The sequence below is a fragment of the Adelges cooleyi genome, unplaced genomic scaffold (assembly GCF_023614345.1).
Source record: "Adelges cooleyi isolate 19-005CV unplaced genomic scaffold, UGA_ACOO_1.1 ACOO_flye_CR_arks_rails_tigmint_CR_PRNA_247, whole genome shotgun sequence".
Taxonomy (NCBI): domain Eukaryota; kingdom Metazoa; phylum Arthropoda; class Insecta; order Hemiptera; family Adelgidae; genus Adelges; species Adelges cooleyi.
In genome coordinates, this window is record NW_026095912.1 from 7,360,078 (window position 1) to 7,484,434 (window position 124,357).

Here is a 124,357-nt window from a genome sequence, read left to right on the forward strand (position 1 = left end):
TATATAAACTTTATAAATAATAATTAGTGAAAATCTAGAAAGAAAAGTTAAGGGTAAGGTTTAAGTTTAGGCTTTAAGGAATCCACTCTTTCGCATTACCTAACTAATGTGTTATGTCTTTCGTTATAAGTGCACTTAAGGTCCGTAAGTTTTTTAAATAGAGAAAATCAATAGGTGAGTACAATTTTAATTTCAGCTGACCTGCCAAATCTGTAATGTTATGTTGTCTAATATTCTGTGTTGTAATATAAAATAAAAATGAGAAAGCTGATGGATTTTTTAGTTTGAAGCGCGTTAATATTATCAACATTATTTTTTCCGCAAACAATACGTAGTAAGACTCTGTAATGAGAAAATTAATGTACCGAGCATTTCAACTGGCCATAAACCTAGCTTGCATTAATCAAATAAAAAAATGAATTTCTCTGTTTAAAGGGTAAACCGTCCGAAATGAAAAATTGTAAACATAATTTTATTTACAACATAGCTAAGCCTCCTGGCATTCTATTTCAAACTATCTTGGACAGTAACGAAGTATAATACTGCATAATTTAAATAAATTTACTTCCTGTTCTTTTTTTATAAGGCATTGCCGTCAATCGTGGAACATCACGACACTCGGCGGTATATTAAATTAACGTAAGTTGCTGCAAATAAGCCAACCGTGTAATGAAACGAAGTCGAATGTTTTTTTAAAATATTACTATGGGGATGTTGCCCAAAGCAAAAAAAAAAAAGAAAGACATTCGTTTTCGTCTTTCTGTTTTACAATAATTACAATACCTCGACCGACTCATCTAATTAAAACTTTGTTCTGTAGAATTTATTTTTTCTTATTTTTAATATACTATGGATTTTTTCTACGCCGTGCACCGGATAAACTAATAATAAATCACGATAATTTTATCTTTAGCAACAACATATTTACATAATAACATCATCCATATTTATAACGCTCAGTGGTTTTCCCGTTTATCGTCATTTTAAGTTATTGGTATGAAGTATTGCCTATGTTTGCCCCTTATTAAAAAACGGTGACGTTATTCAATATTTTCATAAAAACCTCTCGAAAATTACAAACTTCCGAGAATAGAAGCATTACTCGTGTGATCATTACACAAACAAATTCGTTAAAGAACTTCCATTAGCACCTATCAAGTAAAAAAAAAAAATAATTTATGTATAATTATGATTTTATCCAGTTCTCTGTCCTACTACAGTATACATACTATAAATTCTTCAGTTTGTAAATATTGCAAAGTCTCGCTGTCCCGAGGCTTAATTACGAGACGGTCGAGATAAGGGTATTATGCTGAAAACTGCTGAGGTAGTTTTCTTAAATACACACACATAGATATACCACGATAAACATACACGGTGACCGTATTCTTGCAGTTACACAACGGATAAGAAAACTACTGTAACACGAACCGACAGAGTGGAAAACGATAAACGCCGGTGTTGCGCCTTGTTCCGCCGAAGCAGACACAGTGTACAATTAACTATTACACCTTATATCACAGTCCAACTCGCGGTGTAACATTTAAACTTAAATCTGTATTGTCGGCGAAAGTTTAAGTAACTCGAGTTATACAATTCCATCCTTAATATTAAATATATCAATAATCGCACGACTTCTGCAGGGAAAAGTATTTTAATATTTAAACTCTGAAACGAGAAAACCTCTCAAATGTTAACAAATGTATGTTAATTAGATTAATTGAGAGTACGTTGAAAATAGAAATAGTTCTATATTATTATTAATCAAGTGACTTATTAAAGAACAACTGTAATTATACTAATTTCTTAATGTTAAATATGTCCACGTTTTCTAAGGAATTACGTTATTTCAACGTCGGATAAATCGGAGCATTAAGACTGTAGTTTCAGCAACGAGTATAGGAATATAAAAAATGAGTGATGAACGCATAAGGAAAAAGTACGGACGCTTAATAGAATAATGATACTTAACAATTTGGGGCGTTAAATTGGATTATATTTTATCAATTTAAACATGTTCTGTTTTATATTTTGAATGCGACAACTGTATTATGTGTTTTAGATAATATGATAAACGTCATAATGGAATAGTAACCAAATTACTATTATAAAACAACCAACAATAATTAATTATTAGCAATTGCTGTACAGCTTTCCAATTATTATTATTTAATTACTTATTAAACAAACAAAGGATAATAATCAAATTAATTCTACCGCATGATCGAAACAATTATTTTGACAAAAAAAGAATAGTGGGTTGGCACAGGTATTTTGATGTCACTGTTTTTTTTTTAATTAAAAAAAGTACTGTGGTGTTGGATATCAATATTAAATCACTGCTGACGTTTGATACTTTCGAGAAAATTAATTGTGTTTGATTAACATAATTATTCATTTCCACCGCGGGGTTACGATAAACTGGATTTTTGTTTTTCATTATAAACAAACGAATAGCATGGCTGACATAAAACGAGTCCGATAAATTAATGATCCGAAAGTTAGCACAGCCGTTATTTGATTATGTAAATAAAAAAACAAAACACAAACCTATTTAAAACAACTAATACAATCGCGTCGAATATTTGCAGTGTTAAATTAAAAAGTTCTCATTAGTTGTGTTGTATGATCGCTGATTAATAAGTTTTATCTAATTAAAATTCTGATCCTCGGGTGAAACGGTAGTTAAAAATATTACAACCGAAGGCAAAAATAAAAAATTATTGTTATTTTAATTGTAATTATTGCCTTTTTTTTGGTTACACAAAAAGGTGACCGAGATAAGTATAGGTTTTGACAAACAATAAAATAGCACGATTAATGTTTTCGATAAATGTAAAATTATAATACTTAATCGATGAATGCAATATATTTTAATTTTGCACGAATAAGTGTGAGAAAAAAAACATTATTATGATTTTCTACTCTATGTGTAAATGTAATTGTCTAGGCTAACTTCTTAACTTGTATTGTAGTTTAAATTAAATTAATTGAATATTTTAAATAAAAACATACATGCAAATTTTTATTTTAGTTTTTGTAACACTCTTTTATGTTTATATATGTTAAAAAATGATTTTTGACGGAGACAATTTGTTTTTTCGCGTTGTGACGGCGTACGAATTATTCTTTATGTCTACTGGAATGCCATTTGGGTTAAGAACTACCACTTCTTTGGTGCTCGACGATCGAGGCGTCCGACATATATTGGGAATAGGAAAAGTCGAAGTTATTGGTTTGATAAACGGTCGTTGATGCATTTTGGGCATTTCCATCTGTTGGGTCCATCGGTATTCTTCGGACTGCTCCGGTTGGTTGTCTACGTGTGTGTTGGTCGTTTCAGGGGTAACGTCCTGCACGACTTCTTGTATTGATTTGTTTTGGCACGACTCACAAGCATCACTAGCATTACTAGTGTCGCTGTAATAACAAAACAAAAGATTACTTTTTATAAATCTCAAAATAAGAGGATTACTGCTTTCACAAGAAAATATCATATTATCAACGGACGGGTCTAGGCGGCGAATGACTTCAATACAGATTCCCTATGCTTTCCAAATGAATATCACAGGTAATAATTGGTGTAGTCTGCTAGTTGTCGGTGGTCAATTAGCACTCCCCGATGTAATCTAATCGAACTCGACCCATTATGTGTTTAAGCGTTATTAAAATGAAAACTCTCAAAAATGTATTTTCAAACTTTATCGAACGGGTGTACAGCGAATAGTCGAACTTTTAAAACGCAATAGCTCAGACAATGGAAGTCTCATTGAACGCAGACTATCACGCGTGATATTAGTTGGGTTTATTTAGCCGACATACTCATAGGTTTCATCATAACGGGGATATTCTTCTGTGTCTTCCGCTGCTTCATCAGAATCTGGTTGATAATCTTCTAGTTGTTGATGTGGTTCGCTTAGATCCTCTGCTTCCGGTTCGGTCGATTGTACGTCAGATGACGGCGTTTGTTTACTGCGGTTATACATAATATATAATATATTAATAAAATATTCATCTAGAAACCATATCACGGTGGAAGCGTTGGGCCTTCCAGACCCCAATAAAAAAAAAAACTATGGAGTTTATGGTATATGATTACTCTCTGGAAAACAGCTTCCGTAGATCCAAGTGATTTTCCTCTTTGAGACGATGGGAATATATTGGACGGGATACGGGCACTTTTAGCCCTCTTTCGTTGAGGTAATTATCAGTGATCAGTTTAACAACTGTTGGTTCGGGGTTCGGTGTCTGTGCGAGATCTATTACTCCAGAGTTACCCAGTGAACGCGAAAGTAGCACGTTGAAAAACTGTGCCTCTGCGGAATGTCTGTAAAACACAAAATGTGTAGATGTTAAATTGGTACATAATAACAGCTTGAACTCATACAATTTGAAAACTGAACAGTGATCGTATAAGTTTTATAATACCTAATATGCAAATCAATACGGTTATTAACAAATTTAATACACGGTGTAACTATTAATGCATTTTTATATACTATAAAAACCTCCTTACTATGTAGGAGGTCCCTTCCTCGAAGAGAGCCAGTGATGGCCGTACACGAGCAGCTGCTAAAACAGCTTCTTACTATATTGTACATAGAATACATTTTGAATTGTTACAAACCCGTTTATAACGAAGAAAACGCGGAAAGATTTTTATTATTTCCTTCGGATCGTCCTTATAGCCCCTAGGCGAATATTATGCATAAGCAAATTATATATTCGGTTGGGCTCGTTAAAATGAAATCCCAGGCATCGTTAAAAGCCACGCATATTTAGCGGACATGATTATTATAGTATTTTTTTATTGTATATGAGCTCATTCTTTGTGAGCAGTCCCGGCAATCCCCCCATATAGATAGTTTATTGCGTTAGCTAAGTGTTATAAAATAAATATATAACAGTGTGCACGCTGAAATTCACTATTCGCTCATTACAGTGGGAAAAAGCTCGTTAGAATAAAAACAAAAGTAATAAAATCATAAAATATATTATACACAATGCTTTTTCGGTTTCGTTCGGGGTAGTAGCTCATTTTCCAGTCAAATAGGTTATTGTTTGGCGGTGTCGAAAATAAAAAAATAATTGGAATTATCGCACGAGAAAAGTCAAGAAAATAAAATAGTGATATAAATAAAAGTTATAAAATAATGTTACTGACAAATTGTTTTTCTATGTTATACTCCCCAAAACGCTCTAAACAAATATTTTTATTTCTTAACAAAATATAGTACAAACGCAATTAATATGTTGTCAACTGTTTACGACCAAAAATATGTTAAAACTTTTTTAACGTTATTTTTAAAATAATAATAATTATCCTTTGCTGCTCCCAACTAATTTATATTTAATGGCAGTGTGTTGTTATGGACTGTTAGTTAATATATTACAGACTTTCAAAAGCTGTCTATTTCAAGTGGTTAAATGGTAGGAAGTATTAAAATTAAAATTATATTATAGTATTTTAAGCCCGTCAAAATGAAGTCCATTTATAACTGGAAAACGTTACGTTGTTAAGGAGACGTAATCGCAACCAGGCATTCGAATTAGAAACACAAACTTTCCTAAGTATTTAATTAAATGCAAGAATTATTGTAACTTACAAAATTATAGTAAAATAAATGTGTTGTTACTATAACGGTCATACTATCTATGGTTTTGTATAAAAATTGTCAATTTGAGATTTACAAATTAGTATTAAGATGTTCAAAAAAAGATAATTTGAATAGATAATACTAATCGACCTAAATGACTAGTGTGGGAAATGGACTCGAGCACGCCATCGCGTGGGTTTTATTATAGTTTTTTTCCCACTTTTTATTGCGGCCGTTTGTGAGTTTGTCCTATTAGAACGTGAAATTATCTACTCGTGCTTACAGAACGGGCTTATAACGAACCTATTCGTTTATAAAACACCCCTATTTATGTAGCACCGTCCCTTTGTTATTGATTTTATTTTGTCTGAATGTATTAGTATCATATTATTATCGAATAAACATGTTATTTGGCCATGGCAATAATTATTGTCTACTATACTTATTCTTTTTTTGTACAGAATGGTATAGGGCTAAAGGAATTTGAACACTTTAAAACATAACAATGCTCTTAGACATAGCATGTTCAATATTTTGTTTTAAAATCACTTTTGGCCTCAGAATTACTATTGTTGTAACTATTGATTAGGTCTATGCAATAGCCAAAGGTTCTGGTGATAATAGTTATTATACCTTCAAAACGAGTTTGAGCAAATGGGCCGTTATGTTACTTCTCGAGAATTCCTATTACCATAAGTATAACATAACTTTCTCAATTCACTAAAAACCCAACTACACAACGGGGATGTAGATAAAATAGTTTTAATCTACCGGAAATTTAATTTTGCATAACCTCCCTATTTCCAATGAATGCGTTACGCCCAACGGCTATGGCTCATTTGTTTTTATAGTTTCATCAAGTTGTGTAGTAGGAATAATAATTAAATGACTGTTTTTTTGTCGTTGTCGCCGTTTGACCCGCAAAGAAAGCACGTTGAACTCAGTGCTGCACATTCAGAGTGAAAAATAATTACTGTTAACTTACTTGTCGACGACATTGGGTTTTGCCATTGTAGCTGGTTTGGACGTTTCCCCGGTTTTCGTCTGATCGCTAAAATGTTTTTACAAAAAAAAAAACAACCGATTCGCTTAATTAAGGTAATCCGCAAGTGTTCTTTTACAGACCTAACCTACCTATTTGTCAAGTAGGATTGGCTTTTCGACTTCTGATATGCATTCCATTTGTCTTCCATCTCCGTTGGCAGTATCGACCATTCTTGGTCTCGTTGGACGCCGTTGGATGATCCTTTTTCCATATCAGGACAGTTCAATACTTTAACCGTAACAACTTTGCTTTCTGCGTTTTCCATATTCAAAAATGTATCTATTGTTTTGACCTTCTTAGGCGATTTGGTAGCCAACGGACACTTATCACCACTACACAGTAAGATAATATCGTAAGCAGTTTGTTACGGTTGATTTACGGGCTTTTGACGACCCACCCTTTCTTATTATAATGAAGATACTAACATAAGGGCGGTATGACTTATTGGAATAACAAATAATATTTGGAAATATAGAATTGTTTTATATGCATTTTATTTACTGTTTCAAACGTTACGGTATAGTTTTGAAAATAAAAAAAAATTTATAAATATTTAGTCATTTTTGAAATAACATAAATAAAAGTGTTATCAAAAAGAAAAATTACAAAATTCTAGTTATTTATCAAGAAAAAAAGTATCTTGCGTAAAATTAATTACCCTGTAATTATATATATATATTAGTAAATCCAAAGATAAGGTAAACGTGTGAAATAATACGACCGTGTATTTTAAATGTTATAGTCACCGCTAAAATCTTATAATACAACAAGCGCAATGCGAACCTAATAAAAATGTTTTAATTATTACATTAAGGATGTAACCCGGCCGTGTTAATTTTTAATACTTATGTGTAACCTTAGCATACTTTAATGTGATCTTAGCTTTAGAAATGCTTACTTGTTCCTATAATCTCTTATATTTGGATATTTACTTCCATCTTTTTTGGGTTTTTTTTCCATAAACATTGTATTGTTGTTGATGAGTTTCGTTTTCGTCGGTTTTGCGAGGATCTTAACACTAGGTTTGCGTACTACAAACAAGGGCCTTTTTCGTTTAGTCGGAGGTGTATTTCTTTTTCGCCTGCTCAACAAGGGGTCGACCACCAGTGACGTCTTTTTCTTATAAACATCCGAAACCCAAACCCGATTTTCATTAGCTCTAAAGTAGTACGTTTGATCACAACAATATAGCTTATAAATACATCATGCCAAAAAAAAAAATTGTCTTGTCGGTAATTACTTTAAATCTGTTGACAAGTCAGACAAGCTCGCGGTATCATCTTCGCAGCTGGAATCGAGTTCATTTTTGTTTTCTTGGGCAGAATATTTTGCAGAATCGATATGGATAACGTCTCCGGGTGATCTATCAGGGTATTTTGATTTTCTGTTCCGATTTTTCGTATAGGGAGACCACCTGAAGTGTAAACGGATACTTACACTATTATGTGTTACTGATTCAGTGAAAGTGGACATAGTTGTAATTTTTCAAGATATAAAAAAATTCACCCAGTAATATACTTTTAAATTATTCAAAATATGTCAATATTAATTAAAAGTAGAGAAAAAATGAATAGATTGAATGAAATATTGAGATGGTGTTAAAATTCCGTTTACGGGAAGAGAATAATATAGTGGCCAATGTTCTCTAAGATAATATTATGTAGCGATACAGATAACACAGTTTATATTATTGTGATAATCAATTTACTAAACGAACATAGATATTATATAATATTTTGTGTATTCCATTTAAATTTTAAAAATAACATCAAGATTTATAATATTTCGTTCTATGCATTCGGTTTTTTTTCTGTTCTACAGTGAAAGATGATCGGAAGGCTTTGTACGCACTCAAAACCACCATTGTTTTGGGGGGGTTCCTCGGATTACACTGTAAAAAGAAAAATCTAAATGATTATATATCTCTTTGATCAATAAATAATTAACATTCTCTTATGAACGTGAACATTATTATGATAACTGTCTCTACGTCAATAGTTGAAATGGTGAAAAGTGGTAAAATGAAAAGGTATATCGGCGGTTGTACACTCTAATTATTTAGCGGTAAGAACAAAAATTCCAGCGAGAACTTTAAAAATGACTTGTTTTAAAATGCCTACAGCATGTGGTTGATTATATTTGAACTTTTGTTCCAATAGTTATACATTTTCATTTAGAATGGGACAAATTAAATGGTGTTTTTTAGCACATGCCATAGCTGTCTACAAATAAAATTTATGAATGACTTTGTTTAGTTTGCATACTTGTAGTTGTCGTTTAATTGCTTGTGTATTTTCATTTTGAAATTGTTGAACGGATTTACATATTCCTCGCCGACCCATGGTATCGGCATTGTCTCTGAATTGTAGTCTTCCACGGGAGTTGTGGTCATGGGAATTTTGATGATACTATTGGCATTGGTACTATCATTGAGCTTCTTTGCGTAAGAGATTTTCCTGCGAACAAACAAAGTGCAATACGTGATAGTTTTCCAAAGAAACGGCTCATTTTATTTCAGGGGTGTTTAAAATCAATAAAAATATCCAATCTATATGGAATGTCCTATTTGCTCAACCAACTCAACCTTAGTGAATATGTATTTACCGCTATTCGAAAAAATGTGTCCAATATTCATACTTGGTGTTTTTATAAACAGTTTTCGATGACTTATAAACCAAATCCTTACTTTGGAGACCTATCAGGTTGCTTTAGCAGCTGAGAAGCACTTGAAGGTGTCGCTGGTTTGATACGTCTAGGCTTAATGAAGATTTTCTTTTTCGTCGACCCGGGTAATACCATCCTGGAGGTTTTCCACATTTCAACCAACGCATTCTTCTCTGGGATGACTTTCACTTGATTTTTCTGTTCGATTTTCCGTTCTCTGGACGTTAAATAAATTGTTAGACTAATTGTGAACCATTAAAATTACTTTTATAAGAGGTGGGCTCTTAATAGTTACATTTCATGTGTCATATCCCTTTGTTTAATGGATTTAGAAAGATTTTTCGACGGTGCGACCATGACTACGCGTTCTTTATTCGTGAAAAATTTGTTCTTAACATCCCTTAAAACAATATATTTAATCAACTGCCAACAGATGTAATATCGTAATATTCTATAGATATGTAAAGTCAAGACGTGAGAGGACTCACTCTAAGTATTTAGGATTTACAACAACTTCAAAAAGCTTATCCTTGGTCCGTTTAGTTTCGTTATTCTCCAGCAAAAGATCTCTTGCATTAATCCTTAAAAATAAGTTTCAATTCAGTCAACAAGGATTTTAATTCAAATCTATGTCACAGTTAAGGAAGTGTAAGTATTCACCATGATTTAATAGTGAAAAATGGTTTTAAAATATCAAAGTAGAAAAACAATAAGAACAAATTCTGATATGTTTTATGAATTTTTATAGAATTGCACTTTCAATGTTGCATTGGGTTTCCACAAAAGTATTTAAATACATACTTATCTTCTGTTCAAAATAGTAAGTATGTTTAAATTTACTTACATTTTATTGTTAATAACTTCACCGGAATCCTTGTTTTCGTCGTGTACTTCAGATTCCTCGGCCTTTAAATTATATTTTAATACTTTCTTGGGGAATGTTTTAATATTTTCACCTATCATATTGTCTAAATTATTGAATAAATTTCCTTCTTTTCGTTCGGAGAGAACTTTAATTTGAATAGGTCCTGTCTTAAAACGTGGCTGATTAACAGCTGTTGGTTGATCGAACGGCGACCACATCTTAAGTTTTGCATCCTTAATCTTGGGACTGGCTGTCGGTTGAAATATATAATAGGGGTTTTCCATTTTTGTCGATACTTCCTCGGGTTTGTTTTTACCATATTTCATTTGGAATGTCAAATGGACGTTTTTTGACGGTCCTCCCGTGTTTTTTGGCTGATAATTTTTAATGCTCGACTTGTCTGGAGTGGGCGTTGCATAAGTCATAGAAGTCACAATTACATCATCAACCTTTGATTGGTTTGCTAGTGTATCAATTACATGTGTATCGATCTTTTTGTCATATTTTAACATATTTTGGTAAATTCCTACAGCAGTTTTTGCACCATTTGTTTCTTCTCTTTTGGCATTTAGCTTATAACGGATGTCATTTGCTTCTTTCAGTATACCATCAATACTCTTGAGACCACGTCCAGTAAATGTCCTCTTCAACGAATCCTTAGGGCCGCTCTCTGGTGATTTCAATGAGCCCATTAGAAATGGTTTGGTGGCCGGTTCATTTATACTTTGGCTGTTTACAATTTTAGTCCATAACTCCTGGGTGTTTTTCTTAGAGTTATACGGCTTTACTATGTCTTTAAAGTCGTGAAGTTTTTTAATCCGCATTGGCTTAGAATTATCTCTTGTCGAAAGTTGTCCACCGGGACTGAATTTGTCTGATTGAACATCTAGTTTGGCTTTCGGAAGTTTAGCATTTTTTGTTTTATCACTTTCACGAACTTTACTTACCTTGTTGACCTTTCTTGAACTCAATTTTGACTGGGGCCGATTGGGTTTTTTGTATGTCAATTTATTAGAGCTTTTGGGAACGCCTAATGGTTTTGTTGCAAAGTTGCAGCTACAGAACGATGCCTGAATATATAAACACATAATGTCATAATTAATACCAATTAATGCATTTAAAGATTATTTTATACAGGGTGTTGCGGAATTCAATGTCATATATTCTACAAAAGACATCTAAGTGTATATTTTAATAACTTACTCTAGAAGCTAGTAAAAAGTTTGACAACCATTTTGATGATCGCATAATTTAGAACAACAAATATAAATCCACTATTCAACAACTGTATGTTTAAAAGGAATACAATTTTAGATAAAAATTTGAGTCCATACCATGTTTGTTTATGCATTTGTTTACTAACAACAAACAAGTGGCGTTTAAGATGGCCAGCTGGTGTATTAATTTAAAATAAAATAAATATAAAACTATAGTCAATGCGTACGTATTGTTGAACGAAAATCTAAGTCTCAAAACACAAAGTGATTACTCAAAAAATCAATACATTTTAGAAGTACCGTCTAAATATCATACCTATTGTTGTTGGTATTAAATATTTTTTCTTATCGCTGAAATTAAACAAATAATACAATCGGTTCCTATACAAAAGAGGTTGAAGAAAGTAAATTGTAACAGTTTAGAATCATTTTGTTTACTAAATATTTCCTAGAACTGTAAGACCAAACGATATCCGTCTATATATTTAAATATTGCTAGGTATCAATATTTAATTAATTTTTTAATTAAATTAATTGATTGATTAGTTCAATTTTGTTTTAGCGGTTAAGGCATTACTCATGCCGGTGGGCGAGATATACCTTGCAACGTAACTGTAAAATAAAAGAGTTTGAAGAATGTTCGTATTCTACATAAGGGCTAACCATTTACATAGATGAAATAGGCAATAGTACTTTTTGAAGGGGTTCTATATCGTTATTTTTTTAAGGAGTTCGGTGCATGTTTCACCAATAGTATTATATTAGATGAATTTACTTTGAATGCGCAAAAATGCGTCGCAGATATTTGAATTATAATATTATGTTATTTAATACATAAATTAAAAAGCATGAAAACAAATGTATTTTATTTTTAAGTAGACTGAAGATGAACTCTTAAGGTTTTAATTACAGTCGAAAACCGGTCTCTTTATTTAAGTACAATATTAATTTTTGTCATTCCATTTTTGCACATCTTCCAATATGTGATACGGATCAAGTTCCTCAAGTGATTTATTTTTAAATTTATGGGATTTTATAAAATACAACCGCAGTAGGGTAAGTCATTACTAAAAGTGCAATCTATAAATTCTTTAGCTGCAGTAGAAGTCGTAATAGTTTTCTCCACCAAAGTCCACTCCATATCATGTTTCTTATATTATAGTTTCCCCGGAGAATAGTTTTTATCTTTACCGTGGAAATAATAACATTGCTGTCTCGTTTTTCACTATATCAAAATTACCCAGGAATCGTGATCGCTACTTTTATATGACCAACTCATAAAACAAATAGCACTTTCAATCACATCTGCGCTGCGGTTATTTATCATATTTTATTTACATATTAATTAAATGATTGAAATTTCTTTAGGTAATAATAACTCAGTTCATACTTTAGAATTTTGGTTTATATTATATTTAATAAAGTAACAGTATAAAAATCGTTCTTCAATTCCAACAGTTATGAAATATTGTATTTCCAAGTATATATTATGTTTTTATAATAACCGTTAAAGGTATAAGTAAAGTCAAAATATTTGAATAACATTTATATTATTATGTTTCCTAGAACTTGTAAAAGGACTGAAATCCAAACGGTAACCATAATCATTTTTAGAACATATTTTTTACTACAACATTTTATTTTAGTAGTGTTAACTGTTATGAATTCGGCCGAGTCATAAATCCATTTTAACATAATATCTGGTTTAGACGATATATTTTACTACACAAACTACGACAAACTGTGCAAAGATAAGTGAAACGTAACTGGATGTTAAATTTGAACTTCCTGTTTCTAAGTTTCTGTAAATATAAATCGTCATGGGAATAAACTTTGATGGCCATAAAGCCAATTTGCATAAACAGCTTTACAATGCTGTTTTATTGGCACTTGAACGCTCTTATGTGAGTTTAAAAAAATAGGTATTTTTTTTAGAGTCATAAAAATCTGTTGAAATTTAATAAAATAACACTAAAAACTAATTTAATATAACTTACACTAGTTAAATTTGTTTTAGCTTACATAATTATTATGTAGTAAGAATTTGGTTTGGTTGAATTTTAAAAACCCCAAAAAAATATATTGCATTTTGCTTTAGTTTCTTTTCCTTAATAGTTCTAGTCAGAAATTGTTGTTAAAAACAACTGTCACATATATTCATAGTAATAATAATTATTGTGTTCCCGTTAAAAATCTTGTTTTTCAAAATGTGTTGTCAAATTAATACTATTCAGTCATACGATTGACGCATAATATATAAATATTATTACAGGTGTTGTACAAAAGCTTGGAAAAATAACATTTTAGTTTATATTTTTTAGCGTGTCACTTCGTGTGTCGGTCGATTGACATCTGACGTTTAAACAGTTTAATCTGTCGATGAAGTTACACTCCACCACAATAGATTTGAATGGTAATTGTCATTTGTAAACCCAATCAAATGGAAGTCGTTTGCGATTAATAATTTATTTGTCAGCCAGACTCTCGAATTATCATTTCCCAATAATTAGATTTGCGGTCTTGAGTGACAAATAGATAAATATATATTTTTTGTGCGAGTATAAAAACGTCAATAAATAAACACCTCGGCATAACTTTTCTCAGCCACGTCCATAATTCAGTTTGTGTATTTTTCGACTAGATGCTTGCAAAGGGGGAAAATGTGCTTAGTTAAAAGTTTCATAAAATATAAACGTTTACAAAATCCTAGGAATATTATTTGGTTTTTCTTCTTCTTTTGCTACTTTTTATTTTCTGTATGGTTACTAACTACAACCCGTGATCGGTACGTACCTGAAACATGGTTTAAATATTTTCAAGAACAGAAAGATTTTTTGGTGTGAAACTTTTATAAAGAACGACTGTGCTAGTGCGAGGTGAAAAATAAAACTTTGATGGTACTTTAAAGCAAATCTACTGCGTTGGCAAAAATCCATTTTCTGATTTACCCGTTTGTTGTTCAAGAAAGCGACGCAAAGGTAAAAAAACTTTTTATTCATAGCTGTAATCGGTTTATGGAATATTTATGGTAATTTTTCAACCACTGATCTCAAAAAAAAAAAAAAAAACATCTGAATTATGCTTTCTTTTGTAGCAAGTGTAAATGTATTTAACTACCAATGAGAATTAAACGTTTTAAAAAAATTCGTACGATAAATAAATAATGGCCGGCAATCAATATGTTTTAACCAATTGAATATCTTAAGTAAATTTTCAATAAGTATTTCACCTAACCTAACCGTTCTCTTCCGTCTTTTGCTTTCGCATCCAAAATTATACCCACCATGCTGACTAATGCTGACCGCGCTTTGTCAGACGCTTCAATTAGGCGGCTCCCGTGACTACTCTGTGGAAGCTCTTACACGTTGGGACCGCACAGCAGATCTACCACATCTTCCGGATTTAGTGGTCTTCTCAAAAGTTGATGAAGTTCCCTCCTACAACGGACCCAATCCTGTATGCTGGTCCTGACAATTAACACATTGTAGACTCCGGGCTATTCCCCTCTCCCACAGAGACTCTTGAAAGTACCCATGACCTGTCAACACTTGTGTTAGGTGAAACGTGACAACTGGGTTCGGTCTCCCTATCCATCGGACCACCCTTGGCAAGATCCGTCTAGTCAAGCTACCTTTAGGTGAAGCACTCCACATTTCCTGTCACTCGCTAGTTGTTCTAACCCTTTCCTCCGTTTTAATGATCGAATAAATTGGGTGGTACCTTCTGCCTTTCGAAACTTAACCCTCTCTTTCTCTTGAGTTAGCAAGTCCGCTGGTAGTATGCAGGCCAACATCAGGGTCTCATCGTCAGACACGGTGTGGTAGGCTCTGGTTACATGGTTTTCAATATTAAAAGCATATTCAACAACATTTTGTCAATATTTAATGTTTTAACGGATGGGATCGCCAATTATAATTTAAACACAATAAACCTACGTTGTAATATTTACATTTTTTCGCTTTCATTTTTCAACGTAAGCAATTTAAAATGATAACTTTATTTTATTTTTTATCATGTTACTATTACGGCAGTCGATAGTAATTAATACGAGCAAAAATAATTGAGAACATTATTGCATTGACATGAGTATACACAATACATATGTATAATATTATTGTTGTTGACACAGATTAAATAATTTAAACAGCAATAACTGTATTATTGCATCATAATAACCATTGAAATGGCTATTAACGTAGAACAATAATAATAACATACTATTATACATAATACATACTTATTGTTAGTATTATACCCACAAACCACAATTATTAACACACCATTATAAGCACAATTTTGCCTAAACAGTATTTTTTTATCAATATTTTAATTTTTTATAATATATACGTTTGCATCGATGCGTTCTCTTAAAGAGGGTTTTATCGCTTCATTGTTATAATAATTATTCTGCACAGCCTATGTGTTAGGTCTTACCTGGGCTTTTTATTGTTTTTATGGAAATTAATAAATTATGGAAATATAGTAAAAAAAAAACTAACTCTTCGTACAAACTTTGGACAAGTCACCAACAAGACTAACTTGACCATAATGTTCAGTTGTAGGTATTTACGTCATAAGGACGTTATTTTAAAAAAAAAGAAAGTCCAATAGATAATGTATATTATAGTTTATAAATGATTATAGTAGATATATATATTTTAGAGCAAATAGTGATACATTTTCAGAAAAAAATGTTTACTTGAACATTTTTTAGCAGGTAATTTATGAAAATTTACTTTTGATAAGTATAATGAAACTGTTTCCTATATCCTTTCTGTGTATGATATCTCTATAGTGATGTATAGTTATTATTAATTTAATATCTTTAATAACTTATGTCTATAATAATATTAACTCGTCAATAATTGTAATACTTACCGCCATTGAAAAAGTTTATATAAAACGAATTTTTTAGCAATCACCTAATGGCTTTCTTTTTCATCGCTTTGGATTATCACCGTCGATTAAATGTTCAAATGCAGAATACTAAAAACTTTTTTACGGCGTCTGTTGTTAAAAAGATCTTCCATTTACTTAAGGAGTTCGGTATAATAGGTAATGTTGTGCTGGATTTTAATTTATAACCAAAACCATATAGCTCGTGTGCCGTATAATTTCTTTAACTATGGCCCAGCCAATAATATAAATGGTATGAGACTTTTTTTTTTTTGTTTATTTATTTATTTTTTACTTTTATAATTGGGAAAAATGTAATATATTTTTTAAAAATATAACCCCATCCCTTATATTATGTTAAAACCGTATGAACTTAGTTCCAAGTTTTTGAAATGGTAACGTTTATATTTGATTAACTTTATAAATTAAGAATAATTTACTGAACATTTTGACTGATCGATTATCGATAACCAGTTTTGGATAATTAGTTTTAAAGTTAGGACGGGAGGGGAAGTGCGGTTGAGTAATGCGAACAGATAAAAGTATATTTACTCTCCACACTTCCTCCCGTCCTAAATATATTTAAAAAAAAAATGTTTTTCTAAATTTTATTAACTTTTCAGTCAATTACAATTGATAGTTTAAAAAAATGTATAATTGCAGTGTGGACAACAACAAATGAACATCATTATATAAGACTAGTCTTGTTTTTAATAAATAAATTTAAAAAAGAACTGCGTGCGTAGACGTGGCATGCGTTAAAAGTGAAACTTTAAAGATTGAGGAATAGGAAATGTGTAGGCCAAAGAAATAATAGAGAAATTTAATTATTTGTAAAATTATTTTGAGTTGAAAATATATCTTTATTTATCAGTGACAATAATTTTATTTAAATCTAAAGCGCTCATACGTTCTCAGTATTGGTATCGTGGCATTTTATAGGTAACACTAAGAGCAAAGTTGTTTGATATTTATGATGTGTTTTTTTAGGCTCTGTTGGGATCTAAAGAGTATATTATACCATATTTTGTATAAACTTCCTAATGCTTTTCGGGCAAGATCCGAAATCCAAATAATTGTTTTAATCGTTTTAAATGTGTTACTTAAAAAATACAGTTTTCACTAGCCAGACGGTTTCCATTATCATTACGCTCCTATTTCCCAACACGCCATCTTACTCTACCACGACATAAGTAGTTTCACTTAAAGCGTGTATCAATCGCCTTGATGCAATGTCAAAAATGTAAATTCGACGATAGTCAATCAGCTTAATTGTTGATATCCTTCTTGATTCGAACAATCTCTTGAAGAGACTCGAAAAACATTTTGTTCTTCAGGCTAAACGTCAAAAGCGACGTTTACAATCAAGAAAAACTTGTTTCTTATAAACTTCTACAAATTTCCAACAAATATTATGTAACACAACGCTTCTGACGTGCCGTCGACACGGACAATAGCAGCTGTTCCTACTTAAACAAGTATAACCACTCGGTAATACTTCATCAGGAAGAATTTGTTCATTAATTTATTCCTGTGACGTTCGGCGTCCTGTACATGTTTAAGACAAACATAAAACTTTTTCATTATAGTCTGTACAAAAGTAGAAAATTGGTGAAAAGTTTATATTTTTTGTTTAAGAGAAAGCGTTGAGTGTAAAACGTTTAAATTGTGTTTTGAGTGAAATTTAAATTTTTTAATTTTTATACCAAATGCTATTTAAAATAAAAGTATTGTTATAAATTCGTTCATTTTTATTTCGAATGAATTTTTTGAATGAATAAATTTAATACAAAAATATACAAGTTTTTAAATATTTTCATTTTAATTATAATCATTTACATAGTTAATGCTAAGTATGCAAAGAACTTTTTTTTAAAAAATGTATTGTATTCTACAATTTATGTGAATAGGTACGTATATGATTTACTTTTTAATAGGAATGTTCCAAATACTGGTAAAATATATACTTGGGGACAATTGATTTTGTTTCCATACTCAAAATTCTACAAAAAAAAAAAATATACACAACACTATTATAATAATAATAATAATAATAATAATAACTACTCGTAAAAAAAAATATCGATTAATTATTTTTATTACACTATAACATTGTACGTCATTAACCATAAAGCATTATAGAAACTTAAGTCTCCCTCCTACACGTGCTATAAATTATAGTCAATAGTGTATGTATGTATATAATTAACATTTTGGTGGTTTCTATACTCGTAGTTATGGTTACGAATGATACAAACAGACATGATCGTTGTTATTACATTTCTGTCAATCGGCGGCATTTTTAGAAAAGCCTGTGCCGTTTATTTATCAACGCCTATTTTCAGTTTCTTATAATGGTGTTTAATCACACTTCCATTAAAAAATATAAATATTTTTTTAATTTATTATATTTTGTTGATGTTAATTTTTTTTTAACATCACTGGTATATTAGTAATCTATTTAATCATATTGTATTGTTGTAATTCAATCAAAAAACAGTTATTTGTATATTATTGTTATTATAAAGAAAACCCGTCTTCGGACAGTTTGTGAAAAACGGCTCATTGTTATAAATAGAACCGTTCTGGTGTATAGATAACATCACACGTTTAGTAATGTTACCGGCGTCGAGACTTTGACGGTGGACTTGAAAATTTAATGAATAAGCTCATCGAGAACGAATAAGAGGCAGGCAATTGTTTGATACTTTCACTCCACTGCACGTTTGCTGAGGATGAATGGTCAATATACGTTCTGGTCAAACAAATGAAATATTTATCAGCAACATCACGAGTCTTTCAGGAATTCGAAAACGTCTACAGGCGTTTACTGCACATGAACAATAACAGTCCCGAATTATCTTGCTGAGAAAAAAACCATTTTTGTATTTTCCTTTTATATCGAAATTTTCTATTTATTCAAGCACCGTGTTTATGTTATGTAATATTAACATAATATATACATAGACCGTTTCCGAAACAGATACAAGATGTTTGCAGTAAAAATTTGATGTTATGAAAATAATAAAATAATAACTATTGTTAGTAGACAGTCTGTCCGTTACCATAATGTACACACATTTCATATATTTTGATTTTATCGTGGTCATTTAGTTCAGGAAAATACTCACTTGGTTGCTTTCAGAGTTGGACATTATTTAGATAATTTTTTGTCTAAATATTTATTTGAATACCCATCGAATAAATCATCTTAGATTTGGTCAAATAAATACATTATTTGAAAAATATTGACATGAATTATGGCATGCATAAAATCTTGTAAAAATGAATTCTGTTTGACAGACAGCTAAATAATGTAACCCGTACTAAGCAATAGCTTAAACATTGATTTTATAATAGACTATAATGATTTTTTAATTTTATTGTAAAATCAATGGCGTAACTATAAGCTTCATAACTTTAACCTTTTGAACAAGGTTTTCTTAGCTAATCGAACTTTAACCTGCTGCATTTAGCGAACGGTATTTTCTTGTTCAATGCCTGTTCAAGTAGAATTTACCGAAAAAACATGTTTTTAGTAGAATATTTACCTCAAGAGCTTTTAGCGTGCCTGTACCTCTACGAAAAATGTTGGTTATTGTATATATATTCTATGGTTGGCCATCAACACGACTTATAATAATAATAATAGTAGGTAATAATAGTAATCACAATAACCATACTCAATATACAACCGGGACACGCAAAACCTCAGTTAGTAGTCACGGAGCGGTTTCCATAATACTATTATTTAGTATCGAACATCAGCGGCTTAGCCTATTCGAGAGTTGCTCGCCATATTTTACTCGACTATGGATAACATTAAAATGTGGGTATAGGCCTTATTATAAGCCTAATTCTACCAACTATGAATAACTTGGGCTTGGAAGGGCAGTTTTATCTCATTTTTTTTTTTTAGTGGAAAATGTTTTGTTGGAGCACCCATCTACATTTTAGTGCAACAAACAGTCAAAAATCAGACTATTACTTAAAACAAAAAATAGTATTACGTTAGGTTCTTGAAGTATCAGTTGAAGGTATTAAATAAAAATCAATTTGTTCTTATATTTTAAAAATGTTTGTTAAAAGTATTTAATAGTATTCATCCGAGTAAGTAAACTGAAAAACTCTCGGTCATAACTAGTTTTGGCATTTAATGTATAAAACAACATTTTAATTTAATTGGTTAATGGTTAAATTTTTTTGCGGCTCTTTATTTTGGTTTTCTTAAGAACACCCTATAATTTTAGAGACTAACGAACGTTATTGAACTCGACGGGGTCGTGGGTGTAAAACACAGCTGATGGGACTTTGTATTGGTTCAAATGAAGTTTACAAATCAAAAATATTTTTGTAATGGATAGGCTAAACATTTATGTATAGGATGATAGCTTGCACCATTTTAGTTAAACAATAACAGCCGGTCGAGATTCGGAATTTATGTCCAAGAAAAAACAACATATGCTTAAGCAACATCATTGTATTTTATATATTGTGGTAGAAGTCGATCGCAGTCTATTTACATTGCTTGCTAGTAAATACTTGCTATTAGGTCGAGCGGTCCTACCGTTTTTGCTCTTAAACGATACTAAAATCGTACCTAATGTTGTACAGATTTTTTTTTTACGTATATTTAGAAAAAAATTTTAAGTCATGACCCGATAGTATTTGCGTTTAATAATTTTGAAGTGCATAGAAAATCATATGGTACGAGTATTAATGCAAATTTGGCTGTTCGGACAGAGGGCGTGATCCTACTGCGTCAGCTTGGTTACTCATTATTTCTATTGTATACGTGGGTTAGGTATTTTTGGTAGTCATATAGTGTAGTAAACAAACTATCACAAATCAATAACAGTAATAATTTCATCATTATATAACATCAAAGTTATTATTTTCATAGTTTGTTTGTGTTGTTCAAGAAAATTCATATTATATAATATTTTATCAATACATAATAAAAAATTGCTCTTGCCGGTTTCGGATAAACTGTTACATGAATATTGCATCTGAAAAAGTACCAAACAATATTTATATAATTTCATGGTTGTATATAGAGGTATCTTACAATTTTGTATAAATTCGAGCGTCGGCTTTTGTAAAAAACTAAAGCAAAAGTTGTATACTTTCTTCGTTATTTTTGTGTGGATTTATTTTATAGGGATGCAGGGGGGTCGCGTTAATCCGAACCTAGGCTAATCCGAAAAACGCGGTAATCCGAACGGGCTTGACATTTATTGCATCACTATATTTAGACATATTTTTCCGTAGACCCGCACAATAATAATAAAAAGCCAGTACAGTGAGGCCGGGGCATAGCGGCTTAAAAGATATCGTGGGACCAGCAATAATGTACTTAAAATTTAAGGAAGCATATAGGAACCAGTGTTCAAAAAAAAAAATAACTCAATATTAGGAATATGTATGTATGTTATCTTTTATTACTATTATTATTATGACTGTATGACTATTTTTTGATTTTATGACTATTATGTGTATGTATGTACATATAAAATAAGTAAATATAAATAAGTATAAACAGCAAGGAATTTATTTTTTTTTAAAGTCGTAGGTAATCCGAACAAATCGGTAATCCGAAAGACCCCTTTCCCCAAACCCGTTCGGATTAACGAGACCCTACTGTATATACATTTCTATACTAACCTAGGTATAATGTTTGCTGTTTTTAATCAGGGTCTTTCAGATTAATTTCATAATATTTTAAACGTGTAAGCCTACAGCGATTAAAGTGGTTTTGTCAAGTTCAAAGAATGGGCACAGACAAAGGTAGACCAAACTAAAGTGGATGATGTTGAAACTTAGACGAAATAGAGAATTATAGGACTCGCGTATGCGAATAGTAGACGAAGAAAACTCCTTCTCCAAGTCTTAACAAGTTATGAGCTATGTACAATACAGTACATATTATAATCTTACCGGAACTATTATAATATCATTATGCAAGAAATGACTGCCGAGTCTACTATAATGAAGCGGCTTTGCTCGATTTCCATGCCGGTTACCGAAAAGCGTTTTCTAAGGATTCCAACTTAATTGTAATTATTATTGCCGTATTAATATTGTAATATAGATATGTTATAGTATGGCTGGTGATGCGTGCCAAAAGATCTATTCGGCTGTGGTTATTAACATTTCGGTGAATTCGATGGATTACAATACAGTGTAATAATATGATGTGTTCTGCGGCAACAATTATACTGACAATGGCGAGTGTTTGAGGAACATGCGGTGTCGGTATGCAGACAGTACGCGGTGCATTATGTTATAATATATAATATGCTATGTGCTATGTACCTATGCTTAATAGTAATTTGACGGCTGCCGTATTGTGCTGGTGCTGTTTATCGTGCACATCAGGACGGTATATTATTGTCTGCTCTGAGTGTATAGTGTGTCGCACGTGATTGGCTTGAACAGACCAAGCAAGTTTATGTATACCGCAATTGGATGGCAAGGAACGAGTCACAATATTGTAGCGATTAGTTAAATGAATGATAATGGCTTCTCTCCGGAGTACATGATATGGATGGTACATTCGGTAAAGTCGCAGAAATATCTGAAGTTGTGGTGAATCTCAGAATCCGTCGATAAGCTTGTATGACACGATAAACAAGATCTAAATAGGTAATTTGGAAATTGAACCAATAACAAAAGAACTAGTCGTAACTAACATATTTGGGAAACCTCGTTATTAAATTATATGTCCTAAACTGCTTGATCGGTCACTTCATGTGATAAGATTTTAGATTTAAAATCATTCCCGAAACGTAGTTTATTGGGTCAACAATTTTAAAAGTTCATATTCCATCTTTAAAACGGTGAAAAAAACACAAAACATATACATATTTTTTAACTTAGATAACGGTCCTTTAACTTTTTCAACAAGATCGTATTTAGTTCACTACTTGTGTGGGTTATTAATTAGATATAGTTCTATCGTTCTACATAGGCAAACCAAAAAAAAATGTTGAACTCATATTTCCTAAAAGAAGGGGAAACTTCTTAATTTCACGTTGAAAATCAATTTTTGTGACAAAAACAGTTTCAAAAACCTCTTATTGGGGTAAAAAAGGTATGAGGTTAATTCGACTGATGACAGCAAGTACACGTGTTCGAACACAAACACATTCTACCACTTTTGTATCGCGTGATTAATACTATATAGACACGCCGAAAATAATTACTTAGTAACTTACTAATTACCAATTTCAATGGCTGCAATATGAGTTCAAACAAAATTAATAAACTTGATGCTAACAAAAATAGTAATTTCCTCATTACCTGTATAGGAATTAATACAATGGCTTCTTTGTGAGTTTGATCCTAAATCGTTATAAACGTTTTCTAATTGCTGTTTGCTAATAGGTATATTGTTCTTTTTTGTTATGTTTATTTCTCTGTAAATATTAATAGTTCATAGTTTTAAATTTATAATTTTGTTTTTTCTTTTGATGTAAAAACTCTGGACCTCTACATCAGGCCCGGTATTCCTTGTAGAAAATAGAAATAACATTATTATATAATTTTATGTCTGGGCCGCTTACGGGACTAGGTTTTTTTTTTTAAATTTATGTTCCCAAAGTTTATTCTACCATTCCTAACGATATTTTTTAATTCCTACAAATTTCATTAACGTTAGATTTTTCGTTAAATATTTTTTTAAAACTAAGATGATCGATTTTTATACATTGGTCAAAATATGAAATGTGTAATGAAAAATAAAAAACAATCCAATTTCTTGAAACAATTTTTCTTCATCGAAACGTAGCCAAATGTTGAATTTCTCACGTACCCATTGAAATGGAAAAACAAATATTTACCAGTACAACCAATCATCGGTGTGCTCGTGAATTCTAATAAAAAGTGCGGATCAAAACAAACACTAGTGGAAGTATGGAACATTGATAGGAAAAATAAATAAACAACAATAGCAGTGTTGTGAATATTGCAACCATTCCGTTTTATGATAAAAAAAGAAAGTATGTCGGTTAAAGTTTGCTTATGCTCATAGACTTTGTGTGGCGGCGCTTTAGTTAGGCAATATCGGTACAGCCACGAACATTACGACGGTTCCGTCGTCTATCAACCGAAATAATTACAACAAACTCTGAGAACACAACAACAATATACTTAATAATAAAATAATGATTTTGTTATTTTAATTGTACAAGAGCCAGCGCTTTTTTTTAATTAATTATAATTAACGATAATAGTATGACGTTATGTCTGCTATTATATTTTTCAAAATACTTAATATGGTAAGTTAACTGTAAAATAAATAATAATTAATATGTTATTTAAAAAGTATTAATATTTTTTAAATGCTGCGCGGGAGATAACCTCCAAACGCGCATTATTAAAAAAAATGTAATAGTTTCTTATTAAAATGATTTGAGTAATAATTTTTTTTTGTGTAGCATATACCTTCTTATATAGTAAGTGTGTAATTTTATTTTCCATAATTTACTTATTCACCTGGGATGCCAAACGTTATTGTAGATGTTTCTTAGTTTTAATTTTTTTTATATTGATATAATATCAAACCTACTATGGCGTTTTCTGTACTGCCTCCAAAAGCTTCCCATCCAGTTAGCGTGACCGTAATTATTGAACTACTGTAAGTCGTGACCAGTTTTAAAAGAGAATACCAGCAGACTATCTGATGGGTGGATTTCAATTTGGAGTATATTTGAAATTATACATTTGAAAGTGTACATAAGAATTATTAAAACAAAAATGTTTCATCGTTTGTCCTTGCGCGGTGGGTTATAACTTATTTAGTATAACTCAATTATTATTTCTGTGATTCTCATAGGCAGTCTCATTTTAATTTCATTGCAAGTTCCTAGACGGGTTTCTATGGAGTAGTTTGAGTACCTATGTAAAGTCTTCAATAGGAAAACATTATTTTATAAATTTACTTATAGTACCTACCTAACAAGTAAAATGATTAAATTTTAATTTTAGTTTTTTAATTAGTGCCGGTCTGGAGTAGACATTGTGCGACGGTTGTACTTCAAATAAGAACTCCCTAAGAGTTATTGTGGTGCACGGTGGAAATAATGATTTATCTAATTACCTGATCGTCCAGAACTATACAACCTTGTTACATAATAAATAATATAATGCACTTGGCAATTTATTGTTATGCATCCGTATTTATTGTCTTGAATCTGTGAAATGTTCACTGACCGTATCAGTAGAGTACACCTTAAATTAGAGACACGCAATAGGAAACTAATTCTACTAAATAAATGTACACATTAGACAATTCATATTATATAATCGTCTTTATTATTATTATTTTTACGAAAAAATAAGCATGAATATAAACTGAAAGCATGGCAAATTTACAATATTTTATTTAAGTACAATAATTAAACAGTGTGATTTTTTTATAGTAAACTTGTGTATATATTGTTATTTGTAATAATTAGAACAGTCAAGAGATAAGTAATAGAGTACCTGTCGAATCGCCATTCAACTTACATAATATAATATCTATAACATACATTTATTAATTGTTCTGTGTTTTTTTAAAGTTAATGAGGTAAAATAAACAGATATTTCGAAATAGTTATTGTATAATAATAATATCGATAATTATAATAATATATTTTTTTTTTTTTTAGAAATTTGCTTCCTGTTTTATTTTGAATAAATTACAATAATAATAATAACTGTAATGATATTAATGATGAATATAGTATAATATTTTTGATTTATTATGTGTTATTAACTATTAGCGCATAATTGGCTGACAAAAAGAATCACAATTTATTTTTTTACATAAGCTACTATGGATACAAGTAAAAATATTACATTCATTTAAAGTGCCTATTGTCACGAGTAATCACTGTTATTATTAATTGGCTAACGTAATGATTACTAAATATATTTTAAGAGAAATTTGAAAGCTGTGCAGTTTATTATTATTATTATTATTAATAATTTTTATTAAATTTAAAATCTATTTATTACTTATGTATTTATATAGATATTATTAAATTTAATTTAATTAATAAATATCGGAATAACTACTATGTAATATTAACTTATACATGCTCTACTTTTATAATATCCTTTAACTAGGTATTTTTTTTTTTTGTAATAATATACTTTTAATTTTTTCTTTATTTTTTTTTAAAGCTTTAAGAAAAAAGTCTTAACTACAATAATGCCTACATGTTTATATATTTTTTTGGTAGGTTTTCTTTAGTTGTAGGTTTTTTACGAAACTCAACGACGAATAAGGTCCGCAAGACAACCTTTCAACTAAAACCATTTTTTTGTTTTAATATTTTTTTTTTATGTATATGTATATATATATATATGTATATGATGGATAGAAATAATTATTATAGTTATTTTGAATAACTGTCAAAACTAATAATGAACTACTAGGCCATTCTTGTTGAGTTTAAACGGCCGTTTGTATACTATTGAAATAGCACTGAAGGTGCTTAAATAACAAATGAAATAAAACTATATTATTTTGAATACAATAATAAGTTACTATTACTACTTAATGATATTATAAGCAATTGTGTGTGTTCGTTTGGTTTAATTGAAAAAGTAAACTCTACTACGCTAGCCATCAGCTAAAACCTACTATTAATGACTAATTGAGACGAGATTGAAACGAGCGACTTTGCAGTACGCATAATGAAACTATAATTAACTTACACCTAGCTTAAATGTAATCTTCTATAATCAATAATTATGAAATCGAAATTATTGGATTCCCGCATTTTTTTATCACCTATGGTCCACCAATAAGAAAACGGTTCACATTATGAAATATAAAAGTTATCTTATCAAGTAATATGAGTACTTTGCTTGAGTTGGCACATCTCGTAGATGCTCGCCATATAAATAATCGAAAAAATAATAAAAACTAAAACACGCTTTTCCACTGTAACCACACCATCGCTATTGGAAAAGCATATTTTGCTAAAAAAAAATAGCTTAACTTAACTTATAACTAAACCTCATAAACTTATGACCTTAAAACTAAACATAACATTAAAACATGGACATACCTCTTTGACTTATAATAAAAACAGCCATGATACGGCAATGTCCAATGCGCGTTAACGTTAAAATACAAAAAAAAGCAAGAAAAATAGATTCGCAATTTACAACTAATATTAGACAATTGTCGTCGACATCGTAATCACCCATTGGGTGACGTAATGTCGCATCGAACAATTTGTCTAATAGGCTACTCAATTTAAATACCTTCGCAAAATGGTAAGTGTTTACTTTGCAGTTCACACACTATAATTAGCTTATAACTAGCTTAAAAGTAATTCCCTTAACAACTAATCTTGACCTAATTACGCAAAAATATTTTCGTCGTTACCACTGTTGTACTAGTGACAATAGTCTTAACCTAATACTTAATTTTATGTATATCTTTTTAGTGGTGAGCCCGTTTATTCAACGTCCGGCTAGTTAGAACGCAAAAATTAAAAAAAAAACAAAAAACAAAAATACTTAAATTAAAACCTATTAATAAATTTTGTAGGTGGTACTCCATTTGTCTTTGAAGCAATTATAATATTTAGCTAGCTTAAAAATAATATCTCTAAACAAAATTCACCTAATACTAATTGCTAACCTTAACCTAAGTTAACCTTAAATTAACATCTTTTTATGGGCATCTTATACACTTAACATAATGGAGAGTATAATTAAAACCTAACCTAACACAAAAACTTAAGAATACACAAACAAATCGATTAATTATTAATTATATTAATTTAACTTATATGTAGATCTTAGCAAAATAGTGTCATGAAGTAATTCTTAATAACAAAAATATAAATACCTAATAATGAAGGGTTTGAGAAGTTTAGCGTTGAACTTTATGTGTTAAATGAAGATTGATTAAACGGAATTTAACAAAAGAGATCAGTGGGTTTCTCCACGTCATGTTTATTTATTGTAAAGCTAAAATAAACTATCTGTTAAAGTTGAGAAATAAAAAAAAGAATTTATCCGGAACTATTGTTTTATTAAAGTAAAATGAAATGACCTTAAAACTAATCAAACCATAAGACCAACACTTAAATATTGGTCTTAGTTGTCTTAAGACAATGAATCCCACGTCTTATACTTTGGTTGGTACGTTGTACGCTTACCGTGATAATAATAGAAAAACGAATAAAACAATAACATAAAATTACACACAAAATTACGGCTATATTAAGACTAATTCTCTGAGGTAGGTATTATAACAATATTTTCCATAGTAATAACAGAATTTATTTTTAAAAAAAACTGTAAGGACATTACCAGTAGCAATGCCAATAATCGGTGACGCAAGAGTAACATGAGTCTTGACTCATGCTAACACTGTTAATTTATGAAGAAAAAATAATAATTAGCGAAAAACAAAACAATACGTTAAACACTAATAATGATATTATAATAACTGGAAAATAAAATATAGACAGTAAAGTTAGTGGTAGGTAAAACACAATTAAAGTAATGCTGTTAAAAAAAAAATATTACTAAATTCTCGCAAGTACATTTGTATTAAAAATAAATTTATTATTAGAATGGAATAAAGTTGCCTGACTCAGAGCTTACTACACAAATCGTGGTGTTTTTTTAACAAACAGCAGATTTAATGACTAAAAATTATATTTAATGAAAACCCTAATTTAAACTTAAAAGTAAATGTTTTTTTCACAATTAAAACTATATCTAAGTAATCAGATGAAAGTAACTGGTCTTTGACTATTTACGACAACAGTCGTGGTACCGCAATGTTCCATCCACTTTAACGTTATAATACAAAAAAGCAAGAAAAATAGATTCGCAATTTACAACTAATATTAGACAATTGTCGTCGACATCGTAATCACCTATTGGGTGACGTAATGTCGCATCGAACAATTTGTCTAATAGGCTACTCAATGTAAATACCATAAAACTTTTGTCAGTATTTTCGTTGCAGTGCACACGATTTAACTATAATTAGCTTACAACTATCTTAAATGTAAATGCCATAACAACTACCTTAACCTAATACAGGACAAAATATTATTCATTAAGTATATTATATTTAACTTATTTATAAAATCTTAGCAAAATAATAAATATAATAAACATATAAAATGAACACCATAAGATGAAGATTTTGAGAATTTTAGCATTGAACTTTATGTATTAAATGAAATATTTTTTAATGGAATTTAACGAAAGAAATCAGTGGGTTTGTCCTCGTCGTGTGTTTTTATTGTAAAATTAAAATAAACTATTTGTTAATGTTGAGAAATAAATAAACTTTAACACGAAATAATGATAGTATGACAGTAGATGGTAAAATGAAATGAAGTAAAAAAAATTAAACCATTAAAACAAGGACATACCTCTTTGACTATTTATGACGACAATCATGATACGGTAATGTCCGGTGAGTATTAACGTTAAAATACAAAAAAAGCAAGAAAAATAGATTCGCAATTTACAACTAATATTAGACAATTGTCGTCGACATCGTAATCACCCATTGGGTGACGTAATGTCGCATCGAACAATTTGTCTAATAGGCTACTCAATTTAAATACCGTCGAAAAATGGTAAGTGTTTACTTTGCAGTTCACACACTATAATTAGCTTATAACTAGCTTAAAGTAATTCCCTTAACAACTAATCTTGACCTAATTAAGCAAAAATATTTTCGTCGTTAAGTATATTATATTTAACTTATATATTAAATCTTAGCAAAATAATAAATATAATAAACATATAAAATGAACACCATAAGATGAAGATTTTGAGAATTTTAGCATTGAACTTTATGTATTAAATGAAATATTTTTTAATGGAATTTAACGAAAGAAATCAGTGGGTTTGTCCTCGTCGTGTGTTTTTATTGTAAAATTAAAATAAACTATTTGTTAATGTTGAGAAATAAATAAACTTTAACACGAAATAATGATAGTATGACAGTAGATGGTAAAATGAAATGAAGTAAAAAAAATTAAACCATTAAAACAAGGACATACCTCTTTGACTATTTATGACGACAATCATGATACGGTAATGTCCGGTGAGTATTAACGTTAAAATACAAAAAAAGCAAGAAAAATAGATTCGCAATTTACAACTAATATTAGACAATTGTCGTCGACATCGTAATCACCCATTGGGTGACGTAATGTCGCATCGAACAATTTGTCTAATAGGCTACTCAATTTAAATACCGTCGAAAAATGGTAAGTGTTTACTTTGCAGTTCACACACTATAATTAGCTTATAACTAGCTTAAAGTAATTCCCTTAACAACTAATCTTGACCTAATTAAGCAAAAATATTTTCGTCGTTAAGTATATTATAATTAACTTACATGTTAAATCTTAGCAAAATAGTGTCATAAACTAATTCTTAGTAAAATGAAAATGAATACCTAATAATGAAGATTAGCAATGAACTTTATGTACCAAATGAAGATTTAAAAAAAATTGTAAAGGAATTTAAAGGAATAGATCAGTGGGTTTGGCCAAGTCATGTGTTTTTATTGCAAAATTTAAAAAAAATCTACTTGTGAAAAAAAAATTTAACTTTTTCGGAACTATTGTTTTCTTAAGGTGAAATGAAATAACCATAAATCTAAACAAAACAATAAAACATGAACATACCTCTTTGACTATTTATGACAACAATCATGACCTTAAAACTAATCAAACCATTAGACCAACACTGAAATGTTGGTCTTGGTTGTCTTAATACTATTCTTCCAATGTGCGTCTTATGTATCGGTTGGTACGTCAACCGCTTACCGTGATAATAATAGAAAAATTAATAAAACAGCAACATAAAATTACACACACAATTACAACTACATTAATACTAATTTTCTGAGGTAGATTATATAACTATATTTTCCATTGTGATAACAGAATTAATTTAAAAAAAACTGTCGTCTGTGATTTTATTGTAAAATTAAAAACGATCTATTTGTGAACGTTGGAAAATAAAAACAGAATTTGTCCGGAACTATTGTTTTCTTAAGGTGAAATGAAATGACCTTAAACTAATGGAAACATTGAAACATGAACATACCTCTTTGACTAATAATGAACACAGCCATGATACGGCTATGTTTTATGAGCTTTAACGTTATAATACAAAAAAAGCAAGAAAAATAGATTTGCAATTTATAACTAATATTAGACAATTGTTGTCGACATCGTAATCACCCATTGGGCGACGTAATGTCGCATCGAACAATTTGTCTAATAGGCTACCGTTTAAAATTTCATCAATGTTGGAAAGTGTTTACTTTGCACTTCACACGATTCAACTATAATTAGCTCATAACTTGTTTAAATGTAATTTTCTTAACAATATCTTAATAAATAAACTACTTAGTTCTGTGCTCGGCACGTTCATCGTAAGATGAGTACGTATTACCGTTAGCACATCACACTACATTTAATGCACGTTCGTTTATCACTTATCCTAACCTAACACAAAAACTTAAGAATATACAAACAAATCGATTAATTATTAATTATATTAATTTAACTTATATGTAGATCTTAGCAAAATAGTGTCATGAAGTAATTCCTAATAACAAAAATATGAATACCTAATAATGAAGGGTTTGAGAAGTTTAGCATTGAACTTTATGTGTTAAATGAAGATTGATTAAACGGAATTTAACAAAAGAGATCAGTGGGTTTCTCCACGTCATGTTTATTTATTGTAAAGCTAAAATAAACTATCTGTTAAAGTTGAGAAATAAAAAAAGAATTTATCCGGAACTATTGTTTTATTAATGCGAAATGAAATAACCATAAAACTAAACAAAAGAATAAAACATAGACATACCTCTTTGACTATTTATGACACCAATCATGTAATACAGCCATGTTCGATGTGCTTGGACGTTTTAATATAAAAAAAGCAAGAAAAATAGATTTGCACTATATAACTAAGATTAGACAATTGTCGTCGACATCGTAATCACCCATTGGGCGACGTAATGTCACATCGAACAATTTGTCTAATACGCTACCGTTTTAAAAACCATCCACATTAGTAAGTGTTTACTTTGCAGTTCACACTCTATAATTAGCTTATAACTAGCTTAAATGTAATTTCCTTACAACTATATTAACCTAATTACACACAAATATATTCGCCATTAAGTGTATTATAATTAACTTATACCTAGCTTAACTGTAATCTTTTAAAGTCAATAATTATGAAACCGGAACTTTTGGATTCCCGCCCTTTTTTGTTAACACCTCAGGTCCTCCAATAAATAAACGGTTCACATTATGAAATATAAAAGTTACGTTTAAATTTTCTTAGTTTGCCTCATGCCATTGGCGCATCTTTAGATGCTCGCCAAAATAATAACGAAAAAAAAATAGTAAAAACGAAAACATACTTTTCCACTGTAACCACACCATCGCTATTGGAAAAGCACATTTTCTAAAACAAAAATCCTAACCTAACTTACAACTAAATTTTGTATTGCGCTCTCCTTCGGCACACCTCGCCTGGTTCTACGATCGCCGCTAATACCTTATGCTATAGTGTATAATATCGAGGATGTAATCAGACAGGAGGGTAGTTTGTTCAACAATCTCCATCGTTTTAACGAAAAAAATTAATAATAATTGAAACAAAAAAGACACACACTTACAATAATAAATGAATGTTATACCTAAATTTTTATTAGCAACAATTAACCTATTCTTAATGAATAATCCTTATATCCTTATATACAAAAATATAGAATCTGTCTTAACCTACTCTTATTCCTAAGATCTTACCGTAGAATATTACCGTTATATTTTACCGTTAACTTTACTATGCTAAAGAACTTCCATCACCGGTATTTTTTTTTTTTTTTTTTTTTTTTCGTAATACAACGGTGATGGACTACACTAATGTAGGTTTCGTAGACAAGTGTGAGGCTCCTTTGTTGGCAATAATATCCCCTAACAGAATGGACAAATTAAAAATAATCAAAACAAAAACGCATTAACACTATTATTTCAACCTAGAATAATATTATCCTCGTGAGAAGATAGAATATTATATGCTTAAAAATAATTTTCAATATTTCTGCCCCGTTAAAACCAGTATTTATGATTTAAATACCGACTATAATTAAAACTACCCTTAACATTAATAATAAATTGTCGTCGCATATAGACAATAATGAGTAACATTATGTCTGCATGAACAATTTACTATAAATCAAACACTGTACACATTGGTCTTTCTTGCAAATCATTTGCTTATAATGGGAGTCAAATAACAACGCATTAAAGATATTTTTTTGAAAAATAAAAGAACTGTCGCTATTACACTTAAATTTCTAATGAGTACGGTTTCTATAGTGAAGATATATCTAAAATGTAAAAAAAAAAGAATACTCCCAAAAGACCATTTTTTAACTGATTATTGAAATTGTTATGAAAATAAAACAGTGAAAAACGTCACTCAACTCCCATCATAAAGAAAAGATTCACATAGCAATAAAAACAAACGTAAAAATGATTTTCCTGATTCACGATCTATCGAGCCACCTTTTTCTTATGCCCTCAATCTGTGACATTCACATTAAATTTAGACCTTATATGTAATTTCTATTAACTCTATAATTGATTACAGAGGTTAATAGACTAATATTAATTAATACATGTGGGCACTTTCAGAATGGAAAAATTAAAAATAATCAAAATAAAAAATCCATAATAACTAATATAAATTTACAATTAAACCTAAAAAATACATTAAAATAAAATGCAGCATTTTCCTAAAGGCATCGATACGACAACCTCGGAAAAAAACTGCTTAAAATCCTTAATTAATAAGTGAAATATGACGATTAGATGAAAAAAGGACTTATAGTTAAACGCGTAGGTTTTATTATGGCTAGCTGCTGTTGTAGAGAAAAAATATATACCAATTAAAACCAAACGAACACACGCATATGCATTAATATTACCCATAAGAGTAGAATAATTATTTCCTAAGGTGAAATTAATTAAAATTTTTACCAATACACTATTATGTACATGAAACATTAATTACTAAGTAACAGGAAAAACCTATATTTTAGGTGTACTAATTCAGAATCAGAATCTGCCTATCATAATATAATACAATTACATGCTAATATCCGAGGTTACACGAGTCGGACAATGATAGCTCGTCCATTTTGAAATGCGAGAACTACCACTATTCGACCGAAACGCAACAGATATATCTTAAATCGAATTTAATTCATATAGAATCGAATTTACTTCTTTCGGCTCGTACGAGTAACATACTCGACGCTCGATTAAAACGATACAATTAATATTAATAGAAAATTAAAGTTACGAATTAAGTTATAAACTATTAAATGTTTATCTATAAATATAATAAGGTAAGTGTAATCAATAGGCTATCGTGGAAACAATAAGAATCAAAAGACTTAAAGTTTCGAATTAAGTTATGAACTATCAATACAATAAGAATTAAAAGACTTAAAATTACCTAATTTAAATTTAACTAATTTCCTATGACGACTTAAATTTACTTCAAACTAGTTTCACTACTAGTTTGAACCTTAAAACGACGCAGAGACGATGGTTGGGTCTTAAGAATAATTATAATAAACAAGATACACGCTTATTATTATAATTATTATACTTAAAATTATTATGAAACTAACTCACTACTGTCATTTGTGTTAGGCTTTCTCATCACCTAGCGTGTTGTACTCTATGGTCGTCGTAACGCCTGATTTACCATATAACATAGAACACAACACGCTGAACACATTTTAAATCTAATAAATGATAATGTCGTAAAACCTTATTTTTATAGTAAATATAATTTCCTAAATTTAAGACTTAAAACGAAAACACGCAATAAGTATTAACATTTTTAGCTATAATATCTTAAATACAACTAACAATAAAAATATTCCCTAAAAACAAAACTGCCTAAGACTTAAGTACACATTATTATCTATAACAAACGTAACCTAGAGTAAGTAAAATATGTAAAGTATGTACAACGATGGCAATTACTGGGCAACGTCGTGTTTTCTGACGAACAAGTTGCCTAGTAATACCGTGACACAAGGTTAATGTGTGTCATTAGTAAAGTCAAACGTATGTGCACATCAAGCACAAAGTAGCTCACAATATATTTATCATCAACTTTGTTTTAATGGTAATCAAATCGAGATGGTAATGCGGAACTTTGTCGCCTTTGTTTATAGCATAATAAAATAAAGATGGTAATGCGGATCTTTTTCGCGTATATTTAGTATGTTTCACATTTATAATTAATTAAGATCGATCGATATATTAGGATATTAATGTTAAGAACTAAATAGCTAAGTAAAATATTAGTATAATAATAATAATATAGTATAATATATAAACACACGCGCTAAAAATCGTTAAAATTCAAGCTACAATAATATTACGTTAGAGACTTAATATTTAAGTAAAAGCTAAAACCATTTATAGATAATAATTAGAAATTGATACCATTTCAACTTTTTTTTTTTTGTTAATGCCGAATGGACGGATATAGACCGATGTCTTTGGTTTTTTTTTTTGCTTGATAAAACAATTGTCAATTGTTGTAATCAGTCTGTGGTAGGATATGCAGTACAGGTACACATAATATTATACTGATATGCATTGGTTGGAAATGGAAGGGCGCGGGTACAGAGGGCGCATACCTCGGCGGCTTGGTGCCGTTTTTTACAATGGATATGAATGACAACGAAAGATATGTCCGGGGTAAAAAGTAATACGTATTAGGTAGGTATTTTGGCCAAGATGAGGAGGATGCCTTTTTTGCTATTTGAATTCGATTATTGTGCCAGGACTTATCGAGTAGGGGGAAGGGAGGGGCGGCCAGGGCCGGTCGTCACCGTTGACCGTTATGAAACGGCCGAATGATCGATCGGTTGATTGGAGAAGGGGTGAACGCGGCGCGCAGGCAGGGGAGGTACACACACGTGTGTGTGCATTGCAACCACCGGAGGCATAATATAATAGTGTGCACGGTAACGCTTTTTGGTTGGAATAAAAAAAACAATTTGACGGTAAAAAACAAACAAAAAATAATACGGGAAAAAGCGTGCGCGCTACGGACGACCGTGCTACAGACATGACGGATATCTGCGCGACGGTCGGCCGAATGCAGACGTACGTAGGTTGATTTTGACTTTGTATTACATTTGAATTTTGCAAGAAAAATAAGTAAGAAAAAAAAATGTATATCGTTAGAGTGCTCCGAGCACATCCGACGCGCGCGAGACTTGACGGTAATCTGTACGCGAGCTGAATGGCCGGACACGAACGACAAACAAAACTGACTGGTCGAAGAAATCAATAAAACAATTTTAACGTTTGTTTACCGGAAAAGCGACCACACTTTAAATATGTTGTTATTATACTTGAACTATTTCATCGTGCTCACCGGGTTGATTGATTGGCCGACGCCGGCGGCGACCGCTTGCGAAAAACAATGAAACGTCTAAGGTATGTGTGTGTGTGTGTGTGCGCTAACCCTTTCGGTTTGGAAGCAAAAAAAAAAAAATCAATTTAAAAAATAAACCTCCCCGGTGTGTGCAACAACAGTGCAGTCGATACGGACCGAGAAACGAGATGCCAGACGATGACGATGGAAAAAAGAAAAGAGGCAATATGGAATTGCTAACTTAGAGCTGCGGGGTTTCATTGGTATTTGTGCGTTTAAATATAAGTCTGAAGAGACATTAGTAAATATACTAGTCTAAACGGCATTATCTTCAGCGAAAACGGCCATCGTTTTCACACATTAATAAATACTTAAAGTTATTCCTTTAAATTTTTTTTTTTTTAAATTAATACTAAAAACACAATAATTTGTGCACAGCTTTCATCCTAATTATTAATAATATTTATATATTTATTCATCTATTTATATTTAACTTAACATTCTATCGATTAAATATTTTTATAACTTTAACGCACACATTATTATTATTTTTTTTAATACTCTTAGCAATAGAATTCAAAAATTATTTAACTAAACTTACATAGTAACAATAGAATACATGTTAAAAACGCAATAGTAATAGACAATCATTGTCGCATTGAAATAATCAAACGCATGTAAAAACCTTTATGATAGAAGTGCAGCAATCCGAATGCTGCAAAAGCCGGCCAGGCGAGGTACCACCGGATTCACCCTGCTGGGCTACGGATTAGGTCATCATCTGTTAAAAAAAAACAAAACACAATGTCATTAGTACTTAATTTATACTTTAAAAGAAAATACTATAATATCATAAATATTGTTTTGGTAAATTTGATATGATTTGTTTTCTATTAGATAACTCTTGGATAATCCCAATGTCTACTAAATAACCAAGTAAATTTCATTACAAGCGCGCCCAGAAAAACTAACAAGGCACCATCAGACTCAATATTATAAACTATAAAGGTGTATAGTACAAAAAAGTAAAGTTGAAGCGGAATCGTAATCAAATTAAATAATATCTTACACAATAAGATATATACATATATTTATGTATATATATATATACAATTTATTGGATATAAAAAATTGAATAGCTTGTTTTATAGTAGGAGCTAGAAATGGAAGACATCGGAACAACTTCTTTTCTACAAAAAAGTTAACCCTAAATAAAATAACTAAATAAATTTGATTGCTCAGATAAAAAGTTGTGCTTGTTCTTAAAATGTGTACAATTTCATTTGTTTGCAAAATAAGCGTAATATAACCGACCAAAAGTTTTAGTTAGTCCCTTTCATAAATAAAAATGTTTGTTTTTTTTTTAGACAATCTACTTAATAAATAATAAACAAAATATGTAACTGGAATTTTTTTGTAAATTATAAATTACAGTTTCGAAATTTTTATCTGTTAAGAAATTTAATTATATTAAACTATTCGATATACTATTATTGTGTCGAAATAAAATAAGACTAGTTTCTTTAAATGGTATTTTGAGATGTTAATTGGATTGAAAATCCAAAATACGCAGTTGAAACTTTTTTCCTTAATTTATTTTTGTTAAGGTTTAACGATTGAAACTCCAGAGATATTACTGAAGCATCGCTGGTTACTATAGGTGATTTTATACTCTAGTCTCTATTAAAGTTTATTTTTTTTATCACAAGGGTTGCTACTACTATAGTCTGTTGCTAATAAACTGTCGACGGTATATTATAATGTTATTATTTTTTATCGTTCCCCCTATTTGACGATTAAAAATTATTGTTATTTCCGGCTACACCGACAACAGTAAATAATATTAACGTTTTCTCGATGATAACATTTTTAATGCACGCCAGTCGTTAGCGGTATGTTACTATAATTTTTGTTTGTTTTGCTTAAAAATATCATTTTGAACGCAGCGATAAAAAAACACACCCCTTCTCGTTGTGTATTAAACACGGTAAAAAATGAACACTAAAAACAACAATAATGACATGTATGTTTTGTCTATACATACAAAACGGATAATGCGTTGGAGATTTTGAAATTTATCGACCGCTCCCCGCCACCCTCAGCGAGATGGTCTCTATAATATATGCATATAATAATAACACTATGTATATTCAAGCACCGAGGATTTCCGTAGACAAATAAATCAGACTTATCGGTCGTTTACTAGCATCGCCGTCGAGGAAAATATATATATTATAATATTGGTGGCCTGTATCTGGTGTGGATAAATATAAAAAACCGAATAGTTTTTGAAATATCTTCTTTATTAATTTTTTTTTCTGAATTAAAATATCACCGAGGTTTTTACCCTCTTTGAGTAAATCAAAATAAGTCAACTAAGAGCTCCTTCACGCCTTTTTATCCGATTTATAAAATAAATTGATGACACAAACTGACAGAAGGCCTAACCATAATCGTTCGAAAAACGATTCATACAAAACTAAATACAACATGTAAACTCGATGTCATGTCTGATCAGTGAGTATACAATACAATATATTTTATGAAAACTATTTAAATTAACAACCAGATGAAATAAATAAGAATAAACCGTACAGAGTTTCATACCAGAGTATCAATTAGAAATACTAAAAACAATAGTTTGCATGTTCAAATTCCAGTAAAAGACCTTGGGAATAATATCTTAAGAGAAATCGTCTGGGTCATACGTACATCATCAACGTCTCGGTAAAATAATTGATTATGTGTTTGCGTCGGTTTACTAGTGATTTTTTGTAAATATATTATTAATTAATATCTTTTGTGGTGACAACAGAGTTTTGTTTTGAGAAATTAGAACTTATCGATACAACGCATACACAAATAGATCAATAAGAAACTCATCGTTGTCAAGACTAATACCTTTTCGCCTCAGCACCGAAGCTTACGTTCGCCGTTTCTTTGTTATAACTTATAACAATAATGATAATAATAATAATAATACAGCACACTGATCCTCGGTAGGGATGACGTTATTGATGGCAACGCGTACCATTGTATTCGTTTAGGTAATAGGATTTGGTTTCCACTATTTCTCGAGTCTAACGAGTCTATATATATATGCATATCTGTGTATAAATGGGTTCTGTCGGTGATATATGTGGTATATCATTAAACATTGCCAACGAGGAAAATAAGAAAATTAGGATAATGCGTTTTTGACTAGAATGTCGCAATAGGATTGTCAACGACAGCCGCGCAGCTTATCTACTACACCATCTTAGACTTTATTGCGGTAAACCTAAACGTGAATGCGATGGTGCCTTATGTCGTCGTACTTTAAATGTTTTTAACCGACCGAAAGTCGTTATGAAACATATGACGTATCGAAACTACCTAGTCTACAATAATAACAGTAAATGTTAGTTTTGTGTACTTACCTACACGAACCATTCCTCTTTATGTACAGAGGAAATATCGCTGAAAAAGAAAAAATATCCATAGATTAGTTTTGTAGCGATAAAATGTTGACATTCGATTTTTTATACTAGGTAAGAAAAGCATTTGCCAAAGAAAAAGGATATTCTTGTCTATCACAGCTAAAAACAAAAATGTTTTAATTTGTTCAGTAAAACAAATTTAACATGACCTACCGTTTAGTTACAAGATTTAACATTTTTACTATCTCTTTTATTGTCCAGTTGTTTTAATAGTTTATTCAAATTACATGTAAATATTGCATAACGTATTGTGTTTATTTTGCTTATAAATTTGCATAATATTTTAATTTTTGTTTTGTATCTAATACATTATTTTTCCTTTATTATAGGTATGTGTTAAAAACATTTTTTTTTAAACTAATTTTTTCATAAACGGAGTTAATGTGTTATACCAATAGAAAACGCTTTATATCATTGTCTAAATTTTTGTCTATATGAGTTAAAATGAATCAACTAATTAGTCAGTAGTACCAATCGACCCAATCGAAAACTATCGAGAAACGAGTTACCGTTAATTGAACCAATAAAGATTGAAATGTAAGGTTATGCAAATTAATAATTAAACAGCATAGTGAACGGTGTTCTCTTATTATTGTTATTTACTGGAATTGGCACAATATTTACACACAGATAATCATAATTTCCTCTGAAATAGAACATAGCGTCTTTAGAAATAATAGCCGTTCTGCTATAATGGGCAGTGAAAACCATAAGACAGGGAGGGTAATACATTGACTTCTCGTTGTGTTTGGGCGTTTCGTCGGAGACTTAAACCGACTGAGCCAATTACGACTTACAACGCAATTACGGTCAGCCAATTATGGAAGTGAAAACTATTGCAGTCAGGAGGTAAAACTTTTGGCCCGTCGGCGGTAGTGGCACTGTTGAAAACGGCGGTAACGACTCGGCCGGCGATCGAAATAACTTAATTTAATTAAGTACTTAAACGGCACCGGTTTAAGCAACACCGTCTTAGACGCAAAGAAAACTTTATTTCCCACGAGACAGCAGAGACCACCCCGGAACCGTTGAAAATGCTAAATTAATATTCGGCGCCGAGTTAAATGTCACTAACTTCTCTTGATAAATCGGAAGTAAAGGAAGGTGTGTGAAATAAAGTATTTGATCGCTTATCTTTTACAACATGAATTATAGTGGACCGTGTATGGTGTTCTTACCTGTCAGAGCCAGTATATTTCACTTTGCCTGGCAGTAGAGACGGACCCGTGCCGAGCTGTACCCGAGCTGTTGTCCCGCAGGGTGGTGCCAGTTTCCCGACCTCCCAGTTCCGTTGACGCCAATCACTGAAAACAGACAAAACACACAATGTTAGTATATTAATCTTGATCTTGATTTTGTCGTAACAGCCAGGTGTTTGGTATGCAGTCCGAAGTTTAGTTGGTCTAACAAAGAGAATCGTTCAATAAATGTATTGACGTCATTAACAAGACAGAAATATCTTAGTCAAATTTAACATACATAGTACAACAATGTATTGTATATAACAAAATAAAACTCTATTATTCTATTGAAAAGTAACCAATTTAATAGATAATAGTCAACCACGAATATTATGTATCCATTTGTTATATGATGACCACGTCATCAATATAGGTTACATGTTTTTTAAATAAATGCGGGCAGTGCTTCCGGCGACTTGAGACTGATGACCAAACGATTAAATTAACAATAACGCTGAATTGCAAATTGTAAAAATATATAAAAGTCAATGAGAGTCAATAACATTTCGTCAGTCGACTTTACCAGAACTATATGTCATCAGTCAAGAGTAATCGGTTGTCGCTGTCCGTCTACAAGGTTTAAGTTCGAGAGTTCGTTCATTTACACCTAGTAGTCTATCCTCTTTCCTTGTGCGCTTGTCTTGCGATTCGTTCGCACAGTGCACATTCCTTTCTTAAAGTACCCGTGTCTTGCGATTCGTTCGCACCTTATACTTTCCTCTCCACACACACGTGTCTTGCGATTCGTTCGCACCGTGTGTGCTTACATTTCCTTAGGTACTCGTGTCTTGCGATTCGTTCGCACCTTGTACCTATCCTTTCCCATTCTCTAATTATTTTTAATCCAGTATAATCAACGGCTCTTCGACATCCGCGAAGAACCCGGACAGCTATCCGTTATACTCTAGTGCTCTGACAAGTACCAGTATTCTACCAGCCAGTGTACATCAAGAGTCTAGAGTTCACATTTTCATTTCTTTTTGTCTTACGACACATTATTTTACAGAAATGGTGTGACTGCGAATAACACTAGTTATCTGTTGGTACTGCAGAGAAAATGGAAACATTTATGTTAATTGTTGTTAAAGGCTTTTGTGTCGATCATTACATTGAGAAATCAGAATGAATAACAATTCAACATGATATATTTAATATTAATTTATTCGCAACATTAAATAATAGCTAATTCTACTAGTGGAAGTACTGTTGAATTTATAAAATAAATTTGTCACACTTTGCGTTATGCCATCAACAAAATAGTTAAATTTGTACTATTATCTAAATTAAATATTATTCACAACTATGACTTGTGATAACATTAAAAATGTGACCATAGTTCCAGGGGTTTATACATAGTTTTTTTAAAAACATTTTTAATCAGATATTTACCAAAGTGTAAGGCAACACATTTTTCATTCGCACCAAAAACGTGTCACCGAGGGAAACCAGAACTGTGTTTGTTAGCCTAATATAAATAGACTGTCGATAATTGCCGTATTAAATAGTTATTGGTATTTCTTATGAAAAAAATATCAATAGTAAACGAACAATGCGACTGTCGCAGTGGTATACGAACGACCTCACGGGTAAACCGAGGAAAAACGCAGCGCCGACGGTTTCTTCGAGAAACGCTAAGGGCGAACGCGGTATAATACGCATACGGGTGGTGGGTATTTGGAGAGAGAGGGGGGGGGGGTGGGGGTTGAGGGGTAGGTAGGGGTTGAGAAAAAATTAACATCAAGACGCGCCCACGTTGTCGACTGAAATGCGCGGAATCCCCTCGGGCAAGCGATGGACCGGTCCGGAAATTAATAACGATATAACTCTTGACGTTCATCTTCTGGACATAGTACAATGTTGTTCCAATCACAATTACCGCATTTCGAATACGACTCGTCAAATTATCGTTCGAGCGAGGCGGTTAAATGTGATTTAAGAGAGAAATAAGGAAAATATGACGATTAAAACTGTTAGGCGACACCATTAGGAATGAATACCGTCTTAAGTGCGATACAGATTATAGCGGTTGTCTCTACTCGGTTGCCTACGGGTTATCCGAACTTTAATATTGTTCAGTCCATGAATGTAATGATTGTCAATGATATAAATCAAGATCAACTATTGCGTTCTAGCATTAATAGTTCTTAACAAATACACAATAGCTCTAGTGTGTTCGTCGCGGGCGTACATTGAAATACTACATTAACCGATTGCGTTACGTGTTGCTAGCATATGAGACTTAGGCCTAGTCAGTGTGACGGGGAACCGATTGTGAGAAAAGAGGGTGAAACTACTGAATAGGATCAGTATTATTATAGTATATAAGGGTCAGATATATTGTGTCAACTGCCATTGTTGAGGGGACTGTAAAATGTCAGACGTCATAGTTATATTTACATTATTTGCTTTTGACGACGTTGCATATAGTTTTTAAACTGTCTATTTGGTTTTATAATAAACGAGTAACGAAGAAACAAACCAACTCGATAAATAATAAACTAATTGTAATTATCAGCGGGGCGACGTGGCAAAATGGATTAATGCTGTAGTGGTTGTAAGCCAAGCCGTGGTTCTAATCTAGGTCGTTGGTTGTTCCTCTCACTAGGCGGCAATCGTACGTATAAGGAAACGCCCACCCCTCTCCCTCCCCCTCCCTCTGTACGGAAGGCAACAGAAAACCACTTCACCATAATTTTTTAACAGACCACAAATTTTCTTGTATACCAACCTAAAATACTGAACAAATACATAAATGTAACAAAAAAGAACCAACCGTGATTCAATACAGCTTGCTTATAACATTGATTCCTAGAAAATAAGGTAACTTGTAAAAAAGGGTGGCATTTTCGAATGCTCTTATGAGTTCCGTTTAAAAAAAATAGTTTAGTTAGAGCTAGACTCTAATAAATCTAGTTATTTATAGATTTTGTAAGCTTTTAGTCGATTAAAATAGGTCAAGTAGAAAGTGGGAACATACATAAACATATCCCCTCATTGTCACAAATATAAAAAAAAATACATTCTCAGCTAAAAACATATATACATACACACACGACACATAAACATACAATTTATAATATTATATGATGATTTCAGACGATCAGGAATGAAGAAAATGAACAAAGTAATGCTATCCCACGGGGTGATTTGTATAACCACCCTATGGACGCCTGCGGCCACACCCCTAGAGAAGCGTACAAGGGGGAAACATTTAGTGTTGTTAACTTAAGATTTGTACAAAAAAAGATGAATAACATGCAATTATAATCTAAAACATCAAAATGAACAATGTTTCATGATTTAAAACTTACATATGGCGAGCATTTGATCAGCATCACAACGACCAAACCGAATGGCGTAAATGACGCCAAAATGGCGGACAGACAAGACTCGTAGTCGACGGGCTAATCCGCAGAAAATGCCACAATGACCGCAATGTCTTCAAGGTGGACGCGATAGTGTCAAACAGCAATCGAGACGAATCCTTTATTCCGTTTGGCGACGCAAAAACACAGCCGTTTAGGCAGAATAGAACTTCTACTGGGATGATGTGAAGATGGCGAACGGCAAGGGCGGGGTCGACGGCGCGACCCCGCCGCGGACAAAGTTAAAAATCCGTCTACCAGTACTCAAGTCGATTCCGTCACTCCGTTAAGTAATACCAAAGCACTTATGACGAAGAAACGCAACTTTTGGAGTGTGTTTCAGAAAAAACGGGTGTGTTTGACCAGAGTACTGAGACTGAGAAAAAGAAGCAAACGCAGAGGCACGCGTCCGACCGAACAACTATGAGCGATTGACAAAGGGTCGCGAAAGGCGCAGCCCTGCAGCGGCCCGTGGATCGATAAAAAGGTCACCCCGTACACAAACGACCGACTCAGTGTAGCCAACTCCCTTAAATTTCAAAGACACCCCATGGCGCCACAACGCTACCCTTACCCAGTAAACGTATTCGTTTACACTATGAACTCGGTGTATATAGTTGCTTGCTCGGCGGCGATGTCCGAAGGGATGCGACGACAAAAAAGCGTTAAATAACCGCCAAATTGAATTATACACTCACGCTATTGATGCAGTAACGTTTATCTTATAATATTCGGTACATGTGCACATACACGGGCACTATCATGGACACCGCATTTGCAATACATTCAATGATAATCTTAAAGTTTAACACATGCGTGCCATGATTACAGACGAGCTTTTGAAATAAGTTCACTTTATTCATTTTAAGCTATGCCATTTGGGCATTTTAGAGGGTGTTTTCGTTTTCCGACAAATAAAATAAAAATTTGTTATCTAATATTTTTTATAAAATCCCCAGAAAATAAAAAATATAAAATCGTAATATAGTTGTACGCATGTTGTGTAAACGGACCGCTTAAACTCGTACACAACATAATATGTAATGCACTCTTCATCATAACAAATTTTCTAGTAAAATCGCATGCTCTAATAGTCTCTATAGCAAACAATAATGTAGAAACATACTTTTCCGTATCCGGTCTACATTTTTGACAACAATAGTACTACACTACAATTTCCTGCAAAATTATTTTTTTGGGCCTCATACTAATAACATTTACTGCTTTCCGCTTATAGGCTAAATTAATAATTTGTCTTTCTACGCTACGTCTATCGACAGCACTATAGTCTGCTATATGATCAATATAATCGTCAGCTATCTCTAAAGGTCAACCTAACCGTACAATTCACTTGAATTATTACAAGACGGAGGTGAAAACTAACAATTGCTTAACGTGTCTTTACGTTATTCATCAGATAATAGCAATATATGCGGCAAAGGAAAGCGAGAAAGGTTGGAAGACGTTAATGTAATAACGACTTCCATGTATCTGTCAACACCGACGTATAACTGCGTGATAATAATTTCTCAGACGTATATAATATGCTGATTGAGGGTACCGGATGAGTATAAAATGTCTGATATTCACAACCAACAATTGTTAAAAAACAGATAAAAGGTTAGGTTCTATGAGAGCGAGGATATCAACTAACACACACATGGCAATAAGAATATATTTTATTGTTGACCTATGGCAGATGTTTTCCAAAAGAATTTCTATTATACTGTTATACCTATTATACCTGTTAGTATACCTAACCTACCGTTAAATAATAAAGGTGGGTACTCGATATTTGATAGAGACCCCGAATTTTAGACCTTTATTTTTAACAGCTGCTGCTGTGGCAGTGTTAGCATACACATAACGTGAAGAGAGGGATAAATGATCCACACGAAAATAATTAACGTTATGCAGAAATGTATTGTATGTCTATTGTATTTATTGTATGTTTCGATTAACTAAATAGGCATGAAAAATCCAACTACAAACAAATTGCACTAAGAATACTATAAGTGGCAAACAGATACAATAAATACATGGCGAGATACTGCAATAGTAACTGTTTAAAAAATTGCCATCTTGACAAACTCATACCATAGCGTGTATAGCGTAGACAACAATTTAAATTTCGCTGAAATTATAACATTTTTTGGCAGCTACTTCTACGGGGACTTATCATTTTTAACTGTCAGAACTATTTTTTGTACTTATAATTGAAAGAATTCAGTTATTTTAGTCGTCTAAAAATCATTTTTTGAGTTTGTGATGACAAGTCTCTTAGGTGCACGCAGTCGACAGACGACACGTATTGTTTTTTTCCCTACTTTAACGGGCAAAAATCCCTCTTTCCCTGTTGTTACATCGCTGTTCTGTCAGCTGCTAACAATGAATGTTACAAATTACAATAATAACGATATGCTTTAGTCGAAATTAATAATACCAGTTTCAAACGTATGCAAATAAGAAAAATACTCCAGGTTAAATGTCATTGTTAATTGTGAATGTCACGGTATATAGTTAAGAGTTATCAGAGGCCCTAAAAAAACAACTTTAAATTGCTTGTCAGTAAAAGAAGAACACGGAAAATAATAATTACCTTTAAAACATTCAGAAAAAAACGGAACTTTCCCTTTGACGATATTTAAAACGCGTTAAAAAAAACTTTTCCCCTCTTTTAAAGACAATATTCAATTATAAGCGAAAAAAAGCAAATCAGACAGTTTCCTAAAATAGTCTTAAGAGCTCTTGACTTATTACTGTTATAGCTAGAGGATTAGTAATATTTTTTTTTTTTAGTTTCACATACACTTTTGTATGTGTTTTTAGAGTGATTGAAAACAAACGAGCAGCAGCAGTGGTTGACCAGTGTTTCAGGGAAGAATTTTCGAATCAACCCAGGTTGTTAATTGGAAAAGTTAAGAATAATTACTGACGTCACAGGCAGACTTACTAGCCGACCGCACTAATTATGAGCGCATTCATAACAATAGTAAAGAGCGGTATGTTATTATTTGGACAATACGATAAAGGACCACAACAACACATACATATTATTGAATTTCTAGTAAATACCGCAAGACCGTTTCCGATTCCTAGAGGGTAATAATTGGAATTCCACAAAGACTTTGACTACGCGGAAACTTTGTCGTAGATTGCAAAGCCGTCGTCAGACCGGAAATTCGGCCGCTAATTTGACACGAGATTGTGTGGTACGTCTTAATTAAGGATCTATCATAATTACACGATCACATTGAAATCTCCATCAGCTTTAATTTCAAATCGCTTTGGGTGGAACCCACAACTATTCACGCCGAAGTAGTACAAAAGGGTTGGATTTGCTTTCGCAATTTAACAGGAAATCGCTCAAGCTTTACTCCGAACTTAATCGAACGGAGCTTGATCATTGCATTCCAGTTACATCGTGTAATTCATCTGTCCTCAGATTTCACCTTGCATGTATTTATTCTATACGACAATATAGTTGATTAATTTTCAGGCTGAATAAATCAAAATGTACATGCATTATCTAAATGTAAATAAATTGTAGATTTTACGAATATTAATTTTATTCGTGATTTTCTTAAATAACATAAACAATAAGAGCTTAACAATTTCAAAAATGTATAATTATCTTAAATAATAGTCTGTTTAAGTTTTTATAAAGCTACTGCGATTTGTCTAGAAACAATCATCTCATGATGGCGTTGGGCCTTCATGATGAAGCTTACAATTTTCTTGTTAACAACTTGAAACGCATTAAACAAATGACTTGTAGCACTTGAAATTTCTTATTTGACTTTAAATTCCCTAATTTTTTATCAATTAAACAAATGTCTAAAAAACAGATTAAACAGAAAATTACAAATTGTAAACGTACAGACTATTATGTGATCATAAGTATCCAAAAATATTACCGTTTTTTACGTTAAAAAGGTTACAATTTTGTTATTAAACTCAACATAAATACAAATTGCGCAAAAGAACCGCACAGAAAATTCCTTCGTAGACCAAATGATCGTTTTAAGCTCGTCTAGAGAGACTCTTGTAAGTAAAAATATAGAAAAAATGTATTTTAGCTTACATTATGATTTATTGTAAATGCCAAATTAGTTAAATAGGAAAAACCTAACCTCATAGAGCGCACTGATTAACGGAAAACCCGTTCAAAATAAATCTACGGTTAATCGACAATGCAGAAACAAAACAGTCAACTCGTGATATTGAGTTTTGGTTTTGAAGGGTCGCTATAATGTTGTACATTGAGAGATAATGCTAGGACGATAATAATTTCAAGGGACCGCGATTTCGTATAGAGGTCGGAAACGGCAGTCGGTTGACTTATCCCCAGTAGACCCTAATTTCATTCGTGCCATGTACAAGTGTGATGGTGTGTGTGTGTGCGTGTGTATAGTTATGTTTATGTGAATAATAAATTAGGTCGGATTTGTAGGAAAGGGATGGACAGAAAGCGAAAAAAAAAATAGCGGATCCATTTCAATTTATAATGTTTGGGTGTTCTTGTCGAACCGTTTGCAACACCCAGCAATATACAACACGGTGCAGTGTACCCAACTGAATATAATTTATTTTATCAAAGCGTTTTGGCCAACACAGACCGACGCTGGGACGCTCAAAATGTAAACGTCAACCTTGTCCGTGTCGTCTGACCAACAGTCATTAATCATTGGTGCGAAGCGACGTGGCCGTTGCATTTATATTCGGGTAAACACAGACTACTGCCGGATGTAATCATAATGTCATCAACTTTCATATTTGCGCGTACAGCAGCTTTCTCGCAGCTAGTAACGCCACAAGGCATTATGATAATACCGTTAAAACGGATAATTTATTCATATTTCGTTAAAACGCCGTCAAGGTTTACCGTTGGAAAACGCCGGCAGTTTTAATTAGGAATTAATCAAATTAAAACATAACAACGGTTATCGTCCCCCCTCCCTCCCTCCCCGCCCGGGTGCAATAACATAAACAAAAGCAACAGTGCACTTTCAGAAAATAAATTGAAATCAACACTATCGGTTTATTCGATTTGTATTTATTAACCGAAAACAGTAGGTGCTGGTTCATATCCGGCCCGAAGGACCATATGAGATTCAACACCATAATGTGTACTGTTTATTAAACATAAAATAGTATAAACTAAGATAATTATATTATGACTGTTGGTTGTGGTTTAATTCAATAATTAATAATACTATAAAATATGTTACTGCACCACCGCTATAGGAACTAACATCGGTAACCAGTAAAAAACGTCTTGGCCGTTAACTATAAGTAAACACACATTATACGGTTCACCACCAGTAAAATACTACCAATATGTTTTCATAAAATTATCCATCAAAAGAATTTACTACTATTACATAGAGCTCGTTTAAAAAAAATGTATTACTTTGTTTCGATTAACTTTAGTTAACAAGATATTTGCTTGATACAGTTTATTAACGTGTGTTACTCAATATAATATTGTATACAAAAATAGGATCGACCACTGAGCATATCGGACTAACATTGAAAAACCTGTGAAGGAAATAAAAACTTTAATGCGGGGCAAGTGTGCCGAATATTACAAAAAGTAAAATTGATCCATTCAGAACTACAATACAGAATTGGTTCACAGAAAAACGTTGATTGGTTACTTACCTAAGGTTTAAGTTTGAACAGCCGTAGACATAATTTTTGAAATTTATAGTCAAGAAGAAATTATATTTTGTACATTTCTGAAATGTTGTCCCGAATCATTTAAGTACCTACTCTGCAGAAACGCGGGCTAGATTTAATCACAACTCTGATACGATTTCGATGGTCACGGTAGATTAAAGGGAGAAAACTGGTTTATTATAAAACAAACACAAACAAAACGACGGTGTTAGGTGAAGTTACGTGACGGTAGTTATATTTTATGAGTTAAAATTTTGTTTCCAAACGAGTTCAGGGGAAGTTAGAAAAAATAAATTATAATAATATAAGATAGAGAAAAAGGAGATAATAAATTCGATATGTTTTCGTTCGTTTCCACGATAAGGCGTGCCCTGAATATATTACACGAGAAGTCAACAGTATATATTATATAGAAGAATATACCGAGAATAGGTATATCTAAAAGCACATTGGCTTCTTTTTGTCCGGATATATGTGTAATATATTTATACGCGATGTGTATTATAATGTTATTTTGCATTTCAAATGAATTTTGATAGGTTTCCGACGAAAGAAATGCATTGAAACCCAGAAAAGAGATAATCCAGCGTATCCTCCCTTAGGCTAAGCCTAAAGGCACTCCCGACTTCGCGTCAGCAAAACAAACCGATAATTCCCAGGAACACAAAAATACATTTTGATACCGTTCAAAATAACATGCTTACTCTTGTCTTTCTCATTCAGATTTTTATAAACACAGGCTTTCCAGTACATGTCCATAGCTCACCGCTTAATACAAAAACCTTGATACGATGAAATCGTAACAGAAGAAATATTAATTATAAATTTAAAACAATAGATTCAGTTAAATCAAGTATTTAATTTTTTACTCGAGAATCAAAAGAGATGAAAAAATATACAACAAGTACGAAAAGTCGAATTAATAAAGCGGATTTTCATGATAAAGAGTTTTGCTCTGGTTTAACTGCTTTACCGACTACTAATCACTTGGTGTTTTGATTTAATTAAGTTTTGGTTTTTTAATGTACATAAAACTCGTCAAAACAAAAAACAAAGTTTCGACATTTGGGCATTTTAATGTTTTGTGATTTCTCGAAATTGTTCGTCAATAAAACGAGAAACGTTGACATTTTCTGTGGAATGTTTTCAGTACCCCTTACTACATTTTAAGACTCACTCGAGACGGATTCAAGTGGTACAACATATTGCTCGCCAAAAAGAAACAAACTTATACCCAATAGTTGCGGTAACACGCTTGGTCCGTATGCCAGTACGGCTTTCCGTCTCCTCGAATTAATATTTACCGAACAAAAGTTCCCAGACTTGATGGCATAAAATACAAGTTTCTCGTTCAGACACACATATTGATATTGTAAAAACAGCGGACGGTCCTAAGGAGATCTATCCGGACGAAGTGTAGCTCAGATTCTGAATTCCATTTTCTTTGGTTTTATCGAAAACTTTATTTTTTAATAACACATTGCAAATTAAATCACAGAAAATGGATTCTCAGTGGTTTTGTCAATTTATCGTACCACACATATTTACTATATTCCATCGGGTTATTGAATGGTGTACTTACTTTGGAAATGATTGGACGTATCTTGCATAGATATGTTGTGCCTTGACGACGATATCGTACTGTTAGATGTTCGGTAGCATATGCAATACACTGTAAGTACGATAACGCATACGCCTAGTGTGGAGAGTATGATGAGCGTGGCCACGGCCAATATGGTGACGTTGATGCCAAACAGCGTGGGCGATGGGGGACCTGAAAATTTACAAAATTATTTTTTAGATTTTGAAACAAAAAAAAAAACACAGCAGCAACAGTAGCTACCTTACAGCTGTCTTACCTTGACACGTGGGTGAGGCGTCTTCGTCGGAACCGTCCGGACAGTGGTGTATGTTATCGCATACTAAATCTTCGGATATGCAATGTAAATGGGTCTGGCATTTAAATTCTTTACAGTTTTGGACTGAAACCAACGAATCTAAGAATGCAAAAAACAACAAATAAAAACAATATTATACCAACGAAGTTCTATTCAGTAAAAATAAGTAATAACCTATAGCAGATGAAATGTGAAGCTCAAAAGGGTACCGTCATTATTAGAGCAAATTATAAGTAAGTATTCCAACTAGATGGTATGAAACGAATCTCGTTTCATAGGCTTTAAAACATATCCGTGTGTACTTATTAAATTCCTAATACTTATATAATGTTATTAAAAGAATAGTGTGTTAGTAAAATTTCTCGCCAAAATATGATTACAAATTATTTCGAATATACAGGGTAAACCATTTAACGTAAGACACGTTTTGAATAATTACTTTTAAAGTTATTAAAGTTTTAAATTTAGAACGAAAGGGACGGTGGAGTGCAGAGTTATTTTCATATGCATTACTCAACCCAACTCCACTTCACTATCTACATTTTAAACTTAAATAACTTTAAAAGTAACTATTCAAAACTATATAACCTTAGTTAACATTTTCAGCACATTATTTTTACTTTAAAAAGTTGATGAAGTACATATTTTACCAGTTTAAATGTTGTTAGAGTATGGCAAACAATAATAAACAAGTCCGACAACTCTACTGGAAAGTAAACTTTTAGACAAACAATTTTTTTAAAAATTAATTTTACGGTGTTTTGCCATGTAATAATAGTATTCTTGCTGCCTGAGATTTTAATGAGAACTCGGGAACTCGTTTGACCAGGGTAGTTCATTATGGCGTAGCTAGTAAATATAACATGGTTATTTTTTATTGAAAATAATTTCCATTGTCGAAAAGACACTTGGACAACGTTTAATACTCACATGGATCTTTGAACGCCGTTATAATTAATCTAAACCCGTTGGTACTCGTGCCCCAGCCGTCTGTCACGTACTTGAGCGTGACGAAATTCGTACGGGTGAATAGCACGCCGATGGATTGCTTGGTACTGCTGCACGTTATGTCGGCCTGTAACGATATACCGAGACAACACACATAAGTATACATACATAATGTATATAATATAATATATATTATAAACAGTGCACAAATAGTACAATAGGCGCGCAATGAACGAGGAAAACCGCGTCAACGTGATTAGGGGTGACAGACATATTATATATTATGATACCCGGTCGAGATTACAGCGAGCGCATCATCTCTAAAACCGTTTTATTTTCCTCCCTTTCAGACCAAAGCGATACACCACATAGTATTATCCTTGAATATTATTTTTTGAGGGGAAAAAGAATGTAAAAAATAACCGTGTTACTACGAACGTCTTATTGTCTCGCTCCAAGAAGCCGCTTAAACTTATGCCAGAGCATTATCCCCTCATGCAATTTATATGGTGGCTGTACACATTTGAAGGACGAACACATGTCTTAGTTAATACGTTTCAAAAAAAGTTTCTCAAATTTATTTTTTCTCATTTATCTACTTTAAATCATTCGTTCACAAATATCACTCTTAATTTGTTAGAATACAAGTGATTATATTTTAAGGACGAACCCATTCAAGTCAACTACAATTATTTAATAAACTGAAATCAAAATCAAAACAATTTTTTTATTTAATTTATTTTTTTATTTTAATTAACGTTTTAAAATAAATATTCGGTTACCGTTATTTTTTTAATTAGAATTTAGGTATTTTTATTTTTGGTTTGAAATAAGGTTTTGGTTTTGTAAAATACGATGGAGCAGTAGGTACACACTGATAAAAAGTATTTAAAGTATTTCAAAAAGCATTTCGTTGCACCACACCTTTCCGTCTGTTAAGGTAACTACACTTTAAACGTTAACGAATTAACTCCAAAAGTATATTTTTAAAACTTGTTATAAAGCAGTCAGAAACTCTACTCTTTAAAATGGCTATCTCAATATTATTCTTAAATTAAACAAACGATTATTTTTTCTAATAGTTTACTATAATGCATAGTGTTTTATATCGACAGATATAATATTTTTACAAACTAATTTTTAAAAAAATTTTAAAGGCAACAAATTTCCAAGGAAAATTTTAAAGGTAAAACCAGGACTCTCTGTATAATATGAATACATTTAAAAAAAATTAATCACGTCAGTTCTGGTATGCTTTCTATTGCTTGAAAATACTGTTTTCGAGAATGCGGTTACATGCCTAGAATTTTTTAATTATCTTTATTTTATAAAACATGAAATATAAAAACGCGTTTTACTGACAGGGTGAGTAAACTGATTTGAATAGTAATTAATCAGCGTCGCTTGCACCTCTATTCTAATATAGAGTTAATGTAAAAACGTGTTTTTATTTTACAAAAAATGGTTACATATTGACCAAAAATAGAACATAGTTTAGGAATGCTCCCAACTAATAATGACCCAAAACCCAGAATTTTTTTAATATAATAAAATATTGTTTAAGAGGATTTTAAATACTTAGACGAATTATACTTTGACGAAATATAATACGAGTATAATATATGCAGTTCCTAAAGGAAAATTATCGGGCATAGTGGGGACGGGGAGGTCACAGGTCTACAAGAACTATTATGAATAATAAGTCATTTTAAAATAAACGCTTCGATTTTGTGGATAGTAACTGCATACTGTACAGTCCAAACCAAACACAGTATAAACCATTACAGTAAAAAAGTATTTAAATGAAGTGCAGTGTCCACAGATTAGCATTAAATCGTTTGTTTGAAAGTGATTTTAACTTTTACCGCTCAAGGGACCAAATACATACAATTTGTGATTTATAGAGTTGCTACTGAGAGATATCGATCCAGTATAAAAAAAAAGTTAAAGTGGGCATAGATTAAAAAGTGCATACTATTGTAAAACCAATAACATCGAAGTTAAAAAAGTCATTAGAAACACCTAACCTAACCAAATAATAATATTTGTGTTTGGCGAATTGTTATTTTAAATAACAACAAAAATGGTCAAAATTCATTTTCTGTAATTCGTTAACTAAGCGGCAGTCGCTGAACGTACACCTAACCTAACTTAAGGTTTTTAGCTTTCAAAGTTAAGTCTGATGGACATTTTAGAACAATGTTACCAGAACCGTCCGATGTGCTAAAAATCGATTGAGTGAAATAAATCAAGAGCTTTATTTCTGTTGCCGTTAGTTGATAACTTTGAAAAAAAGTACAGTGCCATCACGGAAGCATGGCCAGAAGACAAATACATAAACGGATGGCGAAAAAAAAGAAGTCAGAAAAAGTAGTCAAGTGAGCAGAAAAGCGGATTAAAGAAATCGGAAAACTTCTGCCATATTCTCAAATAACACGTGTGAACATTGACACAAATGTGTACACATTAAAACGTACAATGGTATTTTGTTCAGCAAAGAAATGTATAATGTATGTACTTCTATTGTATTGTACTGGACACTAACATAACCGAAAAGTGAATTACATAGGAATTACATTAGAGCAACAATAGTAAACCAGACAGATACAATGTAAATACTACAATCTACTCTATCTGGGCAGGCGATCACATAATGCAATTCGCATTATCTACATTGATAGACAACTATTGCAGTCGTTTGATTCATTATTGCATTGATGTTATAATAATCGCTGTAATATAAAATAATATTGTGATCGCTGGACGACCGTTAACGATGACTTCACAGAACGACGCATTTGATTTGCTCAAGGGCCGCCGGGTTTAACTGTTAACAAAGGGTTATAGAGACGGTCTTATTTACAAACGTTGCTTATGATTCCGGATAAAGAGTGACGTCTCAAATCCCTCGGTCCCTCCTAAGTCGTTATAAACCATTTACTACCGCACCCACCCTCGTCCACGGCGTTTGCCTCGGTAATAGTTTTCATAATAGTTTAGTAATAATATGTGTGTTTCGGGTATGAATTGCATGACGTGTATTATTACCATGACATAAGTCACTGCGAAATCAAAATATAACGCTCCAAGGTATATTGTATATTTTGGCGGGACATTCATCGCCCAATAATAATAATATGATACACAATCACTGTGATAACTCTGCACAACCTGTCAACGACCGGTGCTGGTACGACCGCTTTTTGTCAGCTGCTGCCAAGTGGTGCAGGCCAAATTCGATTTGGGACACGTTATGTTTACACGCAAAAAGGTGCCCGTACCTGCACGTGAGCACAATGGGTTCACACAAAGGCTTCTTCAGGCATGAACATTGATTGGTAATGTCGCGTTCTTGGCCTGTCGCCTTAACTCGACATAATAATATGCTATGTCGGCAATAGCTGAAGTTTAAATTCACACAGTTTTTTTTTTTGGTCTTGGAGTGACAAACAAGATTGTTTCATTGAAAGTGGCTTATGTCAACATTTGCATAATTTAGCAAAGAAAATATACGCTATAAATCAAATCACGACATGGACCGAAAAAAAATGTAGTTGTGGCAAAAAAAGTAATAGTATTTACTCATATCTGGTAAACAGCAAGTTGAATTTTAGCTAAGAAATATTTTATGTGTTTAGATCAAACCGTGATTTCTAAATCTAGAAAATTTAAGTTTAAATTTTTGCTTGAATTAGGCTCATGACTATGAAGGTATAATTTGTACCTGTTCAATATTGGAAGACTGAAGATAATGTGAATAAAAGGAAACAATCAGATGATTTTTTTAGTGTATACAAATAAGTGCGTCGAATAGATAATAGAATATATTCAAATATTACATGGCAGAGTGAAATATATTATGAGGAATTGTTTAAGAAAAAAGTCTAAGAAATTGGAAGTAATCCACTAAAATCTCCCGATAGTCTAGTAAAAAAAAAAAGTTACTTAGTTACTTTTTTTACGACTGTGATTCGTTTCAATTTGTGTGTATAATTTTCTTTACTATGTTAAATAATACTCGTATTCAATTTGTGGGAACTGCTGAACTATGTCTCCCCCAGTTACTCTCGAAGTCCGGACTTAGCTTTAACTTTAACTGAACGTGTACAACCGATAGACGCTATGTAACGGTAACCGGACAACAAAAAATAAACATACTATTTGCTAAGTACCAATTTGTTCGATATATATTAAAAATATTAAGGACGACCAACGCTGGACGGGTACGATTGGCAATACAGAACCAGTTAATTAATAGGTGCGTGTCATGTTACCTCAATGTACAGAAATAAAATAATTATGTGTAGCGAGGTTTTAAAATAAGCCATGCATGAAATGGTTCAAAAACGTTTAGTTTGCGCTGTTTTTTTTAAACGAGCCTTTTTTCACTTTGTTCGAAGTAGGTATTTTTTGTCGAGCCATTTCGCCGAACTTGTTATCAATTGAATTGCTTACAAAATCTCGACGAACGGCTACGACGTTCGTTCACTTCTCTTTTATTGTCGCATATATTTAAATATATCTATACATTATACATACGTATGTTGTATATACATATGTTGCTACTTCATATCATTATCATAATTTGTCGTGTTCGGTTCGACCGAGCGATGGTTTCTCAGTAAAAGTAATAACGTTGTTGTATTGTATAATAAAAGTGCTTCGCCAAAGCAGCTATTCGCACGTACTCGAATGTCGACGATGAAAAGTCTAAGCGTGGAAGAGGAAGAGGTTGAATAAAAAAAATAAAAATGGCAGAATAACGAAAAATAATTTCGGCGGCTAAAAGCCATTTCCTCTATTCAACCGACGACGACGACAACTTACATATTCGCGATTATGCGGACGTCCCTTCGAATTTACATAATACCAACAAAACATACACCGAAGCAGCAACGATGTTCTTCTACTGTGTACACAAAGGTATGTGTAGAATGTTTTCTCAGAGAGTACGTTTCCTGTGCAAATATAAGCGCATCTACGCACACTTGCAAGTATAATATCGTACAGATGTACCGGCTCAAAGCCACAGAACACAAACATAGACTATTGTAATTTTTAAGGGAATTCCGACAAAATCAAATCACCTCGATTCGCAACCAATTCGGTAGTAACGAATTTGCAAACGCACGGATAAAGTAAGTGTGTATTATAATAAAAATAATAATATTTATTTGAAGAAACCCATTAAATAGTTACGCCATTACAGGCAAGCCGTACAAATTTAACATTAGTAACAAGACATGACTAAAACTAATACAGTTTATATTTTAAAAGAAGATTATCAAACGAAACATAATATAACAGATTTAACATAATTATTGAGCAAGAATCTTGGCTAGGGAGTCATAAAAAAAATCAATATTACCCAATTTATTGCAATTAGAAAAAACCCTATTGAGAGGAGCATGCATACTTTAATCTTGTTTTTGAGTTGAAATGTAAAAGAATGGTGGGGATCTGGTATGTTGTGTAGTGACATTAAAAGTTATTTGAGCTAATAACTCAGGGCAATCTATATCATTATTTTATAACTTAAAAATAAACTTGACATCATTAATAAACCTTCTTTTGGCAAGCGAATCCAATTTTACCCCAACCACTAAGTCCTCTACTCTTGTATCCAGCTTCCCCAACTTGAACCTTAATATGTACAAAAATCGGGTTTGTGTTTTGTCAAGATCTTTGTCTTGCCCAATTTGATAAGGACACTATATGACCGATCCATTATCAATAATTGTCATTAATACCTAATGGTTATTAAACTCAAAACAATTTCTTTTTAAAACTCCAAATATTCTAAAAGCCTTATTTTTATGTAAGCATGTATGCATGTGGGCTTTTTCGCGAGAAAAATAGACAGATTATATTTAAAGGATAATAATATTCAATCTCTCAAAATCAGCACAAAAATAGCCTCTTAGCTTTACATCGAAGTTAAAATGTTGGTATTTTTTAAAATTAGTAAAATGTTTCAAACTGTTCACTGTAAAGCGAGCCAAATGCATGTCATGCAACAACTAAAGTCATAACTTTTCTAAAAAACTAAAAAGAATTCCATCAAATTTTAGTAGTCATATGGCTTTTTGAAATAAAATGTTATTTAAGTATTATACTTGGTATAATACCAAGTACCACCATTGGTGGTACCACCAATTTTATCTTGTCAGCAATACTACTACTTATTGTGAAAAAATATTTACAGATTGTGTTATAAAGTGTAAAAATAAATAAATAAATAGATATTATAAAAACACTTTTTTGCGGCATGGGTGATTGTGTCCCGAGGACTATCTCTTTGTCCTCGGTGTATGATTTTGAGTAATGGTAATTTTCAATTTCAATACTCTAAATAAGTTTGTCCATTTGCTATTCAGCAATCAGTCTTCTTGTCCTTACAAGACGTACCACGTTAACGGCGTAAATTGGTAACTTTATTATGGTAAAATACTTGTCCACGAGTGAAAACAATTGATCAAAGCTAATTATACATTCCTTCATTTACATTCCTTTGGCTGCGTCGTATTATCCTTATTCTTTAACCGTTTGAGGACCCGTTTTTCAAATTCTTCTACGGTCGAGATAGTTTGTTTTTTATTTGTTTACACTTTTATGTCTGGCCTCTGTGTGAAACCAACCAAGCCTGGAATGCGTCTCGTTATTTAGGGAACGAGTGAGTATCGGCAAGACACACCAAGTATGATCCCACTTTCGGGAAATTATATATTCAAAAGCATTTTTGCCGGGCGCAAACAATTATGGCCTTTGACGTAACGGCCAAACAATATATATGCAACGGCAATGCTCGTACACAAAACTTTTTCGCAACAAGAACAACGATAAAATATTGTATTGAAATCGGTTGGAAATGGACTTTTGGCCGTCTGCCAAACGTGACGTTTGGCGACAGGTCACGTTCAATAGATAGACGACAATATTGCCTACAACAATTCAACCCTTTCGGACAAACGTCGCCGGGTTGGGGCGCGTTAAATACAATTTCGGTTTGGTTTTCCAGTGGCGCGTTAAAGTTTATAATGAGATTTTCCGGTAACATTTTGAAAAACTCTAAGCGGCTGTTGGTGGGGAGGCGCACAAAAAGTTTTTGCCCGCTAAACGCGCGTTCCGAACAACTGCGCGCAAAAGTATTTTAAGGCGGCAATGCTGGTCGTTCGGGTTCACGGATTTAACCTATAGCGCTGCCCAGCACAAAATGAACTTTTAACCGTATTGTATACCGCCGACGGCTTTATAATAAGAGCCCCACTATAAAACATAATGAATAAAACAGTCGGCGTTCGAAAATTATTTCAATTCGTTTAAATTATATTATTACAATAAGTCCCCAAAATCCTATCGAACCCACACTATGGACCATACAACACCAATGGTACTCCAACGGCTGTATTATTAATACTACAATCATACACACAGCGACTATTATATACCTTAAAAGTTATAAGTCAGTTCCCTTAAGAATATAATATTTTATTTTATTGTCAACATCGTCTTACGTCATAATTTAACAGCAAGTTGAATGTTACTACTCAAGTGTTTGAAAAATATTATCTAAATATTATAAATTTAATAATATTTTATCGTCAAAGCCTCAAACAACTACAATACTTGTAAAATAATTCAAATAATCTTAACATAATAATTAGTAAATATTAATTATTCTTAAATTAAATTTTTTTTAACTATTGTATGAGACTTATAATTCCCAGTTCAAATAAAGCAAAAGTTTACACCTCTTTTAAGGGAAATGGCGTATGATATTTTTTTGGTTGGTAAACGTTTATCGGTAGTACTGCGCATAAAGAATATTCTATAAAAATTTGGAACTAATTCGAATATTTTTAAAAAAGTTATAGAGCGCCGTAAATTTAAGTTTGAAAAATATGTTAATTTTTCGGGCGTTCTGCTCGATTTCAAAGAAAAATGGATGAACTTTAAAAATGATTAGCCGAGGACATCGTCGGAAAGGGCAAATAATTGGATCTGGGGAGGTCACATGTGTACAGGAAAAGTAACTGAAAGTGATAAAATCAAACGCTTGTGAATCCATAGCGACGGTATAAGTAGGTATTGAATATCGTTGTAAAAATCATTGTAAGGGCGAAAATGAGTTCAAAAAACCTGTATTTTCAGTACGAGAACGGGGATAGCTACACATCGAAGCTAAATAACACATATTTTTTTGTGGTCTGGGCTTAACGCGTTACATATATGTATTTCAACTTGCGTATTATTCCATTGTTATAGCGCGAAACAAAATAATGGAAAAACACACGTTTCTGTAGCGGTCGTTGGGGTAGAAAAAAAACGAACGAAAATAACATCATCTCTGGAATAACGCTAGTTTACGAGTCGTTGAGCTAACTGGTGTGTGTGTACACGAGAGAGTTAACTAGAGCGCAAACGATTTTTATGAGTGTTTGTTTGCTCGTTGGGCCGTCCAAGTTTACAAAAACTTACAGTACGCATACTTACAAGTGCAGGCCGAACGATATGTTATGTACAGGGTGATCCATCTGATGTAAGACACTCATTTTCGGAAAATATGAGTATTTTGAAAATGATTTTTTTCTCTCATACTTGTAGCTGTACATATTTTTCAATACTTAGACATCTTTTAGTTTTATCCCTTATATGTAACAGAAGTATACAATTTAGTTTTTCAAATGGGAACATATGTTTTTAATTCCATAAATATGTAGACAAATATTTTTAAAACATTTTAACCATTAATCCAATTGGACCAAACCAAGCCTACACTTCTTTTACGTACCTATAAGGGATGAGGATAAAAATTGTCAAAGTACTGAAAAATATAGTAAAATATAATATACCTATACAAGTATACCGAGTATATCGAGAAAATCAATCTTACATCAGATGGATCAACCTGTATGGCGAGAGACGATGAAAAACAAATAGCATCTCGGCTTAAAAAAAGACTTTGAGACTCGTGTGCAAATCCTCTAAGTGTTGCACACGTTGACTAGTTCATGCGTACCAAATCTCTTATCGACTGAGTCATAGTATTGACAAATCTCCGGGGACCGAATAATATTAAAAACACATACACACACAATGACATTTTTTTGGATAATTTTCTTTAAAAAAAAGCACGCCATGCAGAATCGTTAAGGGTTTCCGGGCGTTAAAATAGATTTACCGAAACGTCATTAGGCCGGAGAGGGATTGCGCGCTCACTTAGATATTATTATAAACTTACACACAGTTACACACCGAATATAATGTAACTACACATATGTGCCGGTAAACATGAAAGACGACATGCGGAAGCGTTTGGCGGCTTTGAAGGTAAACCGAACCCGGCGCCGGAATTCCCGGGGCAATAATCCACCTCTCCCCCATTGAATTTATTTCTACCCCATTTACCGTTCTTGGCCACAACACCGTCAAACTCATGGCACATTCAAAGATAAACAGCAAAAAAGCGCAATCACGATTAAAAAAAAAAATCCCCCACCTAAATAGTTACTAAGAGATAATATTGGTTTACATCACCCCGGCAAAACCACATTTATCATATTTAGATTCACTGCTTCCGTTTTGTTTTGGGGACCGACCGAGTAGATACCCAGTGAAAATTTACCTTCACCGTTATGGTATATTTTATTTTTTTATTTGTAAAACTTTCATACGCTTAATATTGTGTAAAAACAAAACAACTTTGATTTCAATTTTTTTGGAACTCGTAGAGAATTAAAATATAATTGTTTACCATCCATTGATGATTCCCAATTTTCTTGTTCAATCAGTTAAAAGTAAACTAAGTTAAAAGAGATTTGTTATTTTTAGTACGTAAACAAAGACACTTTTATTACTCACCATTATTACTGACAAGCGGTAATAATATAAAGTAAAATAGGAGGAATAAAGTAGGGAGTAAAATATTGCATGACAAGTAACAATAAATTAGTATATATTTTCCAATAGACAGTGTTGCCGCGACCTCTTATGTTATTAGCATATTAGAAAATAATAGTTTGTGAAAACAATATTAATGTGATGCCAAAAAAATGTTTTCATTGTGTTGTCAAAATAGTTCCTTAACATTATAAAATAATTTAGATATTTAAGGATTATTATTGAAACCTTTGTATCATTAATATTTATTTTCTGCCTAAACAGGATTTTTAAATATTTTACCTATATTATTGTTATACCTGATTATTTTACCTGTATTATTATTATTATACTATAAAATATGATATTATAAAATATCATATTTTTGATGCGTGGCTGAGCAATAAAATAATTACTACATATTGTATAGAACCAAGTAGATTGTCATTACATTATGATTAAAATGGTGAAATGTTGGGTATGGTATAAAAAAAAATTGCTGCACGGATGCGATGATAACAAAACAAATATCTAGATAAGATAAAGATAACCTACTTACCGGAAAGCACGTTATCGTTATTCAATGAACTTTTAAATATTACCATTTACCAAAGGAACGCATTTGCATAATCGTATGTGATGGACTTTATCCAACACAAATTGGAGGACAACACCTATGACATTGTTTCATAACCCAAAGCTATGTACAGACTATACTATAGTGTCTATGGATTATAAAAAATATATACATAAAGGACAATACAGCTTTAGTTCTATCAGGGCCAGTCTTTGTTTAATCGAAGAAAATCGGGTCGGCCGATCGACGCACTCGGTTGAACCGAAATAATGGAACGCCACGCTGGTAGACAAGACGGGTGGGTATTTCTTTAGGTTCACGGCACCGGAGGGGGTTGCATATATTATACTGGTTAGTGTACACGTCGACCCGCCGCAGCTGCAAAGTAGGACCTTTTGCCGCATCCGAAGAGGTAGAAAAAAAACACAGCAGTGACTTTTTTTTTACTATTAGAAAACCATGTATGTGACCCTTTGGCCGGACAGCGTATCCCGTAGCAACGATGGCGTTTTTGCCGTGAGCGGTACACACTATATATTTCCAACTAGCGGCATAGTGTTCGGTCAGTGCCAAAGCGCTAAGTATAGAACGTCTGAGGGGCTGGAGGGAGGGGGCTGGGAGATATGTGGAGAAAAATATAAGAAAGGACGGAAGGAAGGAAGGAAGGAAGGAAGACTGATGGACGGTCAAAGGCGCGTGACGACGAGGATTTGGCCGACAAGATAACGAGGCGGCAATGCAGTGACGTATCGACGGTAATCGACTCGAAGCGATGCGATGACAATATTGTAAAAGCTTTTCGAAAATAATGTATCGACAGAGTCGAGTAGGCAATTAGCCGAAAAAGTCTACGGTTAAAAAAAAAATACCACTAAAAACAACGAGAAGTAAAAATAGTTGACAAACGAAGACCGACGACGAGGCCTACAGTCAATTTGGACGACTGACTGGTTTCGCCCGGTTGACCTGTGTCAACTGTACAAGGTGGACATCGTGTATATTTGGTTTATAAGTTAAACCTAAGCCAGTGAGAAACTACACCGCGTTTTATATCTGTTCAAAATTGAAAAAACAAATTTTTATTGTTAGTGGCTAATCAAAATCGAGACACTTCGAAAAACAAGGACTCTATTATGAAATATGTAAATTTTTTTTTTCGTTAAGCTGATGATGATGATGATAATTTTAATTGTTTTATTTTATATGTTGGTATAATAGTGGTCCTAATTTAGAATTGAGCCCTTGTGCTTATAAGCGTGTAATTTTTAAGTGTTCATTAAAGCAATCAAAATGTTTAATCTGGCATACCTACCCACAGACTCACTTCAAACAAGCTTAACCGTTAGTAGGAAACATAATTAGCTCAAAATAACAGCTTGCTATAAACTCTAACTTTGTTATACGTATCCAATATTATTTTATTTTAAATACATTTTTATTTATCGTTTTTAAATATATTTTTAAATAATCATTAATTTAACTATATTATGTAAAAAAATATTTTGAATTATCATTTTTATATTAATACAAAATCATTTGACTTGAAATTGAATATTTATTTAAATCGTTTTTAATTTGTTATTTTAATTCGTTCAAATGAAAATGTTTTAATCAAACAAAATATAAAGATAAAAAAACACTAAAATAAAAAAGAAAGTTAATTAAGAAATTTCTATTACAAAGAGCTATTAAGTCTTCTGAATACTGACGCTTGGTTTGGTGTTGGGAAAAATGTTGCTACATTAACCATTGTTAGATATTATCCACCATAATGACATAACATTTTTACCGTCAAATATTCTTTCCCCATAAAACTTATTTATATGAATAAGTTGAATCACAATGTATTTGTGTTTGAATTTTATTTTATTCAGCGCAGAATTCGGATGGATTTTAACAACGTTAATCTTAAATATTATAACATATCACATATAATACAATTAATATGAACGTTAGTAAAAACAATAAGGTATAGATAACGATTCTTTTTTGTAAGTATCATTTAATGGGTATAAGTTTTAAATTTAAAATAAAAAGAACCTGTTTAATTTGGGACATATGAATCGCTAGCATCATTGTTATTTTATTTTTTAGCAAGCAGTTTTTTTATCCGTGGGTATAATAATAATAGTGTATAATGTGTATACATTATATTATACAGGTCTCTCGAGTCACGCTAGCGCCAGAGCAAAAATTGCACCCTGGCCGAGGTTATATAATTAATACTTATGTTATTATATTATGCTCTATTATTATAGGTATGTAGTCCACTAGGGTAAAGGGAAACTTTCCTACACCCTCGAATTAATCTCATCCCCTTGTTCTTTAATTTTAATTAATATTTATTTTTAATTTTTTTTTATTAATATGAAAACATGTATCGCGTCGCAAACAGATAATAACGTTATCATAATAGGCACACAAATCGTTTGTCTAATTAATTTTGTATTTACTAAGATACTTTTACAACCGACATAACATAGTCGTTCATACGTGGAGTTTCTTTTTGTACATTCTCAAAAAGCACACCTGAAATTTGACTACTCGACAAAAGGGGGAATGCCAGTCAAGTTATAACTTTTGGAAAACAACAGTCGCAGTTATTTCACAACCCTATGTGAATAATTGAGTTGTATCAATATATTATTCGAATGCTCAAGGAACAATAACAAGAGTTATATAAATAAATAATGTAATTCGAAAACTTTTGACACGAGTATTTTCTCTCAGAAAGCGTCATTTCTCATACAAGAACTAACGGCTGATAAACGTCATTCAACGAAGAAAACGATATTTTATTAAATTAACACTTGCAACTTTAGCAATGACGCGTTATTCGACCCTAATCTTGCAAACGTCACAATTTTAAGGTTAAAACAATTTGTTTTAAAAAACCATTCGACTCACAAACAGTGAAATCTAACCCGAGGTATCTAATCTACATTTCTAAATTGGAAACCATAAGAATTTGCCTGTGGCGGTATGAACCGTTTTGAAATATACCGGACGTTATTTTTCATACAAATTTCATTAAAACATTGGAAAGGAAACTATTTTTCAATAAAAAAACTATATAGACTTTAATATCAACGCTATATTAGATTGCTGAGTGAGATAAGGCGTTTATCATTTTCTTAACAAATAATAATGCGTGCATACTTTTTTGGTACTTTTCGCTCAACTGTTTTACCTTGTAGATAATAAAATATATTTTACAGCGTGAAAAAAACCTAGTTTTAAGGGCGCTAACGGTGGATGGATTTTTTTTTTTTGAAAAAAATATTACAACTGACTCACGTCGGTCCGGACGGAAATCGTGTCAAGACGAGACGAGCCTTTATTAAAAAGAAAATTAACTCCTATGACTGGCGGCAATGTGAGCAAACCAGAAGTTACTATTTACCGAGCCGGCCACGCAGCAGTTTATTGCTTTCGAAGAACAAACACAAAGTTATAGGGATTTTCGGGAATTTTGTGTACTACGAACTCTGCTGTGCCAACAGCCTAACCTAACCGGATCTTATTAACAGATTTTGTTTCACTTAACCATTTCACCAGTGGTTTAATCGCGTTCTAGTTCTGTCTGTTTAGGACACACTTGACCAGTTAATTACCAAAAAAATGCCTAATAAGATAATAACGCAGTGACACACAATAGATATAAGCGTCAAACACAAATCAGTTGACAACGTACATTACTATCTTCTGGGCCTAACAACTTATTACACAATAGTTAAAGTACGGGATAGCCGTTGGTTCCAATAAGATCCTCTAGGTCTAACCCTATCGCCGGTCGCTTAACCCCATTCTATTCGGATTTAATCTGGCCTCGATTTTCGTTAGTTTTAAGCCCTTAGCGTTTACATATCACCCCCCCCCCCATGCCTTTGCTGCCTATATAGAACCCACACTGTGTTTTGTCAACATTATAACTTTCCACCAACTGCGATACGACCGAGTCGTGTTCGTATACTTATATTGTTGTTTATGATTTTAATCTAAAATCCACATTCAAACCGGCGCGGCCAAGTAAATCTGATTACCATAACATACACAATGACCGAAGTAGCCGTTTTCTCTAAGCCTATGTAAATACAAACTAGTAACAAAAGTCCTCAAAAATGGTTAAATTTTTACAAAAACCGCGGTCCGCTAACCGTGACCAAAGTCAAGATCTTATGTCAACGAGTTGAGTTTAATGTTATTATTATGAAGTATGTTCGTGCCTAACCATTTAAACGCGAGCTCTGTCAAACAACAAAACCGTGTTTATAAACTCATCAGTCGTTTGTACTTTTTAATGCTAGTTATATATTATTAGTATTCAAGTACCTTGAGCGGTATATAACATGTGTATCTGTACCAATAGACATATAATTAAAGAAATAAAAGCCATTCTCCCCGAAACAGGCATGAAAAACTCTACTTAGCGTTATGGAGAAATTCGGTCACCCATACATTTTGAACGGAAAAGGGTCGAAAAGCGAACGGTCGCGGTTCATTATATGCATCCCAAATTGAATGTACTCGTATATTACTCAGTGGTAATGCATGAATTTAATTAAAACACACTCGCATGCAATATACCGACATAAACAACATGTCCAATAAGATTATCCGAAAAGTTATACAAAGGCGGATCCAACTTGAGGCTTTTCATACACTTTGTAATGCCCATTTAGATACTCAAATCAACACGCTATCGCGATTTTCCTACCCTAACAATCCGATCGGTTTAATGGTCACTCACATAATACTATATATTAGTTAATTAATTAGATAGTCAATGTTATTCATTATTCCGGTAAACGGTGCCGCCGAAGGAGCGATTTTTTTCTGGTGTTTACACACTTTAAATTGCATTTGACAACAAGAAAAAAAATCTCAAGAGGAAGATCATTGCAACGAAGAGTTCGCTGCATACTAAACATAAAGATCATGGTTAGTAGAGCGAAACAGAAAATAATTGGAAAAACGTGATAAAAAATGCGCATAAATCGTAGGTAGTTGAATTTTTTTTTTTGTAAAAATAAACATTCGGTTAAATGGAAAAGCTCGGAAGAACCTCTTGAAATATCATTTGCTTCGGTCTCTATATAGTAGATCGGTTTCGCAGGGAATTTGATTTTTTTTTTTATAGAAACTTAGTGTAAACTGCGTAGCGGCTTGCTAAATCTCAATTGCTTATTTGTTCCCCTTAATTCCACCGTGCCCCCTTAACCGCCTTCCCCTCCAACGTTGCCGTCGGCGTGGTAACCGTTTAACAAGCGGCAGAGAGAGAGTAAGAGGATTAATAACAATGGTAGGGCTACACGATATGATTATTATTACTATTATAAATTGTCCTTTTCTAAAGGACTACCTAAAACCGAATTTTGACGGGAAACCATAAATGCGGTCGCCTAGTATTATAATAGCAATAATAATAATATATATGTTGCGGAAATTCCGAACCAAATAGTCGACATGGCCGGATTAAACCCTAAAATCAAAACTGCCTTTTAAAATCATAACCTGTGATCATACTGTGATGTCATAGATACTTTTGTATTTCACTGCAAATTAGATTTGTTTAAACAATTCTCTGGGGATTTACTTTCTTGAGCTGACAGTAAATTGTACAACCAACAGTTTATCAATAATAATAATAATAGAAAAATAATGGCGACAAAATTTGTTCTTAACTTACACAGTCGATTTATGAGCAATTAGTTTATTTATAAAAATGACAGCACAATGATTCCACCAGACCTTTAAATTCTAATTACTGATAACTTGTATGAAACACATATTTTTCAATTTCATTTTTGTTTTGAAACACTTATTTTAAACAGTAATTAAAAATGTATTTTTTTTATCACAAGCAGCTGGGTTGTAAATAATTTATATTATCAGATTACAGAAAACATTTAATCACATTTTATATAAACGCTGATGTATTTTTAAAAGACTATACTTTTTATATTACGTCTTTTGCCGCCCACTACATTGTAATAATACATAAAAAATTGATAGTAAATGCATCGCATTTTTCCGGGCTGCATTAAAATTGTATTAGTTACGCGCATTAAGTGCATCAATTTATTTTTAGTTATTCCATCGATACTGGTTTAACTATTCAAGTTCGATTCTCAGCCGAGACGAGTAGTTGGGAATCAATAATCTTAAAAGGTTTATATTTTTTAACGTTCAGAAAACAAATAGTCAGGAATGATATTTATATGAAATTCACAGAGGAAACAAAAGGTGGTCGCATCGTCGAAGCTTTAGTAAAAGTCAAACCAAAAGAGTTAACTTGAAATGCTAAACTCACAAACTTTGCACGAATAATAGAAAACCATTTTTCAAAAACAGACTTGCAAAGTTCATCTGGCTTATTCGACAAACGCTGGAGGAGACTTTATTACATGCGCGCTTAGTATTTGTGTTGTGTTCCCGTTTCATCGTTAATTATTGACAGCGGCGCTCGACTTTAACGACCGCCACCGTTTGAATATTTGAACATAGTGGTAAAGGCAGCATGACATTGTGTGTATGGGTATGTTTGTTTGCATAGGATGGTATAGACAATACGACTTGCCCTGCAATCATCGTCCAATTCTCTCCATCGATTACAGTCAATTAAAATATATTATAGTCGACAGACAATAGCGGGTGTCATGCATTTAATAGATATGAAATATTGTAGTGGGCCTACTATTAGCGATAATTATAACACACAGCTAATAGCGATGTGAAAGAAACGCCTCTCCCCCTGCCACATTGCCTGACTTGACCCGATAATCGCTGACCAGAAATAAAATAATCTTTAATTATAATAATATATAAACAGGTGGTGATCGATAAATCGCGCCAATAGCAGAAACAAATGACAGAGAATGGATTTTTATATTTTCGAAATATAAACATTTTTTATTACCGTCAAACGGCCAACTTGGGGCATATGGGTAAACTAATATACATTAGAATATATTTTATTTAACCAATACCCAAAATTATCCATTATGTCCCAAGTTGGCCCACTTGACGGTACGCTGTATATGGAGTTTAAACTTTTAACTTAAATCTAAAAGAAACCGATTTGTTGAACGTGTTGTTTTTGTATTAATTAATTGCATTAACTGTGTATTTCGAGTTATTACGAATACTAAATTATGACTATATATTCTTATTTACCAGTGAGATTTTTCCCCATTACTTTTTGAATTGTACGAATTTTGTTTGTTTCGATGACATAACAAAGATTTGTTATCTTTTCATTTTTTTTTCCAAGACAGTTCACTTGACAAACTCGAAGAAAACAAAACTCTTACCGTTACTGCTTTCGAACAAATTAATTGGCAATTCGTGATTTGTTCTTGGCTCAGGTTTGTTTAATGCTTTTTTTTTTACTTTTTTAAAAACAGTTGATTGGTGTGTATCTAATAACATCACGGGTGGGCCGTGGAACTCATTAGCGTTCGTGGTGCGTTTGAATAAAACGTGCCCGGCCGTCGATGGGGTCGCCGCTTGAGAGTTTTTTGCAGGACCGAACCCAATCATTTTGGACGGCCGCAATTTAATGGGAGACCGGTCGGTTAAGTGCATGCAGATTTGTGTGTTTCTTTGAAGTACGAATAGTGTAAGACGGTAGGAATTTAATACGGAAAACAATAAATCTCCTGGAACGACGGGCCGGCCTCTCAGTTAATTCTACTGGGCTCGTCGAAATCTTCAAAGTGCACTACAGCATTATGACAACAACATACATTGCTCCGGGTTAAAAACGGACTTCTAGAAAAACAAACTCCCAAAACGCACGTATGCTCGGCGATGTATATATATATATTATGCTTTAAGTTTAATTGAAAAATATATTACATTGTTGCCGCCACTGGTGGCGTTTGTTCACTTTAAAGATTTAATATACTTGGGAAAACGTCGGGTTTTACGTGACACGACGCACCGACCAAGTTGCCAACTAATTGTCCGAGCTGAAATAAAAATGGCAAAACACATATATATGTGTAAGAGCATGTTCTATAGAGAAACGGCCAAGACTTTTAACATTTAATTAAATTAGAACAAAAAAATATTTTTTTTTCTATTGTGTTGGTCACAATATTAAATATAGTTTCATTGTAAAACGTATAAGTGCTGTGTCCACGAAAAAAAAAAATACAAAATTCATCTTTTGAAATCAATCGAGTATATCTGAGAATATCAATTTTATAAAAGTGTTCATTAGGTTTCCTGTTTACCTATTGGCTTAGCCGCTATATTAAGTAATATACAGGGTGGGGCGAAACAGACAGTGCAGTTTTGAAAGGCTATAAAGAAAAAACTACGCAACTTACAGAAATAAGATTTATTTAATTGTCTTAAGTACATCATGCCGTTTTATGCATCAAGTTTTAAAAATGATATCAGAAAGATGATGGCCGCCAGCAGCGATGCATTAATGAAGGCGATTTCTGAAGTTTCGGCCGCATTTTGACACATTTCGACTGGTATAGCGCCAATTTCCTCCCGAATTCGCTCTTTGAGATCTTCCAAGGTGTGAGGCCGATGTTTAAAAATCTTTTCCTTCAGGTAGCCCCACAAGAAAAAATCACAAATGCTCAAATCCATACATTACGGTGAGGAACGGTATCATGACGCGCAAGGTTAAAGTGCAGCCGAAAAGCTCGCTGAGTTGCGACGAAAGAACGACCATTTTCAAAAAACGTACGGACCGCGAAGCCCCGACGTTCATCAGACTAAACCATGGTAATGACTGATAACGGCTAGACCCACCCCACGAAATGAGACCATCACAATCACACTATCCCCAACACACGGGAAATATCAACCTTTCAAAACTGCACTGTTTGATTTGCCCCACCCTGTACATGTACAAGGAATGATAGAGAGCATAAGATCAGTGTAATTTCTGTCTGAACCATCGGTCCGTTAACGATCGAGCAACATTTGTCAAAACTGCGAACGAATAATTAGTGGTTGCGCTTGTGTTTAATCTAAAACAATTTATAACACGTGTCTGCCGTTTGGGGAAGAAAAAAAACACTCATAATATATAAATGTTGTCACGATAATCTCGGTGGGATTTGAAAAGAACTATTGCTTCCACTATGGATATCCACCCAAGCGTTACCGTAATTCTGCACACACACATTAAGCGTGCCCGAGCGCGTTGTATAAATGTTCGCTAGTAAAAAAATAATTGAGAAGAATTTATTAAAAAAAAAAACATATTAAATATTTTACCTAAATCAAAATATAATCATTTCCATCGGGGAACCGTGAGAAAATACTTAGAGGGAAGGGTTAAAACTTTCAGGGAAACCTACCTCGAATGCTCCTCTTGAACCTGATTACCGCGCTACCGGGTATAGATCATTTGTCCCAAAACCATAAACGTTGGCCGTACAGCACAATGATAAAAGCACAGGTCTCCCGAGACAGTTATTCCGATCAGATAACCGCACGACCGTCATTAACCTATACCGTCGGCGTATCTGCTGAAGTTATCTGCGAGCCGAAGTTTCCAAGAGAACAATACCGTAGTATTATAAATTTAAATTATTTCACTTCAACAAAAAACAAATTCATTTGCACGTACCGACTGAAACGCATTTGTATCAAAAAGTACATAAATTATTAAGTTTTTGAGGATGCTCAAAAAGACTAGAAGTGCCGCATAACAAACACAATATGTGACGTCCACTATTTAGGGTAATTCATTTAACGCAGGACACTCATTTCCTCAGAAAATAATTACAATAATATAGGTTTTTTGTTTGAACAATTTTTTTTTATGTTATTGTACATTGTACACTATTATAAAATACCAAATATTAATCATTTTTAGTATTTTCCATAGCGCTATCAACTTTAAAACTTAAATGAGAACGTATAATTGATTAACTTTATAAAAGAAAAACAATTTGCTGAAAGTCTTGGCTGGTCGATAACCAGTTTTACAATAATTACTTTTAAAATTTAGGACAGACAGAAAATGAAGTTCGGTTAAGTACTGCGTGCAGATAAAAATAGTACTTCATTCAACCCTTCCTTCCATCATAAACTTTAGAAGTAATTACTCAAAACTGCGGTTATTGACAGTCAACATTTTCAGAAAATTAATATTTTATAAAAAACTTCAATTAAACATAAAAGTTCAAGTCAGAGTTTCAAAAGTGGATAGCGCTCTGGCAAATACTAAAACGATAAATATTTTATAAGTACAAGAAAATAAATAAAAATGTTTTCAAAAATGGAAACTACAAAATTGTTATTATTTTCCAAGAAAATGAATGTCTTCGATTTATCGGTGACGTTGAACTATTCTGTAATACTTAGTAAAATTATGACAACATTATTATAGAACAAGAAGAAACCGCAATAGAATAAGGCCCCCATAAACCACAAGCCAGGTATTCCTGGTATCATCATTTGTATACATGAAAGCCGTTTATTAAGACGTGTGATAGTGTGTATAGGACAGTGTAATGTACCTTTTATATATTACCATTGATTGATTCGTGCATAATGTGCATACTCGCTGAAGCCCGGGCAAGCCGCCGGTATGTGCAGTTGTTGCCTAGCAATGGACAATTTATCAATACCGACCGTTGAAAATTGAATGCATGTCGAACCTAAACGCCCGTCCCGGTTTGTCTATTATTAAGGACATTTTAATTGCTTTGGGTGAATTATAATATAGCGAAGAAAATCTACGCAAGAGCGAAAAGAGGGACCGAGGACACGTCGAATAATAAACAAAAATGAATCGATGGTCCACAACGTCCAATGGTGATCGTCTACCGACATCTTAATCATTGACGGAGATCAGGGCGGGGCTTGGGATACTAAAAACCTTAAAACTTAAAATTAGTGCTTTTCAAAATACTTACAATTATTTTTTAGTTAGAGATTTGTTGAAATAAAAATGATTGTAGCACTAATTTTAAGTTTTAAGGACTTTAAAATCCCAACCCCCCCCCCCCACCTCCTCCGCCTGAACAACGACATTGATCTTACGTGTTATAGACCCGTCACGTAGACGTTTGTATCACATTCAAAACACGTCGTACCGTGAAATTGCATATTATGCACATACAAACAAGAGTATTATTATTATCATACTTACATGAAATTAACACTGAGCCACACGACCATTGATGCCCGGCAAAGGTTCGTGACTTTGTTCGAAAGGTTAACGACACGGCGCGACCACCGGATACAAAGGCAGCCCCCTTCCCCCGGTAAGACGACTTTGTGTATTAAAAGATGCCGGATAAGATGATATTAGAAGAGGAAAAGGTGAACCGGTGGACATTTCCATTATATTGAAACGTAATTCAACAGAAGCCGAACAGTGGTCTATTCAAACCCCTAATCTCGTAATATCTAACTCTGTATAGAGATTATTGACCGAGAATGAACGCGAAAAAACTGCCTTTTCTTGTTTTTTTTCACTCGAAAGAAATAATTAAAGGACAGTTTTTTGCGAGATAGGGCAGAGCATAGAGCGACTAGATAAGTAAGAAAAATACTACAAAAGAAATCACTTCAGCCATGTCAGTTTTATCATACATAGGACTTCCAGTTTACTTGTACTAGTTTGAGCGTTACAAAGATCTGAAATCTATATTTTGAATAGTTGCTAAATAAATTCATTAGAGTTGTATGGTTAAAACCCCGATTTACGCCTTATGGTGTTTATTAACTGCAATAATTAAATGAAACCGGTAAATTCATTCTAGAAAACAAAATTAAAAACAATTGTTCAAAAGCCGCTTGTTTACACAGAGGTCTCTTTCCCGCGAGACATGTGGTAGTAGCAAAAAAAAAAAAAAATACACCAGATTTCAAAGGTTTAATGAAATACTAACACACGAGGAGCATGCGAAAGTTTTGGCAAACTTATCTTGTCCAAAAACGAGGAAGATTGACGGGACTTGACTTACAAACCATTGCGGATAACCGCCGAAAATTAATTCAACGTTTTCAAAAATAGCTTTTGAATGTTATTCACAGACCACAGTTATTGTAATCTAATATTAAAATTAGCTAAATCCTGCAGAATTTCACAGCATAATATGATATAAATTACCAAACATGAACAATGAATGGTTAAACTATTTTATCAAGGCAAAAATTATTAATGGTTTTAAACGAGGAATTTTTAATCATTTAAAATTAAGTTAATAATACTAAAGATATAGAATAAATTCAATAAATATTTAATTTCTACATAAAATCGCTGAAAACGGCTTTATTATATTTTATAACGGCTTTAGTTAAATTGACTCATGACGGCTAAGGATAACACTATTGTCATTTAACAACTTAACTCCAATTAATTTTGGAAAAAATAATTTTTACCGTGTTTTTAATTCCAATTTGGTTTTTATAATTAATTTTTAAACTAAACATATTACTAAAAAAAGTTAATTTTATGATAATGCGAGTAATTACAATTGCCTATCTGTTAACATAAACTGATGTATGTTAACATTTTTATCTGAACTATGGTTTGGAATAATATATGATGTATAGTATACGGTATAAAAGTATTGTGTGATGTACAAATGTATTTTTTTTTCACAGTCAATTTCCCGTCTCATCTATATGTAAAACAAACGGTTTGCATCCCGAGGGAGAAAGCCGAGAGTCGACAGAGGAAAGCCTGGAAAACCTGTCATTCAGATTTTGTTTCTTGCCGAAATGACGGCAGTATACTTTGTCGTTGTACTGTGAATAATAATTATCCTATTATACATTTTAACAGCGTGTACATAATTAACCTTTGCAGCGTTAATCCACCCACGACCCACAATTATTTATTATTGGTCAAACTAAAAAATAATAATAATCATATTTTAAATTTCTCGCTAACGCAAAACAGAAAAACTATCAAATAAGACGTAAGTTTTTTTTTGAGAAAAATAGATTCTAGGGCATGAACTGTTTGTAGACCCAGAAACAGCAATGGGCAAAAGCAACGTCAAACGACTTCGAACTTAAATCTTAAATATGTCGCGTAATACGATGTATTGCAAAGTTTAACCGAAAAAAAAAATCAAAACGAAACAAATCGTCGGTTGTTTTTTAAAAAATATATTTTAGCGTTATATTGGCCCCGTTTGTATGCAAATCACTCTACTCGGCTGCAGGAAGTCTGTTTAAATATTAATCGCCATGAGATAGGATATACGAAGGCAACTATGACGGCGGTAGTATTTGTTTTATGTGTTTTTTTTCTCGTTACCAACGTTATATCCTTCAATTTGATATGCGCAACGCGATAAACACCTTTTACTGCCATCGGCCGGGGTACAATGTTATTACAAATCGTTGCAACTCTTCATAACAAGTACGAAATACATATTATTACTATAGGCATCGCACTGATTGGACGGGTTTAGACGTACAAAACGTGAACGCGACCGATAAGCGACCACGACCCGACGGCAAGATGATAATAATAATATATATATCATTATGTCAGAAACTTTAAATAAACCAACACTGGAGAACCGTGCCTAGCATATAAATATAAGTATATAATATATAAGTTCTGTATAACTAGCAGCTTTTCCCGGTTTCGGAGCGCTGCCACAAGAACAATTATTATTATTTCTAGTCTACAGCAATTGCGGTCTGACGATGTGACGAGATAACGGTAAAAAACATGCATACTAGTGTTAAAAACAAAAGTTCCTAAATGGACTTTGCTGAGTTGAACGAAGTAAAATCTGCATTGAAAAGAGTTACAGCTCAATAAAACAATATTATTTTGTCATGCCAGACCCGGGGCAACATTTATATAAATAATGTTCAGGTCTGTTCCTTCAATATTGCACCAATGTACAATATTTCTAACTATTTTACCTTTTTTTTCATAACCAACTTAACAACCGACTCATCTCAATCTCTATTTTCTGGATATTTCTATCGAAAAGGAGCGAGCGAAATCGAACTATGCTTTTTAAGCTACCAATTTAACTTGTATTTTTGCATTACAACTTATTAGGTATTATCAAACTTGGTCATTAGTCTGTCGAATTATCTAGCTATCTTCAACCTATGTATGTATTTTGAATTTCTGTACTCTATACAATAATAATTGTTATAACGTTAATCCTAATTAATAATCCTTTATACAATTATTATACCGATTGTTAAATAGCCTACATTTTTTACATCAATTTCTCTTCAAGATTTATCTTTACTCCTAGTTTATTATGGAAAAAATTGAATTTAATACAACTTTTGTATTCATTAGAGCTCACAGTGATATTTTAAAATTGTTTATTTCCAATTTCCTAATTTCACCTATTGTTACCTTGACTTGTGAAAATAATTGTTAATGAACGATGTTCAGACAGATATAAATTATAAACTCCTCTAAATGCATTTTAATGCTTAAATTGTTTATCGTCACTCGGTTTTCCTACACATGTAAGTCAGTATATTGCTTTAACCTAACCTAACCAGTATAAATATATACCGTAAGAGTAACTATTGACTATTGCCGCGCTAATTGATTTGCATAAGTGATTTGGTTATCCAAATAACTATCACGTTATAAACTCAAGTGTATATTATATATGATAGGGCACGCGAGTAAGGTTTTCTACTGAACGTAAAACGCATTACCGTGTCGACCGATAACATCGCCCTGTCAACAAGACTATCACATTATAGGTAAGTATAAAACGGCGTTGAAGATAGGCAAAACAGATGCCCGGAGGTCGTACGGAAATATTAGATGGTGTGCCGTGCCAAGTGAATATTATGTGTATTTTTATTTACTAAATTATTACTCCTTGAACTGACTACAAAATATATGGGTTCTATTTTTGAGCGATATACTTAGAAAACTGGTAGTAGTGTATGTGATAAGATGGTTTTTGGAGTCGTTGTCACACTATACCTTGGGGGTCTATAAAAAAATGCGTTTTAGAACTTTTGCAAATGGCATACAAGGATGAGTTCAATTGTTAGACAAGAACGGGATTTCTTAAAGCGATATTCAAATATATTTGAATGAGCGATAACAGAGCCCAGGAGAAGCTGTATGCATGATTCACACTATAAGATAAATGTTTCTTAAGTTATCAGACATAAAGAGGGTTTTTCGCCGAGGGTAGACGCACATCTGGAGTGTGACTGGACACAGTTGTTGATCGTTGTACTGCAAAAAGAAAATTAGTAGTTTTTCAAGTGTGCTTAACGGCATGACGTTTGAAGCCTGCCTCTGTTCACCACTCTACTAACCGTATACAATACATACACACTTATATATTATCTTATAACATAAAGTGTACGTTTGCTAACATCGAAAAAGTGCGAAGTAGGTAACATGATGTAGTACAAGATTCTCGTCAAGGGAACAACCATAATACGCTGTGGTCGGCATATTTGCTACCGGGCAGAAGATAAAACCAAAATCCACCCCAAAGCAAAGGCCGACAGACGGATGTCGTAATGCAATTATGTACTTCCCCCGTTTCAAAAGAGGATTAAGTTAATTAAGGACGGTCGAAATCCTTTTTAGCGGTTAGCAACACGGACTTCACGTTGATGTTATAGACAAGCATTAACAAGTGTTACGGCCGGCAGAAAACGCAGTGGTTCAAAGAACTGGCTAACCGGCTAAAATAAAATACCATGCGCTGTGTCTCGAGTCCAATGAAAAGGACACAGTCAGAGAGCAGAACAACTCGGTACAGTTTGTTTTTGAATTTGTAACCCTTTTATCTACAGACCTTCATCAACGCACCGACAACACCAACGCCGTCCCATTAATAACACCAACGTTGACGGCACTATATACTTATTGCGTAATAGTAATAATAATGTACATATTTTAGTTAGGTATGTGCGTTTTGTACCTCTTCTCGGTCGGGAGTCGCATAACTCCGGACACGTCGTCACCGCAGGTCTTGACTTTAATTACAAGGCGAATGAATATCGGTCGTATGTTCGCTTTGAACAGGCCAGACAAGAGAGCCAGACGGTCCTGCCGGCAATGTATGCGAATAATGTGTGTGTTTGCAGTCGTTAAGAGAGAATCGACCTACCGCACACGCCCGGTCTGGCAACCCTTTTTAAACGGAACGCGAGCTATGGCTTTTTCCCTGCCTTGGCCTCATCTACAATGCCGTCGCCACAGGGCAAAATACCATTACACCGTATATGCGAACCCGTGTCACCAACTGACCGCCCGCTCGCTAATTTCATGTAATTAGAGACATTTAGGCGCGCCAAAGTTTATTATTTTTTCTTCGTCCGTCGCAGACTAGGTGTACAGACCCCAAACATTAACGAAAATGACCCGCGCACTAATTAACAAACAACCGATCTGCTGGGAGAAATTAAAAATATACTTATATACTTTATTTTAGTAATGAATAACGTATGTGATAATTTAATAATTATCATAATAATTTCTTACTGTTTATAGAGAATTATCATTCGTTTACTCTTAAACATTTTTTTCTAAAAGTGCTGCTTACGAAAAAAATGTTTTTCTCGAAGACGCGACTGTTCTGTGTGTATTATTTTAAACCGTGGTAGAGATATTTTAAGTAATTAAATAATCAAATTACTATATAAAGTGGACGCCACACACATTTTTCTCCAAAGAGTATAATATAAACATTTGCTTACAAAAACAAATATTGTTATAATTGTGTAAAACTAAATTGCTGTGTACAATATAATATATATTATCATCATAGTAAGAAATCATAAGTTGATAATTTATTAATCACATTTTTTTGAACAAGCATTATCAATATTTTTCCAAGAAACAGGTTTCAATTTTACGAGTACAGTTTTTTTTATTGGTTGATGATAGTTTTAACTTTTTTAAAAGGTTATGTATTGTATACGTCTATTTGTTTAATTTTTAAATACATATTTTATAGGACAGATTAAATAAAAAATTAACCAACAAAAGTCCTAATGGGCTATGTGTTATTTCTCAAAAAAAAAGTTTCAATATTTATGTTGTCTTGTAATTTTCGAACATTTGTAAAAACGGTACACTTAAAATTGTACGATTAAAGCCGAACGGAGTCTAAGTACTCGATTTTTCTATAAATAGCGTATTTATCACTTTTCAACCGTCTTGTCATCAATTTGTCCACAATACTGCAAATACTTCGAATTCAAAATAATATATCATCCTTATCAACCAAATATAATTAAGTCGAATGTAAAATGTTATATTTTACTTAACAATTTCAATTAAACCTATTAGAACGCCCCAGTATACATCAAAAGTAATTTTGTTTGGCATATTTTTAAGAACTAACGCGTTGGTATCAGTAATGCAATTCTGCTCAGAGAGGATTTTAAACAAAATCTCTTTAAAAATAATAAAATAGAGGTTGACATTTTGTTTCGTCTTAAAAGCAAACAAAGGACTTCCTTTGTTTATACGTGCAGTGCCTAAATATAAAAGACATAATATTAGTCTTATTATTTTTTTTTTCTAAAATCTCTTTGGTCGACTCGGTATTCGTGTGATAATGCTGTTAGACAAAACGGATATGCCGCACACGGTATTCGGTTGAATACAATTTTCGTTCCATTAAAAGTAACCATAATATAGTAGAGCTTTATCCATTTCGGTGTCAGTTCGCTGGTGCATCCAAAACAAAGCAACTATAATACTTTGTATTTTTTTTTTTAAAAAATACCACAGACAAATAATTTACTATGTCGGCTGAAAGCAATGTGGAATATTTAAAGCCCGAAGCGTATTTCGTTTTTTATGTTTTTATTATTATTAAGTTGTTGGCCTTCGGTCATTTTATATTGTACACACACACATACAAATATATTATACATATTTGCAATGCCTACATAAAGAAATAACGGAGTATATGTGTGTTTAAGTCGTCTTTGGTAAAATTCGGCATACTATATTTTATTATTATAACATGATAAAAAAAATATATATAAAAATAAAAAGGCTTTCGGCGACGACATGGTATGACATGGACGACAAAGGTACATAACCGATATATTATAATAAATATTTATATATATTGTATGTACACGGTATAGGTACTATTGGATACATGTAATGTAATGAATATATGACCAAAACGGTGTACGCAATTTGTTTATAGGAAATAAAAAAGTTACAACAATTTCTGTATCGTAAATCGTATATAGGTACACAGCGACAAAAGCTCGTGCATATTTAATATGTTCTCCTCGTTTATCATTTCCACACTCCCCTCCCTTCGGTCCCTCCCCTGCCCCCTCCGGTCCTGACCGATAAATCTCATATCACCGACGCCTATATGGACTTGAGCGGCTTTGTGTTATTATTATAATATAATAATATATAATATATAGGACATGTATAGTATAATCCGCATATTAATTTCCGTTGGCTATATTATTATTATTATTATACCTACGCCGCCTAAATATTATTATTATATTAGTTTGGAATATATGTCAGAGGGAAAGCCACCGCCCCCTCACATGTATATAAAATATATTTTTCTGACGGGGCAGAGTTGCCGGAAACTGTGTTGTATAGGGACAAATCCCGTAAAAAAACTAAAAAAAAACCGCCCAAAGGGTCGGTATCAAATTCGACAATTGGATACAGTATATACGGTGGTCGATGCGAGTTCTTATTATGATAAAAAAAAAATGAGATTTCCTTCTAAGTCCAGAATCTTTGAATTTGAGTCACAAAGAAGATTATATCAAAATCGTTTAATTTTAAAATCGCGTTTAAAAAGTGTCATATTCATTATATTTACAATGGAAATCTTAATGTTTCTATTTATGATTAACTTAAATTTAACCAAAAAATAACTGATTACGTTTAGTTTATAATTATTTACTTTTTTAACTTCTACTGAAACGTATTGAAGCTCAGGTTGAATGTAAGGTTTGTCACTAGCATTGTAAATTATATAATATTTTAAGTGAATTATAACTATAATATACATGTACATGTCAAGTTGTTAAAAAATGGGAACCGATGGTCAAAATGCGATTTTTATTTTTACTACGCAGAGTAATGCCTAGTAAGTGTGAATTTTGCAAATTTTGTTTTTCGAATGCAATATTATAAGATAATTTTCACTCACCTTAAACGCTCCGACGGCGTGGGCCCCATCGTATACGTACAAATGGTCATTGCAGTCCAACTGTAACTTGTCGAATCGCAACATGAACCTTTGTAGGACGGAATGGGTCTGGTAAGTGGTCACACAGTTTAGGTTACGTTCGTTGTGAGAGTCTAGCACGGCTCCTTCGATTTTCCGGTACACTTGTTGTAAGAAATGAGTCTTGCATATTTCTTTCATATCATCTAAGACAAAAATGTAAAATAAAAAACATGAGCTTTTCGCTTGCCACCGAATGAAGTTCAGCCGATATCAATGATCAACGATAAATATTTAACGTTTCAATATCAACTCTATGTACCGGGTGCATATTTTATCGCTCTACGCTAGTTTACTCTTAAGCAAATTGCCATTTTATGGTTTTCTTTTTGGAACCTATATTTGTTTATCTTATACTACAATACATGGAAATATTAAAATTTGTATTTACTAGAGCTTAATCAACTTTGAAACTTAGTTATTAAAGTTTAAAATGCGCACAGATAAAAATATCTCTACACTACACTCTTCCTCATGTCCTTCAGTTAAAACTTTAATAACTTTAAAACTATTTATTAAAAACTGGTTATCGATCAGTCAACATTTTCAGAAAATTATTCTTCATTTTAAAAGTCAATAAACTACATACGTTACCATTTAATTTTCAATAGTTGATAAGATAAACAATTTAATATTATCTAGTATTGTAATATACCATCAACAAAAATATTTAAAAAAAGGAAAATTAGAAAATTGCAATAATTTAAAAATAAACCCGGTGTAGGGCGTTAAAATAATCACCCGGTCTTATTAACAAAACATGAGTATCGTTTTCAATCTGCAAAAATGGTATAACGAAAGTAAAAAAAAATGTATTATAATAATAGGCTTATAATCATTATTCTTGGTTTATCAAATCCTATCAGCAGTACTATATCTAACGAGAAAGAATACCTTACACAAGTTAGTCAGAAGTATTTTTTAAAAGTGACGCGCCGTAATTTTAAGTTGAAATTTTTTTGGGTTTCTTGATTTGGAAGGGATAGGATTTTTAAAATGTTGAATACTATTCCGGTACGATTTTTTATGTTTAGTTTTAATTTCTTGAGTGCACTTTTATATATTGTAATAACAGTTATTTTAATTTAATGAACACTGTTGGTTCACGATTGCTGACAGAGCCTTAAAAAAATATTTTGGTTAAAAAATATTGAAAATCTTTAAATATATATATACATACATATGTTTGGTTTTACAATTATATTTTATTAATGAATTTGTTAAGAACATAAATGTAAAATATATTGCACATCAGTGTTTAACTTAATAACGACGAAAATCAATTATTAAGAATTTATTAAAAAATGTATTTAACGTAGAATACTATCTCTATTTCATTTTATCGTTAAATTTTTTACTAGAGATTTATTTGTTGGGAGTTGATTTTATAAAACCGACAAAAAAAGGATTATACTATTTTAGCTCGGTCGTGGTTTATCTACAACATTAACGCATAATTTTCGAATTATAGAAATGTATATGAATCACCGCCCCTTGGCATCAACTCCATATTCATTAAACGAAATAGCCCGTATATAATCTTATAGGGTTTCGAATAGATTAGGTTACCGAGTGTGCTCACCCTGAATTGCATAACGCGAAATAGAAATGGTAATTTGATTTTTTTTCCCAACAGGATAACATAATAATAATTTCAAGACGGTGAAAATAATTCACTAGCATGATTCAAACCTCACCTTTTAAATTAATCCCGGATATTTATGGGATTGCAAAAAGTCATTTGACTTGTCTCTTTCAAGCTAAAGCGTACCGCTTGTAAATCACGTGGAAATTAAAAATAAGAAAATCTGAATAATTTACACACACATTAGTCTTGGCCAAATGTGATTTGATATTCCGAGTTAAGATAATATATTATATGGGGGATATTTGGGATGACTTGGGGGGATATTTCATTCTAAACCAAACAAACCGTTAAAAAGTAAGTGATGAAATAAAATAGTGTTATAGTTTGTATTGACTGTAGTAGCTGTTGCAAAGCACACACACACTGTATGTTTTGTTAAACAGCAAAGAATGTATATTTTTCTCAATTTGGTGATACTAAAACCGATTTTTTTATTAGAGTGATTTTTGTTTCTTCGTTAAATTGCCAACACACTCGGCCGTTGTTTATTTGTTTACATAAGGCGCCCTGCAATTAGCTGTGTTAGCAATACGAACCCGCATATAGCCTTTGAGTGAGACTTTTGCGCTCGGTTAAGTCGACGGTTGTGTACGTACACGGTATAATAAATGGTAAATAATTACATTTCGGTGTATAATGCGGTGTTGAGGAAACGCTACGATGGAAAACGTACAGAGTCTGGGTCGTGTCGTGGTGACCATAATAATATTTATTTTATGAACGCCTTCACTTCAGTAACTCTGGAGACGAGCCGGGGAAGACAATAGCCGCTCCGAACACGGTTTTGTCGATAGGATAAAACAAATAGGAATAGTATATTCAAAACGGGAGACGTCGCGTAGAGATTCCGGGAACAGCCTACAAATGATAAACCGATGTGGTCGGGTATTGACGTTAAGTCGGACAACGTCCTTGTGTCGTTTAATCAAATGTCCGTCCGTTTTGTCCCTAGGCCGGTTTTGGGTCCGGTAACATAATAGGTATTCCGCGTTGTATGCAAAATACATTAAAAGGGCGACGACTCTCGGTGACCCTCCCCCCCCCCCGTCAGTGTAAATGTGCGGTTGGTTCGCTGCAGTAGTACCGGTGTAGTTATTATTATGCGGCTGTCTGTGTGTATTTTAACCATTCGCAAAGCCTGCTGACCGGACCGGGATCAACCGAGGATTTGGGTCAAAGGAAACGCCGTCCAAATTGGAAAGGACCGACCACGGTGGGCGGTAAAAGGGACAAGCCGAGGGCACGGGTTTTTCGTCCAATTTGTATGAATTACCGCTTGATTACATTATGAAGACGATTTCGCAAGATTAATTGAGTTTATGCTAAAATCGGAGTAAAAAAAAATATTGCTGTTGTTTTTTTATTTTTTTCGTTGCTAATGTTCCATTACGATGATAATAATATTATGACCATCGAAAGTACTCCGTCTCGGTTATTCCCCCGGCAGCGTAAACGTCTCGGTTCTAAACGAATTTCCACTGTAATTTTTTAAAACAAAAACACAACTCGGAGTGAGCGCGAATCGTTGAAGCCGCGAGATGCAATATAATGCAATAATAAAACAAAAAGCAAACCACCTGTCAACTTTCGAATTTCTCCAACCGGAAACTGAGAAACAAATATTTTACCCGCGCCAAAAGCAATAATATATTTTGTCAAAAGACACGAAAAAAAAAACAATACAAAACTTAAAAGTTATTATTATAATAAGAAGTTCGGTCGGACGCCGTTCGTCTCGGTAAACAATTACGTTAGTTTTGAACTCTCTTCTGGCGAGTTATTATCATTATTATTGTTGTTATTATTTTCGGTCGTCGTCCTGCGATTTGTATTCGGTGGTATCTGTATTAGCCGAAACAAAACGTATTTATTTATGTTGGGTACATAATTTTAAGCAATAATAATAATGAGATAGCGCGTGATTCTCAAAAGTTTTCGACCAATTTAAAAGTTTTCGGCATGCTCAATATTCGTTGTTCGTTTTGTGTCAACTTTTTTTTTACCAACCGCAGAACCAAATCAAGCGAACGAACCTCACAAAAACTAAAATATTACCTTTATTTGTGCTTTACACAATTTCGAAAAATTATATAAATTACAAACGGTCGAAAGGGTCACGTTCGTAATAGTTTATCCAACTAATTTTGCACACTGGCCCGGTTTAAAAGTCTCTTGGTATTATTATTTATTACTACTAAAATATACCGTTACTGTTTTTATCCAATTGTTATTTTGTTGGTTATACCGTAGTTTCGAAGAAGCCCTCTCGATGGTAATTAAGGTAAACTCGACGGTTCCGTACCAAGTGTATATAAATAATTCAAAGCTTCTATAAAAGCGGTGGTGCAAACTTTTTAAATAAATACTAGGAATAAACATAAAGTCCATACTGAATAATTGTTATGACAAATATCGTTCGAAACAAGTTGAAAATCTGTACAAAACTTTTCTTATATAAAATACAGTTATAATTGGCCGTAAGTGTACCCATATTAAAAACTGGGTAGTTTTCGGTCGAGCTGGTTTGTGCGTGATTTACTCATAAAAGTTTAAAACCATCTCTTAGATCTGGTACACAATTTTGCTATTAATTGGTTGACTGACGGGAATTAAATTTAAATATTTATAATCGTACTTGAAATTTTCCAAAACTGAAGCCGATAAAACTATTAAATTCTAAAACTCAAAACAATCAGACACGATGAGTTCATCGTCGGAGTGATCTGGTCGATAATCTTCACCACTCAAGTAGTGTCTCAGTAGATACATCAAGATAATTTTTCAAGACTGTTTAGTACAACCGAACCCTCGATAAAAGTTGATTAACTCAATCCTATCCACAGACTGGTCACTGCAAACAACATATAACTAATACTAAAACTAAGATATGCCCATGGGAATATTTGAAAGTAATAAAATATGTCTTATATAATTCCTATTACTTAGAATCAAGTGTGTTATGAGTACAAGCAAAATTAAGCACTCTACACTAACATGTTCTAATCCTTTAATTCATTTTTCAGACGATCAAAAAATGTACAAAGAAATAACACCAGACCTAAAATTTCTACAAAAACTTAATACTACTCGTATACAAAACTGAATCAGCTTGAAATTATTGACCATCGTTTAATTCAAACGCTTATTACAAATTGAGCTTATGTTAAGTAATAACCATTACTTCTAAATTAAACTGTATCTTCTAAGATCCGGATTTCACTAAAACAATAGATCCAAACATTTTTAAGTCATGAAAAAAACAATACAAGTAATGAGACATCTAATGTAATTTATTTTAATTGACTAAGTAGCATTTACCCAAGTTTGCTTAAACCATTAGTGGAATAGAAAAACGGTAGAAATACATTTTTAAAAATTATATTTAAAATTAGTGTATAAAAAACATTTGTATGGTTAGAACGACCTTCTTTTGTGAAATATTACTACATTCATTTAATATTTCCATGGATCATTTGCATTTTGGACATTTCTTAGGCAGTATTGGATTTTTTTCCTAGATTATAATATTAATTGACTAATAATTTTCAACACTCACGCGGGACCACGCTGAAGGTAAAGTCTGTTACGTTAATTTGTGGATACAACGGAAAACGCATCGGTGACAGACCGATCGAGTTTTAATGTTGTTTGCTAATGCCAAAAATACAATATTTAAAATAAATTTACACCACCTTTGTGGTAACGGCCCACCCCCACATGACAATTTTTGAACCGGCCGCCAATTGTATTCATTACAATGATTACCCACACCGTTTTCGAGCTAGTTTTCTCTAATGGGTTCAATGATTCATATAATACAAGTGTATATATTATACAATATCAATTTAGCGGTTGTCGTGCATGCGTTTCGGGCACGGTATATGGCCTAAATGACCGTACTCTCAAATACACAGTAAAGGCGGGACGCGGGGTAGGAGCAACGATTGCCGGGGGAAAGATAACGTTATTTGGCTCGCGGTTTTCGTGTGGGAAAAGGAAAATATATTGATTCTTATCGAACATTGTGCGGTATAGTTATTTATTATTATTGTTATTGGGTCTTTTTTGTTATGCCGACCCAGAGATCCCTCGACCTCTCTATATGGCTTTCACCGTTCGACATAGGCATAGGCAATAGGCGACTGTGCACGTTAGGTGGCCGTCGCCGCGCCCTGCTGTTGCAGTATAATTTAAGTGTTCTGCTTGCTGCCATCGCCACCAACCCCAACCGGCCAAAGGGGTGGTTTGTCGGCGTGTGGCGAGGCTAATGCATTTCCGGCGGGTCACGGGATTTCCAGTCGGTAAACGTATATAACACATAGATAGATAGTCGTGTGCACTCGAGGAAAAACAAATAAATATAGATATAAATATATATATCTACAATATACCGTTTAAATGCGAGAAACGCGGGGTGAGGCCTCGTGTTTTATTTTTGTTTTCCCCACGAATAATATAATTATTATTATTATTTCGTTTCGTCGCCGGGATACTCAATAAGTTTGCCGGAAAAGTTACTCTTCTGTTTTACGACGATAGTCGGCCGGACGCGTTACACCCTAAAAAATGTGTTAGAAAATAATAATATATACATGTATATAATACGTAGGCCGAATTCTTAACGTCACCGCAGACAGTCGAAAAAACGCGCAGAGAAAAAAGCGATAAAAAAAAAACCCCATCAGATCCCAAGTGTTTGCCCGCAATACTACTGACAGCCGCACGTCATCGTCATATTGTATAAATCGATTTCAGTTCACCGAGACCGATTCGTATTCATTGCCCTGACGTGTCATCAAGACCGAAAGATTACCATAAAACGCTGACATTTTTCTTTTTCATCCAAAAAAAAAATCGGTTAAGGTTAACCAGAAAAACTGGAAATCCTCACATTCTCGAGTTGACGTTAAGCCCCAACGAAAATACCGATTTCCAATTCAAAAGTCGTTACGGCTTTTCTGTTGAACGCAATACATTATTGACGTCGCACCGTTGACGACTGGCAATGATAGTACTTCGATCACATTAAAATATTTTTAAAAATAAATTGATACTGAGACAGTTTTCTAATTTAAGAAAAAAATATTTTATCGTGATACTCGAGCTAGTTGAATACTGTTATTGCTTTGAAAAAAAAACATTTTGAAACCAAAACTTTTTTTATAACTTAAGTAACAAAAAAATGTATTATTATAGTTAAAACTTAATTAAAAACTTAATATTTCAAAAAGAAAAAAAAATGTCAATTTTTATCAATTTCATTCCCTGCCATTCAATTAGCCACCATTATTTATGACAGAGCGTTCTTTTATTAATATAATTTTAAAGACGCACAACGCCGCGGTGTAAACTAAAGTTAATAAAATACTTTTATAATATATTTTTTTTTTATATTTTTGCCTTGCGAACAACACAAAGGTGACATTGTTGAAAGTTACAGAATGACTACACCACTTGATCACATTGTGAAGCGCGCAGTTTATATAAATATCTACACGATATATTTTGAAGACAGTTTCTGTATAAGTATAGCGTTTGTAGTCCATTATTATTCACAACTTCGTATATTTGGTTGCGATCACGCCGGTACCCATCATCCGGTGGACGTCGACCTTTCGTTAGTTCTTTCAATTATTCGACTTTAGCCTTTGCTTTATTATTGTTTTTTTTTTTGAATACCCGTCACGACCGGATGTATAGGCAGAGGTGGAAGGGCGTTTTCAACAAATGTATGAAAAAACCCTCGTTGACAGTCCGAGCAACGTGGTTGCTTTGTTTACGGCTGAAAATTGGATTTTTGCGATTTTCAACGGTCGACCGAGCTTGCCCCAACGACTTACCCTATTCCACAGCTCCCGGTAATAGCAACTGAGACGCCTCCCCTTTGCCCAGAGCCCGGTGTTGATCGCGATTTATGGCCCCGTGAAATAATCGCTGGTCGACTTCAATTATCTCCACCATCAAATTTACCCTCTGCCCTCGGGTATCCACCTTAATGCTCCCGTCTATGTGCTTTTCGACTTGAGACCTACCATGGACCATCGTCAATCAAACTACCGCAGCCACCCGTTGACTATACAATCGTAACGACATATCGTTTTCAATGGCGTGCATTACAATTTGCTCGCAGAACAATTGGACTCCAAACAAGAACACGGGTTGACTCACGAGTAGAATCGCATAAATATACCTATTACATCACTACAACTGGTAGAGATTAATAATATATAATCTAGTGTACGATAGCCGCCTGTTTTTTTTTGCTAGTATGATTTTGACGTACTTAAGCGAGCAGAATTACCCGTTGTATCGATTCGTTTAGATACGGCCAATAGCGTTGCCAGCTGCAGGTGCACACGATTTGCCGATGAAATATTAATGGACAACGGCTACATTGAAACAACATGAATATTACATAATACAATAGAACATAATACCGCAATGGTTGGCTTTCCGTCAACAACAGCAGTTGACGTTAAACAATTTAGTATTTTACCTCTGAATTAAAGAACGCCGGGCCTCTGTAGGTTTCAGGTGGTACAGTTTCAGTGCAAACCACCCAAAAATTAGCCACAGGTTACACACTGTGTTGGACTTAATTTCAATTCCAGTTCTACCACAGAAAACAATTGAATTAACTGTTAAGGCTTGATGTGTTAGCATTAAACACGGCCGGGTCTCCAATCTCGTTTTACCTTCTCGTGCCTACAATCATTATTCTAATGGAAATGGTAATTAATAGGATTCAATTAATGGAAATAATATTACTTTATTTACTAGTCGAAAATGATGAATTTAAGCTAATGGCATAGTATAAACAACTCAAAACAAAGAAAAGAAAATGGTAATTTTTTGTTTGTTAATTTATTCAGAGCGTTGAAATTAACTTAAACAAACTTTAAGAAATTTAAACATTACTAAGAGCCAATGAGATCAGAACGACTGAATCGACAAGGGCAATGTTTTATTCGATATACCAATAGTTTTTTGTTAAAAAAAAATATTTAATTACCATCAAAAGTTTAACTGCACGTAAAGATTCAAAACTAGGGTTTTCCACGATGGTCGTGAATGCAATTTTGGAATAAATTATTCCTAAAACTTTTCCTATTTATTCATGACGTTTTCGAATAATTTACCATTATTTTATCTTATCGCATTAGTAGGAAAAACGATACAGTTTGAATATAATACGAGTAGCAAATTATTATGCAGCATTGAACGTTAATGATCATTTTGGTAACAGTTCATAACATAGATATTACATGATAAAATGGTAGAATACGATTATTAGATTAAAGACTTAAGAGACTTATTAATAGTTATCTAGAATTTAGCATGTACACAAACATTAATTATAATATGTATTAACTTTGCCACAGCTTATTTTACTACCGTTCATCGAAACGTTTAATTAGCCATCGATATTTTCCCAATCTCATAATTGAATAAATTAGTTTATAAGAAAATGTATTTTTATCTAGGCCAATCTCGGTTTCAACCGTTCCATGTAATTTAATCTATAAAAAGTAACTTTTAACATCGTTTGATAGTCAAATGTTTTTCTGGTGATTAGGATATATTTTATAGACCGTGTTGACAGATTAGACATAGGCAATTTGCGAGTTATTTCTTAATACTGTAATAATTGCTTTGTGACGGCATGAGACGTTCACAAACAGCTTAAGAGATTTACAGGACAAAAACTTTGTCGCCGGTTTCGGCAAACGTTAATTAAGTAATTGTGTGCAGGTAAAACGACAACAATAGAAGCAGAAACGAATTTAGTCGCGGAACACCCTTTGCGCAGTTTTAATGTTAATTTAACACTGATTGTAATTAAACTAGTACCCGTCTTAACCCGCCCATCTGTCTACGGTGTAAGCCGTGTGTGTTGTCTACAATAGAGACAAAAGGAGGGCAAGGGCAACTCTATATGACGGTATGGGGGGGGGGGGGGTTAAATAGGCGGCATTCGTTAACGTTTTACCGGAATTATTATTGACTGGCACGTCACAACGAAGGGTTTGGGAATTACTTGAAAATTACATTATTCATCAACGGTCTACAAATATTATTTTTAAGGTACCACAAAGGCCATGACAACAAGTCGTTATGACAGTCTATTCTTATGTCTTCGACTTGCAGGCAAAACCGGCGAAAACAATAACCGTGAAAAATTGTTGAAGAAAACATAGAAAAAAAACAAACTGATAAAATATCACACAACATAAAATATAACACAACATTGCGATAATTATTACATGGTTTAGTCTGTTTTTATTTATATAGATTTAAAAAAAATTCGCTATATTATTATATAACATTATAGCGGCTAGATATATCAGTGTAATACGATTAAGTTGGATTATTTTTTTTAATCAAATTTTTAGGCTATTATTATTTCAAGCTTTGGAGTTCAACACGATTAATAACAATAGCGCGAAACTATAAAAACGGTTAATGTTAGCCGGTGCTGTGGGGTAAATATATGTTATTATATTTTATCGTGTTTACGACGAAGGCAATAATAGCGTTTAAAGTAAAATAAAAGTTCACCGCCGTTATTGCACGGTTCAATATTATATTATAATCGGCTAGGCGTGGGCAAGAATAATTATAACATTAGTTGGTATGGCGAAATTCACGAATTCCGAGCGATAGCAGATCTAGTAAATCGACGCTGAAATTAAGACAGCAAAAAAATTATAATAATAATACAAAAAAAAGTGTAGTTCGATCCATCGTGCCTTTACGAAAATAACATAATCATTATTTTTGTTGCTGCATAACGATTGCGATCGGTAATGATTTGTGTGCTCGTGTGTTTTTTACAACAGTCCCATTGTTAGGAATAATAATAACAGTATAAAAAAAACAATATTCGAAACGCGCGTGGGTGCACTAAATGCACATAATATAACGTTACGACCCGCGATCAAAAGTTTTTTTTTCTATTTTATTAAACATCTCTTATGCGCAGAAATATTTTTCTTTTTTATTTGGATTTCTTCTTTTTCGAAAAATGACATAACGCAAAAGCTGTTGTTTCGCATAGCGATCGATACACGTGTTGTACCGCACAAGGATATCTTAAATGCCAAAACCCTCACTTGAAAAACAAAAAAGGATTGTAATACTACAATGACAATATTGTGTTTAACCGAGACACCAAACACAAAAGTCCACTTTTGTCAAACATCCGTTCTTCTATAGTTTAGCCCACATACACGCGTGTTCTTAAAGAGAACTCGGGTAGTCTTCACTTTTAGTGAAATATTTGTTTTTTTTTCGCCCCTAAACAAACACACCCACCAACATGCATTTAATATAAACACAAAAAACTTAAATGGCCCACATGGGTATCTGTTTGAAGAAAAAGAAATTACACCAAACAGATTTGGCGTTTTATGCGTTTGATCATCCGACAAACGAATGTTTTTAATCGGATGTATGACGGCGTTGGTTAAAGGTACCACAAGTTATCCGTTACTTGAAACATAAGTTATTTGATCTAACGTGTTTGCTAGTGCGTAGACGACCAATTCCACAAATTATTATGTAAGAGCTATGTACAATGCACTCCTGCTTAGGAATTAAGTCCGGGATGACTGATTCCACGAATAGATAATATATTTATGGACGCATGTGTCAGAGTTAAATCTTTTACTATGAAACATATTGATTATGTTGTAATAAAAATCTCTTTCTGCGGAGTTAAACTCACTGTTAAACATATCATAACTGAATGTCTTAAATATGAGCAAGATCGACAAAACATAGGATTAGATGCAACCCTCAGTACCGCATTGGGACCAGACACCACAGACAACATCAAGCTGATTAACTTTTTAAAATCAACAGACCTCTACAACTCAAAATAAACATAAACATATACTTAGGAAATTAATATTATTACCTCTCCTTACTGTTATCACTAGTAGTAGCATTATTTTTGTAAATACTTGTATAAAATATTGTAAATAATTAAATTGTAACTGATGGCCATAGATGCCAGGTTTTTATTTTAAGATCAAATAAAAAAAAAATAAAAGTCTCTTTTTTGTTTTGTCATAAACTTATAGCTGGAGGTCTGTTAAAAAATTAGGTCACCCATGACGCTTTTTTTGTAAATTTATTAAGAAAAAATTGTGTTCGGGTACCAAGGTCCTATGCGTATAGCGCGTATCAACTCATCATCGAAATGGATTACATACTAAATCTAGTACCGAGTGATGCGAGAGTGTCGTAAACGGAAGGATTTAATCAATAGATACTCCTTATTTTTTAATTTGTATCTAATTTTAAACAATATTAGCTTGTTATAAAAATTAAAAATAATTCGTCATTTCTTTATCGGATTAAATATCTTTGGCCAACTGTTATATTATGATTTTTCTTTCTTTCAGGATATCATAAGACATTTTCGTGATCCATCGCGTTCCCTTCATGGGAAAAACTTTTTTAACATTATCATTTTCTACCACAATTTTTTGGATAACATACCAATTGCATTTCACTTCTTTGACCGGGCCGTTTGCCAAAAATAGTGTAATCTAAGACGTTTTATACGACCACAAATTATTTTATACAACATATTAACAGCGTTACGCTGTTGTCTGATAAAACCCAGCCATCAATGGGGACGAGCCGTCAATATTATTAATCGCAATTCTCGTCAAAATCCAAATGGGTTACAAGTGGAAATAATCAAAACGATATTGTATGTTGTATGCTAAGTGTTAGTTAACGACCTAAACGTGTGGTGGAAATACGGCGTACCACGTGACGAAATTGCTTTTGAATGGCTTTTAAACCGCGTGCGTTTCCCGGAAAGAGACTGTCAAAATGGTATTTGCAGTACGTTATGTCATATCCCACGTTCCGCAAATAAAGGTCAATGTCAATAGGTTAGAATGTATTTTATCGTAAACATTGCAATAAATAAGTTAAATTTGACAATGTAACAGTAGTGAAAAAAATGAGTTAATAATTTAAAAAATGCAAATTATCATCAATGGAATACTTAGTATACAACCTATATTTTACAAATGACAAATCTTTGAATCATTAAAACAATCATATCTGGTGTTACAACGTTACAAATAAAAAATATCAAATTTCTTATTTATTCGTACAACAAATGTATAGGAATACAGATAAGTTATATAGGTAGATTATCTTAAAAATGTGATCAGTTGGTTTAATGAGATTTAAATTGGCTAAAGAACTCGGTGCTACAGGTTTGTTTATTCCAAGACGTATCAATTGTATTATTGCTGTTCAGATTTTAGAATGATTACATTCGTCTAATATAAACAAACGGTTTCTCTACCCTTTTGTTTGATTATTTTGGATTATAAAATGGGTTTACATGTTCAGTAAAACTGCGAAAATTAATTTATATTATTTTGGGCTAAGTAAATTATTTTAAATTTGCACGTTCAATTGTTTAATTCTAATTCCGAGCTGTCGTTTACATAATTAAAAAACTACGATTGTATATAAATATTAGATGAGTATGACAAAACATTGTAAAAATAACTATTAATATGAAATGTTCAAATTTCGTTGAGCATACCTGGGATTTAGTTAAAAAGCCCATCAACGATATTTTCGTTTTGTTAAGTAGTACGTCCTACCAAACCCACGTAAAACGCGACGGCAATCCTCCTGAGGCTACCCCACTATAATGTTATATCTATACTTTATTATTTTTAGTTGTGTATAGATATAACATACAAAACTAACAAGTCAGTCATAAAATGGACGTCACTTTTTTTGTTTACATTGAAAGTGACCCTTCTGCTTTCATCTATTCTGTGGCCTTACTAAAGGTGACCACAAAATATACTATCGGCCGTCTACGAAAACCACAATATTAGTTTGCCATAAATGAAATTGACCTTTTTAGACCCGAGGCCAAACACCATTGTGTACTCGAAATGGGAAATCAAAATATGACGGAAATAGCAATAGATGCGAAATTGATTCTTTCCTAACCCAATCTACCCTCACCAGTCTAAATGGCATACCTCTGTCGTTAACACGTCATCTCAACTTCAGGTCTGTTTATCGCCTTAGAAACGATAAAAAGGATTGCAGCCGTAGTAATATCCCGTCGAGAGAGTATTGTATGGACAAAATTATTACGATTTAGTAGATATACATACAAACTATCCACAACACTCGTAAGAAACGTCGCAGTCATTGTCAAACGGCCTTTGTCACTTCAAGTGGCACTTGAGTTATTTTATTACTATTATTATTATTATCACACTTCGAATACAGAATATTGTACGGTACACTGCGCTCAACGGTGTGTAGGTGTCTGAAAAATAAATTGGACTCAGTTCCATTGGTCACTGTAAAGAACAAACCCTTTTTCAATACAAAAAATAAAATAATAAACAATTATCTGAAATGAACTCAGTTAGTTTTACACGCTTAAAAAAATAAATTATACTTTTAGTTGATCATATCTTTATTATATTATAGACTTAATATTAATTTCTATGTACAAATTTAATTTAATTAATGAACTAAGTAATTTATTTATGTCGTATAATCATAACTTACTCGAACGTAAATATGTATATAAATGAACATAAAAAAAGCCATTACAGTGATGCCAGGATATAGTGAGGACGAAGCATATTATGGCAGGGATGGGCACAGGTCTATTTGAATTGTTACAATTTACTGAAAGTAATAAAATCACTTTCAAATAAACGCTTTGAAGCGAATCTGTAATGGTAGAAATACAAATATCAATGAAAGACATTAATGTGTTTAAAAATGTAGTTTTAGCATAAGGGTGGGTACGATTTGGATTGATGTCTGTCTATAATAATTTATTGCAATAGTTACCCATATATCGTAATAATCGAAATAGATAGGCGCTCTTATCTATCTCGGTGATTGTAATTAAAAATATAATGAAAATATTATCAAATACCTGTTGACTGTTGATTCACTCACATATAGCAACCTAGAAATTGACTTGGTCAAAGTGCAATTTCCTCTTTCTTTGGGGTTCCCTTAATAAAAAAAAAGTTTAATTACAGACTTTTGAGAAAATTGTATACATATTAGCCCTTCTTTTGAATTAATCTTAAAACTTTAAGCCTTATAACTACAACTAAAAAGCGAAATAAAAAAAAAGTTTCCCTCCCTTCTAGGGAAAAGGGTCAATGATATATTTTGGTTTGTCAATGTTTATCAGAATTACTATGAAAAAAGAATATTCCATAAAAATTCTAACTAACTCGAATACTTTTAAAAATGTATTGAACGCCGTAATTTTAAGTTGAAAAATATGTAAGTAAAATTTGGCCGTTTTATCGATTTTAAAGGAAGTGAACTTTTGACGTGTTTAGCCCATAATGTACCTTTTAGGTACGTTTCCTGGTCTATACAGTTGCTACATGAAGAAATAGGTTCAGCGCTTTATAAGATAACATGGATCTAGATTCTAGACATAATACAAATAAAACGCATCATTGTAAAAACAAAACCTTCTCAGTTACGCATCAAAGCTAAAAAATAATTTATAAAAGATACTATAAATGCTATTTACATTTATGTTTAATAATTATTTCCAATGATATCTAACCTACGGCTGTCAATTAGTTTAGGCTTAAACAATAATTATTAGTTTAAGTGTTAACAGTTAGTATACTCTGTGCGTTTTCATTAATCATTTTTTACTGCGTAGAATTTTTCAATTTTATTTGGTATAGTTTGTAGTTAGGGAGTTGGTACAATAGCCACTATATTAGCTTATGATTGCTGATATTGAGCGCTGCGTCACTCTATGTGCATCCCTTGTTCATATTAATGCGTACATACTGAAAATAGGGACGATGCTCATTGTGATGGCGTCGCGACTCACGATTACAATTTTGAGTATACCAATTGTTTTAAATGTAACCCCTCCGTGGTACTGTAATTACAGCAATACAATGTGTTGACAGCGAAATTCCGGCAAATCCGAAAAGCAGACATCTTAAAATATGTTTTCGTTTTCCGAAACCTGAAAACCAACTTTCGAGGCGATTAAAACTCTGGCCATACATAATATTTCCTTCAAAGATTGTAATTTTTTTCTGCTTTTACCAACCGCCCGTCTGTCGGCCACGTCGTAGTACAACATTAATTTCTTCCCTCTCACACGCCTTCTCTCCGCAGTACACTTTTCTGAGCGATAAATAGTCTGTGCCGACCGCTGTGCACGTTATTAATCCTCAGACCTTCTCTCACTCTATCTCTCTTTCTCCAACTCATACATATTATATTCTTTGCCGCCGTCGCTCACGTCAAGTCACACACAACAATCGACTTCTATCCGAGCGCATAACATTCGCCAACACACTCCGCGTCCTTTCTTCAACCCTTTTCTCAACCGCGGTGTACATACTGCAAACAGTGGCCCTTCTCCCATACACTGTCACGCTACAGCGAACGACCCTTCACAGGCTCGATCATCCACCCAATATACATTGAAGAAAAACATACGGCCAACAGCAAACCGACGGCAATTCGAGATCCGCTAATAGTATTCATTTCTAAGTGCATAGACGTTGAAATGTATCATCCATGATACAAGTGCATAATACACCTGCAGTAAACTGCCAATTCACCATCGGTATGGTGATTACGTTTATGGTAGCTACATATAGTGTAAAACACATAAACTATAATATCAAACACATTCCGTAGACATGCAATCCATATACATGTATTGAGAAAAGATGATGACAATTCACAAGGATTGGAGCAATAGATCCAAGAGTGATTTAGCGCAGCCTTATTCGATTGGTTTTAGAAGCTCCATTTCTTTTTTCTTTTTTTTGTTAAACTCTACCAGCTTATTTTGCAGACTCGTTCGACCGGCGAAAATCATTTGAATTAACGGTCTACACAGAAAACCACTCAGGAGCTCCGCACGGGGCTCGCAGCTATTATTTCAGACCTAAAATAAATCCAACGTTTTTTCTTTCTTTATAATACATTTTACGTTATTCCGCCATAATGATTTGATATTTTTTAAAGGCCCTAAGAGATTATACTCGAATTAAGTACGCTATGTACAGAGTATTTTTGTTATCGTATTAGGCTTAACGACTATGGGCGGAGCGAATTAAGCAAAACAATTCCATTGGATTTAGTCGAAAATCTCAGAAAGACAAAACCTATTAAAAATTCCGTTTAAGAAAACCGCATTAAACCGTAACGCGGTTAAACGACATTGGTCTGGCGATGGCATTCCCTCGAGTTAATAGGCTGCGGCCGGCTAAGTAGCTAGCAGACCGAATGGCTGTATAAAACACTGTTACAAATACTTGGCCGCAACCATGGAAAACGTCATACTGCCCCGTGTATACATTTTAGCAAACGAAATAGACCTAAATAAAACACAATGTTCTCGTTCTAATTGTATTCCAAATGATAAATGATAAATGTTTACGGAGAAGATATTTTGCATATATTCGACATAGTTTTACGGCAAACGGGACTCGCGCGCATAATCCATAACGGATAACTAGTAAAATATGTATTGGGCGAACAGCAATCCACCAAAAGTAATATATAAAACTAAAATTAACCATAAAAATAATAAATAACATTTTTTTAACAAAATAAATTAATTCAAATCGAAGTTAAAAATAATATTAAATTAACTTGTTTTACGTGAACACATCTATATTTATTTGCATTATAGATTATTATCATGTTATAAAGTTATAAAAAATGTTTTAAGTAGAAAACCTTTCACAATTTGATCAAACAAGTAATATTATAATTAAACATTTTAAAGAAATACATAAAAGTAAACGTATAAAAAGTCAATAATGTTAATCCACATTCCATTACTCGTTGGATCACATTGGAAACAGCTGCCGGTTCTATATCGGTTTCGAACAGAGGATGATATTATTCATTTGTTGTCGGCACAAGGGTACAAGAAGTTTTCGTTCTTCTAGTATCATTAAAAATACATTGTATACCATTAAAAACTAATCTAAGGACTACTCTAATACTTGTCCGCATAAGATCATTGTAATAAAAATGTAAATAGATAATTTTATTATAATTTAAATATTAAATATCGTCAATTGTTCTAAAAACACAAACATCGGATCCGGTAGGAGTTTTACTCATTGTGTCTAAGACACGTTATACCATTGTGCTATTATTCTTGTGTATTCATTATGTATAAGATACAGTGTATTTATGTATTATTGGTATTAATTTATTCCCTTGTTGAAATACAAAACTCGTGTTGCAATATACTGGTCATTGTAAATTATAAAAAGGTTTTTTAAGCACAGCAAACACAAGTAGTAAATCATTAAAAGTTATCAACTCTTATTATTTGTTTAGCTGTTAACAATATATTATATTATAACATGTTCTACACAAGGTATTTATTATGTTCACATCTTTTTAAATGGCATTCACTTAGATCATGTGTCCAGTTACTAAAATATCTTAAAAGTAAGTGAGGATTTCAACAACTCTGTGTAATGACTGGGGTATGAACGGATTTAACCCCGGAACGTGTTCAAGATGGCTTTTGGATTATCGGCAGTGAAGTGAACCGTAGCACGATGCAATACAAACTTTTAACACCTCTGAAACTAATTAAACCAATTTGTAAGTATCAAACAACAAGAGTAACTTAGTCGTTTTCGGAATGTATTGATCGGACAAGATTCTTTAACGATATAGAACATAAAATTGCACTTACGCCCTTTTAATCCGATAGCAAATTGTTTAATTCTTAATAATTGGATTAAAGCAATTTACCAAACGCCCTTACTTTGAATAGGGATAATGTTTAATACTATAGGTAATTAGACTAATTATATTAGTCATTAAAAGTTTTCGCCGGTTACTGTGAATATTATGCTTTCCAGGAATATCTAATTGAATGTTAAAGAGACTTAAAGTATAAAATTCAATAAACATAATTTTTTTTAAACATTCAAAAGATCTGTGTTAAGTAAGAATTCAAATTTAAAATCTACATTTCTAGAATTAGTATGAAATTACCAGGGTTTTTTTTAATTGCCTACTAAAGACGGTTAAAATGTTTATAGGTCGGTGAAATCGGTAAGTTAAATTAAAATTGTTCTCAAAGGACATTGTAATTGAGGATCAGGTGATTTTGAAGTTTGACTGCCACCATTCGGGATAATGTTCACAAGTGTATATTTACCTTCAACTCATTCGCTTTGGTCTTGATTATAGAACAAGAATCGTACCAAGTGTGAACGCTTATTTTCTCAAAACTATACACAAAGTGTCGGCACAATGCTGCGAAGTGTGCGGCATATGTGTGCGGTCATGTTAAATGTGAATAAAAAACCGAAAATCACGCGAGATTTGCATACAAAATAAATGGGAAAATGACAAATCCTCGTGACCCGTGCTCGTTGATCTGTCACATGCGCGGTAAGGAGCTCAAGACTATCAAGGGTGTCTCAGGTTTGTTTGACAAAAGACGTGCAATTTCTTTGTAGATATATCAAAACAGAGTGGAATACCCTGTGCTATCACTGACATGTTATCCTATCCATTATAATAGGTATACTGCAAACGATGTTGGTACGTCAAAGCGAATAATGGCCGCCATACGTAATATGGACAGTCCGCACCTACTGTAGTGATAATATAAAAACTATTGTTATTTTTCAATAGAGATAAGAGTAATCCTAACGAGTAGGCCGCATTGATATCCGACAAGGCTCCTAAGTTTTCAAAATATCTAAAAACACCTGATTAGTGTCAGGACATATATAATAGACAAATCCACTGCTGCTAAAGTAAGTGTGCTTGAGATTTATTCGTCACTTGTGACAAAAACTAATATTCAATTTTCAATTTAGTTAAACGACGCGGGCACACTCAGTATAATCCCCGTTCGAGATTTATGTAAATAAAATACCTGCCTCATGATAAGGCTCGAGTCAGACCACCGCACTGGTGCGCTTTAATGGGCCGCTGATATTATACTGACAATAAGATAATATAAATAATAGGATTAAAATCTAGTCGTGTAGTTCTCGGGGGGGGGTGCGGTCGGTTTTGATAAAAACTTTTTTTTAGCCTTTTCACCCGGACAACAAAAGCTTCGCTTCGCGCCGTCCGCCGTTCCTCTTAGTTCCAGTTGAAATGATTGAAAGCGTAAACGATATCTACCCCAACGCTTTTGTCCTCGGTCGATGGCGTTAAACTTTAGTTGGCATAAAACCAAAAAACCGTTGATTTTTTTTTTTACTTAACCATCAAAGATATGTTATAAATTATTAGACTTGTTATTTCTTTGTACCGTTTACCGCGATCGATTAGAAAATCGGCAAGAAGGTGCACAACAACAGTAATACCAATGTTTGTTGCATAAAAATGTTTGCTGTTAATAGACAACAACTTAAATAAACGTGCTCTCGTAGAGAATAAAAACTTCTAACTCATTTGGCAAAACGTATTAAATATTAAATTGGCCTTTTGGTTTCCAAAGCGTGGAAATTAAAAACTTTTTAGTGCTTTATATACGTAGTAAAATAACCAAGGTTACCAAAAGTGTTGGAAAAGAATGCGTTTATACAATTCGTGTTCTGAAAATTCAATTAAGAATTCTCCGAATTTTATTGAAATTCGCGTTTTATTCCGGTCCCGAAATACTTCAAATACTTTTACATACAAATAAATACATTACAGTTGTCCGAGTAATTTATTCGTTTCTAAAGACTATAGAACGCATAATAATTATACACTCTATTATATTATATTGGGGATGCAATTTATAGATTTTTATTATCTGTCATGTTGAAAAGGCTTACTAAAAATCTTATGATCATATTGCTAGACCAAGGAAAATCTTTTTACATCCATATTTAAAAACAAATTTTTACATGCTAATAATTATTTGAATAATAATAATATACTTAGCCAGAAATGGAATCCTAGATAACGTAGATTTTCAAAAATCAATAAATTCCTCTATTATTTAAAAAAAAGTTCTACATATTTTATAAAAATATATTTAAGCAGAAATATTGTACCCAAAACATTATAGCTTTGATACGTAACTGAGAAGGTACAATGATGCGAATAAACAAGGCCAGCCGGCAATACTACCATACTAAGGTCCACCTCGGTTAGGAAAACCAGGAACAATAAAATGTTTCGAACACGTTTTAGCATTTAAAAGTCCAACGACGGCCGTTAATCTTCCTGGGAAATAATCGCCGAGTTATATTGAGAATCTGCGTAGTGATTTATCAAAAGCACTTACATAATGAAAATGTATATATTATTATAACCCCTATTTACTTGGTCGCACCGCGTCGACCGGATTCATTGAGCTAGAAAGAATTATGTGTTTACTAACTATTAATTGATTAGCACTGCATCAGCCCCATTAGTCTATGTAATCAACGCTAGGAACCTTCATTAGAAGAGGTTGGTCGACTCGGATTTACGGTCGACAGCGACACTTCGATCTGTATTATACCTACATATTTATTATGTATAGAATTGTGTTGTTGCAACCAAGTATAATCTGTATACAACACTTATACACACGAGTTTATTGGTTTGAGATGAAAATTCGAAATTTCTATGTCCATACGGTCTTGACGTACAGTGCAGCACTCGGTTGTGATTTTGCATAGATTTTATGATCTAATGATCACACACATTAGCGAAAATCCTAATACTATATCACTCTCATAATTTGTACTTTTTGAAAGAGATATCAAATAATATACGATTCGATAAATATTGTCATTTATGTTTTATTATAAAATATAACTTTTTATTCTTTGAATAACTTTATTTATTATACAAAATAAAAGGTAACGACTAAAAACACATTTCCAAAAACTAATTTTTCACAAAATATATTAAGTTGTTATGTATAATGAAGAATAATGTTTTAACAAATAATGAATATCGAATACAATTTATTACTAATAACCGGGAAAAAAATGAAATAAAAGATAATTTTTTTTATTTATGCATTTATTTCTACGATTATGCCCAACTCTGATCACACTTCAAAATCAACTTTCACATTTTAAACAGATTTAGTAAAATTGTTGTTACTCCTTCTTTGGATATCGTTGAGCTCTTAAAACTTAATTATATTTTTTTTAGGAAATGCGCTGAGTAATTCAATCTTTGCGAGTTTGTGAACAAAAGTTTTTTTTCACACAATAACGAGTGGATTTTCCTGGTTTTCTTATTATCGTGTCTAGCTATAATATAGCGATGCTTTATTACACTTGTATAGTCAAGTCTGTTAAATTTACTCAGTGAATAGGTATGTTTTAAAGCTGGGGGTTTGTCGAAAATGATGTGCATCATAAGTCTGATCTAACCTAACCTGAATATGTAGCACCACATTATTGTATTGGGCTACGTTGAAGCCTAGCAAACAGTATCGAATTTAAAACCTAATTGTAACTTGTAAGCCAATAATGCCAATTTTAAGCTAGAGATTTAAAGGCATTGAGCTGTGCGCATAATATTATTAACTGCAAACCCCCGCGGTAATTCGGCTAAGAAAATTAACAACAACTCGACCACTAAATCATTATAAATATAATAAAAAACTAATTATTCTCGGTGCACATTATACGGTTATCTTTGTTATAGAGGAAACAAACCCAGAGAAAGAGAGTAAGTGAAAAAGAAAATATAGAAAACAATCGTCGGCCGTCGAACGCCGTATGATTAATTATTGGAAAACTATAATGCGAGTAATTTTATTTTTGCGTTTTTATTTTTTTGGAAGATATCGATTTTATCGGTATTAAAGGCTTCTGGGATAATATATATATATATATATATATATATATAGTTTTTTTAACGTTAGACATTACTCCAGTTGATTAATGTTCTTCGACATAGCCAGCGCCCTCCTCCAGGTGGTACGCACACGGGTTTTTTTCTAGTTTCTTCTCTCTCTCTATTTAAAGTTTCCCTGAGAAACCGAAAGAAGTCAGGTAGAAGTACGATCACAACTTTTTCTGGCGGCAGTTCAACGGGTATAACATAATGTTCGATACGGTGAAAATACTATTATAATAATACATATAAATAAATATAACATGACCAAACAAGCTCGGGGCGATCCGAACAAACAGCCTTTTCCACATACCACCAATACTGTACACACATCAGTTAACTGCAAATGTAAATAGATAACAACAAACAATACGGGACTGTTCTTTCGCAAAACAAACAAAAAATACAACTTTTTTACTGAATTTGTTCAAAAGCGGTTTAATGACGATCAGTTTTTCTATTTATATATTATTATGCACAAATTATCTATAATTACCCTAATTGCATATTTCTCATGGGACTAAATAAATAATTGATACCCGCATGAATTACAATTGTTTCCCTTCGCTGTACGCAATTATAGTATAAAAATCTATAGAAGAAACAAAAAGTTATGATAAAAAACGTATTATCTCGAGGGACAGAAAGTAACATCGATAAGGACATTGTCGAGCGTCAACATTTTAAATTAGTTTAAAAATCCAGGCTAATTCAATATTTAAACTTTTAGTTTAAAAGTTTACATTATTCAACGTAACTTAACCAAGTTATTATAAATCATTGAGTTGCCCAGAATTGTATATTAGTTGTATTAAAATTAACTTGTCAAAAACAATTACAATTACCTAAATATAAGATAAACCCAGTTACTGTTGTTATTACTAATTGAAGAACAGCTTTTGAGTGCAAAATGTAACCAGTATTAATGAAGGACAAAAAATAATATAATTTTAATTAGAAACACGTCGACTAAACTTAATGGTTCACTTAGTTACGCAGTAATTAAGTTTGAATATGTTTATTAACGATATAAACATAATATTTTTAAACTTAAGGAACTTCTTTTTATTTTTTTGAAGAGAATGACAATTAAAATTTAAAAAAAAGATAATTTTTTATTTGCATAATTAATTATTTCCCGTTGGTTCACATTTACACCGGAGATTATAATTAATTATTAACACCGCTACTACGATGGGGCTATCTTACACCGTACCCAAAATTGGCTTAATCATTGTAAAGAAAATATTGTTGTACTTAGTAATAATCTTTTAATAGCTTTTAAGAAATATAATTTTAAAGCACTACACAAAAAATATATTACCATTCAAGACGAATCGAACAGTCAACTTGGCCAAATAAAACATACTAAATTAGCTGTTCGAAAATAGATGCTAGAAAAAAGCTTTTGACTTCTGGCAAGTTTTTAATTTTATAAAATATTTACTAGTTTAATATGCAATCTACCCAAAATCTATACATTTAAGTTTTTAATGAAATACATTTTAACTATTGGCAACTTTTCCTAATAAAAATGAAAAAATCGCCTACTTTCAATTTAAACAACCGAAAAAGTGTCAAGATGTTCCAAATAACGGTGGTCTATAGTGTAAGGAATGAACAGAGAATTAATGACCGATTGATAAATGAAGATTTAAAGTGTTCAATTATAGGTTTTATATTATAATAGAATACATTTTAAACTAACTAATTTTAAACATTTTAATTCTGTAGTATAAGTAAATATAATTTTTGGGGAAAAAGATGGTGTATCGCCGCTGACACTACTTGGTAGTTTCAGCACGATTCAAGTGTTAAAAACGAGTTTTCGTCGGCCGAGCGTATTTTTAAAAGGTCAGCTAACTTGAAAAATGTAACCTTTGAAAGTCGCTTTTGTTTAACAAAATGATTCCCGGCTACTTGCGTTAAAGCAAAACACTGTAATGTTATTACTATGAAAACTACAGAGAACTCGCAAAATCATGGACCAATTTGTATTAAATAAAACAAATATAAATTTAAATTGTAATGTAAAAAAAAATATAAAGTGGGAATTTAAATTGAGTAAGGTTTCTTTTTAATTTAAACGAAAATACTTAGAGATTATTCATTTTTCAATCAAAACAAGAATGACTTATTTTTTTTAAATTAAATTAGTAATTGACTAACAAATTTGAATAGCAAAATTTAGCTAATATAAGTACAAATCCTTATTATGACATAGATCACTTTTTTGATTTCTAACTTCTTAGCATTTGTGCTATTATTTAGCTAAACAATTATGTATTTAATGAGGCCTTACAATTAAAGGATTATTTATTTATTTTGTTTTAGAAAGAAAGAAAAAAGAGAAAATAATTATTTTTTGCGTTTAAAGATTACCCCTACAACAGAAGCAAGAAGATTTTAAATTTGGTTTTATAATGGGTTTTTTGACAAATTTATGGCTAGGCTTACAATAGCTTTTAACCGTTGAGCAACATGAACTCACCTCGAGTATACTGTAAATAGTAATTATAAAAATTTAAAGATCTCGTGTTAGGTACCTACTAGACATCGGTATTTTCTTTTAAATAGTAATAATAATATAATATAACAGTAAGTTTCAACGGTAATATAGTTTCATTACACGTTATTCCAGACTAGAAAATTAACTTTTGGGCCGATTAAAACGATTTAACGGGATAACGCGCTCTTTTAACGACAATCCCGGCGACGATAAAACTAACACTGTTACAATGTAATGAATAGATAAATCGTGCCTGTTCGGTTTTGACTTTGGGGCGTACACGTGGAGCAAACCAACGGTCGCTTGAACCGCTCATGTTGGTATATATAAAAATAATAATATACTCGTGTACTCGGCTTTGATTAAACAGCTGACAAATGTTATAATTACTATTAATATTACACAATAATAAGCAATTTTTTTCTAATTAAATACATACTGAACATTCCGCAGGTGACATGCTCCGTTGAGTATAATATGAAACAAGTGCATAATATAATGTAGTGAACAACAATTTTTGACCGAATGAAACAAATAAGATGAAATAGTGATCATTGGAAGTATTCAAAAAAAATATGTAAGGGAATTTGTCGAATAAAATTGTACATTTTTCTCTAAATTTTTCTTTTTGGACTCCTGAGTTTTTAAAAATTAATATTTTTTTTTTTTATAATATAATCATCACAGTTTTTTAAAGGAGACGAGTAATTAGATTTATTAAACTACTTGATGTATTGTACTACTAAGCTACTAGATTCCTATTCAACGACTTTCGGAATGGTCGTATCGAGTTCCCAAATGCAAGTGATAAATATATAAATACTCGTCACGACCGGGTTCGTTGAGGGCATGCTCGAAATTGGATTTAAAACAAAAAAACAATAATAAAAATATACTAATTTAAAAAAACTTACAAAATTTGTTCTTTTCGGCGAACACCGCCGGCGGCGTACGCGTCAAAGCCAGGGCGGCTATGGCCACCACAGTCAACGCGACCAGCGGCCGCGGTGGCCCCGGTCCTCGTGGTCGCATGACGTCCCACGCGGTCTAATTACCGCCGGTGTCCGTCGTCCGGTGGCCGCTCATGACGGTCGCCGCCGTAGTGGTCCGACGACCGGTCAGCGTGGTGGTATTAATTTTTTTTTCTCGAAAACAGACAAGTGTAGTAAAAAAAAAAAATATATATATATATATATATTACTTATTTTAGTTTAAAAAAATATTCAAAAATTACTACAGACAGCGGCCGATAAAAATTAAATTCGAAGGCGATTGGCGCGTGATTTTACCGGCGCGGCCGGCGAAAACGAAAGTCGGCCGGTGTCTATGCAACGGCGGCGGAGCTACCGGTCTGAATCGCAATGGCACATTGCCGCCACGGCAACGCTTCGTGGCCGTTATCGTGGTCGCCACCGTGGCGCTGTGACGGCGGAAGGGAAAACTTCGGCACCCCTCGGCCGGCCTTCACCGCCGGCGCGCGACAGGCGGGCCGGCGAAAAAACCGGCCGAGGGACAGGGGCGGTCTGCTGGTGTTTAGTCTAATGATGCGAAATGCCCCCCTGCAGGGTTATATTGATCAGCGGCCGGCGCGTGGCGTCCCGCCGTAATGCGCGCAACAGTAGTGGGCCAGCACAAGTGCCGGTGCCGATGTGGTACGCTGCCGCCAAACCGATCGGTGCGCTTGCGTTTGGCTGCCGCGCCGCCGCGTCGCCCATTGCCGCGTGCTTACCTACTCGCGTACCGCCGACCGCCAAGTTCTCATTATTCTTCTTTGACACGGCCCGCGTCCTAACGACACAGGATTCATTGCCGTTTGTTCCAACTGTACTTCAATAATTTAACCACAGTACAACATGTTTTATATAGTTTCAATGTTGTTAAACAACTGTTACAGCCAATAACAAAGTGTACCTACACACACTCCGTATTGCTAAGTATATTATATTGTGTCACCTTTCGCCACCTATATTTGTAGAGGCAACTCGCATTGTGTATCTGTTCTAATTTAACTTTTTGTACATGGACCGCTTGATTCAAAAATGTTGTAAGTACATGTTTGCCAAAAATGTGTTTACTGAGTAATCTAATAAACAACAGAAAGGGTTTTTATTTTATTTTGTAAAAAAGTAATAAATAGTCCATGTTTCAACCGCTAGGATGCGTAAAAAACACATTCAATTGCGTTTGTACTGTAAGCAAATGTAAAGAGAACACTTTTAAATGCTTTCCTGTTAAATCGTCATTTTGTTTTTATATACTTACAACAATTTTTACATATTAAGCCATTAAATTATAGGCAAGAAGTAAGTATAATTATCGGTTCAGAAGGGCATCGTTATAATATAATTCGGTATGATGACATAACTTAGTAAGTTACCTAGAGGTAATAGTAATATTTTGTGATAAGTATGATAAATATTTATTTTCGGTTGTCTCTGATATAAGTCAGTAAAATTATTAATTGATTTGTATTATTAAAATAAACTATAGAGAATCACGTTAAAACTGTAATACAAATATTTGTACAAATGACAGTAAAATTACACTGAATAAACTCATTTAAATTGAATTTTCTATAATTATTGCTATTCATAGTTGTTGTTATGTACCTACATATTTAATTTGATCAAAGTATGATGAAACGTTATAGATTTCAGAGTAACTTAAAATAGCAAACGATAACTTCAAAAATAAAAACTTTTTACTCACAATTAGATTAATAATTATTATTTGTGAAAAAAGCTAACAAATATATTACTAGACAATGGCGAAGCATTAACAATGAATATGTTAAAAATTAAAATAGATACATAATAATTCTGAACTCAATACAGTATAAAGAACATTCTGAACAAAAATAAACCAACGAATATAGAAATTAGCGTGTCCACAAATTAATAAAATGGCAAATTGTAAGCATATTTGTTTTATGTTAACAGCTCAAAGGTTCTATAATTCACCAAACATATTTAAAAAATAAACCAATAACTTCCCTCTATTTTTAGGTAGTGGGTTTAATTAAAGTAATGAATAACGTGCAAGGGCCTATTAAGGATTTAAATTATATTAAAAAGTTATAATAAAGAACACACATGTCTGGCGCGCCGGCTCGATAGAAAATAAAGGCTAAATTGTATATGTACAGTATCACGTTCCGTCGGTATTTATACGGATTAACAACACTATATAGAAGGCTTTTATATCGACAACAATTAGTATAGTATTACCGATAAATGTTACCTACGATAAAACCTTAGACCAAAAATAATTAATAAAATCGGAAAAACTATTCTGAAGACGATATAGAAGGTATTGAAGTATTAATTACAACGTCAAGATATAAATAGACAAAAATCTTTAGTGGACTACAGCTGAACTAGTATGTAGGAGTTAGGGACCTAACCGGTTTTACCAATCGTCTTAACTCGAACTTAAACTATTTAGACAATTATTATAATTGTTTAAGTGGAATAAGTAAAATTATGAATTAAAGGTTTAAAAAAGTTATGTTTGTAGAAAGCATACGAAATAAGTATTTAAAATTTGGAATTAAATGCAAAATTAATTTTATTTAACTAAATAGCTATTAGTCAAAGAAGCAATCAGTTATCAATATCACAGTTTCGACATAGAATATTATGCATAACAGCTAATATAGGTACCATTAAAAATAGAAAAAACCATTTATACAATTACATGTTAAAGATAATCTATATGTGTGTATTTAACTGAAGAATTTCAAAATGTATTTAAAAAAATATTATTTTTGCATTGAGTATGGGAATATGTTAAAGACTAGGACGGTACAGAAGCCCGTTATATGAGAAATGTATAAGTATAAGTGAATTTATTTTTAAACATTGTGGCTAACAGCTACGGTATATCGCTATAGCGACAATGGGTTCACCTAATCGCTGTAATCACTTTAGCAACAAAGTCTCAACTTTAACCTATTTGTAAAAGTTGAATTAAAAAATTATAACATAAAATACACAATTTAATCAATATACTTCAATTCTAAACCTTTGCTGATGAAATTATTTGCTAAAAGATTTACAATATGTAAGTGTATAATATTATGGTACGTACCTTATCATTGTCGATGAAGATTCAAACGGCTCGTAGAGGCTCGACGAACGCTGTTGCTCACCAACTCACTGGTTACAGCTATTATTTTAGTCTATCATTAGTTCAATTCCATAACTGTTTTTGTAAACATTCAACACCATGGCTGTAAATACAGCCATGGTTAAGAAAATGTATATCTACATATTATTAAATAATATAATAATACTACTCAAATTCAAAAGCAGTTTATCTCTTTGGTGTTTTGTTTTATTTTCACATATTTATCAAAAAAATGTTACTTAGATATAGAGCTTTATATTGTAAAATTATTTAACACTTATATGATTTTTAAGTAGCTTAAATAGCGTTTTTTTGTGAAAATCCGGATTTTCCGATTCCCATCACTAGTATATACATACAAATAGAATTCATAGTGTACTCAAACTGTATTACATTTTTGGATTTGTACCCAGAATAACGAAGTATATATATATATATATATATATATATATAAGATCTGTTATTTCGACCTACTAAAATAGTCAAAACAAAAATCCAAATATACCATTGAAAATGGTATTATTATTTTTAAAATGATGTTGTTTTAAAATCAAACTTAGAAACGCCTGACACTCGGGTTAAACTATTGTAAATTAGATTTTTTTTTTATATATATAAATACAATTTATACAGTAAGTAAATTCAGTAAGTTGATGTATTCATTTTTTTTAATATTGATAAATATAAATACAAATTTATGTTGTATTTTACTTATTTTAACAATAAAGTCTAAGTAAATTGTTATACATTCGTTTAAAATCCTAATTATTATTTACTAGTTTTATCTTAAAATAAACCCCCCCCCCCCCAAAAAAAATGAGTGCTGGATATGGCCATGTACAGTAATGATAAACGTATTACGTAAATCATGATCAAGACGTAGCATTTGTAATTTAGATTTCCTCTTCCATAAGAAAAAAACTAACACATATTTGAGGTTATGATACCGTATCAGACTTCAGACTGCGGTAACCGTTATAATATGCGATAATAGTTATTTGATAACACAAAGCAGGTTCATAAAAAAAGAATCGTATAAAATATAATGTATAATATTATGCTATTTTGATTTATGATTATAAAAAAAGGTACCTATTTTGAATTATTCATATTATAGACTATAGCTGTTTTATTATTAGATAATATCATTTTATATTTTGTGCGCCAGTTAGGTAATAATATTGAATACTTTATTTGTATTGCGAGGAATAGGATAGGTTACTGTTATATCATTTATGACTTGCCACTTAAAAAAAAGAGAGGGGCTTTAGTAAAAAATAGAATAAAGTAAAATATTATTATTGGTAATAGTTTACTAAAACCCAAGTTATACAAGAATCAGCCACCTGAAACTTGTCAAAAACTAGATTTTAAAAATTACATTTTTAGTAATAATAGCATGAAATTTAGTCTAAATAATCGACACAGTTGGTTTATGTAGGTTAACCATTATTATAACATTAAATTGGTTAAAACGATAATCATTTTAGATATATCTAAAATTCTCCTCTCACAAAAAATAAAACTAGTATAATATTTTAATTTTATATTTTTGGCACAATTATTATTTGGACACAAAGGGGATATCTATACACCTTTTTAATTAATTTTATTTTTTAAAACCTTCAATGAGCCTAGCTTTAAAGAAAGATACCATAAAAACTATAGATGGCCTATATAAATAGAAACCCACAGATCCCCCCCCTACTCTTAACAATAAGAGGGCAATTTTATTTTGTAATTTTAGTTGCAATTTTATAACATATAAAATACTACAGGTAATACCATACAAGTTTTTATAACGATGGTCTGAGAGATTCACATATCTACTATTTGTTTCCAATTTTTTTAGATAATTGATAAACACACTAGGTATGCGAGGCTTTCCAATTTTTCCCCTATGAAATAATTGTTTTAGATAAAAATGTTTTTAATTAAATCAATATTTTATTCAATTGTCATTAATAGTTTTTAACAATCAAATCAAAGTAACAAAGTAAAAAGTTAAATTGTTTTTTTCGTTTAATTATTATTAATGGATAAATATAAGATAAATAATAGTATGCAATAAAAAATAAACCAGTTCTAATTATTGACGGTAATAAACATATACCTATTATTCTAACGGGGTTTTGAAATTTAAAGTTTATATGAGCTGAGAAAATTATTCTAAATAACTTTAAATAAAAAAACAAAATTATTATTTTTAAATTCAAATTTCGAGAAACTAGAATGTACCCTGAATAATATACTTGGGCACTTACAGCTTACTATGTACTGAGCTGTGTCGATTTTTGAACTTATCAAGCAGCACTCTAATAATAAAAGAAAAAAAACAGTAGTCAATACAAATTATTGTCACCGATCGTGAAAACTTTTTCATCATTGATTTTATATTATGTTTAAAATAACATTATGTCATTTATTATAAAAAAGAAAGTACACTTGAAAAGCGAAAACATACATTTTTCTCAAAGCGGCTAAAAGTTTATTTGTATTACATTCGGTGCTGCAAACAAGAAATAGTATTAAGGTTATAAAACTAGTTGAACAATACATAAGAAAGTCAAATAACGACCTATGAAATAGCTTTCTTTTAACAGTTTAGTCAAACGTATACTTCTCCTGTGATACTTATTGCGTTATTTATTGGCGTCCGTATTGACTCTGCACCTTTCCCTTAATAGCTCCTTCGAAAATATTTTTCTTCTCTATTTTTCATAAAATATTATCGATATTTCATTGGTATGACTGCAACAAAAAATAGCTTTACTCCAGTAAATTTATCGATCTGTTTTGCAAAGAACTTTGGATTTTGTTTGTTCCATTGTTGGAGTTATTCAGTGCTTTTGGCATCCGCTCTAGTAATATAATGCCTATAGTATTCAGGGGCTTAGTTCATTTTATTCAAACAGTCTAATTAATTACTTCCTGAGCCCTTAGATATGGTCTGTATTACTGTATCGTGCGTCGTTTTTTTCTACTCGAGCGCTATATATGCACTAAAAGAACCCTTCGTTTCTTCCCTATTCACGCATCCGTACACTATATTAGTTATCAAACTTTTTTCTACAATAAACAACACGACTACTCTATTGTTATTTAAATAAATACACAAGGATATCTTACAACCTATCTATTGTGAGATTGATGTTTGTCGTTTGTAGAACGAATTGTTAACGATACACACGCGAGTAGGTAGTCTAAAATCGAAAAATAATTAAAATCCAGAAAAATAAATTACTTACTTGCAGTAGCGTGCCAGGGACTTAAAAATTAATAAAATCGTTACGAACATTATTTGAAATCCATCCTTTATCATCTATACATAATTGTTATTATGATCGATACTTATTATTACAAGATCAATATCTTCAACAATTTCTTCGGTATAATGTTTTCTGAATTAAGGTATCTAACTACGATATCTATACCATAAGACTTACATAGACTTATCTCGGATCTCTCGGTGAAGAAATTTAATGATTTTTTTTAAGAGCCATCGTTTCATCATATTTCCACAAAGGTTTCTTCGTATCTGGCTTCAATAAATTAGATCATATGTATTTATTAAGAACCTATTCCAAACGTTTTTGTGCACCTAAGTTGGAATCTTTCAATTATATCGTATATTTTTGTTGTCTATTGGTATCAAGTTCTTTTTCATATTACGGGAATATGTTAAACTGTACAGTAGGCAGCCGGTTTAAGTAAAAATAATTATAAAAAACAATTCCAATACTATTAAAACGCAATATTTTACAGTGGTAAGATGATATTTATCTTTTAAAAACATATTTGATCAACTCTGGTCGTACATTGTGAATTGCAATTAACTACTTAAGGTTATACATATAAAATAAGATGATAGACGATTTAATTCATTTCATAAAAAAAATTATAAGTAAAAAAAAAATATATATATATATATAGTAATTTTATACAGCCAATAGAGGGTATCTATCCCTCATCAACTCCACTCCCATTAAGTACACCACTGAAAACTTAATAGCACCTAATGTGCTCAACCATTACAAACATGTGGTACTAAAGTGAAAGAAACACTCGTCACTCTCATACGTTCTCGAACTATTATCAATGTGAAATGACAACAAATATAGAATACATAGATCGTATTTGACATTTTTGAGTTGTTGTGGTTATGAACTGAGTTGTCTTCGTTTTGTCTTATATTGATGAAGTCGACGATGATCTAACATATTTCATAACCATTGTCTCGCCAAATGTTTGTAAAGTGGATTACAAAAAAAAAAAGAGCAAAAAAAAAAGGGCGCTTGATTAATTATTCTTCTTGTAGCTCGCAACGTATGCGTGCAAACGAGAAGCTTTAAAACGAGCACTGATTCCAGCCACGGCGTTCAAAATGTAATCCCACGTGGTTGTACGACTAAGAATTAAAAACTTTTACCAGGGGATTAACTTGCGCTGAGTTATTTACGTACTTACTTATTACTACCCAAGACTTTCTTTATCGCACATGCTCTTCGATATTTGTCCTTATCCCGCTTTGTGCCGTACTTGGTAGCCTGTAGGTAATTTGTATTCACCGTGCTTTTAAATCTCAAACGACACTTAAGAGGATTTTAACCGCCGATTGCTAACGTTTTGTGTAATAAATATCCATTCGCAACGTTTAATCGTCAATGTACGACAGTATGCATTAATGCTTTAATTTATCAAACGCAGGGTTACAAAAAAACGGTCTAAAAGTCAACCTTAATAACGACATATATACAAATAAAATCGTGTTGCGCGATCACATTCATCAAACTGCTGTCGCTATGTTTAATCTCGAAATGTATAATGTTAGAAAGTAAAGTCAATTTCGTTTCACCACGATTTACATAATACGTTGGCCAAACGCTTATATTTACATACAATTTGTTTTGGCACTGCAGTTCGCTAAATTATTGCTTTATGTGTGTGATAGTATAAAGAACGCTTTGACATGCTATGCTCGACGAGTCAAGACTATCGAGAACAAAGTCAAGTGTCTGTAAAAGGTATTTTAATAATAAATGAGCTCATCGCTTTGTGCAACTTTCGCGTACAACGTTAACCTATTTGCTTTTGCAGCGGATATGAAAATTTAATTGTGCAATATTTAAAAAAAGACGGCTTCCGTACTTGTACAAAAGAAATAACCCAGACGTTTGATATATCTAGTATATATTTCATAGAATAAAAATATTATAACAATGTCGATAATTTATGTCAGTATGTTAATTATTTAGAACACTACTTTATTTCAATAAAAGTGCAATAACTCGAGTGACAATGCATATTTATCAGTTCTGCATTTTGTAAATATTAGTATAAATAGTTGCATTTTGAAACATTTCAAACAATTTATATTACTAAATTGCCTTTTCAAATATTAAAAAAAAAAAATTAGTAGTACAAAATATGGCAGTTAAGAAGTGATTCTTATTTTTACTCCATTCTCCTTCGCGAGAAAGATGAATAAAGTTTGACTTGGAAATAATTAACAATTATAACATTTTAGAAATAATAATTTGAAGAAGTTTTACTGGTTCAACAAGTCAGTGAATCATTCAAATTGCTCATAACCTCTTTAAGATCTGCATAATTAAAAAATAATTTTTTGTCATCGAAATTGTCGTTTTGTTTAGAGTTTTAATTTTTTTTTCGTCTTGTAACATAATGTAAAGTGTTATATTTTTTTATCAAAGAAAATACAATGTAATAAATCCAAAAAAAAAAAAAAACACTTTCCTACCTTGTGACTTGCACTCTGCCCCGCTTCACGTTTAAGGTCTGGATTAGTGTTATAACAGTGGATTTAGATGAAATAATTAGATAATTGATTTTGGAAGCATCCAAAGAGACCGGGACCGACCGACCGACTGGATTAGGTACCCTTAATATATCCGGAGCCGACCCGGACGCGTCGATGAGGACACGGAGAACCGAATAAATTGTATAAATGGATTCATATTTATTTTTTATTTACAAAAACATTTCACCTTTTGTGCATAAAACAGGATCAGGTATACGATTTACCAAGATTCTTATTCGCTGTTCTGCACCACCCTCTCCTAAAACGTTATTATTGTCCTTATATATACCATAACTCTGTCGCACTGCCATCCACCCTTTTTGACCTTTGCTCTACCTCTGTCTAACCTAGGCCCGTACTTAAGCGGGCGTTTACGCGTCAATTCTCGAGAGTCTACAGCCTCACCTCCTTTCTCTCTTCGCCACTCCCCAAAATTGACCGACAACGCTTTCGGTAGGGTGAATACCGCCAATTTCCGCTTGATTGGCTATATAGAACTGATCTTTATTGTTTCCTGCTTGTTTTGCATTCGCTAACGAACCGCCGAAATGCCCTTAGGTCAGCTGCACAATTCTTTTTTGTTCAAATGATTTCCTTACATTCTATATCTTATAGTACTCGGTCCAAGTTTATACACAAACAAATCACGTCATTCGGCTCGGTTGTCATTTGAGCGCAGAGTAAACATTTTTAGATTACTGTTGCGCATTCAGCACTTCAATAACACTAAACAAATACAATTGTTTATTTAATAGGGCAAAACAACTGTTTACAGACATTTTCGTTAATGGACATTATTAAGAATTAGACTGCGAGCAAACTTTTTCTATCTCGCGGTGTTGTCCGGTTGTAAACAACAAATGGGAGAGAAACACTATAAATATAATTCATCCCAATCGCGGAAGAAATAATAATAATATGTTTTATTTGATTCCGGTGAATTCCAATTGGTTTTTGTTCTTTTTTTCTCTAATTTTATCCAATAAGTCTTCTCTACTCACCGTGCAGTTTTATTTGCCATTTTATCAAACTAAACATTTTAATCAGAAAAAAAATGGCTATCATAAAAGAAAAAATGGTTCACAATTTCAAAAAAAGGTAATCATAAACTAATTTTTAAAATTAGTTGTGAAAAAACTTGACTTTTTACTAGTTAATAAAAAGGTTTATAGGAAGATTAAGTATAGGATCTTTTTATCCATTTTTTTAACTCCAAATTAATGAAAGTAGCAGCAAGGGAGGAGATTAATAGTTTTTAAAAGATTAGATTCCAAATATACAGTGTGGTTTACGGAGATTTCATAATAATTAATGCTATAATTTTTGTAAAAATAAGTATTTTTTCTAAATAATTGTTTGGATTATATACTTTTTATTTTTTATTTTATTTTACATCAGAAATATACAATCTGTACAATGAGCACAATAAGCATATACGGTAAAAGTAGAGATAAATTACATGAATACATTTTGATGGAAGAAACCACTCATTATTGACACTTCCAATGATTTTTTTTTTTTTAATTTTTAAACTTATATTTACATTGATTTAGTTATGTATTAATATTAATTGATATTATTAGATAGAAGATCACGGCACCACTTACGTTTTAAACGTCTGGGTGGGTCTCCAGGTATGGACAAGGTTGAGAGGTTTTTTATAAGGGGATTAGAGTGGGAGAGTAATTTAATGTAGAATCTTTTATAGTAGGAGATAGCTTCTTCATGAACTGTTTTTAAGTTAAGGTCGTTATGAAGTGTATAATTAGAGATATAAGGAGGTGCATTGATTCATTTTCGGATTAAATACTTCACTAAAATTGTATATTTTCAAATAAATAAAAGTACACTGAACAAATTATAAAATTATAATTGTGTTGTTATTATCTTGAAAGCTTACATCGGTAATCACTAAGCTATAACAAAATTGTTGAAGAGGGTGTACATTGAAATCATTATTGTATTAGTTTGGCTTTTATACGGAGCTGAAAAGGTATTATTTTAATGGCTATGATACTATTTACAATACCATTGGATTTTTTAAATTTAAAAGGAATACTACTGCTCTCGAAAGAAATTTTTCTAAACTTCAGATTGGTATAAGTAAATCAGAGTTTCAAAACTAAGTGTTATAATACTGAAAAGTTGGTCTAAAACACAAGTTATGAGTACTTATCGCATTACTCCGTTTTAATTATGCTCGCTTCAAGTACTTCTGTTTATCAGTGTGTAAGGTGAGTATAGTACAGTTCGCGGGGTTGTTGGCATATTTCATTCAAAGTAAAACGTTCTCAATGATGATATACCGTGGTTGTGCAGTGACATTTACTTTGAGCGCGTTGGGTGGTTTAGCAAGTTCGGATAAGTTTAGTGTGCTTCTTTTGAAAACGCCGTGCACACAGCACACATCTTAATACACAAAATAAATCTCGAAACTGTAAAGAGCAAAACGTCATAATTGCATTAAACCTTAGGTACTGTATATTTTCTCATCAGCACCGACAAGTGGTTGGTACGCGTAAATACAATTTCATTTGCGATCACAGTGAACACGGATGTATGTGTATAAATGAATTACTTTAGTCAAACTTTACACGAACGATTTGCGTGCAATCAATTTAAAATGGGCATCGGTTTGGATAGTACTTCACCGCCTTTGTGTAACTGCAAATATCAACATATTTATCAAAAATCAGTTTGTTCGCCTAAAATGATACTGAACATACTCGGCGCCTTGGGAATTACAGCTAGAGCAAATTGTATATTATGTAAACGCAATAAAACCGTATTTTGTTCACAATCGGATTACGTTTTTGCGAGCAACTGTTTTCCATTCAATTCGCTTTTATATATATATTTTTTTGTTAGCTCAAGGAATAAACTTCAGAAAGTACGTTAGTTCTCAGTTTTCAGTTTTACAAACAAAAGTGCAAATTTGTTACCGCTGCACTACGTGTCCTATTTTTCAAAACCAGGAGCGTTATTTTCTAAAAACAATTACGTACAACCTGTTCTATACTTTAAGAACCAAATGTACATATATGTATATCACAAAAAAAAAAAGTCTGTCCTGTTAATATAATTTATGTCTGTGGTAGGACGGAAAAAGTTGATAAGTCAATTTTTGTAAACTTTGATGTAAATACATTGATACGTTTTAAAATAATTAGAAAAATATGTTACGTCTTGATGCTTTCATTATCAAAATATGGTTGATAATATAGAAACTAACAATTAAAAATATATTTTGCTGATATGTCAAAATAAATACTTTGATTTGTTCAAAACGAAAAAGCCATGTTCGGTTCAGTTTTAAAATGCTGTTATTACAAAAAATATATTAACAATAGTTATTGAAGTAAAAATTTAAAAATTTTAGTATCAACTAAGTAACACCGACTTGTGCCATCCTTAATGGTGTGGTATAGATTAGTAGCCTTTGCTCCACATACATTTAAGGCGCCTAATTAGATTTCCAAGAATATATTTTCAGTAGAAGCTGAGTATAGTAGGATATATCAAAGATTTCCAAGCGTTTTGTAAAATCGTCGGTTACATGGGTTAAGTAATTTTTAATACGTTCAAGAGTTTTTGATAATGGTTTATAGGACTTTGGTTTAAAAGACTCATGTTTTGTAATACAAGTAATTTTGACTGCACCCCTAATTTAAAAAAGTCAATTAAATGTTATCTAAAACAAAATCATTTAAAGTAAAATAAAATTATAAATATTCGATTTACCCAATTAAAAGCAAATGAGTTTTTACCCGTGTTCTGCCATTAGGGTAACACTATTTCAGTTTTCGCTGTTAGTACAAGCAAAATGATTTCTTATTAAAAAAAATCTAATAGCAATTTTTGTCTTCAGTATAACTGCCTATACCTACTGGCAGTCTGAGTATTGCAGCATTTTACACGGTTATTTTTATCCGTTTATTTTCGCTTCGTAAAACATAATACGTATTATTTATTTGTATGTAGGCAGAAAACTATATAAAAATTGATCCCCTCTCTAATATTATCTTGAAAGCGCCTATATAAATAATCAAAACTGTGGACCCGGATGATTACAGTACCACAAAATAGATTTAATCTATTTTGTGATAGTTCATCAATTCTTATACCCTGTATACGAAAATAAAAAAAATTATATTCATTCTATAACTGTAACTATAGAAATAACGATAAAATAATTAAAGTTAAGTTTGTTATCGATTTTAAAAGTATAATAATGGTCTGTTCAAAAATAATAAAAAGTCTGTAAAATATCTTTGTTTGGCATAAAATAGAAAAAAATTGCTTGCTTCAATAGACTAAACTCTATTGTGCTAATAAGAATTTTTCCAGACGATGCCAGTAGATATCAAAATAAGTTTATAGGTGCACTTATTGGTAAACATGTGTTAACTTCCTAGCTAACTAGTTGTACGGAAACGTTACATCTGACACAAATATTCAGCTGTTGTACAAAAACAATAAATTATTGTACTCCAAAAGCAATTATGCATTTTTATAATAAAGCATTTTAAAATACTCCTACCAATTTTTGCTAGAGTGATTTTTTTACTTATACTATTTGCCCAATGAAGTCATTTGGTTGTCGTTCCTTATCTTTGTGCATTTCATTGTAACGGTTACGGTTTTCATCATTCAATATAAAACTAAACAAAATAATATTATGTAAAATAACTGGGCACATTCGTATTAACACTTTTAAAATGTCTTTTGCTGGCTGAAAAACGATTTTTATTTATTTATCAGTTATCAAACAATCTACGCTTAGATGGGCAAACAATGTATTGAAAATTTACCACACAGCTTATAAACTTGTCAAGTATAACAATACACGTAAATATATCGAGCCTTGATTGGGATGTTTAGGATCCAGCCACGGTAAGCTCTATAGATCAATTCACAGTATTGTAAAATCTTTATTCTGTATTAATGTGTGTTTGTGTGTGTACGTGCTCTTGTGTTTGAAGCACCAGCAAGGCAGTTGTCAAAGTGCTCTTGAACCGCAGACTACCGTCTTCCAATAAGATTCAAAAATGTCATTCCTCGCTTATGAAAGAAGCCGGTGAAAAAATGTCTAAATCGCAGGATCAAAGTATGTTCAATGGCCACGTGGCATTGAATTCGCCAATTTTGAAGCCCAGAAAGTTGCCGGATTTCAGCATGGTGGAAGCCCCAGAAAAAAAATTTTGCAACGCGAAAAACGATAGCTCGCCGTCTACTGACGAAAACACTACAAAGGCCTCAGCATCGAAAAAAAAGAAATTATCTTATACAACTCACAAAGATATCGCTAAGGCCGTCGAGCAGCTTTCGCCTTTTTCTTCCAGTGTTACTGCCAAAGTTTATATGACATCAGCTGTCATGCCAGAGCTTAGGCCCCAATCTACGAGTTCCAGCGCACCGAAGACTCAACCCTTGACCCAAAATGTGACTGAACCCAAAACCGATATTATAATGAAAGCTACGATCGCATCAACAAATCACTCAAAACCAGAACTAAAAAGCGAAGAAAAATTTGAAATAGAAAATTACGATTCCCCAGCACTAATTTCGATTTCAGTCCCAAAGGCAAAACCAGTGAAAAAACTTGAAGCGTCAGTGGCACCTCCTAAGCAAACGGCGGCTATATTGCAAAATTCTCCTATACCCAAGGAAAAACTCGTTGAAGTCTCTGCAGCTATTTCTGCTGAAAACACACCAGTTGAAAACCTTTCAATTAAAAACACTGAATATGTTGTTTTGAAAAACGCAGATGTCCTGCATAAAAACGAATTTGTTGAGACGTTTCCAACAACCAAGAAGCCACAAACCCTCCAGGCTATCAAACCTGACGCCCAAGGTTCATCAACGAATTTGAAAGCAGACTCCAAGTCACACAATAACCAATCTAAAACGCACTCCCCCATCGCTCAACTGGCACCTAAAATTTCTAAAGTTCAGAAGACGCCCGAACCATTAGGCCATCACTATATCGACCAAGGTACCGATAATGGAGATAAAGTTGATATTTTAAAGGTAGCTCTACCCGCTGATTCTAATGTTGCTAAGGAAACCGAGGAAAATAACACAACCGATTTTGTCCATGAGGTTGAGCTTGAAGAACTAATGAGCTTTTCAAAACATCTTATAAAGAAACCGATAAAAGGGGTTTCCGAAATTCCCAATAGCAAAAAGTTAGCATCTAACGAAAATGTCATGTCACAAATGAAGCAAATCAAAACGTCGAGAAATGAGGTAATATTGATTTTTTTAGGTAAAATGTTTCAAAAAAAAATTAGAAATTGGCATCGCGTAATCCTTCTGTGAAATAAATATTACAGCAGTACAATTTAATTTGA

General features: G+C 32.5%; 1 protein-coding gene across 1 annotated transcript; it reads right to left on the reverse strand.

Annotated features, from left to right (window-relative positions):
* Positions 1-37,314: 37,314 nt before the first annotated feature.
* On the reverse strand, positions 37,315-109,402 carry LOC126836783 (uncharacterized). The gene is made up of 8 exons (XM_050570422.1): positions 108,970-109,402; positions 82,962-83,185; positions 53,370-53,514; positions 52,401-52,538; positions 52,124-52,315; positions 41,432-41,557; positions 40,194-40,233; positions 37,315-37,555 (listed from the first exon to the last, which is right to left on the reverse strand). Exons 1-6 carry the CDS (start codon positions 109,085-109,087, stop codon positions 41,451-41,453), a joined length of 924 nt encoding a protein of 307 aa, XP_050426379.1. The 5' UTR covers positions 109,088-109,402; the 3' UTR covers positions 37,315-37,555; positions 40,194-40,233; positions 41,432-41,450.
* Positions 109,403-124,357: the final 14,955 nt, after the last annotated feature.

Coding starts and splice junctions, on each gene's coding strand:
- LOC126836783 (XM_050570422.1), bottom strand. CDS start 109,087: ATGCGACCACGAGGACCGGGGCCACCGCGGCCGCTGGTCGCGTTGACT. Junction 53,515..82,961: donor ACGCCGTCGGAGCGTTTAAG/GTGAGTGAAAAT, acceptor ATATCGTTACAG/GCCGACATAACGTGCAGCAG. Junction 52,539..53,369: donor AACGGCGTTCAAAGATCCAT/GTGAGTATTAAA, acceptor TTGCATTCTTAG/ATTCGTTGGTTTCAGTCCAA.